Source organism: Epinephelus fuscoguttatus, linkage group LG23, assembly GCF_011397635.1.
Source record: "Epinephelus fuscoguttatus linkage group LG23, E.fuscoguttatus.final_Chr_v1".
In the NCBI taxonomy this organism is placed as follows: domain Eukaryota; kingdom Metazoa; phylum Chordata; class Actinopteri; order Perciformes; family Serranidae; genus Epinephelus; species Epinephelus fuscoguttatus.
In genome coordinates this window covers 6,461,293-6,585,846 of record NC_064774.1, presented here as the reverse complement: position 1 = coordinate 6,585,846, position 124,554 = coordinate 6,461,293, and the positions used below count along the sequence as shown (strand labels likewise).

The 124,554-nt window shown below is 43.6% G+C and overlaps 10 protein-coding genes and 1 pseudogene across 17 annotated transcripts; 7 read left to right on the top strand and 4 right to left on the bottom strand.

The window, feature by feature from the left end:
• The first annotated feature begins 13,229 nt into the window (after positions 1-13,229).
• LOC125884374 (uncharacterized) lies at positions 13,230-22,794 on the top strand. 4 transcript variants are annotated; one of them, XM_049569272.1, is made up of 9 exons: positions 13,230-13,379; positions 17,191-17,250; positions 19,616-19,806; positions 19,938-20,055; positions 20,144-20,275; positions 20,478-20,887; positions 21,181-21,401; positions 21,493-21,652; positions 22,180-22,794. In XM_049569272.1, exons 1-7 carry the CDS (start codon positions 13,339-13,341, stop codon positions 21,267-21,269), a joined length of 1,041 nt encoding a protein of 346 aa, XP_049425229.1. In that variant the 5' UTR covers positions 13,230-13,338; the 3' UTR covers positions 21,270-21,401; positions 21,493-21,652; positions 22,180-22,794. The 4 variants fall into 4 exon arrangements, with proteins under 4 accessions (XP_049425229.1, XP_049425231.1, XP_049425230.1 ...); XM_049569274.1 differs by having other exon boundaries at positions 13,248-14,648; XM_049569273.1 differs by lacking the exons at positions 13,230-13,379; positions 17,191-17,250 and adding an exon at positions 17,266-19,522.
• Positions 22,795-25,816: 3,022 nt separating this feature from the next.
• LOC125883819 (low affinity immunoglobulin gamma Fc region receptor II-a-like) lies at positions 25,817-46,034 on the top strand. Its single transcript, XM_049568402.1, has 11 exons — positions 25,817-25,848; positions 26,940-26,999; positions 27,130-27,375; positions 42,247-42,492; positions 43,376-43,549; positions 43,654-43,698; positions 43,852-43,926; positions 44,104-44,178; positions 44,631-44,702; positions 45,281-45,337; positions 45,781-46,034. The coding sequence occupies exons 1-11, from the start codon at positions 25,818-25,820 to the stop codon at positions 45,786-45,788; spliced, it is 1,089 nt and encodes a 362-aa protein (XP_049424359.1). The 5' UTR covers position 25,817; the 3' UTR covers positions 45,789-46,034.
• A 1,584-nt stretch (positions 46,035-47,618) lies between these two features.
• LOC125884290 (uncharacterized) lies at positions 47,619-61,820 on the bottom strand (annotated as a pseudogene).
• Positions 61,821-62,201: 381 nt separating this feature from the next.
• Positions 62,202-67,678, top strand: LOC125883666 (low affinity immunoglobulin gamma Fc region receptor III-like). 3 transcript variants are annotated; one of them, XM_049568123.1, is made up of 10 exons: positions 62,202-62,621; positions 63,232-63,352; positions 63,450-63,497; positions 64,888-65,151; positions 65,261-65,503; positions 65,586-65,726; positions 65,832-65,894; positions 66,229-66,336; positions 66,912-67,067; positions 67,190-67,678. In XM_049568123.1, the coding sequence occupies exons 2-9, from the start codon at positions 63,322-63,324 to the stop codon at positions 67,019-67,021; spliced, it is 1,008 nt and encodes a 335-aa protein (XP_049424080.1). In that variant the 5' UTR covers positions 62,202-62,621; positions 63,232-63,321; the 3' UTR covers positions 67,022-67,067; positions 67,190-67,678. The 3 variants fall into 3 exon arrangements, with proteins under 3 accessions (XP_049424080.1, XP_049424079.1, XP_049424081.1); XM_049568122.1 differs by having other exon boundaries at positions 66,912-67,678; XM_049568124.1 differs by lacking the exons at positions 63,232-63,352; positions 63,450-63,497 and having other exon boundaries at positions 66,912-67,678.
• A 1,934-nt stretch (positions 67,679-69,612) lies between these two features.
• Positions 69,613-72,154, top strand: LOC125884289 (low affinity immunoglobulin gamma Fc region receptor II-b-like). Its single transcript, XM_049569187.1, has 4 exons — positions 69,613-69,829; positions 69,993-70,244; positions 70,957-71,202; positions 71,913-72,154. Exons 1-4 carry the CDS (start codon positions 69,787-69,789, stop codon positions 72,152-72,154), a joined length of 783 nt encoding a protein of 260 aa, XP_049425144.1. The 5' UTR covers positions 69,613-69,786.
• A 650-nt stretch (positions 72,155-72,804) lies between these two features.
• LOC125883665 (butyrophilin subfamily 2 member A1-like) lies at positions 72,805-85,391 on the bottom strand. 3 transcript variants are annotated; one of them, XR_007448586.1, is made up of 7 exons: positions 85,200-85,391; positions 84,282-84,399; positions 83,717-84,058; positions 82,474-82,752; positions 82,260-82,379; positions 81,119-81,823; positions 72,805-73,677 (listed from the first exon to the last, which is right to left on the bottom strand). XR_007448586.1 is itself a non-coding variant. In XM_049568119.1 (6 exons), the coding sequence occupies exons 2-6, from the start codon at positions 84,388-84,390 to the stop codon at positions 81,255-81,257; spliced, it is 1,419 nt and encodes a 472-aa protein (XP_049424076.1). In that variant the 5' UTR covers positions 84,391-84,399; positions 85,200-85,391; the 3' UTR covers positions 81,035-81,254. The 3 variants fall into 3 exon arrangements, 2 of the variants coding, with proteins under 2 accessions (XP_049424076.1, XP_049424078.1); XM_049568119.1 differs by lacking the exon at positions 72,805-73,677 and having other exon boundaries at positions 81,035-81,823; XM_049568121.1 differs by lacking the exons at positions 72,805-73,677; positions 85,200-85,391 and adding an exon at positions 84,534-85,074 and having other exon boundaries at positions 81,035-81,823.
• Positions 73,684-79,990, bottom strand: LOC125883670 (butyrophilin subfamily 3 member A2-like). The gene is made up of 6 exons (XM_049568129.1): positions 79,541-79,990; positions 78,121-78,264; positions 76,901-77,242; positions 75,945-76,223; positions 75,731-75,850; positions 73,684-74,382 (listed from the first exon to the last, which is right to left on the bottom strand). The coding sequence occupies exons 2-6, from the start codon at positions 78,227-78,229 to the stop codon at positions 73,814-73,816; spliced, it is 1,419 nt and encodes a 472-aa protein (XP_049424086.1). The 5' UTR covers positions 78,230-78,264; positions 79,541-79,990; the 3' UTR covers positions 73,684-73,813.
• Positions 85,392-88,145: 2,754 nt separating the features above from the next.
• On the top strand, positions 88,146-96,317 carry LOC125883668 (high affinity immunoglobulin gamma Fc receptor I-like). The gene is made up of 10 exons (XM_049568126.1): positions 88,146-88,488; positions 88,652-88,711; positions 89,897-90,157; positions 90,381-90,626; positions 91,103-91,255; positions 91,338-91,388; positions 92,868-92,912; positions 93,400-93,474; positions 94,526-94,605; positions 95,622-96,317. The coding sequence occupies exons 1-9, from the start codon at positions 88,458-88,460 to the stop codon at positions 94,582-94,584; spliced, it is 981 nt and encodes a 326-aa protein (XP_049424083.1). The 5' UTR covers positions 88,146-88,457; the 3' UTR covers positions 94,585-94,605; positions 95,622-96,317.
• A 2,035-nt stretch (positions 96,318-98,352) lies between these two features.
• On the bottom strand, positions 98,353-101,458 carry LOC125883669 (butyrophilin subfamily 2 member A1-like). Its single transcript, XM_049568127.1, has 3 exons — positions 101,422-101,458; positions 100,552-100,788; positions 98,353-100,450 (listed from the first exon to the last, which is right to left on the bottom strand). Exons 2-3 carry the CDS (start codon positions 100,757-100,759, stop codon positions 99,717-99,719), a joined length of 942 nt encoding a protein of 313 aa, XP_049424084.1. The 5' UTR covers positions 100,760-100,788; positions 101,422-101,458; the 3' UTR covers positions 98,353-99,716.
• Positions 101,459-111,432: 9,974 nt separating this feature from the next.
• Positions 111,433-113,459, top strand: LOC125884288 (low affinity immunoglobulin gamma Fc region receptor III-A-like). The gene is made up of 5 exons (XM_049569186.1): positions 111,433-111,463; positions 111,757-111,801; positions 111,921-112,187; positions 112,266-112,511; positions 113,181-113,459. The coding sequence occupies exons 1-5, from the start codon at positions 111,433-111,435 to the stop codon at positions 113,363-113,365; spliced, it is 774 nt and encodes a 257-aa protein (XP_049425143.1). The 3' UTR covers positions 113,366-113,459.
• Positions 113,460-117,068: 3,609 nt separating this feature from the next.
• On the top strand, positions 117,069-123,976 carry LOC125883667 (low affinity immunoglobulin gamma Fc region receptor II-a-like). Its single transcript, XM_049568125.1, has 10 exons — positions 117,069-117,226; positions 117,433-117,477; positions 117,659-117,895; positions 118,993-119,238; positions 119,919-120,044; positions 121,377-121,433; positions 121,600-121,674; positions 122,752-122,817; positions 122,959-123,056; positions 123,649-123,976. Exons 1-10 carry the CDS (start codon positions 117,196-117,198, stop codon positions 123,658-123,660), a joined length of 993 nt encoding a protein of 330 aa, XP_049424082.1. The 5' UTR covers positions 117,069-117,195; the 3' UTR covers positions 123,661-123,976.
• Positions 123,977-124,554: the final 578 nt, after the last annotated feature.

Sequence of the window (124,554 nt, the reverse complement as noted above, 5' to 3'; positions counted from 1 at the left end):
GTGGAAAGTCCCGACTCTTTACGTTCACTCTGACATCAGCAGCCAATCGATCCCCGACTCCTCCAGTCCGCATGTCCAAGTGTCCCTGAACCCCAAATTACTTGTGATGGCTGTTCATCAGTGTGTGAATGGTTACTGAGCAGCAGGTGGCGCCATGTGCAGCAGCCTTGGCCACCAGTGTGTGAACGTGTGTGTGGATTCAGTTCATCATGATACAGACATCAGAACATGTTTTTAATCTGAATGTTTGGAGCGAATATTTAAATGTAAAGAGTTTTGTTCAAACAGTCCAACAGTAAATGAGTTTCACTGGAAGTTAAACTTAACATGAAAAGATTTTATGTGAGCGGAGCATGAGTAATAAATGTGTGGGGCCAAAATCATGATTGTGACAATATTTGATTGGTAACACTTTCAGTCCTCCTGGGAACAGACCACAGTCCTGCATCAGGGTCCAGGCTAAACCTGGTCCAGGACTGTCAGGGTAAAGACCACAGTCCTGGATCAGGGTTCAGACCAGCTCAGTATCATCAGAGTCCAGACTAAACCTGGTCCAGGACTGTCAGAGTAAAGACCACAGTCCTGGATCAGGGTTCAGACCAGCTCAGTATCATCAGAGTCCAGACTAAACCTGGTCCAGGACTGTCAGAGTAAAGACCACAGTCCTGGATCAGGGTTCAGACCAGCTCAGTATCATCAGAGTCCAGACTAAACCTGGTCCAGGACTGTCAGAGTAAAGACCACAGTCCTGGATCAGGGTTCAGACCAGCTCAGTATCATCAGAGTCCAGACTAAACCTGGTCCAGGACTGTCAGGGTAAAGACCACAGTCCCAAGACCAGACCCAGGATCAGTCCTGAGGCTCCGATGGCAATCTTGTTTCTCTCAGACTCAGGCATGGACGGGTCTGAGGACAGACAGGTGAGCAGACAGACAGGTGAGCAGACAGACAGGTGAACAGACAGACAGGTGAGCAGGTATTTACCCCAGTCAGTAACCAGAGGTTCTCTCAGGCTGGCGTGTTCCACCACACAGGAGATCTTCTCTCCAGACCTGCTGACACAAAACACATCAGTGATTTGATGTGGACCTGGACCTGTAGCTGCCTTGATGTGGACCTGGACCTGTAGCTACCTTGATGTGGACCTGGACCTGTAGCTACCTTGATGTGGACCTGGACCTGTAGCTACCTTGATGTGGACCTGGACCTGTAGCTACCTTGATGTGGACCTGGACCTGTAGCTGCCTTGATGTGGACCTGGACCTGAAGCTACCTTGATGTAGACCTGGACCTGTAGCTACCTTGATGTGGACCTGGACCTGAAGCTACCTTGATGTAGACCTGGACCTGAAGCTACCTTGATGTGGACCTGGACCTGTAGCTACCTTGATGTGGACCTGGACCTGAAGCTACCTTGATGTGGACCTGGACCTGTAGCTACTTTGATGTGGACCTGGACCTGTAGGTACCTTGATGTGGACCTGGACCTGTAGCTATCTTGATGTGGACCTGGACCTGCAGCTACCTTGATGTGGACCTGGACCTGTAGTTGCCTTGATGTGGACCTGGACCTGGAGCTACCTTGATGTGGACTTGAACCTGGAGCTGCCTTGATGTGGACCTGGACCTGTAGTTGCCTTGATGTGGACCTGGACCTGTAGCTACCTTGATGTGGACCTGTAGCTACCTTGATGTGGACCTGGACCTGTAGCTACCTTGATGTGGAACTGTAGCTACCTTGATGTGGAACTGTAGCTGCCTTGATGTGGAACTGTAGCTACCTTGATGTGGAACTGTAGCTACCTTGATGTGGACCTGGACCTGTAGCTACCTTGATGTGGAACTGTAGCTACCTTGATGTGGACCTGGACCTGTAGCTACCTTGATGTGGACCTGGACCTGTAGCTGCCTTGATGTGGACCTGGACCTGTAGTTGCCTTGATGTGGACCTGGACCTGTAGCTACCTTGATGTGGACCTGGACCTGTAGTTACCTTGATGTGGACCTGGACCTGTAGCTGCCTTGATGTGGACCTGGACCTGTAGTTGCCTTGATGTGGACCTGGACCTGTAGTTGCCTTGATGTGGACCTGGACCTGTAGTTACCTTGATGTGGACCTGGACCTGGACCTGTAGCTACCTTGATGTGGACCTGGACCTGTAGCTGCCTTGATGTGGACCTGGACCTGGAGCTGCCTTGATGTGGACCTGGACCTGTAGTTGCCTTGATGTGGACCTGGACCTGTAGCTACCTTGATGTGGACCTGGACCTGTAGCTACCTTGATGTGGACCTGGACCTGTAGCTGCCTTGATGTGGACCTGGACCTGTAGTTACCTTGATGTGGACCTGGACCTGTAGCTACCTTGATGTGGACCTGGACCTGTAGCTACCTTGATGTGGACCTGTAGCTACCTTGATGTGGACCTGGACCTGTAGCTACCTTGATGTGGACCTGTAGCTGCCTTGATGTGGACCTGGACCTGTAGCTACCTTGATGTGGACCTGGACCTGTAGCTACCTTGATGTGGACCTGGACCTGTAGTTGCCTTGATGTGGACCTGGACCTGTAGCTACCTTGATGTGGACCTGGACCTGGAGCTACCTTGATGTGGACCTGGACCTGTAGCTGCCTTGATGTGGACCTGGACCTGGACCTGGACCTGTAGCCTGTCATACAGTTCAGAGTCAGTTCATTGTTGTAGAACAAAGTGTCTCAGAAGGAGACAGGAAGTCATGTGCACAGGAACAGGAAGTCCTCAGCTGAAGTTATCTGTGTGTCAGTGTGACGTTCAGTCAGTCAGCGTCAGGACATGATGGAGGTCAGAGCTCTCTGCATCACACTGTGTGAGTCATACATCTCTCTTTATTCATCTCCTTCAGCAGATGAGTTGATCAACACATTGCTGTTGCTGTTGTTGTTGTTGTTGTGTTTAGATGTCTCTGAGTCAGTCGACAGCTTCAGATCAAATCTTAAAACCTTAAAATCTTTTCAAACCTGCGTCATATTTTAATGTGTGTGTGTATTTTCTCATGTTATGATATGAGGCACTTTGAGTCGCGCTGACTGTCGAAATGCGTCTGTGCCTTTTGGGAGGTTTAACGTACTGGAAAACTGATGAAACTTTGCAGACGTCTCAGAGCTGGTCAACAGTTTGATACTTTAGAGGTCTCATGCTCGGGTGCTAAAAGTGGCTCAGTGGCGCCCCCTACAGATTAAAAAAAAACAGCCCCAAAGCTACTTTCACCTACGTGTATGAAACTTGATGGTCACATGAAACATCCCAGGATGCACAACAAAGCCTCTTGGAGCCATGCTCTAAACCCAACAGGAAGTCGGCCATTTTGAATTTACTGTGCAATTTTGGTGCATTTTTGCCCGTTTCCAGAGGGCGTAAATTAACGAACTCCTCTGAGAGATTTCATCCGATCGTCTTCAAACCTCGGTCTGTCCCACGTCAACACCTTGAAGATGAAAAGTTATTACAACCTTGAGTTTTCGTCAAACCTGTGACCGTGGCAAAGGTGTGCCGCCACAAAACAGGAAGTAGTTTATAACTCCAGCATTCATGGTCCAAATGTCACAGGGTTGATGCCAGTCCCGTCCTGAACACATCTACATGACAATATTTAGTAATGAGCACAGCGCCACCTGCTGGAAATAACACATGTCATGTTAGGATACGACATGAACCCCAAAGTTGTGCGTGGGTGCGAGGGCCCGTTCATCGCTGCTGCAGCTTTAATTATTATGATCATCATGTTGTAGTGATTAATATGAATCCTACGTGCAGTATAAACCATGTGTTGACACAGCTCTGTCCTCTCTCGTCTCTGCAGTGATGAACGTGTTGATGCTGCAGCCAAGTCGTCCTCAGACAGCTGGTACGTAGCAGATAGTCCAGTCCGAACCCTAAAACACGGACCCTGACATGAACGCCAGCTCATCCAACGTCTGACGCCTGAACACGTTTGATCCATTAAAAGTGTGAGCTTTGGAAAGTCAAAGATTAAGTGCTCTTACTGTTGTGACGAGGTCACAGTGAGCATGTGTTGGCTTCTTGCTACTTCCTCTGCAACGTACAGGTCACGTGACTTTGTCTTTGTTGTTCTGGGACACGCTTTGCTTCCTTCTGTGATCCAGGCTCATTCATTGTGTCTCAGGTGCAGCTCTTCGTCTCGTTCCAACCAGACTGCAGCTCTTTGAATACCAGTCTGTGCGTTTTACCTGTGAGGGGCTGAACGTGTCGGCCGGATTCAGAGTGAGGAACACAGAGGAGTTCATTTCAAAATGTTCAAACGACACAGAGACGCCGACCGTGACCTGCACCATCGACTCTGCGTTCGTATCGGACAGTGGAGAGTACTGGTGTGAGGGCGGAGGGAGGAGGAGCAACTCTGTGAGCATCAGCGTCACTGGTCGGCTGACTGTGTGTCTGACTGTACGACATGTGTCACTGTAAGCACAGCACAGTGTGTCCAAGTCTGATGAAGGACTCTACAGGTGTCACATCTCTGGAGCTGGAGAGTCACCTGAGAGCCGGCTGGCTGTCACAGGTGAGTCCAGGTGTCAGGTGTGTAGTGACACAGCATGATGAGTCACTTCATTCAGACACTGACAGAACGTTGTTTCAGTCCCAGAGGTGACGTTTGACTCAGTGACACGAAGAGAGGACTCGAACACACCGTGTGCACCAGGTGACATACAGACACGCTCCTCCTCTGTGCTCCTCCTCTGCCCTCTGTGTGCTCCTCCTCTGCTCTCTGTGTGCTCCTCCTCTGTCCTCTGTGTGCTCCTCCTCTGCCCTCTGTGTGCTCCTCCTCTGCCCTCTGTGTGCTCCTCCTCTGCCCTCTGTGTGCTCCTCCTCTGCTCTCTGTGTGCTCCTCCTCTGCCCTCTGTGTGCTCCTCCTCTGCCCTCTGTACGCTCCTCCTCTGCCCTCTTTACGCTCCTCCTCTGCCCTCTGTGTGCTCCTCCTCTGTCCTCTGTGTGCTCCTCCTCTGCCCTCTGTACGCTCCTCCTCTGCCCTCTGTGCGCTCCTCCTCTGCCCTCTGTGTGCTCCTCCCCTGTCCTCTGTACGCTCCTCCTCTGCCCTCTGTGCGCTCCTCCTCTGCCCTCTGTGTGCTCCTCCTCTGCTCTCTGTGTGCTCCTCCTCTGCCCTCTGTGTGCTCCTCCTCTGCCCTCTGTGCGCTCCTCCTCTGCCCTCTGTGCGCTCCTCCTCTGCCCTCTGTGTGCTCCTCCTCTGCCCTCTGTGTGCTCCTCCTCTGCCCTCTGTGCGCTCCTCCCCTGCCCTCTGTGCGCTCCTCCCCTGTCCTCTGTGCGCTCCTCCCCTGCCCTCTGTGTGCTCCTCCTCTGCCCTCTGTACACTCCTCCTCTGCTCTCTGTGTGCTCCTCCTCTGCTCTCTGTGTGCTCCTCCTCTGCCCTCTGTACGCTCCTCCTCTGCCCTCTGTACGCTCCTCCTCTGCCCTCTGTGTGCTCCTCCTCTGCTCTCTGTACGCTCCTCCTCTGCCCTCTGTGTGCTCCTCCTCTGCCCTCTGTGCGCTCCTCCTCTGCCCTCTGTGTGCTCCTCCCCTGTCCTCTGTACGCTCCTCCTCTGCCCTCTGTGCGCTCCTCCTCTGCCCTCTGTGTGCTCCTCCTCTGCCCTCTGTGTGCTCCTCCTCTGCCCTCTGTGCGCTCCTCCTCTGCCCTCTGTGCGCTCCTCCTCTGCCCTCTGTGCGCTCCTCCTCTGCCCTCTGTGTGCTCCTCCTCTGCTCTCTGTACACTCCTCCTCTGCCCTCTGTGTGCTCCTCCTCTGCTCTCTGTACGCTCCTCCTCTGCCCTCTGTACACTCCTCCTCTGCCCTCTGTGCGCTCCTCCTCTGCCCTCTGTGTGCTCCTCTGACTCAGAGATGAAATGTTCCCTGCACCACTACGTGCTGCTGTGGGTGGCTGTCGCTGTGGTCCTGTTCCTGCAGCTGCTGGTGATGGGACTCCTCCACTGGGAGAAACAGCTGGGTACCAAAATCCTCCTTTAAACAAACTAAGGTTTGATGGTTCTGGTTCTGCAGGTCGTATCAGCTGTTCCTGACATGAGCTGTGTGAGGAACACGCCAAGAGGACAAAGTAAAGCTTGGGTCTGTGTCGACTCTCTGCCTCGCTCACATTACTCTATATGATCATGCTGCTGTCACGTTATGTTTCAGTCTCACTGGAAGCAGCGCTGCGTGACCCGAACAGGGAGCTGTTTGACAAGAAGAAGAATAAAGGTGAGACGTCACGTTGACCACACGTGTTTGAGAGCGTGTGTTTTACAGCTTCACATCAGCTAACCGCGTCACACGTGGTGTTTGGTTTTAGACGCTGCACACGCTGCTGATAATTTGAGCCTCGGCCTCGACACAAAACCACGGACAGAAAAAGGCGAGTCAGTGTGAAGTCCTGCACAGGAAGTGAGGAGGAAGCTTCAGCACGCTACAGTGTGATGTCACTGTAACTGACTGTGTGTCTGTTTACAGGTGAGGATGACTCTGTGCCTCAGTCTTTCCATTCCACCTTCATCATCGACGACACTTTGTGAACTCGCCAAAAAGGTTCATATGTTATTTTCATCATTCAATCATGAACTTAAACAAATGTTTTGTTATTTCTATCACACAGGTGCAGCAATGATTGCTGGGTAATATATGTGTGGATGTTGTCCAGTCTCTGTCTCATCATGTGATGAGACCATGCGTGCACAGCAGCGTGCACCACTGCACACAGCGAAACTGAAGGAGACATTTTTATCCCTGAACTTTAACCATGCTGAACATGGTCGCAGCCTGACCACAGAGGGTCACAAATTAAATATGTTCATATGTGACACATGAGGTGCGTTCAGGCAACAAAGAGAGGACGACCCACACGAGAGACGAGGTCATCAGGTACGGTGACGAGAAGGGCTGCCCACAACGTCGAGACAAAGAAGGCTTGAAAGCAAAGTCATGAAGTTCACTGACTCTAAACTCGACCATTTACTGAACATTAGCTAGCTGTGTAGCTCCTTTACACGCTAACTACGTTACCCAGAAACCCTTGTGTGTGAGAGTCCCAGTAACACACAGTGCTCACGGTCACAGCGACCTCTAGCGACTAATGTCTCTAGGCTGGTGTTTGCACTGAAGGGTCCTCGTCTACAGAGATCACTGTGATGCACCGCCATGTCTCTACAGTAGCCCAGAAGGGACAAACCAAACATACACGTAGTTGTGATGTATAAAAACAGACCTGAAGGGAGAAACTCTGACCCACGCTGACAGACATTTTGGAGACGGCATTGTTTCATAAATGAGGCCCCAGGTGTGTTTGTGTCGAGAGGAAGAGACCTCTGAGGGTGATTCAGCTCCTCAACAACGAACACTGAAGGAATTCTTTCACCAGGAGAAGGTTCAGCTGGTTGTAATCTGTACTTCACCACTAGATGTCACCAAAGTCTGACACACTCCACCTTTCAAATGTTGTCATGTGCATAAACATCTTTAACCTGTGTGTTTCCTGTGTGTCTTTCAGACCACTGAAGAAGAAGCAGCAGGAGGGACTGCTGACACCGTCATACATGTCCAGGGAACTTTAAAGACTTTAACATGAAAGTCAACATCAAAGTCCTGTGAGCTGGAACAAGCAAGAAACATGAAACTTGTATGTGTAAATGCTTCCCAAGAAATATGGCCCAAAGTGGCCACATGGTGGCGCTAACATAAGTGGCCCCATCTTCTTCTTTTTTTAACGTCCGCACCGATCACAGCATAAGTGTGACTGGCCTGAAATGTGGCACACACAGGCAGCTCAGTGTGCTCCGCAGAAAACCCTCTTGTACCATTAGTCTGTCTAGATCTGCCACCAGTTTGATATTAAAACAAAGAGTTGAATGAACAGAACGTTTGAGTTAATCAACACAGAAACTGGTTTTCACCCTCTGAGGATGAAAATACAACTTTTCATTATGAATGAGCAAAAACTGATTAAAAGAAGTGAATAAAAACAGCAGCACATGTTTCAGTCCTTCACTTTCATCAGTGCATTTCTTTTTGTGCACGGATGTCCCAAATAAACTGACTTTTGTTGCACTGATCTCAGCCTGTGGACTTTTTGTGTGTCTGTCCAGCCTGGTTACACTGGTGCTGCATCTGCTGTCCTGTCTTTACTCAACCTGATCTCACAGAAACACGTGAAATGACCACGACCTCTTAACACCGCATTCCGTGGTGGCAGCACGTAATGGGTTGAAATTACGTGCTGCCACCATGAAAACAATGCCAGTGTAAAGTCAGTTAGGGTCCTCTCCCGTGGTGGACACACGGAGTCCCTGATTCAATCACGTCACGTCAACCTGGTTTTCCTCAATGATATCTTTAACATTCCTGTACACACACAAAAACACGGAAGTGTTCTTGATATTAAAACGGCAAATATATTCCTCTGTTATTATTTCCCACCAATAATAATAATAATGATAATAACGTGATAGTTCGGCTGTTCTAGATATTTGTTATAGCCTATTCAAATATCCAATCACAAAAACGCCGTTTCTAGAGAACTTGCTAAAATATCTGAAATGAACCATCATGCCTACTTTTTCTTAACATATTTCATCTAGGTGCAGTGTCATTACTAGTTCAGCTTTACTAGACATTTGATATATTCAGTAGATGTATCTTTTTACGACGCTGTTTTACAACAAGCCGCAAAAAAACAACCGTCCCAAAAACGCCGTTTTTAGAGTACTATCTAAAATAACTACGATTAGCCAACATCGTTGCTTTTTTTCTGAACATAATTCATCTAGATACAGCGTAATAACTACTTCGGCTTTACTAGATATTAGATATATTCAGTAGATCTATCTTTTTACAACCCTGTTTTAAAGCCGCGAACGAACCTACCGTCCCAAAAACGCCGTTTCTAGTGTATTAGCTAAAATATCGAAAATTAGCCGACATCTTTACTTTTTCTTACCATAGTTCATCTAGGTGCAGTGTAATCACTAGTTCGGCTTTACTAGATATTAGATATATTCAGTAGATATATCTTTTTACAACCCTATTTAGAGCCCTACTTTGCAAATCAGAAGAACTACAACTATGTTGCTGATATGTATCAAGGTGCATGGCGCGGTCCCAGAGAATTGTAGTTTTTTAAAAATCTAAGTGTTTTTCCCAGATTTGGAAGTTGTAAATACTGAATTGAGAGCACACTGTGGACTTTAAGGGGATGGTAAACACATTTGTGAAATCAGATTTTAAATATCTAATTTCTAAATGGGTGAAAATGAATTTTATCCATATTTTATCCATATCTGACAGCACCCTCAGTTGTTGACTACAGTCACATGATAGCTGAGGTCAAGAGCTCTCTATAACAGCTGGTCCCATGTCTGTACCCCTTTAGCTGCTGAGTTATAAGCCCTCAAACATGCACTGAGGTCAAGGTTCAAAGGTCAATGGCTGAAAGCAGGAGCCATGTAGAATCTTCATACTGACATATGTTACTCTCCAGGTTGAGACCTTTCCAATGATGTGTTTGGTTTAGCTCTACGACAAAGTTTAGATTCTTTCATTGTTTGGACACAAGCCATGCCAGGTGTAGTTTCAGAGAGCACTTTGAAGGCCCCGTGTAGAAAATGAGTTTTGTTTGTTTCTTTTTACTGTAGATAGTTACTAACATGAGTCATCCTCACACAATACAATACTACTAACAAGTAAAACCAATAATAACAATGAAATAGACAAAAATAATATTCAAATCATATTGAAATGTTAAAATCTATTTACAGAGTGGAATGGCAGCCTAACAGATAACTTAGATAATATTTATTATTGTTTAGACACTTTATTGTTGCCTAGATACTATTTAGCCTATTATTGTATTTACTTTTAGCATGTTCTACTTTTGAGTAATTTCCGAGAAGTTATGATAAAAAAATAAAAAACTACAGACTATAGGAGACAACCTCTTCAGTGTCTCACGTCAATTAATTAACACTATTTGTCGGCTTTTTATAATGCCTTTTTTGAGAGTGGTGATTTGCTAAATACATTCTACAATAATAATTATTATTAAAGATTAACATTTGGTCTATAATATTGTTGGCTATATTACGCATTTTAATAATAAAAAAACGGAAGAATAAAAGAAATAAACACCGAAATAATTTCTGTTTTTTATTGATACTCCTCTCTGACACACACACACACACACACACACACACACACACACACACACACACACACACATTGAACACACGATTGAATGAATGAATGAATGAATGAGAGAATGAATGAATGAATGAGAGAATGAATGAACATTGGAAGTGGTTCAGCCACAGTCCCGCCAGCTGGCGCGGTCACATTGAGATTCCATTTGTTTTTTATTACTAACAAAATGTTTTATATTGACCGTATGAATGGTTTCGTTTTCAAATAAATATTTGGAAAGGAAAATATGCTTTGGTGTACTTTTACAGAGTTTTGCAATATGTATACAGCCTACCTGTATCAAAATGTAAAATGTTCAGCAGCGGTTTGTGTGACAGCTGCCACGGTCGGAGGTATAACCAGGGGGCAGCCGCTGGTTCTGTGGCGCTGGCTTGGGGTCCGCTCTCCCCTGGTGGAGTGGAGGGTGGCCGGGTTGCCAGGGGCAGACGGATCCATGTGATGGTGTTTCCTCTCTGGTTCTTCCGTGCTCAGCCTTATTTTTATCTTCTTATTTATTTATTTATTTATTAGTGGCGTTTGGATTCAGTTACGGCAGACGGACGGCAATCTGAAATGGAATGAAGCCCACAGACGACAGACAGCAGCTACAAAACAGTAGTGGAACGCGTCCCATCCGCCCACAGCACAATGCTCTTAAAGCCCTACGCTATCAAAAGCTGGCAAAATACATTGATTTTATTTTATGGCCTTGACATTAACCTGTCATACTGTTGAGTTATCAAGGACACTTCCGTGTTTTTGTGTGTGTACAGGAATGTTAAAGATATCATTGAGGAAAACGAGGTTGACGTGACGTGTCCACCACGGGAGAGGACCCTAACTGACTTTACATTGGCATTGTTTTCATGGTGGCAGCACGTAATTTCAACCCATTACGTGCTGCCACCACGGAATGCGGTGTTAAGAGGTCGTGGTCATTTCACGTGTTTCTGTGACATCAGGTTGAACACAAAAGGCAAATGCATATCTGTAACTGGAGTAAACTTATGGAATACCCTTGATAAAGAATTAAAAACATGCACATCAGTCACTAAATTTAAAAAGATGTTTAAAATTAAGGCATTCAGTAAATATAAAATATTGGGATAAAGTAAGCCAATTAGTATGAATTGAAGATTCTGCTTAGATTAATATTATTTATTGTTTTCAGTTTAGATAAAAAAAAAATCATTGTTTAAAACTGTGCCATCTCGTTATCTTGTTCTGTTTCTGCAACTTTCCTTCTTGTAAATAGGGTAGGCAAAAATAAGATGTTGCTTCAGCCTATGCCTTTATGCCCATACTTAATACAGAAATCCAAATTGTATGTATATATCATGTTCTGTTGAATGGACGAATAAACTACTATAGTAATGTTTACCACAAAACATTGTCGGCGCGTGTAACGCCAAGTCCTCTTAACTTAATGTTAACCTAACGTTACACCAGAGATCCTACAATAGCTAGTTAATGTTAGCTAACCTTACCGCTAACTTAATGATAGAAAACCAGCTAATGTTGCCCAAAAATGTTAAGATATAAATGTGCAGTAGGTAGTAAAGCAAAAATATTAACCCCCCTATGATCCAGGATTATGAAATAATAATAAGCTCACTCTGTTACCACCAGCTATTGAAAATATAGATAAATATTAACCTAGCAGAAAATCTGCTCGATGTGTCCTCCTGTGACTTCTCATGGAAAATTCCAGAAAGTTGAACAATAGAAGAGCGGGACAATTAATAACCCACTGGTTGGGTCACAGTAACCCATCCAACTGTTCAGCTATGAATGAACCCCTTCCAACCCCTTTGACCCAGCATGAATCAACCCAACAATGTGTTTACAGAAATAACCCAGCATTTTTTTTGTGTGTACTACTAAGGTGACAGCATGATGCAGTCTCAGGAGAACACACATGTGCACATATTCACCTCTAACATCTTCCTCAAACCACCATGAAATAAATCCTTTTTTTTTTATCAGAGATTAACAGGTAAAATATCTTTTCTGGGGATCAGTCATCTCTATACAGTAGTATCACCTCTGAGTGTGTTTATATGTGGTGTATTTTCTTAAATGTACATTACTGATGCGACCGTGATGTTCTTACCAAATAAACTGTAACAAACTGAAGTTCCCTCTGAGTGTGATCTTTGTGTTTCTGCAGTTACAGAGCAGCACGATGAGCTGATTCATGAACTGAAATCTTTGATATTATATGAATAAAGTTTGACTGGAGGAATTAATCTCCTGAGAGTGATGTCACATGACCAGTGGACGGGCTGAGGAGCAGCTTTCCACCTGCTCATCTGCCGCCTCACGTCATGCAGACGCACCTGTTCTCCTTCTACCTGAAAGACGGACTAATGAAGCACACACTTCCAAAAGAGAAACTCCATCCAGGTGATCCAACCAGGTCATCTGACCAATGAGGCTCACAGCATGCATCATGAGTGTGATGTGTCATGTGCACCACAACAAGCAGCTCCGCAGTGGACTGATGATCCTGGGAGGGGACGCAGCATCTGTATCTCCCATCATCAGAGAGTGTGACTGCAGACAGTGTCAGTGACACGTCTCCATGCTTCAGTCTCTCACTGCACACTGATGTCCGTCCTCTGTAAGACGGGTCTTGTTTGACCACAGTGTTTGTCCTTCATGCCACACATGGACAAATATGGGCTCCAGGTCAGATCCAGGTGGCACGCCAACCTAACGTCTTCACCTACTGATGACACTGCTGTTTGAGAAGGCCCCGCCCCCTGAGACTGGCCCGCAGTCACATCTAACACATGTACAGAACAGCTAGTGATAATGAAGCCTCGTGAGTCACTGTGTATTCTCTGAGCCCACTAGATGGCGCTGTTGCTTCAACAATCAGAACATGATCAGAGCGCAGCTGCAGTTTATTCCCTGGCTGTCACACAGTGCTGCTGTCTGTGTGTAAGTTAGCCCTAGTCAGGAAGTTATATCAGGAAGATCCATGTCATGTGATGTCCTCTCCGTCTGTGTGCCTACCCTGCCTGCCATGTGCAAGTAAAAACCCAAGGAAGCTATTGTTGGTGTCCTGCGTCCTGTTTTTCCAAGTGTCACAATATTATATTGGCGACGAGGATAATCTGGAGAGATGGACAACGACCTTGGTGGAAGGAGGGAAGACACATGCAGGTGAGATGGCACCAATAGGATTCCTGCATTTAAAAGTGCAAGCTTGGGAGGAATACTGTGAAATAATGGAGCACCTCTTTCCTGCAAATGATATCAAGAAGTGCATAATGCTCAGTGTGGAGGGAGCACAAACTTACAGTTTGATGAGAAACCTCTGAAGTCCTGCAAAACCTGGAGAGAATTCACAGTTGGTAACTTTATTAAGGAGCCACTTTAACCCCAAACCAAGTGAAATTGTCCAGATTTAAATTTGATTCACGTATGAGAAGACCCACTGAATCTGGGGCTGAATCTGGGGCTGAGTTAAGGAAACTGACACACGACTGTAATTATGGAGAGACACTTTGACAGATGTTACAGGACAGGCTGGCATGTGGAATAAATAATGACTGAAGATTACTGTCAGAGACCAATCTCACATTGGAAAGTGCCCTGTCTGTAGCCCAAGCAATGGAGTCTACCAACAAAAATGTGCAGGATTTGCAGGCGAAAGCAGGAGCCATGTGCTGTAGTGCAGTGAGGGCCAGTGGATCAAAAAGCATGGGGCAGAAGAGAGAGAGCCAGGGGAGTGCAGAACAGGATAAAGATTGTTATCGCTGCAAGGGTAAACATGCACCTGAGGACTGTCGGCTCAAAAAGGAAAAATGTCATGTGCAATGACTGGACACATAGCCCGAGTGTGTCGCAATAAGAAGAAGTTAAATGCTGAAAGGAGAACTGACAGAAGACCCAGAGAGGGAGGAAGACGCTTCACCCGGGAGAGAGAAGTGCATTATTGTTCTCCCAGAGTGGCAGAAGGGAGTGATGAGGAGGAGGAGCAGGCTTTCTCATTATACAGTGTCCTGGGTGAGGATGAAGAGGAGGGGAGGCTCACAGCCTGAGGTGTACTGGGATCTATATCAGGAACGCCACTGAGCTCTCGCCTCCTGATTTGGTCAACATGCCACGACCTGTCCTGTGCATGACAGGACCTGCGCAGCTCTCATTGGTCCAGGGATCCATCTGGGACCAAGTCCATAGTTTTGTGTAAAAACTAGATTCCTGGGTGAAAAACTCCTGAGCTTGGTGTTTACTGGATATTAGACATATTCAGTATATTCACTTTTTTACCGGAACAATCACAGTCCCAAAAACACTGTTTCTAGAGAAAATGCTAAAATATCTGAAACTAGCCATCATCATAACACAGCTAGAATTTGCAACGGATAGCGCTGGGATGACGCCATACCTCTGCAGCTATCACAATCTGGCAAAACCGCTGTAACCAAGGTAACCAAATCAAGATACTGACATATTTTGGACCCGTCAAAATTTCCAAAACGATTATTTCTCTACTGTAATTATTTGTTTCCAGGAAAATATAGACTTTAATTCTACATCTCTGTAGACGTTCTATGGATGTATTATTATTATTTAAATATTGGTTTTGATGACACAGCTGTAGGGGAGACTGGGGTAAGTTGAGCCACCCTTTGTTGCTAGGAAACCGTAAATAAAATTGAGCATGTGACCAAATATTTAGGAGGAAGGCATCATTTTATGGAGTCTGTGAAGGTAAGAACCACATGAGTTAAGTGGTTAGAGATTTATGTCCAAAAAAGCATTTTTCACTCATGAAATTGAATTTAGTCTCTCATAAGTTTCATGGGGATTGTGTTTAGACCAAAATAGATCACTTTTAATTTGTTTATACATCAATTGTAGTATCTATTAACTACAAAATGAGGTAGTGCAGCTAGCATGAAAGTGCACCATTTTAGCTGTGGGGGCTAATAAAGTCAATATGGTAGCTATGGGGTAAGTTGAGCAATTTGAACAGGGGTAAGTTGAGCAATTTGAACAGGGGTGAGTTGAGCCGTAAGTTTCTGAGTAGAGGCAAAGCTGGATATGGTAAACCAACCCAGACAGCAGCTGACACTGAACCAGATCCGCCTACAAGTCGTGAGATCCGCGTAGCAGTCACACTGCCAAGCGCCTCTGACCCAGCTTTGCGCCGAGTCTGGGTGGAGACTATACGCTGACAGTCGTAATGATACATTCGGCTCCAATCCGTTTCGGCAGCGCAGCCCAGACGCGCCGAAATTCAAATTTTAACTGTCCTTTTTTTAACCACTTCGGCGGTAGGGAGCGGAGCACAGCACAGAGCAGAGCAGAGCGACAGGACACCGGCAGAGCGTCTGTCATTGGAGTTCTTGGCAAGTACATAACACAATATTAAAATGATTGTAACAGCGTTGTATTTTTTTTTAAATCAAGCATTAGTTTGCAGCGTTTGTACATAACGTCCTCATTCGTTTCTGTGATAATATTCTTGCCAAACATGGTAATGTAGCAAGTTTAGCTAATAGCCTAGTCGTAGTCCTGCACACCACCAAGCAGGTTGCTTCGGTCGCATCCACCGCTTAAGAGGCCCTTAACACACCGGCAAATTAGGTCAGTTTTCTGCAGGACACAGCGAGTTAGCCTATGTATCCTATGACAGGAATTGAAAATCGGTTGTACCGGTGTAGCGTGGCTAACATTGCTAAGATATGCTAATGTGGTCCGGGGGCTACTAGTAGGGATGCGCGCGATTAGTCAACTATACGATTAAACGTCCCCTCCCTCACTAGTCGGCACCAGAATTACTAGTCGTTTAAAATATTTATCAATATTTTAGTCATGTACAATGCCAGTTATCTGTCACCTCTAAGATTTTATGCAGCCTCCCCACTAGTCAGGGCATATGAGTCGGGGCTGCGGCACTGTCAGACGGCAGCCCCTCTCACCCAGCGTGTACGCCCCAACCCGGATATTTATATCGGCAAAATCGGACAGATGACAGCTCGCAAAACCAGCGCGGTTCGGCAGTGTTTTAATCTAGACAATGTAAATAATGTTGAATGTAGACTGTAACATAATAAGCTGATATATGATCACCCGACGGGAGAAACATGTGGCCACATTAAGGACAAACATGGATATAAACCTGTAAGCGGAGCTGCTGCTGCTGCTGCTGCTGCTAGCACTGCTAACATTAGCCAGACTGTGTAGCAGACTTGCAGCTAACGTCAGCACCGGGTTGTTTACCTGCAGACGCTGTGATCCTCTTCAGTCTGAAACGGTGAAGCATTTAGTGAGTTGCTGTAATGTTTTGTAAGTTAATGTGTACGGTTTGAATTGCATATTTAGCACAGATTTTAGCACAGCGCACATTTCAGCGGCATTTAAAGTACGATTTGGCGATTGTTGACTGTGATTAATGGCTTCAGATGGCTTTAAACACGCACAGTATTTTTTCCGGACAGTGTTTAACATTTTAAATTATTATTATTATTTATTTATTTATCACATATTTATTTCCAGAACATAAATTTTTTTTTTTAGTTTTTCAGATTGTGTCAAAATAGTCAAACAGATCCATTTTTTTTTGTTTTTCTGTTTTTCTGAATAATATTTTTGCCCTTAACACATAGATTATAGTGGTTGCCATATGGTTTAATTTCTTAAAATCCATCGTGGAGTTTTAAAGTTCTATTTCATGATTTGCTCTCTTTTCAGTGTTTCCTCTCTTTGTCAGATTCTGTGAACCTGACACAAAATTAGTCAATAAATAGAAATTATGCACTTTATCATGGGTAATGTTGCATATTGTACATTGTGAAATACTGATTCCCACTCCTACTATGAATAGTTATTTTTGTCTGTGTCACTCTGTGACCTAATATTGAAGATATACTTCATACATGGGCACCTTCTGCGTGGAGACTTGAAACATCATCCAGCAGAAATAATAGAACTCTCCCCTTCCCTCCTCTCTTCTCTTCTCTAGTGCTAATCACACTACTACTTCCTGCTCCACCACTTCTCCTCTGACCACCCAAACTGTCACGTAAGTTAACTGGTTTTAATTCTGTTACACTTTGTTTAACCAAGTAAATTCCTTAAAGCTTTGTTAAAATATTGTCCCTCTTATTTTCCTTACAATTTAACAACTTGGCTGGAAGAATATTAGTGGGGATGGATTCGGGGGTACTCTCTGATGCCACCATTAGATGGAGAGCGTGTAGAGATGTTGAGAGACGACTCAAGGAAATCAGGACCATGCACACTGAAAGATTTGCTTCCCAGTGTTGCAGTCAGGAAAGACAGACTGAATGTAGAGATAGAGTAGCTGAGGCAGTCATAGAAAATAGTGGGAGTGACAGAGAGGAGGCTGGAGGGTTGTTGGAGGAGGACATGTAGAGATAGACACATCACATTTTAACCAGCAGTCCTTTTCAATGGATGTGCCTGAGGAGGAGAGTGACTCGGACCAGGATACAGATGAGACAGTGGATCAGTCATGTAATCTAGGGGCCAGTCTTTATAACTGGGCATTAACATTTGGAGTTTCCCTAGTGGCTCTCACGGCTCTTCTTGGTTTGTTAAGATCGTACCATCCTGATCTTCCGAAGGATGCAAGAACCCTCCTTAAGACAAAGATTACTCACAACATACAGGAAAGATGTGGAGGACTATATTATTACATTGGCATCCTGTCATCTTTCAAACAGAAACTGTACCGGGCATGTGAGTCAATCACTAATGGCTGTACCTTAAAACTACAGATCAACATCGATGGGTTTCCTTTGTTCAAAAGTAGTGGGATTCAGGTGTGGCCCATTTTAGGACTCCTCGTAAGTGTTCCAATTAAGGAACCAGCTGTGATTGCATTGTTCTGTGGACCACATAAACCAAAGCCAGCAGATATATTTTTGAGAGACTTTGTTGTTGAGTTGAAAGAGTTACAGAATGGCATTGATTTCGAAGGCAAAAGGATTTTCTTTAATTGGATTCTGTAATCTGTGATGCCCCTGCCCGGGCTTTTATAAAAAATATTAAGCCTCACAATGGCTATTTTGGATGCGACAAATGTGTGCAGAAAGGGCAGTATGTGGGAAGAATGACATTTCCTTTAATCACTTGTCCATTGAGGACAGATGAATCATTTGCAGAAAAACACGATGAAGAACATCACCTAGATGGCCCTAACACTTTCCATGACTTAAGTATAGTGATGGTATCTCAGTTCCCAGGTGATTATATGCATTCTGTGTGTTTGGGTGTTGTAAGGAAACTTCTGAACATTTGGCTTAGGGGGCCTCTCAAATTCCGCTTACCCGCCAGCATTGTCAACCAGATGTCTGATTGTTTGACAGGTTTACGCGATCATATTCCAGTGGAATTTGCCAGGAAACCCAGAACACTGAGGGAACTTGATAGGTGGAACGCAACAGAATTTAGGATGTTTTTATTGTACATTGGGCCTGTCATTCTGCCTTCCTACCTGGACACAAACATTTACAATAATTTCATGCTGCTGTTTTCTGGCATTGCCATTTTAGTCAGCCCAACACTGTCTTCATTGTACTGCCAGTATTCTGAGACATTGTTGCAGATGTTTGTGACCCATTTTGGCCAAATATGTGGCAAGGACTCACTTGTGTTCAACGTTCACTCATTAGTTCATCTTGCACAGGATGTAAGGCTGCATGGTTGTCTGGATAACATTGCAGCCTTTCCCTATGAGAACCACCTTCAAATGCTCAAAAAACTTGTCCGAAAGCCTGAACGTCCACTTGCACAAATTATACGTCGGTTGTCTGAGAAAACTACTTGTCAGACTGATCAAATGTCATACTCTTTAAAAAGGCCTCACTTTGTTGGACCTGTTCCTGATGAACTTGCCTTTAGAGGGGTTCGAGGGCAGTACAGCCAAATGATTACTGACCAATGGACTATCAAAGTTTCAACAGGGGATAATGTGTTCGTCATTGCAGATGAAATTTGTATGATTGTTAATATTGTTGAGTGTCATGATGGAATCTATGTTGTATATAGAAACTTTTCAGATAAGTCCACCTTTTTTACATATCCCTTTAACTCTGACTTCCTAAATATTTATAGCGTCTCACAAGTGTCAGAACAGTGCATGTATGCCAAAGTTTGTACAGTTAAGCAAAAATGTGTCCTAGTCCCCCACAGAAGAGGTTTTGTAACCATACCAATTCTGCATAGCCTAAAGAAGTAGATGAACTGGTTTGCTATAGTGGGGTAAGTTGTGGTTAGTTGAGTCGTCTTAAAACATCATTCTACACTGAACATCGACGTACTAAGTACAAGTAAGTTTATTTCTTTTTGTCAATACTAAAAAATCTTGGTGGAAAAAATAGCAATACAAATTACTCTTTTCTTTTATTTCTCTTTTTTTCTAGGATGTTTCATGTTGTTCAGTACTTTGATGCAGCAAAGTCTGTGGCGGTAGTACCTCAGTCATGGTACAGTGCTGGTTTCACCCTCTGGCCAAATTACACAAGTGATGAGCGGATCAATAAAGCTGTGCGGTGTGCAGAGGTACCAGGACAGAACTGGACAAGGCATCCTGTCAGAGTTTTGAAGACATATGGTAAAAAAAAAAAAAATTTAAACATCTGGTTATTGTTAGAACTTCATATCTTCCAGAATTTAGCTAAAATTGTGTTCGTCTCTCAAATTAAGATTATGACCTGTAATTTACTAATGTCAATTTTGTTTTAGATGACTACATGTCAGCTTGGCGTGGTATGAAAAAGTCTTTGACCTGTGACACATCTGAGTTGGATTCACATGATGAGGATTCACCGGTTGGCCGTGTTAAGAGAACACCTAACCCAGTGTAAGAGGGATTCGATGTATTTGTTATGTTTAAATGCATGCGATTTGAACATGATGTAAAATGTCTTTTTGCGTTTGTGTTTATCCAGCCACTATTATGGTGATACAGAAGAGGAGAGTGACACTGAGTGTGTTCCTAAAAAAAAGGCCATATCCCAAAAAGGCTCAACTCCAGTAACACACCCTCAGCAGTCATCAGCATCCCCATTGTCATCACGAAGGTAAATATAACCACTGTCTGATTTATCATATTAGATTAGGGTGTTTTCTAATCCTGCAAACCAATCTTTTGTGTGCATTTAAAAAAAAGATTTCTAAACTGCTAAGCTGTTAATTTTTGTTTTTTTCTCTGCACTGCATGATATGACACTAATATAATAGGTAGGAAAATGTACACAACGCCATTTATTTTTGTCCTTTCAGCAATGCACCCTCTACAAGGCCATCTTCCTTTGCTGCACCTCCACTTCCACCACAGCCACCTCCAGGGCTATTTTCCATTGCTGCTCCTCCACCACCACCTCCAAGGCTATCTTCCACTGCTGCACCTCCACCATCACCATCTCCTCCAGGGCCATCCGCTCATGCTGCACCTCCTGAGCTCCCTCCTCCTGAGCCGACACTCACAGAGCTGACCTCCTTCGTGACTTCTCATACATCATCCTTCCATCCACCACCTCCTGGGCTGTCCTCGTTTGCACCACAACCTCCACTGCCATCTTTTGAACATTTCCATTCATCTCAGTCCACAAATCCTTTGGAAACTGCCTCGGAAGTGTTCATGCCCACTTTAAGAGCTGGCCAGTCTGGGAAGGAGCCAATTCCCTGCACACGTAAGTGTTAACTAATCCCTCACCTGATGCAATATTCAACTGATCATTTAAACTCATACAATTCTGAATCCTATGAACAAAAATGTCATAGATGAATTAAACACTGAAAAAATAACTTCGAATTGAAAAAAAAAACATTCAAAAACTGATTCTAAAAGAAACAGCCTAACCCGAAATTAAGTCAGTGAGATTTTTGTCTATAATTTAAAATGACTTGTTTTCCATAGAATTGTTTTGTTTTGCTCTTAGTATCCTCATCATGACCTCTCTAAATTTTGATGTTCTTTTTGTAGCTGCCGAGCTCCACATGCTCACTCTTTTGGAGAACCTAAAACACCAGCTTAACCAACAAAGTTCTGTGATGAATCTCCTCATGTCATGACTGAATGCTGCACGTGAACCAGCATCAGAGATGCCAGACGACATCACCTTTCCTTTGAGTTCACTGGCTGAGGTGGACTGTTTTGAGGACTGGCTCAATGACCCAGCGAATGCTATGAAGAAGAAACAAATGGTATATATCTTGCAAACACCACGTACTCTCTCAGTGATTTCTTTCTTACTGTTTTTTTCTTCGTTGCTAATTCAGTGCCTTATTTTTACAGGTCGCTGTGCTGGCCTCTCTTGGGGGACGTGACATAAAGCATGTCACCTGGAATATCCTGGCACACATTTTTTCATCTAGTGTTGCCAAACAGATAAATTGGAAGGGAGTTAATAATAAAAAGAAGTTCAGCGAGATGGCAACCAAGGCTCTCCTCGCACGTAAGTGTGAATTATATACATATTGCTCCTCAAAATGTCAAATGTCCTCAGCAAATCTAGCCCTGTGTCTTTAGTGGACTTGAGACCAGAAAAAAATAATTCTGTTATTGTCTAAGTAAGGTATAATGTATAGTGAGCCAGTGATTACTAAAAAAATAACTCCCAACAGGGAAATGGAACCCCGATGCATATGCATTGTCTGTTTTCCATAATTTTACCCAGAATGTCATTGACAAAGGTGTGATTGGTGTGAATGGTAATGACTCAGGCTATATCATATGAGAATACTGAGCAGCTTGAGTTGTCTGCCTGAACCAGCTTGCAGGGGTTGCCTGGTTTCTAATACAGAGCTTTTAACTTCTCCTAAAGTCACAAGATATTTGTTCTCTTATACAAGTGTAGTTTACTATTTCATACAAAACTGCATTGTGGGATAAAGTGACAGAAATCAAAATGTTGAGTTGGTCGTTTCTGGACCATTACCTTTTGTTTGCTCTGTGTGTTTTTCTTATTTTAATGTACTGTAGGGGCTGTGCGCAAGAACCATCAGGGGGAAAAGGCAACGGACATGGAAATAAACCACCATTCCATCAGGTGGTTTAATTTGGCTTCTGACCGTGGGGGTGGCCGTAGACAACGGTCACAACAAACTATGTCCCAATGAACTATTCCTAAGTGCCCATTCTGGACTGTTTGACTGTTTGACACCCTTGTGACTGTGCCGGTGGACTGTTCCTAATGGTAATGTTTCCTCTGTGGTTCGTGCTCAGCCTCAGCTTGCATGCATGCATATGTGTGGGTAATTCTGACAAGCTGTTTGGTGTTTTCATGTACATGTAAGTTTGACAAAGAGCTGTTTGGGTTTTAAATGTACATGTAAGTCTGATGGAGAGAGCGGTTTGGTGTTTTTATGTACATGTTGTTCTGACAGAGAGCTATTTGGTTTTTTACATCTAAGTCTGACAGAGCTGTTAGGGTTTTAAATGTACATGCAAGTCTGACAAAGAGAGTAGTTTGGGTTTTAAATGTACATTTAAGTCTGACAGAGAGAGCTGTTTGGTGTTTTCATGTACATGTAATTATGAAAAAGACCCTGTTGAGTTTTACAAGTACATGTAAGTCTGACAAAGAGAGCTATTTGGTTGGGGTAAATGTAAACCTATAAATAAACATTTTTTGAAGACAAATGTGCATTTCTTTGTGCTGTATGTGTACACATTTGACCCAGATGTAAAATATGAATAACGGATCTGTGCCAGATCCGAACCAAATGTCATAGAGCTTTATTAAATATGCTGGGCCAGAACTGGCCCAAATCTGTTCCTGAGTGTGCTGTATGTGGATTGCATTCGGCCCAGATGTAAAATATGAATCATGGATTTGTGCCGGATCCGAACCAAATGTCATTGCTTTTTTAACTGTACTGGGCCACAACTGGCCCAAGTCCGTTCCAGATCAGTAATCCGTATCTGCGCTGGTATCGGGCCGTTGTGAATAAAGACCCCGGTGCAGACCCGTTTGGCGGATCTGCACCGAATGTTATCCACAGTCTGGTGCAGATCTGCCACAGTGTCATTTTGCTGTCTGGGAAGCTTTACTTTCAAGGAGAAAGACGAGGGATTCTTCCCAAGAAGTGATGTAATCGCAAAACTCCCCAAACCTCAGAGTCCCAGCAGTTTGTATTCCCCTGCAACCTGGACAGGTGGGATACTGAGTAAAGGGGCAGGTGGGATATGGATGGAAGGAGGGGAGGGGGGTGGATGGAATGAGAGTAAGATTCAGATTCAGATTCAGATTCAGAATACTTTATTAATCCCCAGGGGGGGGGAATTGTTTTTGTTCCAATGCTCCGTGCAAAGTAGAAATAGAAATACAGCATGAATGGAAACAAGAAATAAAGATGAAGATATAAATAAAATACTAAAATAGACAATGAAATAAATAAAATAAAATATTAAAGTAGACATTAACATAAAATAAAATAAAATATTAAAATAGACAATAAAATAAATAATAAAATATTAAAATAGACAATAAAATAAATAATAAAATAGTAAAGTAGACAATCTGAAATATATACAATATACAATGAAATGGTTGTAGCAATGGTTGTAGATGGAGGGAGGAGTTTAGAGAGGATGAAGGAGGCCCTCCTGTCAGCAAGGACACCAAACTAGGATTCACGTCTACGGATTTAGTTCAGTGTTTTCTTTGCAAAAACACAGCTGTTAAGGTTCTCTTGCTAAGCGCCCTTTAAGGCATTCTCAGGCCTATGTTAAAATGTTTTGAAGTTGTTATATGCAATAATAATTTAAAAAAAGATTTGTACCTGTTGAATTGTGTATTATAAATAATAATACACATGGATTTGAAGAAGCGTCTTATTTAATTCAGCACAGACATGTATAACTGGAATATCTTAACCCAGGGAGGGAGGGAAGGAGGGAGATGGCTCAACTTACCCCAGACACGGGGTAAGTTGAGCCACGAGACCACTTTTTTTGGACATGTTATATTATCAAAACAGTTATGTTTACACTCATTCTGTTTGTTTGTAGGGATGCACAACATCCTGAAATATATGCACATATATTAGTTAGCAACAAAACTATAATAGCCTTGATGTAGTGATCCTGAATATGAAAAGTGGCTCATCTTACCCCGGTCTCCCCTACATATGAGCTTTAACAGCAGAAGGCAGACGAGGACAACTTCCACATGTTGACATGTGACTGTGTCAGAGGGAGGAGACACAGACAGCCTCCAACAAACCAGCCTGAGGCCTGCTGCACATGTTAACAGCTCAGAGTGTAGTTACACGTATGAATGTTTTCATACAGACAGATAAATGTGACATGTTTGCCTCATAGATGCTCTTAAAACAGTGCATCCTGGGTAATCTAAGCTTCGACCATATTTTGACCTCACGTGGTTCGAACGATCCAGTCACCTCAACTCACAGCTGAACTAACAAACTTTACAGTCCCCAACACGTCATACTGGACTAGGTACAAGTTCACATCTGATCCCAAACCTGCCTACCACACACACACACACGCACACACACACACACACACACACCTGCCTGGACTTGTCTTTCTCCCTCCGTCCACCAGATGTCCTCACACTGTCCCAGTCACATGACTCTTCATTCACCTGTTTCCACTTCCCTTCATCAGTCCTGCACTTTATGATCAGCCCATTCTCACTCAGCCACTGCCTCTCTCCAGTCAACTGACCACAAACCTGACTCTGACTCTGGACCTGGACCTGGCCCTGACTCTGGCCCTGGACCTGGCCCTGACTCTGGACCTGGCCCTGGACCTGGACCTGGCCCTGACTCTGGACCTGGACCTGGCCCTGACTCTGGACCTGGCCCTGGACCTGGACCTGGCCCTGACTCTGGACCTGGCCCTGGACCTGGCCCTGACTCTGGCCCTGGACCTGGCCCTGACTCTGGACCTGGACCTGGACCTGGCCCTGACTCTGGCCCTGGACCTGGCCCTGACTCTGGACCTGGCCCTGGACCTGGACCTGGCCCTGACTCTGGACCTGGACCTGGCCCTGACTCTGGACCTGGCCCTGGACCTGGACCTGGCCCTGACTCTGGACCTGGCCCTGGCACTGGCCCTGGACCTGGACCTGGCCCTGACTCTGGACCTGGCCCTGGACCTGGCCCTGACTCTGGACCTGGCCCTGACTCTGGACCTGGCCCTGGACCTGGCCCTGGACCTGGACAAGGCCCTGGACCTGGACCTGGACCTGGCCCTGGACCTCTAACTGTGTGTTTACCTGTTGCCTGTTCCAGAGCTGCTCACCTGGGCCAACCTCTAAATGTCCTGCGTCACTTTGCTTCTATATCCAGGTAGAACGACATGGAGACAGTTTGTATGTGATTGTATGTATGTATGTGTGTATGTGATATGTGATTAATTTATTGAATATGAATAATCGACTTTCTGATGAAGGTCAGAGACCCAGCAGCTCTGACCATCTTCACACGTGTATTTTTACCCTCCAGAGGAACCGAGAGCTGAGAGACGTCGTGAGGCTGTAACCTGCTGTGAGCTGCTCTCTGCACAGGAACAGGAAGTGCTTCACCTTCAGCGACATCATGTTTAGCTGTCATTCAGTGTGATGATCAGTCAGTCAGCAGGAAGACACCATGGAGGTCACAGCGCTCTGCGTCACACTGAGTGAGTCTGTCTGCAGTTATTACTCTCAGATCACTTCCAACAAACAAACAAACAAACAAACAGAATGTCAGATTGTATCAGGGAGCGTTATCAGACGTTCAGTCATATATTGATATTTGTTGCTGTGGATGATTTAATTTCTGATTTAATTGATATGTGCGATGGTTCTTTGTTTGCTTATTGGTTGATTAATGTGTTCATGTGTTCATGTGTTCATGTCATCAGTGACAGTGAGGGACTCTCTCAGTTGAGTCTTAAATAAAAGTTTAAATGAATGAAGGATAATAATTACACAAAATATATTGTGCATCTTTTGTGTGTCCATCTTCACCAGCCACGCTATAACAGTCAGGTTCTCTTCTTATCAGATTCTTCACCGAGGAAGACTACTTTAAACACTTCCAGTCAAAATGGTGCATTCAGAACCTTCAGTAAAGTGCGTACGTTTCAAAACGTTCCAAAGTATAAAGTAGTAATGGTGCAGTAGAATACTGCTGCTGCATTCATGAGTCATGCAGTCACTCTGCAGATGTTTCAAGTTCATTTTATCTCCTTTACGTCCTGTTGGGTTGTTTAATTTAATCTGCAGTGATGCATCATGGTCTGTAAGATCTTCATGTGTGTGTTGTGTCAACTTCTCTAAAAAACAACTTTTCATGTCGTCAGAAAAACAGACATGTTTTTTATCTTAGTGCCGGAGCATCCTGCAGGAAAAACCCAACTGGGGACAAGAGCTGGAGATGAGTGACGGCTATAAGCTCTCTGTGAACACATTAGTGTCATATAACTGTTAGTAAGTGCCTCCAGTTTGGACCTGAGTAGGACTTAATAACTGTGCTTAGATACATTAAGAGTCATGGACGATATTATCAGGTCTGATTTTACTCTGTTTCATATTTGTCATGTGTGTCATGTGCCACATGAACACGTTCCACCCTGAAGACGTCACACAGACACAGCTGTCTTCACGTACGAGTGATGAACATTTGCAGCAGTGTGTGTCCATGCTGCATCACCTCGTTATACTGTAGGGTGTTCACATGTTGGCGTCATGTGTGTGTGACACTCTGCTGTCCTCTCTGTCTCTCCAGTGGTGAATGTGCTGCTGCTCACTGATGAAGGGCAGAGCCGCTCCAGTGTTCACAGACCTGGTGAGTTCAGATCCACATGTTTGTTACAGTGTGAGAACATACAGGGAGGTCTCTGGATGGTGGATATTGAACAGGGGAAGAGATCTCTAACTGTTCCTCTTCCTCTTCTTCTTCTTCTTCTCTGTGACAGATGCATGTGTTCTTCACGTGGACCCAAACAGACTGCAGTTCTTTGAGTATGACTCCATCTCATTCAAGTGTCGGGGGTGTCACGGCTCATCAGAATGGAGAGTGATGAGAAAGGTTTCCTCAAATGTTTCTCAGTGGGACTCTGGATTCTTAAACATCACACCTGCCTTTGAAACACACAGTGGAGAGTACTGGTGTGAAAATGCAGAGGGAGACAGGAGCAACGCTGTCAACATCACCGTCACTGGTACGTTCAACACACACTGGCTCCAGCAACATTTCTGCTCTTCAAGAAAACACAGTGTGGCTGAAAGCTCCAGAATAAAGCAGGTGAAGGTTGTTGCACTTTATTTCTTGTTGTCCAGCTGGTGATGTGATCCTGGAGAGTCCTGCTCTGCCTGTGATGGAACGACAGGCCGTCACTCTGCGCTGCAGAAGAAAGATGACATCGTCCAGCTCTGCAGCTGACTTCTATAGAGACGGCCTCTTCAGTAAGACTGGATATACGGGCCGGATGACCATCAGCAATGTCTCCAGGTCCAATGAAGGACTCTACAGGTGTCACATCTCTGGAGCTGGAGGATCCGCAGAGAGCTGGCTGGCTGTCACAGGTGAGACATGATGAAACTAGCCTAGCATCGGCCAGCAGTGTGTGAATGTGACTCATGGTGTAAACAGGTGACAGTGAGCGGTCGGAAGACTAGAAAAGTGCTCTACGAGTACAGCCCATAGTCCATTTCGGCGTCAGATGTCTGATGTGGAAGTCAGTGACTGACTAGTTTTGAGTGTTCAGTGAGACAGTTTGAGATAACCTGTAAAATATTTCACATATATAAGTGTTGTATTATTATAAAACACTTGATCATGTCACACTTTCGTCTCTCATGGTGTTAACAGCACATATTGCTCCCTCACATGAAGACACAACACCTCAGGAGGGCCAAGAGCCTCCTCCTCCTCCTCCTCCTCCTCCTCCTCCTCCTCTTCCTCTGGACCCTGGCTCCATTCAGCTCTCCGTCCTGTTGCCGGTTGTCTTCAGCATTCTGTGTGTGTCTGTGCTGCTGTTGGTGGTGGGACTGCTTCAGTGTCAGAAACACAGAAGTTCGTTAAAGCACCTGGGAGGAATGTGAAGTTTGCTTTCTGTGTGGTTTCTTCTTCTTCTTCTCTCTCAGTTTATAAACCTGTTAGAGCTGGTTTTAAACCATGGACATGAACGTAGCACCGTTGCTGCTGATGTACGGTGCGAAACGTGTGAAGCTGCACAAAGTAAAAACCAGATTGTGACTTTTCTCTCAGAAGTTGAGCCCTGGATGGTTTCAGATGTTTCAGCCATAACTATTATTATCATAGCTGCCATGTGCCAATACTGGACAGTCAGGGGTTAAAACACTGTCTACTGATGTTTCTCGTCCTGTTGCACAGCGGCGTGTTTTCCCTCTGAGGCGCCAACAGCACAGTCAGACCCAGGTGAGTGTCAAACAGCTGCTGAACACACAGTCAAAAAGTCACGGTCACATCAGCTGATATTTTGATTTTAAATGGAGCATAAAAAGACAAATATAGAAATCTGTATGAAGAGGTGCTGATGTCATTAACTGGAGGGTTTTAACCACAGGACGCATCATATGAATTTAATATGAAATACTGCATGTTGGCCTCATTTTTATTATTTACAAACACATTGTATGAAATGTTTACACAGTTCTCTGTAGCTTTATGTGTTGGAGGGCTGCAGAGCCGTGTGCAGACTCGAAATAGACCAGCTGTGTGAGAATAAAGCTGAGTGGTGCCGTGCCCTCACATGAGCACAGCTCCTGTGGTCAGTGTAGCAGCTTCTGTTGGTTATGGTGGACACTGCAGGCATGTGGCGGCAGATGTGTTGTGTGGTGGCAGATATGTTGTGTGGCGGCAGATGTGTCGTGTGGTGGCAGATATATTGTGTGGCGGCAGATGTGTTGAATGGTGGCAGATGTGCTGAGTGGCGGCAGATGTGTTGTGTGGCAGCAGATGTGTCGTGTGGTGGCAGATGTGTCGTGTGGCGGCAGATGTGTCGTGTGGTGGCAGATGTGTTGAGTGGCGGCAGATGTGTTGTGTGGTGGCAGATGTGTTGAGTGGTGGCAGATGTGTTGAATGGTGGCAGATGTGTTGTGTGGTGGCAGATGTGTTGTGTGGTGGCAGATGTGTTGAATGGTGGCAGATGTGTTGTGTGGTGGCAGATGTGTTGTGTGGCGGCAGATGTGTGGTGTGGTGGCAGATGTGTCGTGTGGCGGCAGATGTGTTGAGTGGCGGCAGATGTGTTGTGTGGCGGCAGATGTGTTGAGTGGCGGCAGATGTGTTGTGTGGTGGCAGATGTGTTGTGTGGTGGCAGATGTGTTGTGTGGTGGCAGATGTGTTGAGTGGTGGCAGATGTGTTGTGTGGCGGCAGATGTGTTGAGTGGCGGCAGATGTGTTGTGTGGCGGCAGATGTGTCATATTTTATTATCATGTTTGTTTCAGTGTATGAACACGTCAGCGCAGATGATCCACAAACAGTGACGTATGCCAAAGTCACAAAACACAAGAAGAAAGGTATTTGTTTCATATAGCTTATTTTACTAGGTGCAATATCAGTAAATGATAAAATGTTTAATATATAAACTTCCATCAGTCAGTGATGTGAAATCAGCCTCTCAGTCTGTCTTTATTATATTCTGCTGCTCACTTATTATATTGCTGTTTGTTTTGTACATTTTGTTTAAAACACTGATCATATCTTTCTTTTTATTAATATGTACTTTTTGTCCTGTTTATAATTTGTGTCTCTGCTGCTGTAATGCCACAAATTTCCTGGTGAAGGTTTGAGCTTCCTTTCTTCACAAAGCATGTGAGAAAACAGTTTGTATGAAGCAAGTGAGCAGAGACGTTCAGTGTGTATGAATCTGACAGTGAATGTTTTAAAGTCAAAATACACTGTAGTGAACAGAAATGAGCAGAGTTGGGTAGTGTAGCCAAAAATTGTACTCAAGTAAGAGTACTGATACTTTAGAACAATATTACTCAAGTAAAAGTAAAAAGTAGTCATCCAAATAATTACTTAAGAGTAAAAGAGTATTTGGTGGAAAAACTAGTAACTGTTGAATAATGTCTGATTTATTTGTCAAATAAGAACATGAATGTAATCAATCAATCAAAAATAATAATCTGCAAATTCATGTATTTTAAAGGATACCCCTTTAACTAAAACAAAAATAAATTAAATCTTTACAAACATAACAAACATAACATAAATCAAGGCACAAGAAACACAGAGGTGGGTAGAGTAGCCAAATATTGTACTCAAGTAAGAGTATAACGTATTTTGCATTAAAACTACTCTTAAAAGTACAATTTATCCAAAATGTAACTGAGTAAATGTAACTAGTTACTACCCACCTCTGAAAATGAGCTAGTCCTTTATTTTGGCCCCAAAAATGGATCGTGTGCAAACTCCTCAGATGAATTAAAGACTGTTCACAGTCAGGATTAACAGAGATATAAAGATGACTGTCATCAGCAAAGTAAATGATTCAGTTCATATATTACATCTTCATGTGTGTGTGTGTGTGTGTGTGTGTGTGTACGTGTTCTATGAATGGGCTTTTGTTTGTACCTGTTTCACACCTGTAAACGAGTGTACTTCTATTGTTCCTGATGAAATGAAGATGACAGTGAATGTATTTAATGTTTCAGGCTGCCCAGAGGCAAATACTGTGAGTCACGTGATGGATGTGACGTATGTTGTTGTCACACCAAAGAGGAAGGAGAGAGGTATTTTCTTCTTCTTCAGATATATTCTTGAACAGATTCACTGTGTAACCACTGACACTATGACTGTAGTACAGATTAGTTTAACTTGAAGCAGAAAAACATCAAGTGATGGATGCTTACATTTGCATTAATGAGAGTTTGACTTTGGAATGAAGGATAACAGGACATGTTTGTGTCTCTGTAACTCCTCAGTCTGTGGAGAGGCAGCTGAAGCAAACAGAGCAACATATGCAGCCGTCAGACACCAGCGTAAGGAGAGAAGTGTTTTTATCTTTATTATTTTTCATACTGTCATTTTATGCTCAGGAGCTTTGCTAGAAATATATTTGATTAAAATGACTTTTGCATAAAGATAAATTACATCTATGAGTTGTCAGATAAAGGCAGTCACTTTTACAAAGCAACCATTTGGTTTAACAGAAATAAAAGTGTGTCATCTGCATAAAAACACAAAGTTAAGTCATACAGACAAAAACTACAGATACAAATCTACGGACACATACATGACAACAAATATAGCTATATGGATATTTGACTGTATGAGTCTCTAAGCATGTTAAAATCTTTTACAGTGCGTGCAGTGTAATTTATTTGTACATGTATCTGTGTGTGTTTGCAGGTCAGTGAGAGCAGAAACACCACCTGAAGGATGGAGGAGAGACTCTGCCTCCGCTTGTTTTATACGCGTTCAAGATGGAGAAGAACATCACTTAAATTCACTTCAATCTATGTCAAAGTGTTCTCGCTCATAAATATAGGTAAACGCAGTGAAGGGTTAACGCCATGAAGCGCCTCGGCTCACTCGCAGCCCCAGAGTCTATTTTTAAAAGCTAGCTGTTTGGTGTTTCAGTTAAACCACATGGTTTTATCTGCTCTGCCTGTTCACACGTCTGAGGACGCTGCTGACATCAACAGAGCTGCTGCAGCTATTAAAACAGTCTCTCTGTGGTCAACTGCTGACACAAGATCAACTGAGGAGTTTGAACTCGTGTGTCAGATCTGTAAACGAACAAATGTGAGAGGAGTATTTTTCTATAGCCTGTTAAATGAGGTAGGTTGCTCTATTAGTGGACTTTAACGTCTACGTGTTTCACACTAGGTATCCTCTCACGTCTGCTGTCAACGTTCTGGTACAGGACGCGTTAGGTTTATAAAAAACATCATGGTTTTCTCTACATTTATATGGAAGGCAAACAGCTGGCTCCTGGGTCAAAGTTCGTTTTACTGGACCCATCCACCTCCTCTCGTACCTTTTATACTGTAGGCACTTCAGCTCCTTCTATTATGTTCCTACTGGCAGCGTTTCCAACTGACGCCATCCAGTGGCGAATCATCCTGCCATGACAGGTGCCATCTGCTGACATACTGCAACACCTCTAAAGGTTCTGTCTGGGTGCACTGGCTACACACTGACGCTGCCTGGTGGCGTATCATAACACTATGAACGGTGGTTTTTGGCGCTGGTGACTGACGCCAAAATCTCTGCAAGAGCGGCGACGTTTGATGACTGAAGAATGAGACCTGGCTGATGTGTCCTAAAGCATGGGGACATTAGAGGCTCAGTGCTGCCCTCCAAAGGCCAAACGTTGTCAGTGGAAAATAAAAGAGTTTCAAAAAGTGATTCACCAACGCCAAAAGCCACATTTCGCAGTGTTATGATACGCCACCAGGCAGGCAACGTTTTGTGGTGTTAGGATATGCCACCTGTTGGCTGGATGGCATCAGTTGCAGCAGTATGATGCACTGACAGCGTCAGCAGTTGATAACATGGCTGGACGACCTGCTGCAGCGGGATGATCCACTGCTGGACTGAGTCAGGTAGAAACACTGCCGGTAACGATGTTCTATACGAAGCAGGAAAGTCCGTATGAGAGCAAACACACCCTGGACTTTCACCCGGGAGCCTGGTGTTCACTTCACATAAGGATACTGCGCCTAATCATGATTTTTTTTTTTTTAAACCACATGCCTTTGTTGACGTCCTGTTGCAGGTTGCGGTCAGTGGATGTTTTTGCCATAGGTGTGAGTGTGAGTCGCACCGCTGTTTGTGGTGTCCCTGAACATCATCAGCAGACGCAGCAGGATACTGAGCATATACCATGGAGATGTTTAAAGAGGCAACCGACAGCATCTCTTCCTAAATACATCATGATGAAAATAATGTGGGTTGCACAGGGTAGTGTCCACAGTAAAATCAGACTATCAGCGTTTACATAGGTTACGTAGGTTACTTCTGCTACCGGTGCTGAAATTTCACAGAAAAAAAATCTGCTTTACGGCAGGAAACTCCTCATGTATTGTGAAACTGGTCGGTCAGCCAATCAGGGACTGGAGCTGGTCCTTATGAGGAGTTGGGCATGAGATAGTTGAGTCACGAGCACAATGGCAGACGGACAAAGTTTGGAGACAAGTGAAAAACGGCCTAGCAAAAGAAAAGGAGCTCCTCTGTGTGAGGAGGCAAAGAAGAGCAAAAAGGAGAGTGATAAAAGAAGAGGAAAAACAAGAGTAAACCTCAGTCAGGCGTTCAAGAGATGGAGGGAGCTCCGTGACCAAAGAGGCTTCAAAACCCATGTCCAGCTAGCTTTCTTTCTAATGGATCAGTAAGTAACACGGCTAAATGTTAGCTAGACCAGAGAGGACTGGACTGTACTGGCTGCTAGTTCATTCCTAGCTGGCCAGCATCGCAAATCGCCGCAACCAGGGCGCGGGTAGCGAGTGTTGGTCGGCTGACAGCCGGGTTGCCATTCTACGGCAGCGCTCGGACAGTGATACCCCCCTCCCTTCCTTCTGTTCTCTTCTCACGGAGGCAGCTATCCACGGACATCGCCCAGCTAAGTTACGCCCAGCTAAGTGAACACTGGACTTTGTTTCCCATTCAATGTGAGCTCCAACCAGCCGCATGGTTTCCATACGGTAGCGTTTATTCTAGAATGGGGACTGTTTACATGTGTATATTGGTATAATTCCACTGTGTCTACTGTTGTTTGTACTGGTACTGTACATATTGGTGTCATTTACTGTGAGCTGTTTGTACTGGTACTGTACATATTGGTATCATTTACTGTGAGTTGTTTGTACTGGTACTGTACATATTGGTATCATTCACTGTGAGCTGTTTGTACTGGTACTGTACATATTGGTGTCATTTACTGTGAGTTGTTTGTACTGGTACTGTACATATTGGTGTCATTCACTGTGAGCTGTTTGTACTGGTACTGTACATATTGGTGTCATTTACTGTGAGCTGTTTGTACTGGTACTGTACATATTGGTGTCATTCACTGTGAGCTGTTTGTACTGGTACTGTACATATTGGTGTCATTCACTGTGAGCTGTTTGTACTGGTACTGTACATATTGGTATCATTCACTGTGAGCTGTTTGTACTGGTACTGTACATATTGGTATCATTCACTGTGAGCTGTTTGTACTGGTACTGTACATATTGGTGTCATTCACTGTGAGCTGTTTGTACTGGTACTGTGCATTCTGCTATAATTATTTGCATTACTATTTGTTTTTTCTTCAGATAAATCTGATAATTGTTGCTCGGTCTCTTTACTCATTTATTTAGTAGAGTGTCCACACACCTTCTCATTCTACATATACATAGAGGTATACTGGTGGCTTTACAACCTACATTTTATTCATTATCTCTGATCCCCACGCTCAGTTTGGTCGTTGCCACAGTGCGACACAACACCACTGACGCTAGGTGGCGCCAAGCTAAAAAAAAAAAACAAATCCTATCTGTTGCCTCTTTAAGTGCTCTGACAAAGTGATATGTGATGAGTTGAGACAGAATGTGTTGACACAAAAGCCAGTCCAAATGCTTTCATTAATAATTACTGATATGAAGACTCACACTGTATTTGGTCTGTATTTAATGTAACCTAATCCAAATAACACCGACAGAATTATTTTAAGGAAAAATCCTTCATGATGTTGAGGTCAGTCAAAGTGTTTAGTTATGATCTTACTTTTTGAGAGTTACATCTTCATCTTTCATCTATCATCATCTTATTGATAAAAGCAACAGAGAATATTAAAACTTCGACTGTCAATAGACAAATTAAATCTAACTATAAACTAAAGTTCCCTCTGAGTCTGGTTCTTCAGTTCCTCCTTCTGCTCCGTCTGTGTTTGAACCACCTGCTCCAACTCTCTCTCTTCTTCTTCTTCTTCTTCTTCTTCTTCTTCTTCTTCATTCTTCTGGAGCGTCTCTTCTGAGTCTGTGGGAGGAGACACATGTTGACTTCAGTCTGATGCACGCGTTTTATACACAGAGAGAGAGAAGGTCAAATCAGAGTTACTAACATGTAGTCAGCAGTGCCATCTAGTGTCTGCCTGCTAACATCACAGTCACAGAGCTGCAGTAGCTCTGACTGTGTGTCGTCTCCATTTCCACACAACAACACCAGCTGCACAAATCAAAGTGAGGAGAATGACCAGGAGAACGCTGCTGACACCAGCTGCACAACAAGATGGAGCCTCCAGGCAGCAGGCAGCTGAGATGATTAAACACACAACAAGTCACACATCAGCAGTCATCAGCTGTTAGAAGAAACAAGATGATGTTAGGGTTGTGGTGTGGTTGATGTTCCTCTGCTGGACTCTACAGTAAAAGAACATCATGGTTTGACTCTACCGGAATGAAACACCACCTCCTGGTTGAGAGTCTGGGGTTTGTTGGCTCCATCCACTGCTCCTCCCTCCCACCTCATAGGGACTGTTTTGATCCTTACATTAAATTCTCACCAGCAGGCGCCATCCGGCCGTGTTACCCACTGACGCCCCCTGCTTGTGTATCATACCACTACAAATGGAGGTTCTTGGTCTCTGTGTCTGACGCTGAGCTCACTGACAAAGCGGTGTTGTTTGACAATTTCAGGATGAGATCAGGCTGGGCTGCAGCGCTGTGACTCTGAAAATGTTGTTCCCATAAATCTCTTCGACACAAAACCTGGAAACAAAAGGTTGAAAAATACAGAAGTGACGCTCCTCCCTGGCGTCCTCCTCTCCCTCTCTGCTGCTGCCGTCTGAGTCGCTCCTTCTGGTCCTCCAGCATCCTCATAATGTTGGTAAGATGGTCTCTTTGTGGACCACCTTCATTTGTGTTCCAGCCTGTTCTCACTCCCACCGCAGTGTCAGTGTCGGAGGCTGACCCAGAGAGGCACCTTTCACAGCCGTATGATACACACCTGGTGCATCAGTTTTGGAGGCAGTGGGCGATGACTTCAGTCAGTGGTGTGCACAGTGGCCCAATTGTTAAAAACGCTCATTAAGTGCCCTCCTGGGAGGGTTTTTTTTTCTTTTCGCCCCTGCCCTTCAAAAAGTCTGTGCACGCCACTGACTGAAGTCATCAAACACTGTCGCTTAGTCAGGTCACGTCGGCATCAGACGCAGACACAGCGAGACACTCTTCACAGCAGTAAGGTACGCTCCACTGGGCAACAGTTTGTAACGCCATCAGCAACTACCATGATATCAAGAACGAGACAGTGTGTACAGTGCAGACAGGGCAGGAGCGCGGGAGGTGGATGGGTCAAACAAACTAGGACTTTCACCTGGGAGCCTTCTGTTTGGTTCCAGTGTGAGGTTCAAGACAAACCATGTTTTTTGTGTGTTTTACCAACACTCTTTTTTTTCTTACTGTAGACATGCACCAAGCAGAGACTGTACATTTCCTGTAAAAAAAATCAAAGTGTGTTTGGAAAAGACTCATGTTACATGTGTAAACTGACACACTGTCCCTGAACATCTGAGACAGAGGTAGGAGGACACCTCGCACGTCATATTTTGAGGTTTATGCTCATCAACAAAGCGGCTGCATGTGACAAGTTGAGATGAGAACATGTTGTGTTTTCTTTCATTCTTCGTGGAGTTTGGCCTTTTCAATATTTAAATATGTGCCACGCTAATAGAGTAGATCCTACAGTTCCCATAATGCAACACAAAAGACTCTCCTCAGGGTTGTCATGTCAGACTTGACACAAGTGAAAAGAAAAAGGATCTGCACGTCTGTTTGATTTAATAACAATAAAATAATGAACTGAATGTTTTAATCTTTCTTTGTCATTCAGCTTTTATATTTGCGCTGCGACACACAGCCGCTCTGAAGCTGATCAGAGCAGCTGAGACCTCAAAGACACTTTAAAGTGCTGTGGCCTCCTCTCTGCACAGGAACAGGAAGTGCTTCACCTTCAGCTACATCATATTTAGCTGCTCCTCTGATGATCAGACAGTCAGCGAGGAGACATCATGCAGGTCACAGCGCTCTGCGTCGTACTGAGTGAGTACTGAGTCTGTCTCCAATAACTGCTCCCAGATCTGATCAGACTGATGTATGACTGCGCAGTATCACTCTGTAGTGTGACACGTGACAGTTAGTGATGGTCCAGTTTGAGCTTGATCCTCTACTCAAGTTTTTTTGTGTTTGACTCATTATTTACTGGGCTGTTTACATGTTGTCATGTTTATCAGGAGCAGACAGAAGCTGTACATACAGAGACATGTGTGTGTGACTGTACATACAGAGACATGTGTGTGTGACTGTACATACAGAGACATGTGTGTAACTGTACATACAGAGACATGTGTGTGTGACTGTACATATAGAGACATGTGTGTGTGACTGTACATACGGAGACATGTGTGTAACTGTACATACAGAGACATGTGTGTGTAACTGTACATACAGAGACATGTGTGTGTGACTGTACATATAGAGACATGTGTGTAACTGTACATACAGAGACATGTGTGTGACTGTACATACAGAGACATGTGTGTGTAACTGTACATACAGAGACATGTGTGTGTAACTGTACATATAGAGACATGTGTGTAACTGTACATACAGAGACATGTGTGTGTAACTGTACATATAGAGACATGTGTGTAACTGTACATACAGAGACATGTGTGTGTAACTGTACATATAGAGACATGTGTGTAACTGTACATACAGAGACATGTGTGTGACTGTACATACAGAGACATGTGTGTGTAACTGTACATACAGAGACATGTGTGTGTGTAACTGTACATACAGAGACATGTGTGTAACTGTACATATAGAGACATGTGTGTGTAACTGTACATACAGAGACATGTGTGTAACTGTACATATAGAGACATGTGTGTGTAACTGTACATATAGAGACATGTGTGTGACTGTACATATAGAGACATGTGTGTAACTGTACATATAGAGACATGTGTGTGTAACTGTACATATAGAGACGTGTGTGTGTAACTGTACATATAGAGACATGTGTGTGACTGTACATATAGAGACATGTGTGTAACTGTACATATAGAGACATGTGTGTAACTGTACATACAGAGACATGTGTGTGTAACTGTACATATAGAGACATGTGTGTGTAACTGTACATATAGAGACATGTGTGTAACTGTACATATAGAGACATGTGTGTGTAACTGTACATATAGAGACATGTGTGTGTGACTGTACATATAGAGACATGTGTGTAACTGTACATACAGAGACATGTGTGTGTAACTGTACATATAGAGACATGTGTGTGTAACTGTACATATAGAGACATGTGTGTGTAACTGTACATATAGAGACATGTGTGTAACTGTACATATAGAGACATGTGTGTGTAACTGTACATATAGAGACATGTGTGTGTAACTGTACATACAGAGACATGTGTGTGTAACTGTACATATAGAGACATGTGTGTGACTGTACATACAGAGACATGTGTGTGTAACTGTACATACAGAGACATGTGTGTGTGTAACTGTACATACAGAGACATGTGTGTAACTGTACATACAGAGACATGTGTGTAACTGTACATATAGAGACATGTGTGTGTAACTGTACATATAGAGACATGTGGGTAACTGTACATATAGAGACATGTGTGTGTAACTGTACATATAGAGACATGTGTGTAACTGTACATATAGAGACATGTGTGTGTAACTGTACATATAGAGACATGTGTGTAACTGTACATATAGAGACATGTGTGTGTAACTGTACATATAGAGACATGTGTGTAACTGTACATATAGAGACATGTGTGTAACTGTACATATAGAGACATGTGTGTGTAACTGTACATATAGAGACATGTGTGTAACTGTACATATAGAGACATGTGTGTGTAACTGTACATATAGAGACATGTGTGTAACTGTACATACAGAGACATGTGTGTGTAACTGTACATATAGAGACATGTGTGTAACTGTACATATAGAGACGTGTGTAACTGTACAGATAGAGACATGTGTGTGTAACTGTACATATAGAGACATGTGTATGACTGTACATATAGAGACATGTGTGTAACTGTACATATAGAGACATGTGTGTAACTGTACATATAGAGACATGTGTGTGTAACTGTACATATAGAGACGTGTGTGTGTAACTGTACATATAGAGACATGTGTGTAACTGTACATATAGAGACATGTGTGTAACTGTACATATAGAGACATGTGTGTGTAACTGTACATATAGAGACATGTGTGTAACTGTACATATAGAGACGTGTGTGTGTAACTGTACATATAGAGACATGTGTGTAACTGTACATATAGAGACATGTGTGTGTAACTGTACATATAGAGACATGTGTGTAACTGTACATATAGAGACATGTGTGTGTAACTGTACATATAGAGACATGTGTGTAACTGTACATATAGAGACGTGTGTGTGTAACTGTACATACAGAGACATGTGTGAATGTGCTGCTGCTGCTCACTGATGAAGGGCAGAGCAGCTCCAGTGTTCACAGATCTGGTGAGTTCAGCTTCATTAATTGGCTTCATTAGCATGTAAGTGTGGTCAGGGTTAGAAAACAGCGTCATGGTTTGGCTCTACATTCATACAGGAAGTGAACATCGGCCTCTTGATTGAAAGTCCAGGGTTTGTTGGAGCCATCTACCCTCCTGCCCAAACTATAAGGACCTTCCAGCTGCTTATATAACGTGGTTTACTGAACTGCACCGCCACGACAAGTGCCGTCCTGCTGCGTTATGAACTGACGCCATACGTCTGCGTATCCATCCTGTTGTCATTCATCAAACACTACTGGTGTGTCAGTGATGTTGGCATCAGACATCGACACCAGAAGCCTCCTTTCTTGGCGGCATGATACCCCACCGGGCACCGTCATTGTATAATGCAGCCAGACAGAACCTTTCACGGTGTTTTGACATGTCACCAGTCAGCTGGTGGTGGATGATCCAACAAACCCTGGACTTTTACCCTGGAGCCTGGTGTTTGCTGCCTGTGTGAATGCAGAGCCAAACAATAGGCCCGTTTCCACCGCAGGAACTTCGGGGTAATTTTACGGGGGTGCGTGTCTCCACCACAGGAACCACGCCCAAAAGACAGAGTCCCTGCCTCGGAGAGGGTACTCAGAACGGCCCTAGCCTCGCGTCACCAGGCTCTTCATGTACGGCGAAGAGCCTGGTTTCCATTCACTCTGAATTTTGTCTGGATTCTGGTTCCGGTCTAGAGAGTGGATCTGGAATTCACCAAATTCACCAAAGTAAAACTTTAAATTCTGGCGCACCATCAATTTACAATAAAAGAAAATGTTAACTTAATGGTCTGGGGCTTTTCATGTAAATTATATTCTTTAAATTAAAAAGTTTCACCACATTTTTATTAGCTTGGTGCTTTTATTTTGATGGAAAGGCGCATCCATCGAATTCCGGATCCTGTCTCTCTCGCCCTGGTTCCTCTTCCTTACCAAAACGGCCACTAAACGGCCCCAGACTAGAATGGCCCAGAAAAACTCCTGGGTGGGGCTTGAGGTTTACTTGGTGCTGATTGGATATACTCAAGGTGGGATGTGACGTTAACAGAAAGCGACAAAATAGCCGCGGCGCCCCGGTCAAAATGGTGGCGCGACGATTACCAGAGCCCGGTAACTTTACAGGAACGTCCTCCTACTCCGCCCTCTCAGTGGAGACACGGCGGTTGAGAGGGCGGAGTAGGAGGATGTTCCTGTAAAGTTCCTGCCCCCCCAAATAGTACCAGGAACTTCTTCAGTGGAAACGGGCCTCATGATGATGTTTAATAGGCAAATTGTGATTTGTGATATTGGGCTTTATAAATAAAATTGATTGATTGATTGATAATAAATCTAACCAAGCGCTCATGTTGATGTCCTGGTGCTGGTTGTGGCGTCCTGAAACGTAAACAGCAGACATAGAAGGAAACCTAATATGTAGAATATGGACGTGAAAGGCCACTGACAGAGCGGGGATATGTGAGGACGACAGGTTGGCGTATCATGCTGCCACAACAGGTACCAACCAGCCAACCAGCAGCGAATCAAAAAACTGTCTTAACATCCTGCTGTGTTACACTCTGACGCTGCATGATGGCATATCATCGCTCCATAAAAGGTGGCTTTTGGCGTCAGAGTGTCACAAAAACATGATTAGAATGTGATCAGGACGAGATCACGTTCTGGCATGAAATACTCGCCTTTGGGAACAAGGTCACTGCTGGAAACGCACTGATGGCTCTCTGTGGGAGTATCAGTGGTGGAAAAACAGCAGCAGGTCGCTAAAATCCGTCGACCTTTAGAGCTCTAAATGGGGCACAAAAACACCGCAGGTTTTGTTGTGTGTTGGTCACTAACACTGGTCTGCAGCTTGGCCGGCGTCTCACTGCGGCGACACACCACCCACCATCCCCTCCACCTCCAGACAACAAAGTCAGATCATATTCTACGTCACTTTAGAAACGTTGATATGACACCACCACAGTGCCAACACTTTGCTCTGGTGACCGGGCTGGATAACGCTCAGGTTGTTATCTGGACAGTTTGAGTCTCTGTGAGACATGTTGTATGTTACAGCTGGACTCCTTCACTGCAGTGATGGGAGAATACCAGTTACTGAGGATTAAAGACTGGAAGAGATCTTTAACTCTTCTTCTTCTTCTCTGTGACAGATGCATGTGTTCTTCACGTGGACCCAAACAGACTGCAGTTCTTTGAGTATGACTCCATCTCATTCAAGTGTCGGGGGTGTCACGGCTCATCAGAATGGAGAGTGATGAGAAAGGTTTCCTCAAATGTTTCTCAGTGGGACTCTGGATTCTCAAACATCACACCTGCCTTTGAAACACACAGTGGAGAGTACTGGTGTGAAAATGCAGAGGGAGACAGGAGCAACGCTGTCAACATCACCGTCACTGGTACGTTCAACACACACTGGCTCCAGCAACATTTCTGCTCTTCAAGAAAACACAGTGTGGCTGAAAGCTCCAGAATAAAGCAGGTGAAGGTTGTTGCACTTTATTTCTTGTTGTCCAGCTGGTGATGTGATCCTGGAGAGTCCTGCTCTGCCTGTGATGGAACGACAGGCCGTCACTCTGCGCTGCAGAAGAAAGATGACATCGTCCAGCTCTGCAGCTGACTTCTATAGAGACGGCCTCTTCAGTAAGACTGGATATACGGGCCGGATGACCATCAGCAATGTCTCCAGGTCCAGTGAAGGACTCTACAGGTGTCACATCTCTGGAGCTGGAGGATCAGCAGAGAGCTGGCTGGCTGTCACAGGTGAGATTGTTGTCACTTTAATATCTCAACACGTTCTCGCCCAAGTCGTCACATATGGCCACTCTGTCGATGCAGGCACCTTCCAGCTTCTTATATTACGTTTCCAACTGAAGCCATCCAGCAGCGCATCACACCAACATGACCAGCACCGTCTGGACACGTTATGAACCTACCATCTGTCTGCACATCATACAGTGGCAGTGTACCATGAAAGGTTTCATGCAGCCACATTATACACTGACGCCACCCCGCAGTGTATCGTGCTGCAGCAAAACGTAGCTGGCGCCTGTGTCTGTCAAGTTTCTGTTGGGTTCAGCCTCAATGCCTGAACTCCACCCGGCACAGACAACAACAGAGGACGCAGGACAGCTCCACTCATTTCAGTTTGAGCATTAGGCTGATGACCTCAAAGAGAGAAACATAAATCATGTCAGTTAATTCAACCAATTAATCCACGTCTTAAATAACATGAACCACATAATGTCAATCAAATTATTAATGCTTGCTGAACAAGTTCGACACACGTCATCAGTCTGTGAGATCATGAGTTTGCAGGTGTAAAGTTAAGGTTTCGGCTCGTGGTGATAGAGGGAGGGTCACTGGGACAGCTGTGTTAGCCGCTCTGCGAAGCTCTATTGTGGCACGTTGGTGCTTTCAGCTAAACGCTCACATCATGCTAACATGCTACAAATGTCTTCGCAGTTCATCTGATATTTGTTGATTTAACTCAGTCTGGACCAGAGACTATACCATCCCAGAAACCATGCAGCGTTTATCACTATTGTTTGGTTGTTGTCACCAGGAGCCAAACCAGGAAACATTTGTTCCCCGAAACATTCACAAAAAATCTGTACAACTAATCCATCTTTCCTCCTGTTCACAGCATACATCCCTCCTGCACCTCAAGACACAACCCCTCAGCATCAGGAGATACCTCCTCATCCTCGGCACCATGGCTCCATTCAGCTCTCCGTCCTGTTACCGGCTGTTTTCACCGTCACGTGTGTGGCTGCGCTGCTGTTAGCTGTGGGGCTGCTTCAGTGTCGCAAACGCAAAGGTACAGTCCACACCTGATGATTTGTGCCAGTGCAGGAAGTAGTGTGTCAGTAAAAGTACAGCTGTCCTTTCAGTTCTCATATTCTGCCTCTATGTTCCATACAGCTGCATGCTCTTCCTCTGAGATGCCAACAACAGGATTAAACCCTGGTCAGTATAAAACAAAGCGTCTATACTGCAGTAAGTTAATCAGCCTTTTGTCCTGACTATGGTTCTTTCCAGTCACGTGTCCAGGCCCAGGGACCGTCTGTGGCTGCTACAGCTGTTGAAATATGTCTTTGTCCTTGTTGTTTTTTGCTCCAGTCAGTGAACGTGCCCACGTAGCTGAGCCACACATGGATATATATGCTAACATCACACGGCCCAAGAAGAATAGAGGTACGTCTCTGACTTATTCTGAGCTATTAAACTTGTTTTTGCTAAACTGATGTTGAGCAAAAGTGTCTCTCAGCTGCACAGATAAGTGCAGTGTTGAGGGGGTGTAGGGTAGGGTGACTACTATATAACACTCCTGTTGAAATATACGATTATTCTTGTTGTTTCTATCTATTCCAGTTAGTGGACACGCCCGTGTAGCTGACCCACCCATGGCTCTGTATGCTAATATCCCACGGCGCAAGAAGAAAAGAGGTACGTCTCTGACTGATTCTCATTTTACTTTCATTACACGTGATTTGTGACTAAACAAAGCTGAGTCTAAGTGTTTGTTAGCTTCACACTTATCTCTGCAGCTGTGGTTTTGACACGATGTGCTTTGTGACCAAATTAAGTTCGGCTGTCGCACGGCTGAAATGTTTTCACATGCGTTTTTTATTAGATCAGTGAGACGTCTTAGAAAGTGTTCATGTCACAGTGAGCATTTGAGATTCACATAGTGAGAACATTACGGCACTAATGGCTGCGCTTCTTTGGATTACATTGTGTGTATAAACGTGGCTGTCATCAGCAAAGTATTGATGAAATATACAGCTAAGTACATGGATGTATGTTACCGTGTCTCAGCCAGAAGAAATGAAGTATCAACCCAACTTAACAATTCACAGTTCATAGTTTTGTGTTGAAATATTTTGTTGATATTACAGTTCGTCCTGAGGCAAACGTGGCTGATCAAAATGGGACGTGTGCTGTTGTCACAACAAAGAAGAAGGCGAGAGGTACTTTACACTGTGTTATATTTACTTTGCATTAATAACAGATGACTGACAGTGGAGCATAAACCACATCAAATCTGTGATGAGAAATGTCGCTCAGTTGAAATACCTGAACAAGACGAAACATTTGTTCAGTGAAGCTTCAACTGAAGCCACTCTGTGAGTAATAATGATCATCAGCAGTTTAAATGTGAGAGCATCTTCATACTGACAGCGTGAGTGACTATGTTTAAGAGAGCGCGATGAAACAGTGAAACCACATCGTTCCCTCTGATTGCTGTGTTCACACGGCTGAAGATGTTTATGAGAACAGAGCTGTGGCAGCTTTTTAATAGATTAGCTGTGGTCAACTACTGACGCTTTAACTGCAGTAAGGATCAGTCTGACATCATGATCTGTAACTTTACATCAGGGTGACATTAATATCATAACTATATCAGGACCTATGTGACGAGTATTACTTTTGTTTTTAACTAAGTTTAAACTTGACTACCAACAGATGACAACTACACTGCCTGATACAAAGTTTATCTATTAATCTTTATAGTTTGTTTGTTTTTTGCTTCTATTCATTATCTCAGGTTCTGGGGAGGCACGTGTAGCTCCTACAAACAAAGCAAAACGGAGCAAGGAGAGAGGTATTTTACTTTGAATTGCAATTAATCATTACACAAATAATTTAGAAAGGTCAACTTAATATGTCACGTTACAAATATTCATTCTGTGTTCATGAACATTTCAACCTCAAGAGATATTTTTTCACTAAGATTAATTTAATTTGATTAGTAAATTGTAAATTTAAGCCAGCTGCTGATATGAGCCATGACTTTTGATGGTTTAATATTTTCAAATTTATAGTTATTAACAGTTTAATATTAGTATTGTAATTGAAAGGTAAAATCTGGTGTCATCTGCATAATAAATAATATAAAATCATAGAGAATCACAATACTAGCCGTGATAGAAAAAAAAAACATTTGTTAGGATAATATGTTGTGCTGAATCATATAAACATTTCATTATGTTTTGGTTTTTATTATATTGAAACCTGTAGCCTCTGTATTTCCTGTGTCTTGTCCAGGTCACTAAAAGTGGAAACACCTGACTGAAGGATGGAGTGAGCACTGTTTCATAGTGTGCACAAGATGGAGAAATGCAACTATCGTTTGGGCTTCTACAGTAATATGTAACTTTTCAATGACCGTGTACGTTTTTCCTTGTTATAAGATACTTGTGATGAAACCATCCCGCACATAACCAACCTCCAGAAGGAGGGGGAAGATGTGACGGAGCGACTCTTTCACTGACTGTGGGCAGTCCCCGCTCCCTTTCTGTCTTCACTAAGTCATTAAACATAATAATTAAAATAATTTTCCCTCTTTCCCTCTGTTTCATTCATATCCATACATTCACACAGTCCTTGTTTCACTCACCTTACGGAGTATGTTGCATATTCATCCTGCTGGTGCCAGCCATTTGAGTTTGGTTGGCGAAACAGGGCGTAACATTTTGTTGTGTTAAATAGTCAGTTCTCGCACCTTTGATGATCATGTGACCTGCATTATTATGTTTCTGTTTTGTTAAAGGGAAATTTCAGTTTATTTCAACCTGTCTCCTATCATCCTAAATTTGTTTCAAGTGACTAGTGACATAAAAATAATAGTTAGCATGTTAGCCGTTAGCCTAGATACAGCCGGGGCGCATAGTAGCGTCAGACCTGTTAAAACGTAAGTGCAAAGTTAGTCCACTAAACAAGCTTTTTTTCCACAAAGACCGCCTCATATCGTTAGGATAAATGTCAGAGAACATATAGAAAACGACATGTAAACATGTTGTCTTACCTTACCGGTGTGCTGCCATGTTTGTTTACCATCTAGCTCTGCTTTGCAAAGCGTGGCTGAAATATATCTGGCGAGCTCTAGATAAAGCCCAGCTGGATACTACTCCAGGTGGAGGTGTCTCGTCCTCGGTCACATCCAGACCTTGAAAATAAGGCTGCAACCGGTCCCATTCCTTGCAACAGAGGCATTCCTCTTCTGTGGGCACTGGGGCACAGCATTCACAGGTACACCACCAATCTCCAGAGCTACGCAGCCTTGCAGCAGCCATTCCTCCTCTCTCGTCCTCTACCTGTTGCGCCTCTCTCTCTCTCCTCCTCCGTTCTTCAATTTCACGAAGCTCTTCGTCAGTGTATTCTGGCTCAAATAAATAAGGGCGGCCATCAAACTCTGCAAAATCAAATTCCTCCTCCACAAAGTGGAAGTCTGGCAAAAAGTCAGCCATTATTCTATAAATCTTTCATAAAATAAATGAATGAACTTTTCAGGCTACTGTCCGGTTCTGCCTTCCAGCTGTTGCTGCTTGTTCTCGCCAGATTTCAGGCACGCTATGAGGTCGCTGCTTGTTCTCACGATATTTCGGCCGCGCTTTGGAAAGCAGAGCTAGATGGTAAACAAACATGGCAGCACACCGGTAAGGTAAGACAACACGTTTACATGTGGTTTTCTATATGTTCTCTGACATTTATCCTAACGATATGAGGCGGTCTTTGTGGAAAAAAAGCTTGTTTAGTGGACTAACTTTGCACTTGAAGGTTGCCCGTTCACTTATGTTTTAACAGGTCTGACGCTACTGTGTGCCCCGGCTGTATCTAGGCTAACGGCTAACATGCTAACTATTATTTTTATGTCACTAGTCACTTGAAACAAATTTAGGACGATAGGAGACAGGTTGAAATAAACTGAAATTTCCCTTTAAGTTAACTTGTAACTTGGGTTAGGGTAAATTGTGTTTTTGATTAGTCAATAAGCTGATTGTGTTTTTTTTATGTGAATAATATGCCTAGTGGGAGAGGCAACTGGTTTAAAGGAGGCTGCTCTGGCCATGGATGAGTCAGTGTTGTTGTGGTTACAGACGAGGTCACACCTGCTGGACCTCCAGGCTGTGTGCTGGAACCTGTGTTTTTGAAAAGTTATTTTGAGTTATTGAAGAACTCTCTTTTTGGGACATCTTGACCTTTTGTAAAGAGTATTTTTGTTTTGTTTTCCCCTGTCTGATTTGCATCCTTTTTTTTGTCCTCTGTCTGGTAAATATCACTGTGTGCACTTTGGGAGGCCGGCATGATAAATCACACCATCACAATATTTTTCTGACTACACCTGTGTTTTAGGAGTTTTGAAATAGAACCCCACGACAGTTTAGCAAAAATGTCCCATGCTGTCATGACGCTTTTGGTTTGTATTTTTCTGGTTGTGTAGTTTGTGGTGTGCTAATTGCTTCAGTAAAAGCTTTGCAAAATGTACAGATCAAATATATCAGCTGCAAATTACACATTGTTGTGTCAGTCCTTTATGAGTGTCCACCGAGTCCATTTTTTAAAGGAGGTGGTTTTGCATAATGAAACAGTTTGACCACAGTGATCATGTGCTGATCACACACTGCTGCAGCCTCTCACTGTGGTGTAAACTCAGCCTGACCTGAGGCAGACACACTGTACCCACAATGAGACGATAAGATAATCATCCTGTAATGTGATGCCTTGTTGGAGTTCATATATTCCCCATTATATATTTATAAGATGTAGAATCAGTGCAGGGTCACACATCCAAGTTATTCCATTTTATTTCACCATAATTATTTTGTGTCAAAAAGAGAGAGACGCATGAAACTCACAGATACAGTGTGTTCAGTAAATAACCTCGAGTGTGAGATCAGTTATAGCTCCATGCTTCCCTCCAGCGGCTAAGCAGTGTTTGGAGAAATAGAATAAATTCATACACATGCTGTGGAAACATCATGAACAAAACACACCACCTATTGTAACAGCCAATCCTGAAGCTCTCAAGCAACAACAATCTGTTCAGTCAAAGCTTTTGTTTAGTTATTCCTTATCAATCAAATGACCCCTCACCCAGGGACCAGGGCAGACCACTTTGGCTTGATACAGAATAACAAAAAATAAACAGAAATACATTAATTAATCTCTCATGATGGCAAGGCAAAAATGTATTTACTTAACATTTTAAGACATTTTAAGTTTCACAAAAAAATGATACAGAGGTGTTGCACACTTCTTAAAACCTTGTCCATTGTGTCTGAATTATTAATACTATTATTATTATTATTATTATTATTATTATTATTATCGTGGTGTCACATTGTGCAGCTTGTCTTTAGTAAGGAAAAGTCACAGTCGTACTTCACAATAAAAAAACAGAATATTGATATATATACATGTATGTGTATATCAATATAATCACATCTGTGTTGTGTTCTGCAGGACTGTTACTGATAATGCATTCATTAATTAATTAATGATTAGAATCTCTGATTAACAGTGACTTTCTGTTCATGTGAATGAATCAATAATTTGAGTCGTTTCTTCATTTGCTCAATCTGTTTTTCTACCTTCTTCTTCCACTCTGTTATTCTCTGGATCATGTCCTCTGTTTTCTCAAGTTTCTCCTCAGTTCTCTGTAGAGATTCCTTATATTCTAGATTTTTATTGTCCAGTTCCACATTGTTCTGTGAAAGAAGTAACTTTTTCTCTTGTTTCTTCACATCAAAGTGTTTCTCTAACTTGTCAAGTTTCTTCTCGTTCTTCTTCTTCTCCTCCTCCACCTCCTCCAGCTGTGTTTCCAGTTTGTCTCTGGAGGTCTCCAGCTCTGTCTTCTCTTCCATCAGTGCTCTAATCACATGTTCCATGTCTTTCTTTTCCTCTAACTTTTCCTCTATCAAATCCTTCGTGTTGAGGAGCTGCTCTCCTTCTGCTGCTCCATCTACAGTTTCATTGTCACTGTGCTTCTTGTTTTCTGTAAACACAGGAAGGAAACTGTTGAATAGAAAATCCAAACTGCTGTCGTTCTGCAGCGTTAAACAGAACAGAGAGACTTCAAGGAGACACAAAGTACAGCAGAGAAATGATGCTGAATATTAAAATGAACTCTGAGGTAAAAGCTGGTGATCAAATAATAACCTGAACAAACATGTTCATTAAACCTGTTCATTTATTATTTAACACATATCCCTAAAACATCACTCTGGGAGACACAGTTACTGTGACACTCACTGCTCTGCTCAGAGGACACCCTGCTCAGCACATGAAGACAGAGTGCTGTGTTAGTGACAGTGACCTCATATTATCTCAGGAACTCTGGGAGGAGCTAGTTAGTGACATTTAGGTTCAGGTAACGTGACTCTTATGACCTTTGTTTTGTCTCAGTTTCCCCAAAACAAGGAGAGCTGCACAGATCAGGACGCAAACAGACGAAATGATGGTGACATGCACAGCAGCAGAAGACGGGGCTGCGAAGACGTCCTCTGAAATGAAGACACACAGGATGTTATATTCACATGCAGGCAGAATTCAGCTGTTCAGACCAAACAAAGTCAGTAAGACAGTTCCTCACCTGAAACTGTGATGTGTGTCTCTGTGGTGTGGTTGATGTTCCTCTGCTGGACTCTACAGGTGAAGCTGTTGCCGTGTCTCTTCTCCACAGTCACTCTGCTGCTGACAGTATAGAGGTCATCAGGACCTCTGACTGTCTCTGGAGGTCCAGCAGAGACGAGGTCTCCCTCAGCGTCCAGCCACAACACCTCAGGCTCTGGATACCAGCCTGCAGACTCACACTGCAGATCCACTTTGTCACTGACTCTGTTGACACTCACTATGACAGGTGAGGAGACGGCACCTGAGCAGAGGGAAGGTGGGCATTGTGTTAAGAGTTGTCACAGACATGATGAGTTAGTACAGACGCTTCAAATGTCCACAGCAGATATGTAAAGCAGATTAAGTAAATAATGAGGGGACACAAGTATCGGTAGGGAAACAGGTGTGGGTGTGGACATGAGGCTCGTGCTCGTGCGCCCGGCGCCACAATGGTCTAGATTTCTAAATCAGAATCAGGCGTATGCACGGCTCCATCAGTCTGACGAAGAGAATCTGTATGCATACATCTGTCTTTGTACGTACGCACAGTTTGAGTCATGAATCTACTGAAGACAACTGAAGCTGTGTTGTCTTGTTGTGACTCGAAACATCCCATCAGGGTTTTATGATAAACACCGTTGTTCTTGTCGAACTCAAATTAAAGCTGCGAGCAGCGTTGGGCGGGACCTCAGACTCTCGCTGTTTCGGCCTCCAGCTCACGCAGACAGTGCCAATTATTCGTAAGAGTCGAAATGTTGAGAAAATAAGCAATGTCAAGGGTACGCAAGGTCATTTTTGGCAATAGAGGGACTTTATATTACAGTATGTTACAATATGTATTTAACAGTCAAAATCACAAAGGCTGTGTGTGTGTGGGAGGTGGAAAACACTGATATATCATGTATGTACCTGTGGCAACATTTGAGAGCTGGAATGGAGTCTGTAGCACAAAGTATGGAGACGCTGTAAAGGCTCGACAACGCCCAATGATTGGTCCCTTTCTCCATTCATTTCCTATGGGACAGCTTTCAAAGATGTCACATCAACTTTAAGAGCCCATAAAATCCAAACCGTTTGAGTAATGACAAAGTTATTCAGAAGTGTTGTTCAGCAGGGTTGAGCTGTTATGTGTGTGAGTTTGAAGCTGATATGATAAGCGGTCTAGGAGGAGATAGTTTTTGAAAAAGAGCATTTTTGAGGCAAAATCTTACTGTGAAAGGTCAAATAGCTCACTTCCTGTTGGGTTTAGGTCAGGAGTGTCAGTGTGTGACTTGTAGGTCTTGATGAGACGAACAAGCCAGTTTTGGTTTGATCTTTCTACGATATTCCTACGAGCCACAGCAGCCATTTTCATGTGTCTAGGTGGCACTAGAGAGCCCATTTTGGCACTTTAGAGGTTAATTTTTTCATTTTATCAAATTTTTCGCCAGTCCTGACAAGCGTGCCAGTTTTGGAGAGTGTTTGAGCATGTTCAGGGGGTCAAATTTGGGTTCAAATAAACAGCGGGAGAAAGAAGTCTCACTCTAACTGGATATCTGTTGTAGAGCTGTGACCTGTGTCTGAAGATCCTGGAGAATAATATGAAAGAGTTCAAACACACTGGTGGTGATATTAGCATAGTTAGCACTGGAGTTGACAAAATGCTAATGCTACTATGCTACGTTCAGTGCTAAAATGATTGAGAGCATGTTAAGATTTAACATTATAATGCTCACAATGATTTTAATGTGCACAACTGGAAGAATGAGAGTTACACCTAGAAAACAATGATGATGATCAAACAACAACAACAACAACAACAACAACCATGTGTGCACCACTTACCAACAACGAGCTGAACAAAAGTGTCTCCATGTAACAATGGGAAGAAACATCTGTATGTTCCTGCGTCAGAGAGTTTCACTCTGGACAGTTTCAGTGAAACGTTTCCGTCCTTCAGCCGGTCGATGGACGCTGACGTTCTTCCCTCTACGCCGGGTTTTGCTTCTCCAGCAGGTCCTGACCTCCACGTCTCACATGGACAAACCTGGGTTTCAGGTCAGGTCGTGTCCACTCCATGGACATCGAAACAGCATCCACAGCTGACTCCAGGTGACACAGCAAGATGACGTCATCACCAGGTACTGCAACTACAGGCTTAGATGGACCAATCAGGAGAGGCTGACCTGAGAATACATGAATGGTTTCACAGCAAGAACTAACTGAATGAGTTATGACATCATCACACTCTTATCGACATATCTGTGTGTGAGTCACCTTCAGAGCAGCATGGCAGCAGCAAGACGACGACGACGGCGTGACAGGAAACTACGAGCTGGAGGTCAAAGCGTCGTCTGTCCTTCAGGTGAAACATGTTGGAGCTCTGTAACTGGAGATAAATCACCTGTTACCAGCTGCTCTCCAGGATGATGATATGAAGGTGAATGAAAAGCTTCTGATGTGAAGACCAGCTGCCCACGCTGCGTTCATGCTCAGGAGGAGGAGGAGAAGGAAAAAGGAGGAGGTCGCTGCCTTCACTGGTTCACACTCTCCTGCGTCAGTCGTCAGTAGAAACACTCACAGATATGTAAATAAAAGTGTTCAAAGCTGCTGCGGTGTTTTCCTCCTCTGAGCTGCTGCTCACATGAACAAGAGTGGACTTTACCCCCGTGATAAACAGAGCGTCACATCTAATGATAACTCACCTGTTCAGTGGTGGCTGTGCTGCAGCTGAGCGCCATGAGCGTCCTCTAACAGCAACAGGTTTATCTCGATGAACTCCACACCTGATCTCAGTGATAAACTCATAAAGCCACATTACACTGACTGCTGTTGCAGCACATAAACATGTCCGCCAGTGTAAATATGAAACAGAATCCTCACAGCCAAAAACTGTCTCTCACCTGTGTCTGATGAGTCTCCACAGGTCCAACCTGCAGGTTTCACACAGCAGCTTCACCACGTTAAAGGTCCCTGACACACCAACACGACCGTCGACTGTTGATGGGGGTGGCAGAGGTCGAGCAGGTCGTTCATGAATCGATCAGCAGTGTGTGAATGTGACTCGTAGTGTAAAGGCACTGAACAAGTGCAGATCCATTTACCATTTGAGCCATGTTTATTGACCCTCTTGGTGCCTGGACGGTGGGCGTGTCCTTAGATCAGCTGGTGACTGAAGGTGAGCTGAGCCACAACGTCACCATCTTTTAAATCCCACCTTAAAACTTCCTTTTATAGAAAAGCATTTATGAACATTGAATATATTTCTCGCTTCTATCATCCCTCTGTGATCGTTTAATACGACTGTTCAACCTGCACTTTGTCTCCCAGGGTTTATGTATTTTATCACCAGTGTTGTTTATTGTTTTATTGCTGCTGAGAAAGAAATCAGTCTGATTGTCAGTTCAGCTCAGCTCTGCTGTGGAGAGTTATTTCCTCTCACACAGGTGCAGACAGACATGCTGGTTGGCCATTGGCTGCAGTCTTCGCGGTGTGTTCAGGTGCAACTTTTTGGCTGAGACACAGGAGACATGAAGAGGCACAACGGTCAGTGTTGGTTGCTCCTAGTTCTTTGATTTCAGTTTGATGTGTCTGGGTCACCACCTGCACAAGGTGATTTTGCCAAGCAGGATGGTGCCATGTCATATTCCAACATCCCATTGTTCCGAAAATGACCCACTGTTCCGAAATCTCAATGTTTCGACATCCCATTGGTCCGACCATTTTAAACTCACTGTTCCGAAGTCCCGTTGTTCTGAAATCTCAATGTTGCAATGCAAAAAATTGAAGCAGCAACAGACCGTGTTGTTGTGTTGTTTACTGTTGCCATGACGACAACGGTTGCCCTGTTTTGAGGAAGTAGAAACGATGTTGAAAGTTATAATTTTAACCCAAACCATGATCTTGTCCTAACCTTAACCAAGTAGTTCTTGTGCCTAAACCTGACCAGACCTTAACCATGAAACAGTTATTTTGTAACAATGAAAAATGAGATTTCAGAACAATGGGTCATTTTCGGAATAATGGGATGTCAGAATTATGAGCGGATCCCAGCAGGACCTGCTCCTGGATCATCATCACATCACATCATGCTCCTCCCAAATCCCGTCGTGCGTCATAACCCATCGTGGAGCTATATGGAGCATTAGCGCTGAATGCTGATTGGCTATCAACACAGCTACAGAACAGACTGATACTAATATTCATCGTGTCTCAAACTAAAGTGTTGAGCTGGAACAACAACCAGATCAACTTTTCCTTTTTCATTTTTATTAAAACAGTGTTTTCATAACTGAGACAAAGCACGTAGAATAACTTCACACCATATTTAAATTCTCACAATAAAACAGCATAAATGTAAAGACATTGTTAATCGTGAAAAATGTGGTACAAAAAATTTAATATCCTGAAATACAATCAGTAGAAATAGTGTTTAAAGAATGAGTAAAATCATATATACATACATATATATACATACAGCATATATATAATTCACAGTTACATTGTTCATTAAAAAAATCAAACCATTAAAAATAAAAACACATCACAATAACATATTTACGGAAACAGTGACAGAAAAAATTATGGTTTTATGTCATCAAAAAGAAGCTTTGCAAATGTTTGTTCGTCTCGACTGAACGTGAGCTCTTGTTTTGAAGATCTTCCTGAGGGCGACACACCCAAACACCAACATGCCCATTTTCACATTTTTAATTTCTTTGTCTCCTCACAGGTCATAGAATCAGGGAGAACGATCCTCACCTTTAATACCATTTATTTGAGGAATTTCAGTCAGGATTTAGAGTGCATCATAGCACTGAGACAGCACTAGTTAAAATTACAAATGACCTTCTGATTGCTTCAGACAAAGGACTCGTCTCTGTACTTGTTTTATTAGATCTTAGTGCGGCGTTTGACACAATTGACCATCAAATTCTACTGCAGAGACTGAATCACTTAATTGGCCTAAAAGGTTCTGCACTAAGCTGGTTTAAATCTTATTTATCTGATCGTTTTCAGTTTGTTCACGTTCATAATGAATCATCCTTACGTACCAAAGTTTGTTTTGGAGTTCCACTAGGTTCTGTGCTCGGACCAATCCTGTTTACTCTATATATGCTTCCTTTAGGTAACATCATTAGAAATCACTCTATAAATTTCCATTGTTATGCGGATGATACTCAGTTGTATTTATCAATGAAGCCAGAAGAAAGTAATCAATGAACTAAACTCCATAACTGCCTTAAAGACATAAAAACTTGGATGAGCACCAATTTCCTGATGTTAAATTCAGACAAAACTGAAGTTATTGTTCTTGGCCTCAAACAACTCAGAGACTCTTTATCTGATGACATAGTTTCTCTAGATGGCATTGCTCTGGCCTCTAGCACTACCGTAAGAAACCTCGGAGTAATATTTGATCAAGATTTGTCTTTTAATTCTCATTTAAAACAAACCTCACGGACTGCATTTTTCATCTGCGTAATATTGTGAAAATTAGGCCTATCCTGACCCGAAAAGATGCAGAAAAATTGGTCCACGCTTTTGTTACCTCAAGGCTGGATTACTGTAACTCTCTATTATCAGGTAGCTCTAGTAAGTCCTTAAAAACTCTCCAGCTAATTCAGAATGCAGCAGCACGTGTACTAACAGGAACTAAGAAACGAGATCATATTTCTCCTGTTTTAGCTTCTCTGCACTGGCTCCCTGTAAAATCCAGAATTGAATTTAAAATCCTACTGTTAACTTATAAAGCTCTAAATGGTCAAGCTCCGTCATATCTTAGAGAGCTCATAGTGCCATATTATCCCACCAGAACACTGCGCTCTGAGAACGCAGGGTTACTCGTGGTCCCTAAAGTCTCAAAAAGTAGATCAGGAGCCAGAGCCTTCAGCTATCAGGCTCCTCTCCTGTGGAATCATCTTCCTGTTACGGTCCGGGAGGCAGACACCGCCACATTTAAGACTAGACTTAAGACTTTCCTCTTTGATAAAGCTTATAGTTAGGGCTGGCTCAGGCTTGCCCTGTACCAGCCCCTAGTTAGGCTGACTTAGGCCTAGTCTGCCGGAGGACCCCCCTATAATACACCGGGCACCTTCTCTCTCTCTCTCTCTCTCTCTCTCTCTCTCTCTCTCTCTCTCTCGTATTCTATTACTGCATCTTGCTAACTCGGCCATTCTGGATGTCACTAACTCGGCTTCTTCTCCGGAGCCTTTGTGCTCCACTGTCTCTCAGATTAACTCATATCACAGCGGTGCCTGGACAGCGTGACGTGTGTGGTTGTGCTGCTGCCGTGGTCCTGCCAGATGCCTCCTGCTGCTGCTGCTGCCATCATTAGTCATTAGTCATACTTCTACTGTTATTATACACATATGACTATTGTCACACATGTATACTGCCAGATATTAATACATACTTTCAACATATTGTACCACAGTAGCCAGAATCATAACTATAATATTACTTTCATACAGATTACTGTTAATTTATCATGTTGATCTGTTCTGTACGACATCTATTGCACGTCTGTCCGTCCTGGAAGAGGGATCCCTCCTCAGTTGCTCTTCCTGAGGTTTCTACCGTTTTTTCCCCGTTAAAGGGTTTTTGGGGAGTTTTTCCTGATCAGCTGTGAGGGTCATAAGGACAGAGGGATGTCGTATGCTGTAAAGCCCTGTGAGGCAAATTGTGATTTGTGATATTGGGCTTTATAAATAAAATTGATTGATTGATTGATTGATTGATTGATTGATTGATTGACGTCTTCTGTCACTGTGTCTCCTGTTGAATACAGTGACTCTGATGTCAGGATGGGTTTCAGTCAGAGCTGTCTCTACATGACATGAATGTTTTGTCACAGGAGTCTTTGATTAACTGCCATGAGACTGAGAGGACTGACTCTCAGTATGTGTGTGTGTCACCTCTCTATCCGACCTCTCCGACTGATGTTTGACCTGGGGCTCCTCTCTCTGTCTCCTCAAGTCGTTTCTTCATTTGCTCAATCTGTTTTTCTACCTTCTTCTTCCACTCTGTTATTCTCTGGATCATGTCCTCTGTTTTCTCAAGTTTCTCTTTAGTTCTCTGTAGAGATTCCTTATATTCTAGATTTTTATTGTCCAGTTCCACATTGTTCTGTGAAAGAAGTAACTTTTTCTCTTGTTTCTTCACATCAAAGTGTTTCTCTAATTTGTCGAGTTTCTTCTCGTTCTTCTTCTTCTCCTCCTCCACCTTCACCAGCTCAGTTTCCAGTTTGTCTCTGGAGGTCTCCAGCTCTGTCTTCTCTTCCATCAGTGCTCTAATCACATGTTCCATGTCTTTCTTTTCCTCTAACTTTTCCTCTATCAAATCCTTCGTGTTGAGGAGCTGCTCTCCTTCTGCTGCTCCATCTACAGTTTCATTGTCACTGTGCTTCTTGTTTTCTGTAAACACAGGAAGGAAACTGTTCATTAAGAGTTGAAACCTGCTGTATTTATGACTTTAACAAGACAGAGAGGCACAACAAAGACCTTGTGGTCAACACGAGTACAGGTGAGTAAATCCAAAACAACTACACAACATGACAAACCGTCCACAGAGAGACACAAAGAGAGGCTGAACAAGTATAAAGTTTGTGTGTCTCGCTCCTGTGTAGGAGAGGTGTGAGGGCCTGGGGCCCGTTGGCTCCTGGTGTTGGTAATGCCGTGACTTCAGCATGATCTCAAGTACTCCTGGGAACACCTCTGCTACAACAGTCTGTGCATGATGATGGTTAATGACATTAAAAAATTAGATGATCAAATTTATAACTCACAACCTTTGTTTTGTTTCAGTTTCCACAAAACAAGGAGAGCTGCACAGATGCAGGAGGACACGACGCAAACAGACGAGATGATGATGACACGCACAGCGCAAGATGGGACCGCGAAGACGTCCTCTGAAATGAAGACACACAGGACGTTATATTCACATGCAGGCAGAATTCAGCTGTTCAGACCAAACAAAGTCAGCTGTAATCTCACCTGTGATCTGAAGATTTATTTCTCTGGTCTGGTTGATGTTCCTCTGCTGGACTCTACAGGTGAAGCTGTTGCCGTGTCTCTTCTCCACAGTCACTCTGCTGCTGACAGTATAGAGGTCATCAGGACCTCTGACTGTCTCTGGAGGTCCAGCAGAGAGGAGACTTCCCTCACGGTCCAGCCACAACACCTCAGGCTCTGGATACCAGCCTGCAGATTTACACTCCAACACCACTCTGCTGCCGGCTCTGTCCATCTCTGCTATGATGACAACCGGAGAGGAAAACGCACCTGATGACGAGAGAGAGGCCAATAACTATCAGTCGTATCAGTGTTGATCTACCGAGCTGAAATTCAAAGGAAGCTGACGTCCACTCACCGACAATAAGCTCGGCCGTAGAGGTCCCCAGGTTTGGAATGTGGCACCTGTATTTTCCCTCATCAGAGAGTCTCACTTTGGACAGCTTCAGTGAAATGTCTCCCTGCCTCAGTTTGTCAGTGGACAGTGATGTCCTCCCCAGGTAGGACGGGTTCTGATCCTGCAAGAGCGCCACACCGTCACGCCTCACGTTGACAAACCTGGGGTTCAGGTCCAGTCTGGCCCACTCCAGCGTCTTTGCAACAACATCAGCGGCAGGCTCCAGATGACATGGCAAAACGACATCATCTCCAACCATCGCCAGTATCGGCTTCGAAGGACCAATCATCTGAGAAGCACCTGAGGAAGACACAGGGCTATGTTTAACTGCTGCCTATCTCCCCTCCCCAGTGTCACAGGATTAAATTAATGTTGGTCATCTACTGTTTAAAGTTGGTGTTGGGGTGAAGCCAAAATATTCTTGATGGCTAAAGTAGTTTATGGTTCTGTGGGTGACCCACCTACCGAAGGAAGCAGCAAGAAGGAAGCAAGAAGCAGCAGGAGGCAGCAAGAAGGAAGCAAGAAGCAGCAGGAAGCAGCAGGAAGGAAGCAAGAAGCAGCAGGAAGGAAGCAAGAAGCAGTAGGAAGGAAGCAACAAGCAGCAGGAAGGAAGCAAGAAGCAGTAGGAAGGAAGCAACAAGCAGCAGGAAGCAGCAGGAAGGAAGCAAGAAGCAGCAGTTTGTGTGAGCAGCGTCTGTAGCATCGTGTCTCAGTGTTTTTCATTCAGATTCATTTCCTGTTTTATTTTGTTAGTCTCATTTCAGATCCCTACTTCCTGTCCTGGTGTGTTTCCCGCCTCTGAGATTGTTGGCCCTGCCGTGGTGTGTTGCACCTGTGTTGCACCTGTGTTGCACCTGTGCCCAGTTGTCCTCACCTCTCGTGTGTATTCAGCCTGAGTACTTCCTGCTCCCTCTGCCACTTTATCTTTGTACCCTTTCCTTCGCTTGTGTTTCTTGACCTCGCCTTGTGGACTGTTGCCAAGTGAAGACTTCTGTTTTCACAACTCAGCTGTGTTTTTGAGTCGTGAAGCGATCTGGAGCTTAGCAGGGATCTTTCCCAGGTGCCTCGTCATCCTCCACCCTCCACCCCTCATGACAAAGTCGGCTCATATACTACATCACTGTAGGAACACTGATGTGATGCCTATGAAACATGGAAATGTATCTGTGGAGCGCAGAAACGTACGATGCCGACGTTTTCCTCTGCAGACTGCTCTGTCTGTAACGTGTGGTTCCACTTATGATTAACTTCACCATGTCCTCTATCTTTAGCTCCAGGTGTGTGTGTGTGTGTGTGTGTGTGTGTGTGTGACGTACCTTCACAGCTGTGTGTCAGAAGGAGACAAACCAAAGCACTGACGGCACTGAGATGAGACACAGAGACTCGTCCACTCCGCTGGTGAAACATCCTGAAAACTGCCATAAACAATTAGATTAAAAACATTTAGTTTTGTGTCAAACACTTGACAGTTTGTTTCTTCCACTCAAACATGAGGTGATTTTTCAGCAGTCTTAAAGCTGAAGGCCGATGGTTCACCGTCAGAGGTCTGGACCTGAGGAGCCTCAAATGTTTTATGACTATAACAGATTTCATCCCCACAGCGTGTCATAGCAGATTTTAATTTGAATTAATGTCACTATGGCACGAAGAGAACGCTTCAGGTTGTCATTAAGTCACGAAGCAGAATTAAAGTAAAAAATTACAAATTAAGACGAATTCAATGAACTAAAGGTGATTTGATTTGATTTGATTTGGAATGACGTAACTGTCGACTCTGACAGCTGCTCAGAAACAAAAACTCTGTCACATCCTGATAAGAATTTCAAAACGTCTTCTAACTAAAACTAGAGTGCAGACCTCCACCAAGTAGGTGATATTTCCTCCCCGTCACGTTCCCACCTCTAACATTAGCTAATCGCTAACGTTGGCTAACGTTAGGTTATCGCTAACGTTTGGCTAACTTTCACTAACCGCTAACATTTGCCAATCGCTAACGTTACGTGCATGACCAAAACATCAAGTTGGGAGGCAGTTTTAATCAACAGCAGCTTGTTGTATATATCGTGTCATTGAGTCAGGAAGGACTCATCTCTATGTTTCCCGGGTTCTATGTTCCCTGCTCAACCAAAAAGGGTTCTATGTTTCTCGCTTGGTTGAGTGGGGAACATAGAACCCGGGAAACATAGAACCTTTTTTGTGTAAGCAGGGAACATAGAGCCCTTTTTGGTTGACCGGGAACCATAGAACCCGGGAAACATAGGGAGGACCCCTTCCTGACGAGCCCAAGTAGGCCTACTCGCCACTGCCAACGTCTGGTCATGGAATGAGTCTATTCTAAACCTCGTGAATACACAGTGCTGTTTAGCGCTATTTTATTATTGTATCCACTTTGCTTCAACCAATCACCTCCAAATTTTTATCATCTGTTCCTTGTCCCATTATCCACCTTTCCTGAAAATGTCATCAAAATCTATTCAGAACTTTTTGAGTTATTTTGCAGAGAGACAAACAAACAGACAGACCAACACCGTCGAAAACATAACCTAATAATAAACATTAAATACTGTCAAAGTTTTACATAATAATATAATAACAATAATAATAATAATAATAATAATAATAATTCATTTCATCATTTTCTGAAACAGCCATTTTTGTCTAGAGACATTTCTTCAAAATGTCCTGAGAAGTAACTCACACTGAACATGAATGAGAGCACTTCAAGAACACAACTAGAAACACACACTGAATGCAGTGTAAGTGAAGAAGACATAAACGTGCACCGATCAGTAACTTTGACAGATTCTGTCTCTGTCAACATGGCGACACATGCGAGCCCTCAACACAGGAAGCAGCCGACCCTCTGGACCTCGCAGTGAGTCACCTCCAAACATGTCACCTCCTTCAGTCTGGTGGCTCTGTTAGGCACTCGGTTCTGATGGAAATGTCTTTATGTAAAGAAAACACTAAATTCAGGCAGCGAGTGACCTTTCTAAATTTTAAAACGTCATCTGCTGCCTGAATTTAGTGTTTTCCACCGTTACTGTTTCCTCTGACCTCACACCAGTCCCCCTGCGTCACACTGCCTGCCGGTGCATTTGTCCAAGTCTTTTAAAAGATGTCCCTACAGCTGTTTCACCTGCACACGCTTGACTGTAGATGTCACTGTAAAAGTCACCTTATGAATGAAGATAAAATGTTTCTAAAATCAGGAACTAAAACACTTATTTCTCATTTAACGAGCTCCATACCTGTAGTTGGTCTCAAGGAACGCCTCGGCCGCACAGTCAGAGTCCACAGATACAATGATTGTGGACTCTGACCCTGGCTGAGCGCTTATACTGTGCGTATGGGCGTGTTTGCAGTCATATCTGGGAATGTGCTTCCTTACAGGCCATAAACACAGTCACAATGCAGAGAGTCAGGTTTTATTCTGTCAAAGAACTCAATGACAAATCTGCTTTTTCTTTTTAATTTAGACTTTTACATCAGATGACATTGTTTGACAAGGTGTGACATGGTTATACACAAACCGCTGCAACTCAACTCTGACAGTAACTGGCGGCAGGATATTAAACACACGTCATGAGTGGAACAGGGAAGTGGAGTCGACCTGTGTGATTAACTGTGATGTGTGTCTGATCACTGCAGAGGGCAGGAGAGGCCTGTCACATGTTTGAGTGTGTGTGTGAGAGAGAGGGAGATAGAGACCCCACGCTGCCACGCTGTACAGCACGCCAGAGAAAGATTCAGCACGTCCCAGCACAGAGTCTGTCTGATACAGTGTGCCAAAAATACCAGGATGTTCACTACACCTGGTCTGGTTCTGCAGTCTGTAAGCCAGCATGCTTCACTGGATACTCTGACCAGTTCAGATGAGGTGTTTCCAAACAACTTTTTATGTCGGGGCTTCAGGACACTTGGATCACTACGGACGAGCAGTATGGAGATATTTTGTGGTTTCAATGATGTGTTTTTGGACGTTTGAATCTGGGGCGCCGTCAGCCTCCATTAGGTGGAGTTGTGTTGCTACCTCCTCTCCCCTTGGATCTCTGCAAGTGATGTGAGGACTCTAAAACTTCACCTGAGCCTCCCTCGGCATATGGGTGAGTAGATAATGGCTGCATTTTCATTTCTGGCTGCACTATCCCTTTAAACTTCTCATCATGAGGAACAGCAGCAGAGCTCTGCAGGTTGATCTCCGTCTCTGCAGAGCTCAGTAAGTGGCGTTTGTTTCATCTCCATCATGCGGGATATAAAGCTGACCCTCCCCACTCACCACCTGCTGCTCACCTGTTCCTAACATCTCCCATCAGCCCTCAGTGTTGAACATGCTTTCAGCTTATCTCTCCAGGTTACTGCTCTGCCTGCAGGACTTTCCCTCTTGGATAGGTTTGGTCTGGTGTAACATGTACTCTTGTCGTCGTGCTCCTTCAGTCAGTCTCTGAGCCTTTGCAGCATCGCAGTGCACGCTGAGTCTGCTTCATTGACATGGAGACGATGTACTGTCTGGACAGGACCTTAGCCTGGCTAACCTGCAGTTTGCTCTGACAGTGACAGCAGTCTGCATATCATAATCTACCTCATGAGCTCACTGTGTTGGCTTGCTGCTTGTGCACATGACTCTGTGTTCTGGTGCTGCTTCAAGGCTCCACCAGTCAAACCCTGGTGAGTTCAGCTCCTGTCACAGATTAACTCTAGTGTGTCGGTCACCAGAAATAAGCTGCACAGGAAGAGGAAGTCCTCACCTACACAATAAGCTTCTGTCACTCGGTGTGATGTTCAGACAGTCGGCAGGAAGACAGCATGGAGGTCACCGCTCTCTGCGTCACTCTGTGTGAGTACTGAGTCTGTCTGTCTCTCAATCTGTCTCTATTAGAAATATAATTCATGTCGTATATAAACGTACCTGTTCTTTCACTCTGTGTCTCCAGTAATGAGCACGTTGATGCTTCTGCACTGTTACTGTGCTGACACAGCTGGTAAGTCTACGTCAACAAATCTTCAGAGATCTAGCAGCTGACAGAAAGAGGTCGATAAACTTTTAAGACATGATTCAAAGTATACTTTATCATGTGAATCTATCCAGGCCCTCACAGTGTGCCCATAGATTCAATTCTGCCTTTTCTAAAAGTGTTTGATACGATTCTGTAGGAAACAACCCAGAGTGTCTCCTCTTTGCTTTGAATGCTTTTAAAATTACAGTCTGTTCACGATGAAAAGTGCTCGCTGTGATCAATGCACAGTCAGCATGTTCTCATTCTCAAGTCGTCACTTCAGTGTCACACTGACACCAAAGGCTACATTTCACAGCAGTATGACACAGACCAGTTTGTCACCTTTCACAGTGTCATGATACGCTGATGGTCGGCTGGATGGTACAGGTTGGGCAGCACCAGTTGTGTTGGTGTGATACACTGCTGGACGGCGTCAATCCAATCAGCAGAGACTTGTTTTTAATAGTAAAAGAATATTATTGACACTAGTCCATAGCCATTGGTAGCTGTGTCACCTTCTACCTATGCCAGTCCTCAATGCCTATGTGCAGTTTCACATAGATTGACCACGTCAGTGAGTAGAAAAACGTGGGACAGACAGAATGACTGACTGACAGTTCCCGTGATTATGTACAGCATACCATACCATGACTTAGTCACACCAAGAACACATAAGAAATGAGCTCTCTAGCGCCCCCATTTTGTTTGATGGGCTCAATAATGGAGGGGTCCCCTCAGATTATGTGTGCTCATATGCCTACAAAGTTGCGTGGTGATGGGTGAAACCCTTGAGATGTTCTACACCTTTATGTGATGAGCCACGCCCTCCGCAATATTCGGATAACATGTGCACATAGAATGAAACATGTGGAAAGTCTTTTAGACCTCGTAGACTTGGTTTGATTTTAGGAGGGTGATGGATCCATAGTCGGACAGGGAACTCCCCCGGGGTGGAGAGGCTGGTGGTGGTCGAGGTGGTGAAGATGGAGAAGTGTTGATGATGTGGATGAGTAGAAGAATGAGTCTTTGTTGAGCTCGTCCTGGACTCTGGGTACGATGGCTGGAGGTGACCTGGGTGGAGGAGGGATGACAGCTGACAGCAGCAGAGGAGAGAGCAGCTCTGGATAACTAGTAGAGTGAACAGCCGGTCAGCTGATTAGAGGAGGCAGACGCTATGTGACGACTTGGGATGAGAACGTGTTGGCAGAGCACACGCAGCGTTCAGTCCCATTCAAAGAGTCTAGTTGTTGTCACAAAGCAGACGCCTCCTGTCTCCTCCATCAGGCGCGACCTTTTGTTTCTGTGCTTTTAAATCACTTGTGTTTTGTTGAGAGAAGTCACATTAAAATAAATATTTACTCCATCTTACTCCCAGGTGGAGTGTTCCTCCGCGTTGTTCCAAACAAGCTGCAGTTCTTTGAGTACGACTCTCTCTCCTTTGAATGTGAGGGATCTGAAAACATGATGGAGTGGAGAGTGATGAGGAGGATGATGGGCGTCGACACAATATGTGCGTCTGAGTGGAATCAGTCATGGGGACCCTGTTATATTCAACATGCCTATAAAGCAGACAGTGGAGAGTACTGGTGTGAGGCTGCAGACGGAGAGAGGAGCAGCTCCGTCAGCATCATCGTCGCTGGTACCTCATGTCATATCAGCTGAACCAAATGTTCTTGTTGTCATGGCAGCAAAATGGTGTACAGAAGTGAATGTTGGCATGAAATAATTGTGAACCTCTTGTTGCTCAGCCGGCTCAGTGATCCTGGAGAGTCCTGCGCTCCCTGTGCCGGAGGGAGACGCTGTGACTCTGAGCTGTAAGAACGAGACGACCTCTGGCCGTATAGCTGACTTCTATAAAGATGGCGCCTTGATACTGACGGGCTACGCAGGAAACGTGACCATCCGCAGTGTTTCTAAGTCTGATGAAGGACTCTACAAGTGTGACATCACCGGTGTTGGACAATCAGCAGAGAGCCTGCTGACTGTCACAGGTGAGACACAACAAACACCCTGATGAACGTATTGAAACAGGATTTGTCACGAGACGATATCATAAAGGTTTTAATTCAACAGTCTCCCCATCACCTGATGACGACACACATCCTGCCCGCCGTGCGTCCCCCAGTGTCATCCTGCTGTGGACCATCGTGGCCATTTTCCTGGTGACGCTGCCTCTGCTGGTGGTGGCGCTCTCTCTGTGTGCAAACTGCAGAGGTGAGAAGGAAAATGTTGAGCAACAGATACAACATGTGTTTTACTCTCAACTCTTGGGTCTTGTTTCCTAGTTTACCAGCAAAGGTTTTCTTTTCTGATCTTCAGGGTTGTCCTACTCTTCCCCAAAGACGCCGACGCCAAGGTCACGCTCAGGTGAAACAGACACAGGTAAAGAACACAGAGCATATATGTATTGGTGCCTTCGGCCATGTGTATGTGTCTGTTTCTGTCTGTCTAATCTCACAAACTACCAGACCAATCAGCCTAATATTTGGTGTGCACATTTATGACGGTGTGCTCGATGACCTCTCGTGGTTGTTTTACACCGTCGTTGACTGCTGACTCCTCGCTCCTCTGAACCGTCTGCTGCACAACACACACACGGACGTCACTGACTAAGTGTTGGATTTCGATGACTTCGGAGTGAGACCATATTGGCATGAACACCTCTGAGACTAAATCCAAATTAAATGCTCCTATTTCTCTGTTTTGTTTTTTGCAGTGTCCGAAGTGATCAATATAAATCATCTACAGATGACGATGTGTTCTCCAAACACAGCACCATGGAGGACCACATGTTCTCCAAACACAGAACTCATCACCTTCACAGGTACTTTATGTCACACACATAAAGACACAATAATGCATCTCAACTCTTTAAGTTCACCGCCCTGCACGCTGATGCCTCCGAGAGCTGTTTGAATCAGTGCTGCCTCGGTGTGTCAGACACAGAAGGTTGAGAGCCCAGACTGACTTTAGTCCAGTATCTGTAAAGGTCAGTGTGAGTTCAAACAGCTGCAGGTGTCTTGTCACATACAAACTGTGAGAGCAAACCACAGACGGAAAGATGTGGGGCCCTCAGGTCTGCTCAACTCTCTCACAGCCTCCAGTCACACATGCATCAACAGCTCTTTACGTATCTCACCAAACAGCTTTGGTGCGTTGCTCCAACACTCTGTGGTGCAAGAGGGCCTCGACCTCCGTCTACACCCACCAGGTTTCTGTCCACGTTTAGTTTACCTCTTCCTCGTGTTCATGTAGACGTATATGAGTCAAAGTGGAGGTAGTTTTCCCCTGGTCCTCTGTTCCATGGTGACACTAACATGCAGTTATACAGTTGGATTCAAGAATAAATAAAAATAATTTTCCTGCCAACGAGCTGAAGTGTTTCACTTGTTTCCACAGAAGAAGCTGCAGCATCCAGCTTCACAGAGACTGCAGACATCCACCCTCCCTCAGCTGATACAGACCAGTGCACGACTGATGAAAACAGCTTCTACTACACCATCGACTAGGCGAGAACCACAGTGACACTGCTCCCTATGTGCAGCTTGCAGAAATGTAAAATGCAGAAGGCTAAATTAAACCCACAGTAATAACTTTAGCATGAATCCAGAAAGATTTTAAGTTGCATCCTGTTTCTAACCTTTCTTATTAATGAATGACTGGTGTGTGTCCTCCAGGTCACTGACAGCAGAGACGTCTGGCTGAAGAGAGACGTGTAATATTACGACTGACATGTTTTTACTGACATGTTGTACAGGAAGACTGTGCTCCTGTGATGAAGAACAAAAGAGCTGTCAGTGTGTGTCAAGTGATTGATTTTGTACTGATCACAGCTGTGTGTGTTCAAAGCTTCTCTAAATATGGACCGCTGTGGTTCTCAGCTGTCTCACAGCATCAGGGTCTCTTTTAAAGAGCGAGCTGTTTATTGTCAGTTAAACCACATCACTCCGTCTGCTCACACGTCTGTCTATAAGAACACAGCTGCTGCAGCCTTTAATACACTCGCTGTGGTCAGCTGATGATGTTCTGATGTGACGTGACTTAGATCTGACGCAGCCTGAAATAACTTAATGTGAAGGTGCTGAACCGCTGATATGGTTATAATACGTGCTATGGCACACAGGAAATGTGCAGTTTGATACAGTCTCTTTCAAAATAAAAGCACTATGTCAATACAACACCACCAGCTGATGTTTTTATCCTTCAACAACACACACACACATGGTTACGTTTAGCCAACACACTCACGTGGTCACGTTTAGCCGACACACACACACGTGGTTACGTTTAGCCGACACACACACGTGGTTACGTTTAGCCAACACACACACTTGGTTACGTTTAGCCAACACACACACATGGTTACGTTTAGCTGACACACACACACTTGGTTACGTTTAGCCAACACACACACTTGGTTACGTTTAGCCAACACACACACACGTGGTTACGTTTAGCTGACACACACGTGGTTACGTTTAGCCAACACACACACGTGGTTACGTTTAGCCGACACACACACACTTGGTTACGTTTAGCCGACACACACACGTGGTTACGTTTAGCCGACACACACACACTTGGTTACGTTTAGCCGACACACACACGTGGTTACGTTTAGCCAACACACACGTGGTTACGTTTAGCCGACACACACACGTGGTTACGTTTAGCCGACACACACACACTTGGTTACGTTTAGCCGACACACACACGTGGTTACGTTTAGCCAACACACACGTGGTTACGTTTAGCCGACACACACACGTGGTTACGTTTAGCCAACACACACACTTGGTTACGTTTAGCCAACACACACACATGGTTACGTTTAGCCGACACACACACACTTGGTTACGTTTAGCCAACACACACACATGGTTACGTTTAGCCAACACACACACACACGTGGTTTACATTTAGCCAACACACACACGTGGTTACGTTTAGCCAACACACACACGTGGTTACGTTTAGCCAACACACACACACGTGGTTACGTTTAGCCAACACACACACACACATGGTTACGTTTAGCCAACACACACACACACGTGGTTACGTTTAGCCAACACACACACGTGGTTACGTTTAGCCAACACACACACACATGGTTACGTTTAGCCGACACACACACGTGGTTACGTTTAGCCAACACACACACGTGGTTACGTTTAGCCAACACACACACGTGGTTACGTTTAGCCAACACACACACACGTGGTCACGTTTAGCCAACACACACACACACGTGGTTACGTTTAGCCAACACACACACACGTGGTTACGTTTAGCCAACACACACACGTGGTTACGTTTAGCCAACACACACACACACATGGTTACGTTTAGCCGACACACACACACGTGGTTACGTTTAGCCAACACACACACGTGGTCACGTTCAGCCAACACACACACGTGGTTACGTTTAGCCAACACACACACATGGTTACGTTTAGCCATCACACACACGTGGTTACGTTTAGCCAACACACACACACGTGGTTACGTTTAGCCAACACACACACGTGGTCACGTTCAGCCAACACACACACGTGGTTACGTTTAGCTAACACACACACATGTGGTTATGTTTAGCCAACACACACACGTGGTTACGTTTAGCTAACACACACATATGTGGTCATGCTTAGCCAACACACACACACGTGGTTACGTTTAGCCAACACACACACACACACACACGTGGTTTACGTTTAGCTGACACACACACGTGGTTACGTTTAGCTGACACACACACACTTGGTTTGGTTTAGGAGAAAAGAGCAGGGTTTGACTTAAGAATCTTACGAGACACAAACACCACTCTCCCGGGTGAAAGTCAGTGTTTGTTTGACCCACCCCCTCCTGCCTGTCCTACTCGACCTTTCGCCACCTTAACCTTCGTCCTCGTCCCTCCGCATTTCCCTGTGACTCTTGCATCAGCATCAGCACCAGCCACACAGGAAGAGGAAGTGCTCACATTCTTTAAACTTCAGCTGCGCTTCAGTCTGATGTTCAGACAGTCGGCAGGAAGACAGCATGGAGGCCACCGCTCTCTGCGTCACTCTGTGTGAGTACTGAGTCGTCTCCATCTGACATTTAGCAACAGAATATAACTTTATAACTGTAAAAGTCATTTTGTTATTACGTCAAGAGTCAGAGCTCATATTGTATTCAGAGAATTAACATTTACTGCATTTACTTACAGAAATAAAATCAGTCTGATACTCAGTTCTCTTCTTTCATCTCTGCAGATATCAAAGTGTTGATGCTGCTTTTTGCCCAGTTTCACCTAAATTCAGCTCAGGACGGTGAGTAGCAGCCAGTAACATGTTGATGTCATGACACTTGACACCCTCTGCATTTATAAATACAAGTTCAGTCAACTTGATCAGAGCTCTAAGTGCTAACGGTCAGACTGTCCTGAGAACATGTTTGTCTAAATGTCTCGTCCTCTCTGTGTCTCTATCTCAGCTCTGATCGTTCCCACCAAACTGCAGGTCTTTGAATACAGCTCCATCTCCATCAACTGTCAGGGCTCAAACTCCACCACTGGGTGGACCGTCATGAGGAAGATAAAGGGAAAGGTCGGTGAGTGTGTGAGCACCTGGCTGACGACACCAGCGACCAGCTGTGCCATCAAACCTGTGTACTCAACAGACAGCGGAGAATACTGGTGTGAGGCTGGAGAGGAGAGAAGCAACGCCGTCAACATCACCATCACCGGTAATGGACTGAGTCATATGATAAAATGTTCATGATTAACATCCTTCAAGTTATGTAGATTTCATTTTGCAAGATTTCTGAAGTGCAGTGAAGTTGAAGTGAAGGTTTGAGAAATACATTCAGAACACATCATTATATGTTTATGGAAGACTGTTAGCACCTCACACATCTTGGTCTTTAGAGGACTAAAACAAGCATAAAATAAAATAACTGGCATCTGACTATATGATGACAAACACTCTGTGTGTGTGTGTGTGTGTGTGTGTTCTACTCACTGACGTGGTCAATCTATGTGAAACTGCACATAGGCATTAAGGACTGGCATCGGTAGAAGGTGACAAAGCTACCAATGGCTATGGACTAGTTTCCTTTCAATCTCCAAACACTGTCATCATCAACACAAAACTACAATCCAAGTCATAAAATATGTAAATATAAAAGACAGGTTTGTCAAAAATGAGCAACACAAGAACGTATTGTATAGATATCTTTAGTACATATGTAGATTGAACTATAGGTATCGTATATATGTTGTAAACTTATATCTTCATATATTCAGAGGTTTAAACTGTGTTTGTATGCTCACTTATTGGGACTCTGTAAAGTGTTTCCTAATGATGAGTTTAAAAACTTTTTGGACCCCCCCACCAGACATAGACATCGACAGATCAAACTGACATTTGAACATTGTGTCTGATTCATTTTGGTCCAGGCGGCTCAGTGATCCTGGAGAGTCCTGTCCTCCCTGTGACGGAGGGCGACACTGTGACTCTGCGCTGCAGAAGCAAAATGACCTCGTCTGCCCTCATCGCTGATTTCTATAAAGACGACCTCCTGATCGGCACCAGCTCCACCGGAGAGATGATCGTCCACAGTGTCTCTACATCTGATGAAGGACTTTACAGATGCAGCATCTCTGAGTTTGGAGAGTCGCCGCAGAGCTGGCTGGCCGTCAGAGGTGAGACAAGATTTAAATGCATATTGATGGTTTGAGGACAACATTACGACATGATAAAACCTTTTCATGACTGTTTTTCTTTTATTGCGTGAGCTTGGCTCTGAATACAATACATTTCATCTTCTGTGTCCTAAGAGGTTTATCAAGTATCAAGTGGTTACTCTTAGAGAGAGAGGTCTCTGAAAACAGAAGGCAACATGTGTGTATTGTGTGCACAGCCAAGTTATACAGCAGCAGCTAAACAATGGTTCAGTCACAGAGGAAACGTGTGAGCTCAGCATGGATCTTATTTTCCCAGGAACTCTCATGAATGTGCTCATGACTTCTCCTGAAGAGGCTCGACCCATAAACACATCAGTTAATTCCAGGATAGATGACCAATAGACCGGGACATGGTTAAACACTGAAACATACAACAACAGCCAAAGTAAATCCCTTTTCATGCTGCGTGCTACAACAGCAACAATTCAACATGTTTCGTTCGTGACTGTAAACCAACCAGGGTTTGCCGTCAGTGTCTGCAGAGAATCGACGGACCTCGTCTGTTTCTCAGTTGAACCAAACACTTGTTACTCCAGCTGTGTACACACTGTTTGTTTTTGTTTGTCTCTTCACTTGTTTTAAAGCTTTGTGTTTGTTGATCTATTGATACTTAATTTAAGGATATTTTCAGCATGCATGATGCAGTTGTGTTTTCTGTGTCTTGGCAGCAGTTCCCAGGGAGACTCCGCCCCCCTCAGACGACTCGTGCCACGCTTACCTCATCTTAAGGACCACTTTCACCATTGTAATGGTGGCTCTGCTGCTGCTGCTGGTGGGACTGCTCCACTGCGGGAAACTCAGAGTCACACAAATTGTCACTGTGTCACACTCACAGGCAGAGACGACTGCCACCGTGAACAAGACAGGCGAGTCAGTGATGGAGGACACTGAGGGCGGAGTTAGTCTATAAGATGATGTAGTCCAGGTGATGTGTTTGTGTTTTTTAATTGGTCGATACTTCCATGTCTTCATCCTGTTTGGGAAACCATCACCGCTGTAGTGTTTTCATGTTACTCACTTCCATCTGCTTTTCATGCAGCTTGACTCTGATGTTTCAGCTCAGCTGTGAGCAACATGAACACGCGTGTCAGCCTTCATTAGACGGGTCGTAGATGTCTTGTGTCTCTTGCAGAGGTTATTGTCAGACTTTGTTACGAGCAGAAAAGGTCAAAACCACAGATGAACGCTTCACCTATTTTTAAAAGCCGCGCTGTGTGTCGTCTGCTTCGATGTTATATTTTACACACTGCGGGTGCTGGTGACAGTTTGGGCTCCACACACACAAAGCACACACAGACTGAGCCTGAATAAAGCTGAAGGGCCCGACGAGGCTGCAGCAGTGACACATCATCTCTGTTTGACAGAGAGACTCAACGTGGGTTTGAAGAGTGAGGCCAACCCCTAATACAGAAAATACTTTTGTCTTTTTCTTTGTAGCAGCGACCCGCAGCTCTATAGGTCACTCTGCCGGTTGGTTGGTTGGTCCACAAATCTTTTTGTGAATAACTCAAAAAGTCCTTGACCAAAAATGCTCTAAATGTACATACTGCAGCTAGAGACCATGAGTAACTATACCAGAAAGAACAACCATGATTCATCCATTAATGGCATGATAGAAGCAAGTTTGGTCGCAGCTATTGCAAATTGTTTTCTCCCAGTTTGGTGAAGCAGAGTATTCAGGTTTGAGCTGTAGGATAAACACAAAGCTCTGGTGAACAGTCACAGGACTAACTAAGTGTAACTAAGCAAAGCCATTAAAAGACAACAACTTGATTATGTATATATATATTTATTAACCAGACTTAACAGCCCATAAACTTTTTTGTATCAACAAATAAAATATTCACAGACACTGTGATGATAACATATGAATGAATTTAAACTTTTGTCAAATGAAAAAGAGAGAACAAAGCTAGGGACATGTAGGCTACGCTAAAATATTACTGATTGATTCAGATTTAGATTCAGACAACTTCATTGATCTCACGTGAGGCAGTTCATTTGTAGCAGACTCATCCCAAGCATCAACCACAACAACATACAGTTTCCTATGTGATGCACAGTCCAGTGAAACAGACCACGAGGTCACTGAAGGGCCCAAGATTAAATAAACATATAGATACAAATATATTTTTTTAAAAATATATTCTTACATCCAATATTATAAGAATGTGCAGCCTGTTATTTTTGTTTTTTGATTCATGGAGAAAGTATTTTGAGTATTTTAAATACAAAATTACTCCACTCAAAAGTATTTAGTTACAGATTACATTTGCTTTTTATCGGCCTTATCAAATACAAATTACAAAATACTCAAATAGGTATTTTAAATACAAGTAATAGAAAGACTGCCCATCCCTGATAACTAACACAGCGATTAAGAGAAATCATAATAATAACCTGTCTAAAACACAGAGCCTTCAGTCACCTGACCTGGAACATGTGTTCAGACTGTAGTTGGAGGAGTTTCTAATAAGCAGGTAGACGCTTCAGGTGATGGTGAAGGACCTGAAAAGACGCCTCAGGTTCTCTACAACAAAGTGTGTTAACAGGAAGTAAAGTGAACCAATCATGATGGATCACTGGGTGCTGCATCTATCATTTCCTCTTCTCCCTCTGACTGAAGTTTCTTCTGAACCTCTTCTCTCCTTCTCTCTGTCACCTCCAGGTGTTTCATTATTTGCTCTTTATCTCGCTCTAGTTTTCCCTTCCTCTCTGACATTTCAATAATCATCTGCTCTGTTGTCTCCAGTAGTTTCTGTGTGTTCAGTGACAGTTCATCATGTTCTTTCTTTCTCCGCTCCACAGCCATTTGGGTCTTTAGACGCTTCTGTATTTTTACTTCTTTGTCAGCTTTGGTTTTCTCCCTCAGCTTCTTCTCACACTCCACCATCTGCGCCTTGTCCTCCTGCAGCAGTGAGTTGAGTCCTTGTGTCTGGTTCTTCAGATCAGTCTTCTGCTTCGTCAGTTTTTCAGCCATCTGTTTTACATGTTTCAGTTCTTCCTCAGTCTTCTGTAACTCCTCATCAAGTTTAGCCTTTGTGTTGTCCAGATAGATGATAGTCTCCCTTCCTGTCATGGGCGTCTCTTTGTCTCCTTCTCCCACCATCAGATATTCTGTGTTGTGGTCTGTGGTTTCTGTGTGAACACAAGAGACGTGTGTTTAGTCTGAAGTTTGTTTCTTTCTTTTTAATGCGGTGTTGCTCTGCGCTGAGGAAAGGTTGTTGCTGTTTGTTGTTGTTGTAGCTTGGTGTTGGGACTATTTGTGAATCTCTGTCAACAACAATGAAATAAAACTGTAACTGTGTAACTGGACGTCTAAATCAGCTCATCTTGGATGAAGAGCAGAGAGAACATTGGTGTTAGCTGTGATGAAGCTGCAGCCTCTGAGCTCAGCTCTGGACCTTTAATCTCAGGACATGTGACTTTCATCAGCCAGTTAGAACCCAACAAGTTGTTTGCTCCATTCTTATGAGCTGCTGTTTGTAAAGTGGCTCACATTGAAATTAACACTTTGCACTTAGCTTCAAACCCCAACATTTAAAAAAGTTGTGTGTATTTTTTAAAGTCACTTTTTACCACATTTACAGCAAGATTTAAATTATGTTCAATGTAATCTTAATATTAAATGTCAAATCTAAATGTTAAATGTTAAATCTACATCTAAATGATAAATCTAAATGTTAAATGTTAAATCTAAATCTAAACATTAAATCTAAGTGTAAATCTAAATGTTAAATCAAATCTAAATGTCAAATATAAATCTAAATGTTAAATCTAAATGTGCTTGGTGAAACTAAATATTTAGCTAATATGCAAATGCATACTGCCGGTCACCGGAAGTACCAAAATAAAAGCCTGGGTGGTCAGACTGTGTTTATAGCATCAAATAACGAATTAAAACCAAACTAAGAAATGAAAATGAACACTTGAACAAACATCAGCGTGATTATAACTACCTAAAATGACAGAAACCATGTTTGGGGAAATTTGATGTGTACTTTGAGTTTTTCGTTTTTAGTGTAACATTTAACATTTAGATTTAGATTTAACATTTAGATTTAACATTTAACATTTAGATTTAGATTTAACATTTAGATTTAGATTTAACATTTAGATTTAACATTTAACATTTAGATTTAACATTTAATTTTTAATATTTAGATTTAACATTTAACATTAGATTTAACATTTAATATTTAGATTTAACGGTGAAAGATATTGCTGTAAATGTGGTAAATAGTGACTTTAAAAAATTCACACCACTTTTTTAAATGTTGTTTGAAGCTAAATGTGGCAAAGTGTTGATTTCAGTGTGAGCCACTTTACAATCGGAACCTCATACATGCTGCAGTGGATGACACTGAGGCTAAGATTAGCTGAGGGGGTCTCAGCCCCTCTCAGCAACTCCAAGTACAATTAATGTAAACATAACAATGAAAGAGATGTGAGTAATTTCAGCTAGAGAAAAAAAGTTGCCACCAACCTTTTTTGTTTCGTCCCCATTTCATCACAACAACGACAACTGCAACAACAGGCACGATGGACACAACCAAGCAGATGATGATACGAGCAGCAGTGCTGGGCTCGAACATGAAGAGAGAAACTGAAAGTATAAAACACAGAACAGATGAAACTGGACTTGAACTGCTGGGCGAACTCAGTGGAAACATCAGTCACTCACACGTCATGTTTTCTACCTGGAAGATGAACAGTTGTCTCTGTGGTGTGGTTGATGTTCCTCTGCTGGACTCTACAGGTGAAGCTGTTGCCGTGTCTCTTCTCCACAGTCACTCTGCTGCTGACAGTATAGAGGTCATCAGGACCTCTGACTGTCTCTGGAGGTCCAGCAGAGACGAGGTCTCCCTCACCGTCCAGCCACAACACCTCAGGCTCTACATACCTGCCTGTAGATTTACACACCAACAACACTCCACTGCTGACTTTGGAAATCTCTACACCAGGTGAGGAGACAGAGCCTGATGGAGAGTAGAAATGCAAAAGATGCTTTGAATGTAAGGTCGGCACGAGAATGGAAATACCTCAGTTCATTCAGATTCAACTTTGACACTGCACCTGAAAAACCTTTCCAGTTAAACATTACTTTTCTTAGTGAGGATACATTCTGCCCTTTTAAGCTCATTGTAATGTTCTTTTTAAAACTTTGTGTTTGTAATCTAATAACTGCACTTTAGTCATTCATTTCCCCTCTAAAGGACGAACCTGAAGTTCTCCAAGATGACACCTCAGCCCTTTAGTTGGCCCAAATACCCCTGTGATCAGTGCAAGTACCCCTGAGTCCTCTTATCAGTTCCAGTGCAAGTCTGGTCTGTCCAAATGTCTTGTCACCTCAGTTACCACCTGTGCTCCTCCTCTCTCCTCCTACTGGTGATGGCCAAATGAAGCCTCATGAACCATTTTCTTTATTTTCTGACCCCACTAGATGGCGCTCTTGTTTTAAAGACAAAGCCTCAGTGAATGACAGTTCAGAGTGTTTTCCACGCTTTGTTGAGCAGAGAGCGCCATCTAGTGGGGTCAGAAAATAAAAGGTTCTGAAAGCTTTGTTTGGCCATCACCACTCCACCATCGGCTCCCTCCAGTGAGAGGTTAACCTTTTCTGGATATGCGGCCATAAAATGATTAAATGCTCACTTACCAAAGACGAGCTTCACAGTGGAGTGCCTATGCAACAGGGGAATGAAGCACCTGTACGTGCCCCCGTCTGAGAGCTGCACTCTGGAGAGTTTCAGTGAAATGTCTCCGTGCTTCAGTCTGTCAGTGAACACTGACGTTCTTCCTCTGTATGATGGATGCTGATCACCCAGAAGTTCGTGACCAGAGCGCCACACATGAACAAATCTGGGTGTCAGGTCTGGTCTCGACCAATCCACAGCTGTGGAAGCAACATCCATGGCAGGTTCCAGGTGACACGGCAAAATGATGTCATCTCCAACTACTGCTACAATTGGCTGACGTGGGCCAATTAACTGAAGCTCACCTGGGAAGACATGATGTTATTTAATGATGGCAGGAGGAGCGAATGTATTATATGTTTAGTGTCTAACACATTGTCAACACTAGTGTCAGGACAAGCTTCAGTCTTCTTTTCTTTAACCCCTTTTACACTGCCAGATTGTCGGTGAATGTTGGGCCGTTTTGCCGGCAAGCTGCGAGCGTTTAGACACACAGAGCCCGGACTGGCAAATTGATCCGAGGTGCCCAATTTTCCACCTTGTAGGGTAGACATATTGGTGGAACCCTTTTAGTTTAAACAGACCGAGGCGGCCTTCTGCAACGGGAGGAGCTGTTGATGACTTGTGGGAGGAGCTGTTGATGACTTGTGGGAGGAGCTGTTAATGACTTGTGGGAGGAGCTGTTAATGACTTGTGGGAGGAGCTGTTGATGACTTGTGGGAGGAGCTGTTGATGACTTGTGGGAGGAGCTGTTGATGACTTGTGGGAGGGGCTGTTAATGACTTGTGGGAGGAGCTGTTCATGACTTGTGGGAGGAGCTGTTGATGACTTGTGGGAGGGGCTGTTAATGACTTGTGGGAGGGGCTGTTGATGACTTGTGGGAGGGGCTGTTGATGACTTGTGGGAGGGGCTGTTGATGACTTGTGGGAGGAGCTGTTGATGACGCCACACGTGCGAGCCACTGGCGGTGGATAAACAGGAAACAGCTGATAGCAGGAATTAGCGAGCAGCTAGTAGCAAGAGGGAAACACAAACCTGACAGACACTGTAAAGATGAGCAACTGGGGAGACAAGGAATTGCGCGCCCTCCTTGTCCTCGCAAACCTCGCAAAGGCCGTCACACACCTTGTGCAGACAAAGTCTGATCTGTCAGATTCACACTAACCTTTAACTTGATCGAAACTTTCTAACCTTAAACACAGCAGCAGCAGGACAACAGTGTGGTGGAAAACTAAAACACTCAGGGTACAGAGTCGAGGGTTTGGGGATTGTCCATCCTTCAGGTGAAACATCCTGGAGTTCTGGAAAGAGCCGAGTCTGTCAGTTTCTGTAAATCACAGATATGTTACATCATATGTGTCATACCAGCTTAAGGTGCTGCAGTGATCTGATTGTGTCATCCAGTGGAGGAGGGGGTTGTGGAAGATGCCTGTCAGGCTGCAGACGTCCATTCAAGATCATCAAACAACAAAACATGTCATAATTTAGCTGATAACTGCTGTTTGCTGCAGCGTTCTAGGCACCAAACATGGCTGCTACAAGAGACCTGTCGCTGCCTTTCCTGCTGGGAGTGTGGCACAAACAGTGGGTGTGTCCACGGGGAGTGTGGCACCAGGGCTGGGTACTTTAAGCCAAAGAACATTTCTATTGCCCATAAACAAGTGTTGTTTGTGCCTAAATCTAACCACAATATAACAACACAATGCGTATCCACTACATCAGTGGTAACTTTGTGTGCCCAAGACACACCAAAGGGGAAGCATAAAATCTGAAGGCACACCTGTATCTCTACTGGTGCACAATATGACATGTGTTATCTCTCTCTTCATGACATAAAATAAAATACAATAAAACAATACAAATAAGACAGGTAGCTTCAGGATTCTTTTCTCCTCTTCTCTCTCGGTGGTAGGTTAGCGTTAGCGTTAGCATTAGCATCAGGGTTCTGTGCTGTAATTTGCTCCGTACAGTAAAACAAACACAACATGCTGACACAGTTTATTAAAATTCATTCATAACTGTTTGTACAGGCCCAGATGAGTATTGTTATAATCATGTGTGGTTATCACACAGGACACCATTTGAGAAACACTGCTCTACAGAACGATGCACACATGTGACATATCCATGGTTTGCAGGAATAAACAACGCCAACAATTTTTCCTGCTGATTTTATCTGATCTGATCCAACAACTGTTTTATAAAAGCAGGTTTCTGTTCTCTTCACCGTGCTGCTCATCTTTCACATTCATGTTCACACAGACTCACACATGAGTCAAACGTGACTGTGAGCCACACTGGCTAAATGACTTTTGGCAAATTCAGCACAGTAAAACAAGAGAATAAAATATTTCAGCTGCGTTTAGCTAATGCAGAATTCATTCTGTCCTTTACTGACAGAAAGAAAACTAAAGTGCCTTTGGTTGTTTTCTGATGTATGTTCACATTGAGGAAGTGGAGCTGCCTTTTTATCAGCTCTCGCTCCCTTATCTGTTTTATTTTATTATTCTTGAGGCAGTTGTTCATGTCCTTTAGCTCAAATGTTGGTTAACTTTGAATAAAATAAGTACAGAAGATAAGTGTATTCATAAAAGCTCACGTACCTGTTGCAGGAGTCAGTTTGTCGTCTGCTGACGGAGGACTGACGGCTGCGTGATCTCAGTGAAACACCATAAATGAACTTTCCCCCCGGTCGTGAGGGAGAGCAACACTGTACGATGACTTGTCTGTTTCAGCCTCAGTCTGCTGCAGCTCTCTGCTAAAATCTCATTTCCATCTTAAATCAGATCAATGTTAGAGATATTTTCTCCAGATGATTTAATATAATGTGGACACTCATGGGCTGGAGCACCACCTCGTTCTAAAATGTGATTACATGTTGTAAAAAGTGATTCCTTCGATCAGCTGGCTAAATTTTTATTGTTTAGACACTGCTGTCAGTGCAGTATCCAGAGGTCCCATTGAAGTGCTTGAAGTAAAACATAACAGAAGCATAAAGTTAGCACGGCCTGTTGTCTGCTATTAAAATATCTAATAGTGAATTCTATTTTAAAAAGTGCCTCATCATAACACTGAAACAGCCCGTGCCTCATGCAGAAACTGTGTGTGTTTTCTGTCTCGTTCACAGAGACTCGATCAAGCCTGTCACGTTTACACACTTACACTTATCACTGAGGGACTTTCTCCACCTTTTAAGTGGCGGCTCTGCTGATGGCGCTGCAGCCAGTGGGACGACGTCACTGTGGGAACTACCCACTCACATGTGAAGGTGATTGGCAGAGTGAAGACACAAAGGAGAATAGTTGAGTTTAATGAATGACTTTGATCAAGGTCATAAAGCAGTAAATATACCATCATGCCTTGCAGCATTTGGCGTCATAGTCATAGTATCACAGTTAATGATAGTGTAGAAGGAGCATACGATCCTGTAAACGTCCTCTGTGTCTGTGTGTTTTATTGAGCTACATACTCCTGTCTGTCTGTCCTGTTTGAGACGATCAGAACAGCACAGTGAAGAGACACAAACTGCTGTGAACTATGACCAGCAGAGAAACTGCTGAAACACAGGTTTATCAGGACCAATATCAACATAACTCTGAGCAACACAATCAGGTGTGACAGACGTCGTTAGCATTAACAAGCTACAAAGAGGGTTCCCTATGGCACGCCTGTCATGTCAGAGCAGATATATGTTCTCCACAGTAATTATGATAAAGGTTTATTATTCATATTCTTTATAAACATCTTTAAAAAAGGAAATAATGATTATAAAAACATAGAAAAATATCTGCATTGGTCAAAAGTTAAACATCAGCGACTGCCACAAAGTCTTGTTTACAGATCACTGGGGACATGTTGGGAGGACTTTCAGCACATGGACTGATGAAGATCAGCAGTTTTCTAGTTTCATCTTTGAGCTGATCTCATCATCTTATCTGAAGGAAACACAACAGCACAGTAAACTGGGACAGAAGATCAAATCTGGGTAAGATTCAGTTTAAAATGCCTTTAAATTATATTGACTTCAACCCTTTATAAAAGAACAGATGGGTGATAAGAACTCTGACGCAGCACAAATCATTCTGGGTCATAATCAGTTACACAAAGATAATATCAAAGCACAGTGTAATCAAAAACAGGCAACATGACGTGGTCTGTTACTGTTTGTTCAGTCACCTGACCTGGAACATGTGTTCAGACTGTAGCTGGAGGTGTTTGTAATAAGCAGGTAGACGCTTCAGGTGATGGTGAAGGACCTGAAAAGACGCCTCAGGTTCTCTACAACAAAGTGTGTTAACAGGAAGTAAAGTGAACCAATCATGATGGATCACTGGGTGCTGTATCTATCATTTCCTCTTCTCCCTCTGACTGAAGTTTCTTCTGAACCTCTTCTCTCCTTCTCTCTGTCACCTCCAGGTGTTTCATTATTTGCTCTTTATCTCGCTCTAGTTTTCCCTTCCTCTCTGACATTTCAATAATCATCTGCTCTGTTGTCTCCAGTAGTTTCTGTGTGTTCAGTGACAGTTCATCATGTTCTTTCTTTCTCCGCTCCACAGCCATTTGGGTCTTTAGACGCTTCTGCATTTTTGTTTCTTTGTCAATTTTGGTTTTCTCCCTCAGCTTCTTCTCACACTCCACCATCTGCGCCTTGTCCTCCTGCAGCAGTGAGTTGAGTCCTTGTGTCTGGTTCTTCAGATCAGTCTTCTGCTTCGTCAGTTTTTCAACCATCTGTTTTACATGTTTCAGTTCTTCCTCAGTCTTCTGTAACTCCTCATCAAGTTTAGCCTTTGTGTTGTCCAGATAGATGATAGTCTCCCTTCCTGTCATGGGCGTCTCTCTGTCTCCTTCTCCCACCATCAGATATTCTGTGTTGTGGTCTGTGGTTTCTGTGTGAACACAAGAGACGTGTGTTTAGTCTGAAGTTCAAACCTATTTAGTTAATGCAGCGTTGCCCTACGCTGAAAACATGAACAGAGAAATACAGCAGTTCTGATTTGGTGCTAGGGTTATTAGTGTAACCTTTATCAACAACAAGCCACTCATGGTAAGAAAAGGCTTTTAAAGTGATGTTAGCCGTGGTGAAGCTGCAGCTGTTGAGTCTGAGGGACAGCGCAGCTCTGGACTCATCAGGACTTTCTGCTGTTAAAGGACGATGTTAAAGCGAGCTAATGCCCAACGAGTTTTGTGTTCCATACTGCAGCGGGTCACACTGAGGCTGAGATCAGGTGGTTTCAGCCCTTCACACCCACGATGAATGAAACAATGAAGGAGATGTGAGTAATTTGAAGTTTGGAAAAAAAGAAGAAGAAAACTGTGACTTGCCTTTTTTGTTTCGTCCCCATTTCATCACAACAATGACGACTGCAACAACAGGCACGATGGACACAACCAAGCAGATGATGATACGAGCAGCAGTGCTGGTCTCAAACATGAAGAGAGAAACTGAAAGTATAAAACACAGAACAGATGAAACTAGACTTGAACTGTTGGACGAACTCAGTGGAAACATCAGTCACTCACACGTCATGTTTTCTACCTGGAAGATGAAGAGTTGTCTCTGTGGTGTGGTTGATGTTCCTCTGCTGGACTCTACAGGTGAAGCTGTTGCCGTGTCTCTTCTCCACAGTCACTCTGCTGCTGACAGTATAGAGGTCATCAGGACCTCTGACTGTCTCTGGAGGTCCAGCAGAGACGAGGTTTCCCTCACCGTCCAGCCACAACACCTCAGGCTCTGGATACCAGCCTGCAGACTTACACACCAACAACACTCCGTTGCTGACTTTGGAAATCTCTACACCAGGTGAGGAGACAGAGCCTGATGGAGAGTAGAAATGCAAAAGATAAAGTTAGTCACAAGAATGAAGTGCATCACACTGGTACCCTGACACATAGTCTGCCCAAATACCCTTTGGTCAGTCCAAGTACCCCTTTGGTTAGCCCGAATACCTTTCTGGTGGACCAAAATGCCTCTGTAATCATTTCAAATTCCTCCTGTTAGTTCAAGTGCTAGTCTAGAGGTGATCTAGGTGGCTCTGCAGTTGGCACATGCCCTCCACTTGGCATAAGTGCCCCTGCGTCCACATACCGTCCATATACCCTTCTTGTCAGCACAGGAACCTTCTGGTTGGCCCTGATCGATCAAGAGGCCTTTCATGTCAACTCAGTTGGCTTCGTGCTCCTCTGCTCAGCACTAGTGCCCCTCTGGTTGGGCAAAATACCTTTCTTTAGGCATAAATACCCTTGTGGTCATTCTAAGTACCCTACTGTCAGTGTTTGTGCTCATTAGGTCGGTCCAAATCTTCCTCTGATCTCTTTTCTTGGCCCATTTACTCTGGTCTGGTCTAAAACTCTTTCTGCTTGACCCAAATGCCCACATGGCTGATCCAGGCACTGCTGCTGTCAGTCCAAGTGATCAGCAGTCACTAATACTCCTGTGGTCACTCGAAGTATCCTTACAGTTAGGACAAGTATTTTCCTGGTCAGCAGAGCTCCCTTTTGGGTGCGCCTGAGTGCAGGTCTGGTTGGTGCATATGGTCCTGGAGTCAACCCACTTTGCTGAGCCTGGTTCCCTTCTGGTGCCCGTCTGGTTAGCTCCTGTGTCTCTCTTTTTTGAGCTCAGGACACAATGAGAACTGAACCTGAACATGACCTCTTCTCCGATCTTGTAAACAGTAGTGTGTGTGCAAATCTCTGCTGCCGGTATCACTATGTAATGCAGTAATACCTTTCATGGATCATTGTAGTTTTTTATAGTGCAGGACGCATTAATGCAAACTTACCAACAGTGAGCACGACCTCAGATTCTGTACCAGAATCGGGAACGAGGCATCTGTATGTCCCGGCATCAGAAAGTCTTACATTGGACAGTTTCAGTGAAACGTCTCCACACTTCAGTTTGTTGGTGGACAGTGATGTCCTCCCCGTGAACAGTTGATTCTCCTGCTGCACCATCTCCGTACTGTCTCGCCTCAAATGGACAAATCTTGGGTCCAGGTCAAGTCTCGCCCACTCCACAGTCAGGTCGGTAGCATCCACGGCAGTTTCCAGGTGACATGGCAGAATGGTGTCGGCACCAACCATTGCCACCACTGCCTGAGACGTGCCGATCACCTGAGACTGACCTGAGGGACAAACAGGTCTGTTTGTGAAATCCTACTTTTACTGCTTTTTAAAGTTCTAAATAATATCAGTACAACAAAAGGTTGTTTTCCAGCTCAGGTTTTGTCTTGTGTGTGTTTGTAGTGTTCTGGCCTCACAGTACGGTTGTTTCTACTGTATGATATTTTATGGTATCGTGTCTAAACTCTGATAATGATTAACAATCTGTTGTTGTGTGTCATTTACCTCCACTGGAGTGTGTTAGCAGAAGGAAGACCACAGCTTGATACAAGATCAGTGCACCAAAGTCACTGAGCTGAGGTTTCAGGAGGAGTCTGTCCTTCATGTGAGTCATCTTGGAGTGCTGGAAATGAAAGTAGGTCAACTGTAAAGTATCTGACACCAGATCAGCCTTAAATATCTCTTTCAGTGGAGACAGTTTTTGTTTTTAAAGGGATAGTGCACCCAAACATGAAAATTCAGCCATTATCTACTCACCCATATGCCGAGGGAGGCTCAGGTGAAGTTTTAGAGTCCTCACATCACTTGCAGAGATCCAAGGGGAGAGGAGGTAGCAACACAACTCCACCTAATGGAGGCTGAGTAGATAGTGGCTGAACTTTCATTTCTGGGTGCACTGTCCCTTTAACTCCTTAAAGATGTGATCTAAGGTTATATTAGTAACTCAAACATACAAAAGTTGAACGTTGCAGTTAAGACACGAGAAAAACTGAGAGTAAACTGATTTTCAAGAGGTTTGGTTTGTGAAAACAAAAAGTTAAGTGCTGTGATTTGTCTTCATGATTTATCCTCAAAGTGCTGAACCTGGAGTGACAGGGTGTTTCCAGTCGCCGCCCCCTCTCTGTGGAGTTCACCACCACACCTCACCTGTTATGTGTCATTGTCATTAATATTCATTCATGTGTTTTTATAAATAACATTTGCTCTCCGTATGTAGGGTTGTAATGTTTACAACAGCCTTATTTTCTGAGTGACTGATGGGTGCGACTGAACCCACCAATATGTAACCCAAAAGACTGCAGAAGAAGACTGTAGTGTGACTTTCAGTCGAGACACAGGACAAACATAATAACGATAATGGCACAGTCAGATAAAATCACTAAATGAATCCATTAAAGTGTTACATGTTTAAATGCGACATACCTTGTGCGTTTCAGAGTCGCCTCGCCTCAGTGGAGAGCAGCCTGCACGGTCAAAGTCCAGAATAAAACAGTCTGAAATGAACTCACAGCTGCTATCAGCCCGCCCCCTCTGTAAATCTGTAACCTGTGTTATGACTTTATTGTATGTCTCCAGTATAACCAAAGCAGTGTGTGTCAGACTACACACACATGATGTTCTACACCTGCAGCTTTATTGGATTCTCAGCCTGAAACACTGCGTTCTGTCACTGTGCTGAGCTCTTGTGTCCACACACTTGTTTTTGTTTTAGCAAGTGAGAAACACAACGTGTGAAACTCAGTGTCGGTATCTGCGCCCAACCTTTAGACTACAGGTTGTAAAATCCAGCCAATCAAAGCAGCTTCTAATCATCGGTGACTTATTGTGAGTGTTTGATATCAAAGATCAAGGTTGGATCAATATATAGAGAAAATGTGTGTGTGTGTGTGTGTGTGTGTGTGTGTGTGTGTGTGTGTGTGTGTGTGTGTGTCCTTGCTTTGTACTTTCGTTTTCTCTCAGTGTGTTTATTCATGACCTGAACTCTGGGCCTGTTATCTGCTGGAGGTCATGTTTGTATGAAACACCACAGGAACACATGAGCGGCTCAACAAGGAAGTTGTGTGAGTGGAAACTGTGAATGACAAGGTGACTGCAGAGTTCAATGATGCAGAGAGGAAGAAAAACACAGATTTTAGACGTGTGTTTTGAGAGATTTCTTGAAGGCGGGAGGGAGTGTGCCGGTGGAGGAGCTCAGACAGGTAAGGGGGCGGAGCCAGGTTGTGGGGAGCTTTGTGAGTGATGATGAGGAGTTTGAAATGGATACGCTGGGGGATGGGGAGCCGGTGGAGGTCATGAAGGACGGAGGTGATGAGGTGACAGGAGTGTGTGAGGAGACGAGCAGCTGAGTTGTGGATACACTGAAGTTTGTTGAGTGTTTTGGGTGATGAGCCGTAGAGGAGACTGTCTCAGTCTGGAAGTGATGAATGAGTGAATGAGTCTCTGCAGATGAAGAGCAGAGGGATGGACAGAGGCAGGCGATGTTTCTGAGATGGTGAGGGTGGAGTGAGCAGCAGGAGTGATGGCTCTGGTGGACATGTGGAGCTGAATGTCGTCCATGACAGAATAAATAAATGAACACGTGCATGTTGTGATGTGAGGCTGATTAACTGCAGAGGGCAGAGTGGGACTTGTTTTATATCAGACTGTGTGAGAGTCAAAAGGAGTCGGGGTGGATTCTGTCTCTGTGACCTCATTCTCTCAGTCACTACCCACAGCTCATGACCATAGGTGAGGGTTGTGGTTCTGTTGGCTTCATCACACCGTGACCTCCAGCATGACCTGGGGCGGTTTGCAGCCGAGTGTGAAGCGGTCATGAGAGTCAGCACCTTCCAGTCTGAGTCAAAGGTTCTCTGCTGGAGAACAGTGGATTCGTCACATCCTCACTGTGACCTCGTCACATGACCACGTTTGGTCATCAACATATGGCGTCCAAGGTACCCTGGATGTGTTGGTTGTTGACGTTCTGGGACGCCGTGTCAACTTCAGCCTGTTACATGCATTGTCTGTTTTCAAAATACACTTCTGTTTTCACAGGAAATGTACAGTTTGATACAGTCTCTTTCAAAATAAAAGCACTACGTCGGTACAACACCACCTGATGATGTTTTTTTTTCCTTCAATACACGTAGTTACGTTTAGCCAACACACACGTGGTTACGTTTAGCCAACACACACATGGCTACGTTTAGCCAACACACACATGGCTACGTTTAGCCAACACACACACACGTGGTTACGTTTAGCCAACACACACACACGTGGTTACGTTTAGCCAACACACACACACGTGGTTACGTTTAGCCAACACACACATGGCTACGTTTAGCCAACACACACACGTGGTTACGTTTAGCCGACACACACACACACACACACGTGGTTACGTTTAGCCAACACACACGTGGTTGGGTTTAGGAAAAAAGACCAGGGTTTGGCTTGGTGGTTGTTGGACCTATCCACCACTCCTCTTGCCCACTCCAGTTGCTGCTTTAACTTTCATCCCTGTCCTTTTGTGTTTCCCTGTTAAGGCAGTTCAATATTAGGACCCAAAAGCAGACACCACCAGAAGACTGAATAGTTTAGACAGTTTATTTTTTTGGGAAAAAAGGAAAGTTGGTTGAAGGCTTGGCTGGAGTGGACAGGTTGGGTTCGGCGGAGCAGGGCAGGTGGTGGAGTTGAAGGAGGAGAAACCAAATTGGCTGCTGAAGACAGAATTGAGGCAGGTCGAGTCTTGTATAGTGGTGGAGCTGGCGAGGAGGATCTGAGGCACAGAGAAAAAACAGGTAAACTGGTTGTCCAGGAAAAAACACCAAAAATACAAATGATCCAAATAGTCTTAGGAAAGGAAGCCTAGACGTCTGTACCGCAACGGAGACTGAACGATCTGGCGGAGTCTGGAGGTCTGAACCAGGGTTATATACACTGCAGGGCTTGATTGGAGATTAGGTGCAGGTGAGGAGAACCAGCAGCTGCAGGAGATCAGATGGGCAGGCAGGAGGAGGGAACCCAGAGTCCACGCCCAGCAACACAGACAGACTGAGACAAACATGACACAATAGGGAGGGGAAAACAGGAAAACACAAGGAAAGGGAGAAGCTACGCCCAAACTCTAACAAAGACGGCTTTTTTAATTGGTTTCTGACACTGCGAGCCACTGTCTGTGTGCCAGATGTTGATTGTGCCCTCTGGGTTGGGAGAGAGTTACTGCCTCCAAAGAAGGAGTTCCAGTATCTTGGGGTTTTGTTTATGAGTGATGGTTATGGTAATAATTATGGCTTGTTATTGGTATTATCTATTTGTATGATTTTATTTCGTTACAGCCCTCAAAACATCCTGATATCTAATAAAGCGTCCTCAACAAGTTTTGAGTGATTCGCACTTAGATCATATTTAGTTGTTTCCTTTCTGTCTGTCAGAGTCTCGTCTTTGACGCTCCTCTTATAACCTCCCAAAATCAGGCTCTGTGGCGCCACCTGTTGAGACTGCACATGTTTTTCTTCTCTCTTTCTAAACCGAGAGCAGCTCAGTCTCAGAGAGACAGCTGCTTGAGTCTCAGTCTCAAGCTGCTGTTTCCTCATCAGCAGAGAAACATGACGTGGAGGAGGAAGAGGAAGAGGAGGTTCTGACTTGAATCATATCTTAAATTCAGTGTGATGTTCAGTCAGTCAGCAGCAAGACAACATGGAGGTCACAGCTCTCTGCGTCACACTGAGTGAGTACTGAGTCTGACACTGTTGGGTTCAGGGGAAACAGATATGATATTGTTTGCATGTGCTCTCTCTGAACACAGGTGGTAAAGAGAGTCACAGTCTGCTGACAGATGTTGTTCAGTTATATATGTTACATGTTCTACAGCAGCTCTCTTGTCTCTGCAGTGATGACGGTGTTGTTGCTGCTGGTCGCACACGTCGACCTCAGTGATTCTCAACATGATGGTAAGAAGCATTTTCATAATGTTTGCACCTGCTGTCATTCAAACAACATCTTAGGCTCCAAATGGATCTCACAGTCCCCACGTTTACAGCCGAGGGCGACAGATACATTTCAATTTCCAAGTGTTTGCAAATATAGAGTTGAAATATATAAAATGAAGGGTACAAACATTTGTCCTTCCATGCTTTAATTTAACATGAACCAGAATTTGCCTTTCAGGAGAACTTCTTAAACATTTAATGCTGGTCCAAACTCTGCTGCGCACATTTTGACGTCACTGCGTTTGAGCTGTGAAAGAGAATTAAAAGTTGTTTTTGCCTAAAAAGATTAATTAAGAAATGATAAAGAGTCACCTTGCTATTTAAAATGATGTTGTTGTTTTTTTAACTGGCTTTCATTTGCTTTCTGTAGTCAGTGTATTACCTGGAGGAGGTGGCGGTCAGCATGGAGACGCAGGCTGTAGTCCCACATGGGTTAGCAACAAAGTTTATTTTAGCTACCTGAAAACAAAATCATTATCAGTTTAGATGTACGCTACGTTAAGAGTACTGTCACAGCTTTACTTTAATGTCAGACACTGACTTCCAACAGGAGAATGAAGCTGTTATATCTCTCTCCTCACAGCCAGACTCCACTGAGAAAACCAGTGATTTAACATCAGTGAACACAGGAGCTGCTGCCCGACTGCTGCCTCCATCAGATAGTTAGTTTGTGTTGCTGTGTGACTTTGGTGTTTAAACAAGTTACTTCAGATTGACCAAAGTCACACAGCAACACAAACTAACTGACTGATCGAAGCAGCCGTAGTGGCGGCTCACGTGTCCAGCTGGCTAATGAGTGTTTTTGCCAGTGGAGTCTGGTGTCTTTGTAGAGTTGGGAGACTGAAGCTGTCAGAACAGGCTGTCTGACATCAAGGTGAAGCTGTGAACATACCCTCAATATAGCGTACACTTACACTGATCTTGGTGTTTTTAGGTGGCGATGATACGTTTTAACGCTGACCCCTTCACAGCAGCACAATGTTTAGCTTTCGTGTCACACACTGGAGCCGTGCTGACTGACATCTACTGTCTGTAACACGCTGACGAGGCATCAGGACCTCATACAACCCCATTAAAAACTCTGAACTATCCCTTTAATACATCTCATCCTGTGTGTGTGTGTGTGTGTGTGTGTGTGTGATGCAGCTTTCCTTCAGGTTGATCCAAACAGACAGCAGCACTTTGCATATGACTCCTTCACAGTGAGCTGTGAGGGTCTGGAGGGACTGACTGGATGGAGAGTGATCAGGAAGATCAAAGGTGTCGTTAATACGTGTTCTCCTTCCTGGTCGACATCAACGGGACCCTGTGTCATCCGTAACGCCTATCCAGCCCTCGACAGTGGAGAATACTGGTGTGAAATAGGAGGAGGGAAGAAAAGCAACTCTGTCAACATCACTGTTGCTGGTGTGTAACCACTGAAACACTGAGTGTGCAAAGTCGTGACTTTTTTGTGTGTCTGTGAACGTCTCAGCTTGAAGATTAATACATACTGCTCACTGTGTGCTGACACAACAAACCGTGACCCCAGTATGCTCCAAACAACATCACCTATTGAGACATTAAAACACAGGAAGCATCTGCCATGTTGTCTTACAGGCTTTCAAACTGTGATTTACATATTCTCTAGATGGCTCAGTGATCCTGGACAGTCCTGCCCGTCCCGTGATGCTGGACGATGCTGTGACTCTGCACTGCAGAGAGAAACGGACGTCCTCCAACCTCACTGCTGATTTCTATAAAGATGGCCACTTCATGGACAGCAGCTCTGCAGGAAACCTGACCATCCAAGGTGTTTCTACGTCTAATGAAGGACTCTACAGGTGCAGCATCCCTGGAGTCGGACAATCACCTGAGAGCTGGCTGACTGTCAGAGGTGAGAGACACCAATGATTTGTACCTCTCCTGTGTCAGATGTTTTAAAGCTCCATAGACTCATCACACATGATGGTAACCTGCTCTGCAGTCCAGCTCAGTGTGACATTACAACTGAGCATCGTTACAGAAACTGTCTCTGTGGGCTTTATAACCTGCTGGTCTGAGAACTAGAGCCAAGGATGTCTTACGCTTTACTGTTTCAGAGACATGTTGAGTTAAAGAATGGACATAGTGACTGTATGAAATGTTTTATTTTAAAGACATACTCTGTTGATTTTCAACCAGCTCTGTGTCACCATGGTGTGGGCAGTGTGTGCAGGTGAAGCCACCCTATGAGGGCCACCTTAACACAGTGTGTCTGCACACACTGCCCACACCATGGTGACAAAGAGCTGGTTGAAAACCAGCTAATTATCCCTTTATACTGATATCACAGCATGAATTTACAGCGTTAGGATCATGTGTCACATACAGAACACACCATTAGCTCTCCAGCAGCTGATGAAGAGCCTCATCATGGCGTTCAGCTCCCTCTGCTGCTCTGCATTGGTGTCAGTGTTTTCTTGCTGGCTCTGCTGCTGTTGGTGAGATTACTGCGATGTAGGAAGCGTCAGACAGTCACTGCAGGTACAGAGAATAAAATACAGACACCACTTCAGTCACTCACACAAACTGTGCTAAACGTGGGCTTTTTCTTTTTAAAATCCAGACATCACAATCCCTCTGTCCTCCGTCCAGTATACCTCTTCTCCAAAAACAGGTGAGAAATACCAACATCTATTCTACATAGCTATAAATATGTGTTATAAATATGTGCATATTTTGTCACTATTGAAGTGAGTCCAGGGAGGCAGGTGGGCGGAGACACTTTTAATCCATTCAGTCCAAACATTTTTATAGATCCACAAATCAGGCCCAAAAGGACTTTAACCCTTCAACACCCTGTAAGAGGGAGTTTTAAAGTTACCCCCGCGCCACACTGTCTGTGTGAACAGCACATGATCGTGTTCACACAGACAGTGGTGCTGCTATAGATCTGCCTGCAGCTGTATCTACTGTATTTCCACAATTAAGAGCTGATATTCCACTCTTTCATGGAGCCGTGCAGCCACTGTAATATTAGCTGCGCGGTCATACAAATATTTCACAATAAAAGCCTCATGGATTCTGTCCACAGAAATCTTGTCAGAGCGCTTTTATTTTGAAACAGAAACAGGAGAGGTTGAGTAAAACAGAAGTATTAATATTTCTCCAAGTCTGTGAGTGATCTCAACATTGAAACTGTAGTGAAAGGAGGTTTAATGTCAATAGGATTATCAAAAGACTATTTTCATTCTATTTTCTCTGAGAACAAGTGACACACACACGAAAACAAAATTGGCGAGCCTCTGAATCTCTATATGTGTCACAGCTGAGCAGCACTACTCACACGGGCAGTCTGGCTGCTTGATCCTGTCAACACTGGCACCTAAAAGAAATACCAACAGGTTCCGTGATGAACATGGGCTGCTCACACAGGCAGTGTGGCCCAGGGCTTAGAGTAGCAGCACTGCTCAGCTGCAGAACATCTACAGAACAGGAGTCTCACCTGTTTTTCTGTGTGACGCAAAGTTTCTGCAAAAATAGACAGTGAAAATGGTCTTTTATTAATCATACTGAGGTTATATCACTTTTCACTACAGTTTCAACCAACTCAACTTTCCTGTATGTGTTTCAAAATAAAAGCCCTCTAAGAATCTCTCTGTTGACAGAATTACTTTATCTGTAAACACAAGGCCTTTAATGGTCAAATATTGTCATGACAATGAAGTGACTTTAACAGCTTCATTAATAAATGAAGTATTGACTTTTACTGAGCAAATACAACAGATACAGCAGCAGGCAGATCTGCAGCAGTGCCACAGCAACAACACTGTCTGTGTGAACACTGCACACATGCAAGCCACAGCAGTTCAGCGAGGTAGCTGTCACGTGTTGCTTATGCAGGCAGTGTAGCCCGGGCATTCAGCCCTGCAGAAACATCACCATGTTTGGACCCTTGACCTTGAAAAACAAATCAATATTATTAATTTTCCACAGAACTTCAAAAACACTTCTGTGACAAATTAAATCAGAAGAGAAGTTTATCAGTTCAGTTCTACCCAGCCAGAATTGAGTCCAAAACTCTGCTACTTGTGTACAGTACAACGCTCTTACTGACTACGGACCTTTTTATTCTCTGAATTCTTTACCATTTTAGACACCAGCTGCACTCAGAGTCCACCTCAACATTCAGCCAGACCCGGTGAGTCTTCAGTCTTCAATTCATATTGATGCATGCATGTGCTCACTCTTTCCTAGATTGCATCGGTACATTTCTCAGGTCCTATGTCCAGCTGCCTTTGTTTGATTGTTTGGTTTTTTGCAATGGTTGCGTACACAGAATAAGACTCCTGCCATTTTCAGAGGAGGAGGTTTTCATGATGAAACAGGCTAACTTTTACCAAAGCACAAAGAAATGCAATGTTTATTTTTGTTGTTTTAAGTATCAGACATTATGTATGTAAAAGAATCCAAGGTCTTGAAAACCACAAACTAAAACAGCTCTGAGTGTATTAGAATAAAGCGCATGCATTCACTTATATAATCATATTTACAGGAGTATATTTAGAGAATTTATTTATAAATCAGCTGATTTGCTTTGGAAGTAAATGATTTCATTTTGAGCCAGTTTATAATTTTGTAAAGAGGTGTTTGCCCATATACCAACCTGCTCCTTTATTATGTTTCAGTGTGTGAAGAGGACGGCGAAGCTGTTTGGAAACATGCAACATATGCTGCCGTCACAAAACCCAGGAGAGAGCGAGGTAATTAACTGAGAAACACAGAATGCAACGTGTACAGGTAATGTCTATGTAAAAGATGACGTTCCCATAGATTAAACTTTGCAGCTTGTGACAGCCACTGAATTACTAACCTCACATTTATAAACCGCGTTTGAAAGTTAGTGTATTTATAGACTGTATCAGACTGTGTCCACTTCAGCAGCGTCAGGCCTCACTTACAAAAACCACCCGAGATCCCACAGACAGAAAAAGGTAGATGGGCCCCTCGGCTCGTTGTGTAGAAGCTCCTGTTTTGGCTGCACTAAGGTCACAGAAGAGGCTGTTTCGTCAAGTCACCACCATTAAAATAATACATGACTATGCACGCTTTACATTTATTTATAACAGGACAACAAGTACTTTAAGCCACCTTGCAGCCTCATACGCTGTGTGGGTAAGTGAGTGGGTGGTCAGTGTTTTATAAATATACAGACTGATGTGCTGGAGTAAATTTGGACGCACGTTAACTCTCAGATTTTTTATCTGTGTTGCCGCACATAAGACAGAAGGAAGTAATATACAAGTCTAATGACAAGATGTTGTAGATGTTGACTTGTTTTGTCACAGTCAAAGAGCAAAGTATTCATTCATTGGTAAAATTTAAGAACAGGGTCAAAGAGTATCAGTTCTCTTTTGGGAATTGCTATTACTATCCTCCTTAACTCTATGAAGGCAGGCACTGGATGGATTTTGGGAGGGTCCAAGGACAGAAGGTGCCGAATGTTGTAAACCCCTCTGAGGTCAACTGTGATTGTGATATTGGGCTTTATCAACTAAATTGAATTGAATTTTCTCAATGTTTAACACAAATTTGAAGTTGGGTATCATCTGTGTAATAATGTTTGGAAACACAACGTAAATTGTGAATGGTGTGACAGGAAAAACAAAGGAAGCATTTTATAGAAAAGAAATGGGCCAATAATAGAGCCTTGTGGTACCTCACATTAATAATCATTTAACTGGTTTTATTTAAAATATTGTTCAATCATATTTTTATGTTTGTCTCAGGTTTCTGAAATTGTTTCTCTTTCAGATGTTGAGGAGCCCACGTTTATGCCTGTGTACCACACCCTAAGCCTGGGGACGGACTAGCAAACAGACCGCCATGAAGAGGTACTGAACTGGAAGTTGATGTGTTTTGACTCTTTTGCTGGAAAATTTTGACTAAAATATGTTGGGACAGGAAGCTACACGGCCTAAAATGATAATGTTATTCTTTCCAAGTATTTTGGTATATTTGATAGGCTACTTTTATGGCAATACATAAATAAATCAAATGTTGGCACAGTGGTACAGTGGTTAGTGTTGTCGCCTCACAGCAAGAGGTGGGGGGTTAGAACCCAGGGTGGAGGAGCCCTTCTGTCCGCAGTCTGCATGTTCTGCTGTGTGTGCTCCGACATGTTCTCCCCATGTCAGCGTGGGTTTCCTCCAGGTGCTCCGACATGTTCTCCCCTTATCAGCACCACTGTGGTCCAGAAGCTCTGACCAATTTAGTTTGTTAAAATGCACGACTTTAAAGTTCTTCAGGGTTTTATCGGTTTCAGCTTTTGGTAAACAAATAATTAAGAATTCTGAAAAGTCATTTGTTTGCAAAACAGACCCAGCTGCTCGGTGACATCTGTTGTGACAACTTTGTTCTATATTAAAGGGAAATTTCAGTTTATTTCAACCTGTCTCCTATCGTCCTAAATTTGTTTCAAGTGACTAGTGACATAAAAATAATAGTTAGCATGTTAGCCGTTAGCCTAGATACAGCCGGGGCGCATAGTAGCGTCAGACCTGTTAAAACGTAAGTGAACGGGCAACCTTCAAGTGCAAAGTTAGTCCACTAAACAAGCTTTTTTTCCACAAAGACCGCCTCATATCGTTAGGATAAATGTCAGAGAACATATAGAAAACGACATGTAAACGTGTTGTCTTACCTTACCGGTGTGCTGCCATGTTTGTTTACTAGTCACTAGTGACTTGAAACAAATTTAGGACAATAGGAGACAGGTTGAAATAAATCGAAATTTCCCTTTAATATCGGTCTTATTTCAGGTCTGCGTTAAATGCATGAGCACAGATGTGAGTTATAAAGTTTTAACCATGCTGAGAGCTGTGGTCTTTGTTGTCTGTGTGTCTTGCAGGTGACTGAGAGCAGAGAGCCCTGACTGAAGGAGGGAGGAGAGTCTATTTAAAGCTATGTGATGTGCACACAGCTGTTTCTGTAATATGCTTATGAAATACTTTGATCTGTGACGATCATCAGCAGCGTGGGAGTAAAAGTTAACCATACTCAGGTTATGGACATGTGCTGATTCTTAATTAAAGACACTGTGTGACTTGTTATGAAGTGGAACCCACCTAAAAACACATCGTCTTCATCATCATCATCATCACCATCATCACCCTGTGAGAGCAAGAGCTTCAGCTGTCTATTTTAGGAGCTGTCAGTCTGTAACAGTCAAACCACACCGTGCTCTCCGCTCTGTTCTCACACCTGCAGACACTGTTTAAAAGACGAGAGCCGCTGCAGCTTTTTAACGCCCTCACTGTGACCTCTGTGGTCACACTGTGGGAACTATTGTGATGTACTACTGACCTGAAAGTTGGCTCGAACATTACTGTTGTTGACCATCAACATGCTGTCAGAATGGTACAGTACTGTCAACACATGACCTGTCCTGAATAAAGAGATCGCCACCTGCTGGGTTAGAGAAGCAACAAGTCAAACAAAGGCTATCTGACTGTGTTACTGAGTGAGACACTGGACCTGTTGTTGTGATGTTTGGGCTGCACATGATTTCTAGTAAGACATTAGCAACAACCGCACAAAATACTTATTGACTGTAATGAGTGACACCATTTCAGGTCTCGTGCTGCCTCCCAGCGCCGCCTGTTATTATGACTGAGATGCAACATTCTTCTGTACTGCAGTCTTAATTTAAAAATGCCTTTTTAATCATATCCAGGAAACAAAACACCATAAACATCACATAAAACACAAAAAGAGTGCAAACTCTATAACCCTTTCTACACAGAGATGGCGCTGTGGGGCCGCCATGACGACCCTCCTCTATGCCTGCTTTTCATTTGTCCACAGAACCAAAGAACAGGCATCGTTCTGCTCCAGTGTGTCACTACACACTGCGTCCTGGCACCTGCGATCAGAGGAGGCATGAAGGACGTGACATGTAACACAGCAACACCCAAGTGTGAAATATAACATACGTGTCAGCAGCTCTTTATAAACAATAACAATGACATCACATGTCAACAACAATCATTTAGCATCCCTGCTGCTGTTCTTGTTCTTTGAGTTAGCTGCTAACTGCTATCAGCTGCTGTTCTTAGTCTTTGAGTTAGCTGCTAACTGCTAACTGCTGCTGTTCTTGTTCTTTGAGTTAGCTGCTAACTGCTAACAGCTGCTGTTCTTCTTTGAGTTAGCTGCTAACTGCTGCTGTTCTTCTTTGAGTTAGCTGCTTACTGCTAACAGCTGCTGTTCTTCTTCTTTGAGTTAGCTGCTAACTGCTAACAGCTGCTGTTCTTCTTTGAGTTAGCTGCTAACTGCTGCTGTTCTTGTTCTTTGAGTTAACTGCTAACTGCTAACAGCTGCTGTTCTTGTTCTTTGAGTTAGCTGCTAGCCGCTCACAGCTGCTGTTCTTCGTCTTTGACTTAGCTGCTAACTGCTAACAGCTGCTGTTCTTCATTGAGTTAGCTGCTAACTGCTAACAGCTGCTGTTCTTCTTTGAGTTAGCTGCTAGTTGCTAACTGCTAACAGCTGCTTTTTTAAATCTCCCAACACATGTCATCAAAACGTCACACCAGTTCCATCACATGTTTCCGGCCACTTAATGAGAAGATGACATCGTTTCCCAAACGCTCTGCTTTACGTGCCAACGTGGAAACAAAGGCACCAGAGCTTTGACACAAACCTGCACCTCAGAAGGGTTTCAGCCTTTTCAGACACTTTTTCATATCATTCATTTTCTCCTTTAAGAAGCTGACACTCAAAGCAAAGAATCAACGAACTTGAAACTTTATCACTTTATTAAATAAAATACATTTCCTGTACGTTACAGATTTACATGTGTGTGTTATTACTGTAGTAATGTGTCACTGCATTAACCACAGTTCTTCACATGTGATCCATCTGTGTGACCTCTGCACACACTTCACCTGCCATACACGCTGCAGTCGTCATGAGCCTGGTTTGGTTTCTGGTTTTCTTGTGGACGTTGTTTTGAAATTTCCTGTTTGTGATCTTTCTCGTTTCATGTTATTCATTAATGTTTAATCTGCTTCCTGTTTTATTTTAGTTACCAATTAACCTGCATGTCTTTGGACTGTGGGAGGAAGCCGGAGTGCCCGGAGAGAACCCACGCTGACACGGGGAGAACATGCAAACTCCGCACAGAAGGGCTCCCACACCCGGGATCGAACCGGCAACCCTCTTGCTGTGAGGCGACAGTGCTTACCACCACACCACCGTGCTGTCCCCTATAAATATATGAAACTCCTAAAATCTTTATGATTCCTGTCTTTGATAAATGAAACGTCACTGCTATATAATCCTGCTTCACATGACCTTTTACATCAACATCACATGACAGTGAATGTTTCTGCATTTTATAGATTACATGATTTTTTTCACTTTTCAAACAGGTGATCGTCTAAATCTATTAAAGCTCTATGCTGCCCTCTAGAGGATAAGTTTTGCTAGTGGCACCTTCTACATGAGCCTCATTATGTATTGCTGATGTACAGGGATGTGATGTGGTCTTATGAGAGGCATAATTCAATTCAAACAATCCTCAGAGTTTGTTCAGAGGATCATCAGAAGCACTTACTTTCGTGTCAGTCTGTCCAGTAGCTTCAGAGATATTTGGGTCTGGACCAAACTGACCAGCTGACTGAGGTTAGGGTAAACCAAAATAAGACTCATGAAAGGAAGTCGACACCAGCCAAACTTTATTTGTAAAGAACATCTAAAAGCAGCTGCAGTCGACCTGAACAGGCACAGAATACAAAAACAGATTAATACAGAAGCAAACACCAACCAGAACCATAGAATATAACATGATACCGTAACATAACCCAGACTGTTTACAGACAAGCAAAGATCAATCTTTAAACAGACAAGAAGCCAGTGGAGGGAGGGCAGTACTGGTGTTATAGGATCCCATCTTCTTTAAAGTAGGTAGACCTCTAATTTGGCTAAAAGTCTGGACAAAGCTGCTTTTGATATCTTTAGGTTACCAGGATAACCCCGGTTCTCTGATAACCAAGTGCCTGAAGGTGCTTCCCATAGTGCGATACAGAATGATCACAGCGATTGTTTAAAGAGACGATCTGTGACTGAGTAATAACATCACACTACTTTCACATTTGCTCCTGACAGACAACAGTCATACATCACATGACCACTAGAGGTCCCTGTCAGGTAAGAGGCTTTCTTGAGGGTTAAAGAGTTAAAGGTTGAAGAAATGCTCAGCCTCTTCCTGCGCTCTGTCACGGTTTCATAACCTGCCAGTAAAACTGACTGCTTCTGTTTAAACGGGAGCTGTGTAGGAATTTCTCCTGTCTAGTGTTGAGATCATATATTGCATTCAAACGGATAGCGCACTCTAGCGCCTCACTGTTTCAAAACCATATTGCAACAACGTTAGCCAATCTGTACGAAAAAGCTATGATAACATTGATGAAACCATGTCATCCGATACTTCATGTAGTATTCATTCAGGCTCCTACACAGACACACACGACGCCAGTTGACTGTTAGCGCTGTTAGTGCTGTTAGCGGCGCTGTTAGCGACGCTGGTCGCTAACAGCTGTTAGCCGCTGTTAGCTGTTATTCTCCTTCAGCAGCTCCCGCCAACTGGGAAAGGCTACTCCGATGCTGACCCTTGTTTTTTGAAATCGCCGGTCACGTTGCCTTTTTGCCTGTTTTCAAATGCACCGGCACTTGTGACTAGCCTGCTTGCTGCTGCTTTTCGTCACTCAGGCAGAAACCGACAAGTGAAAACGTGAAAGGCGATTCCGTATTTCTCAAGTATGTCCCTGTACATACCTGTATTTTCAAGATGGCGCACGTACATGATGAGACACCGGTCGCAATGTATATGTAAATGAGAATTTTGGAGCTTACGGACATACTTAGATAGGCTGATGGAGGTAAACACACATGTGCTTACACATAGTGCCTTTAAGATCTATGACGAGATGAATGATCCTGTTTGTCTTTATGCCTCTGAATGTTCTGACCTGAGGCTCTTTTGAATTTCCTCTCTCTGCTTTTCTATCTCTTCCAGTTGTTGATTAATCTGCTCCTCGTCATCGTCTAACATTGTCTTCCTCCGTGTCACTACATTAATTCCACACAGTGTTGACTTTAAAAACGTGTCTGTGGTCCGTATTTTATTCTCCAGTTCCTTCTTTACTGTGTCAAGTTTAGTTTTGGTTTCTAAAATCTGTTTTTCATTCTGTTTCTCTGCTGAGCATTCAGTATCATCTTCATTTATCAGTTCTGATTTCCTTTGCAGTGACAGAAACTGACACTGGTTCTCAAACCTGTTTTTCTCTAACTTCTGCAGTTCTAATCTGAGGTCATGTTCCTGGTTCTCCAGATCCTTCTTTTGACCCATTAATAAATGAACAGCTCCTACCACATCTTTACGCTCTTCCTCCACTGCCTTTAACTCTGCATCAAGCTTTGCTTTTGTCTCATCCAAATCCTTGATGTCCATGTTCTCCAACATGATCGGCAGTGTTTCTCTCTTCTCCCTCATGAGCAAGGGAATGTCTGTGTTGTTTCTTGAAGGTGTTGTAAAGTTGTTGCTCGTTCTAACAGACTGTCTTTTTTGTTTCCGTCTCCATTTCCAGACAATAAAGACAACTAAAGGAATAACCATGAAAACCACAGCCAAGCTGATGGTGATGGGAGCAGCAGGTCTGCATGCAGCATTTAGGAAATCACCTGTAATGATAAAACAAAGAAAACAAACATCTTGACCTTCAATATTTGGCATTAAAACAGTGACCATATGAATATAAAACTGTTCCTCTGCTGGACTCTACAGGTGAAGCTGTTGCCGTGTCTCTTCTCCACAGTCACTCTGCTGCTGACAGTATAGAGGTCATCAGGACCTCTGACTGTCTCTGGAGGTCCAGCAGAGACGAGGTTTCCCTCACCGTCCAGCCACAACACCTCAGGCTCTGGATGCCAGCCTGCAGACTCACACTGCAGATCCACTCCTCTGAGGTCTTTATCATCGTCAGTCCTCATTAAGCTAATGGTGAGTGATGAAACTGTACCTGATAAAAGAGAGGAAGAATTTACATTACAGTTGCAACTAAAAAGTCTAGATTGAAATTCTTGACATGTCCTCATCCCAGGCCATCAAATATCATCACTTTGTTGGTGGACTTTCATGTCTACACATAACGCTCTAGGTATCCATCAGCGTCTGCTCTTGACGTTCCAGGACAGGACGTCAACAAGGTAAGGTTTAGACAAGAGAGGGACATGGCAACCAGCAGCCAAACATCAGCAAAAGCATAGGATAAGGTTCAGAAAAAAACAAAATGGTTTGGCTTTTTCATCGTACTGTGGAAATCTCATAGTGTTGCATCCCCAGTACCAACACGGCCGGTGCCATCCTGCAGTGTTCTGAAGTGACTCCATCCATCTGCCTATCATACCGCTGTGAAAGGTGGCTTTTGGCGTTGGTGTCTGACGCCAAAATCATTGACAAAATGGCAGTATTTGACGACTTCAGGGACCAGCTTGTATAATCAAGACAGAAAAACTTTAAAACAAATGCTCTCATTCATCAGCAGCTACCACTGAAACACTCTTTAAAAATCCAGGTCTCACTTTCCTGCTGTAGATAAATGCGTTTCCACTGATCAGCTGAGGTTTAAAGCCAAGATGATTTATCCACTCACCAACAACAAGCTCAGCAGTAGAGTCTCTGTGCAGTGTGGGGATGAAGCATCTGTATTTCCCCTTGTCTCAGAGTTTTACTTTGCAGAGTTTCAGTGAAATGTCTCCATGTCTCAGTTTGTTGATGGACACTGACGTTCTATTTACGTAGGACGGATGCTTTTTCTTCTCTAGTTCCACGCCATCACGCATCACACGGATAAATCTAGGATTCAGGGCAGGTCTCGTCCACTCTATAGTCATGTCAGTGACGTCCACAGCAGGTTCCAGATGGCATGGTAACATGATGTCTTCGCCAACTGTCACCACTATCGGCTGCGGTGGACCAACCATCTGAGACTGACCTGAAAAGAAATGTTCACGAACATATGGCCTTAACTTTGACAGACACAGATTGATATATTTGATATATTTTTTAATCAGGTTAAACTGATGTGTCAATGTTCAGAGTGCGAAGAAACTCACTAACTTTATCAAGTTAAAGTGCATGTGATCGGACATAAATGTTGCAGGATATTTTATAATGGAGCTGAGTTTTTTGTTTGTAACTGAAATGTTAAGTTGGATCTCATCTGCATATAATGACACAAAACAACGTAGGTCCCAGAAGTGAACCCTGCGGTACTTCACACGTCACCAGACAACACAGATTCACATCTGAATTTAAGATTTCCTTTTACACACATACAGAGAAAACTGTTACGGGCATGTGATATATAATTCTCAAAAAATAAGGGGTGATTATTGGACTTTCATTAAATCGATGTAGTTTTTAATATTATACTTAATTTATGTACGTCCTGTGTGAAATAAAAAGTCAATTTTGTTTGATGTGTTGATAAACACACTGTTGCAGAGCACTGACATTAATCACACTATTTTACGTTACATTATGTGACACTTATTTTCATCCAAAACATGATCATTTTTTCTAAACCCAGCAAAGAAGTTTTGTTGCTTCAACATAATTGTAACCGTTTAACAACTTTACCTTGAGTTACAATGTATTCAGCTGTGCATCATGTAGAGACACTACAACAACATACACTGGGTGGCTTGTGCGTCTGATGCCGAGCGGTGTGATAAACCCTTGGTGTCTGATAACCTGAAAATAAAAACAGGTTGACGGGGCTTACGATGTGCTATGTTTATCTGATAGTGGCATGCATCTCATCATCAGCCACCCCAGATGTTACAATAGTATATGAAGCATCACTTTAGGCAGAGCACTGAATTTGAACTTCTGTCAGCATCAGCTACTTCTAGTGATGGTCAAATGAAGCCTCATGAACCACGTTCTTTATTTTCTGACTCCACCAGATGGCGCTCTTGGTTTAAAGATGAAGGCTGAAGGACTGGCAGTGAAGTGTGCTTTCAAACCTTTGTTGAACAGACAGCGCCATCCAGTGGCTTCAGAGAATAAAGACTGGTTCATGAGGCTTCATTTGGCCATCATTAGCTACCTCCATGTTGGCTCATTCATAGCTGTGTGGCTAGCTGTAAATCACAGCCTTGACTTCACTCTGTGCTTTTTGTAAAACCAGAGCCGTGATGAGGTTGTAGGTGGAGCACTTTGGGGAGGCAGCAGAAACTCACAACCTGATCTCACAGAAATACCTGAAATGACCACGACCTCTTAACACCGCATTCCGTGGTGGCAGCACGTAATGGGTTGAAATTACGTGCTGCCACCATGAAAACAATGCCAGTGTAAAGTCAGTTAGGGTCCTCTCCCGTGGTGGATACACGGATTCCCTGATTCAATCACGTCACGTCAACCTGGTTTTCCTCAATGATATCTTTAACATTCCTGTACACACACAAAAACGCGGAAGTGTCCTTGATAACTCAACAATATGACAGGTTAATGTCAAGGCCATAAAATAAAATAAATGTATTTTGCCAGCTTTTGATAGCGTAGGGCTTTAAGAGCATTGTGCTGTGGGCAGATGGGGCGCGTTCCACTACTGTTTTGTAGCTGCTGTCTGCCGTCTGTGGGCTTCATTCCATTTCAGATTGCCATCCGTCTGCCGTAACTGAATCCAAACGCCACTAATAAATAAATAAATAAGAAGATAAAAATAAGGCTGAGCACGGAAGAACCAGAGAGGAAACACCATCACATGGAGCCGTCTGCCCCTGGCAACCCGGCCACCCTCCACTCCACCAGGGGAGAGCGGACCCCAAGCCAGCGCCACAGAACCAGCGCTGCCCCCTGGTTATACCTCCGACCGTGGCAGCTGTCACACAAACCGCTGCTGAACATTATACATTTTGATACAGGTAGGCTGTATACATATTGCAAAACTCTGTAAAAGTACACCAAAGCATATTTTCCTTTCCAAATATTTATTTGAAAATGAAACCATTCATACGGTCAATATAAAACATTTTGTTAGTAATAAAAAACAAATGTAATCTCAATGTGACCGCGCCAGCCGGCGGGACTGTGGCTGAACCACTTCCAATGTTCGTTCATTCATTCACTCATTCATTCATTCATTCATTCAATCATTCAATCGCGTGTTCAATGTGTGTGTGTGTGTGTGTGTGTGTCAGAGAGGAGTATCAATAAAAAAAAGTAATTATTTCGGTGTTTATTTCTTTTATTCTTCCGTTTTTTTTAAATTAAAATGCGTAATATAGCCAACAATATTATAGACCAAATGTTAATCTAATTATTATTGTAGAATGTATTTAGCAAATCACCACTCTCAACTGGAGACAGCAGCAAAAAAAAGGCATTATAAAAAGCCGACAAATAGTGTTAATTAATTGACGTGAGACACTGAAGAGGTTGTCTCCTATAGTCTGTAATTTTTTATTTTTTTTATCATAACTTCTCGGAAATTACTCAAAAGTAGAACATGCTAAAAGTAAATACAATAATAGGCTAAATAGTATCTAAGCAATAATAAAGTGTCTAAACAATAATAAATATTATCTAAGTTATCTGTTAGGCTGCCATTCCACTCTGTAAATAGATTTTAACATTTCAATATGATTTGAATATTATTTTTGTCTACTTCATTATTGTTATTATTGGTTTTACTTGTTAGTAGTATTGTATTGTGTGAGGATGACTCATGTTAGTAACTATCTACAGTAAAAAGAAACAAACAAAACTCATTTTCTACACGGGGCCTTCAAAGTGCTCTCTGAAACTACACCTGGCATGGCTTGTGTCCAAACAATGAAAACTCTAAACTTTGTCGTAGAGCTAAACCAAACACATCATTGGAAAGGTCTCAACCTGGAGAGTAACATATGTCAGTATGAAGATTCTACATGGCTCCTGCTTTCAGCCCCTGACCTTTGAACCTTGACCTCAGTGCATGTTTGAGGGCTTATAACTCAGCAGCTAAAGGGGGACAGACATGGGACCAACTGTTATAGAGAGCTCTTGACCTCAGCTATCATGTGAGTGTAGTCAACAACTGAGGGTGCTGTCAGATATGGATAAAATATGGATAAAATTCATTTTCACCCATTTAGAAATTAGATATTTAAAATCTGATTACACAAATGTGTTTACCATCCCCTTAAAGTCCACAGTGTGCTCTCAATTCAGTATTTACAACTTCCAAATCTGGGAAAAACACTTTTTTTAAAAAAACTACAATTCCCTGGGACCGCTCCATGCAGTTTGATACATATCAGCAACATAGTTGTAGTTCTTCTGATTTGCAAAGTAGGGCTCTAAATAGGGTTGTAAAAAGATATATCTACTGAATATATCTAATATCTAGTAAAGCCGAACTAGTTATTACACTGCACCTAGATGAACTATGGTAAGAAAAAGTAAAGATGTCGGCTAATTTTCGATATTTTAGCTAATACACTAGAAACGGCGTTTTTGGGACAGTAGGTTCGTTTGCGGCTTGCTGTAAAATAGGGTTGTAAAAAGATAGATCTACTGAATAAATCTAATATCTAGTTAAGCCGAAGTAGTTATTACGCTGTATCTAGATGAATTATGTTAAGAAAAAAAGCAAGGATCTTGGCTAATCGTAGTTATTTTAGATAGTACTCTAAAAACGGCGTTTTTGGGACGGTAGGTTTTTTGCGGCTTGTTGTAAAACAGCGTCGTAAAAAGATACATCTACTGAATATATCAAATGTCTAGTAAAGCTGAACTAGTAATGACACTGCACCTAGATGAACTATGTTAAGAAAAAGTAGGCATGATGGTTCATTTCAGATATTTTAGCAAGTTCTCTAGAAACGGTGTTTTTGTGATTGAATATTTGAATAGGCTATAACAAATATCTAGAACAGCCGAACTATCACGTTATTATCATTATTATTATTATTGGTGGGAAATTATAACAGAGGAATATATTTGCCGTTTTAATATCAAGAACACTTCCGTGTTTTTGTGTGTGTACAGGAATGTTAAAGATATCATTGAGGAAAACGAGGTTGACGTGACGTGATTGAATCAGGGAATCCGTGTGTCCACCACGGGAGAGGACCCTAACTGACTTTACATTGGCATTGTTTTCATGGTGGCAGCACGTAATTTCAACCCATTACGTGCTGCCACCACGGAATGCGGTGTTAAGAGGTCGTGGTCATTTCACGTGTTTCTGTGAGATCAGGTTGGAAACTCAACAACAGATGAGGACAAGATGGGAACTAATGCTCTGCATGTTTTGGAGGGTCATTAAATCTGGCATTTGCTCCTCAACTTGAATGTTACTGAAATTATCTTTGTAGTTTGTGTAACATGAAAACAGTCTGGGGCAAACGTGTTGTGATGTAAGCAGCAGCAATTTGAGATTTGGAAGCGTGTCACTGATATCTTTACCTCTACAACCACATGTTAGGAAAAGAAAGGCAACAGTGTAATGGAAAACCAACTTGCCGATGGCACTGACTCGACGTTTAGAGGGCCATTCATCCGTCAGCAGAGGCATCCTAGAGTTTGGAAAATGTACATTTTCATCTCAATTCATGCAGGAGATTTGAGGCAGTGAAAATCACCATAACGCAGTCCTCATATTAATCTGATTTCATTGATTTGGGTTAGAGTAAGCCACGCCACACTTCCTGTAGTGTTTATTCACATGATCATGTGACACACATGTTCTGTCTAAGAGCTATCAGTAGTGTTTTCCTTCAGTCTTTATTCACTCATGTGCACCGCAGGTATCTAACTTTAAATGAAGAACTTTAAAGCTCTGTCGCTTTCATATTAAATAAGGATAAAACATTGTTTCAGCCTACCTGTTGGCAGCTCAGACGGTCTCCTCCATGCTGAATCTCACTGAAGTAATGTTTAATGTCAAAGTCCACTCAGATCACATGTGCTGTACTGAACTGTGACTGTTAATCCTTAATAAGCAGATCTCTGTTGCAGACTGTGACCATTGAATTTGATCAGTTAGAAACATATAGTACCAGAGGAAGACTCCAGCTGATGAGGATTAACATCTAACTCTCCATCTCCATCTAACCCTAACCCAACTGTGGTGCACTGCATTATGTTTCCTCCACTGTAAGTGCTCTCTAGAGGGCGCTGCTTCATTTTTCCTTCACTGTAAGTGCTCTCTAGAGGGCGCTGCTTTGCTTCATGTTTCCTTCACTGTAAGTGCTCTCTAGAGGGCGCCGCTTCATGTTTCTATCACTGTAAGTGCTCTCTAGAGGGCGCTGCTTTGCTTCGTGTTTCCTTCACTGTAAGTGCTCTCTAGAGGGTGCTGCTTCGCTTCATGTTTCCTCCACTGTAAGTGCTCTCTAGAGGGCGCTGCTTTGCTTCGTTTTTCCTTCACTGTAAGTGCTCTCTAGAGGGCGCTGCTTTGCTTCATGTTTCCTCCACTGTAAGTGCTCTCTAGAGGGCGCTGCTTTGCTTCGTGTTTCCTTCACTGTAAGTGCTCTCTAGAGGGCACCGCTTCATGTTTCTATCACTGTAAGTGCTCTCTAGAGGGCACCGCTTCATGTTTCCTCCACTGTAAATGCTCTCAAGAGGGCGCTGCTTCATTTTTCCTTCACTGTAAGTGCTCTCTAGAGGGCACTGCTTCATGTTTCCTGCACTGTAAGTGCTCTCTAGAGGGCGCTGCTTTGCTTCATGTTTCCTTCACTGTAAGTGCTCTCTAGAGGGCGCTGTTTAATGTTTCCTGCACTGTAAGTGCTCTCTAGAGGGCACTGCTTCATGTTTCCTGCACTGTAAGTGCTCTCTAGAGGGCGCTGCTTTGCTTCATGTTTCCTTCACTGTAAGTGCTCTCTAGAGGGCGCTGCTTTGCTTCATGTTTCCTTCACTGTAAGTGCTCTCTAGAGGGCGCTGCTTCATGTTTCCTGCACTGTAAGTGCTCTCTAGAGGGCGCTGCTTTGCTTCATGTTTCCTTCACTGTAAGTGCTCTCTAGAGGGCGCTGCTTCATGTTTCCTTCACTGTAAGTGCTCTCTAGAGGGCGCTGCTTCATGTTTCCTTCACTGTAAGTGCTCTCAAGAGGGCGCTGCTTCATGTTTCCTTCACTGTAAGTGCTCTCTAGAGGGCGCTGCATCATGTTTCCTCCACTGTAAGTGCTCTCAAGAGGGCGCTGCTTCATGTTTCCTTCACTGTAAGTGCTCTCTAGAGGGCGCTGCTTCATGTTTCCTGCACTGTAAGTGCTCTCTAGAGGGCGCTGCTTTGCTTCACGTTTCCTCCACTGTAAGTGCTCTCTAGAGGGCGCTGCTTTGCTTCACGTTTTCTGCACTGTAAGTGCTCTCTAGAGGGCGCTGCTTTGCTTCATGTTTCCTTCACTGTAAGTGCTCTCTAGAGGGCGCCGCTTCATGTTTCTATCACTGTAAGTGCTCTCTAGAGGGCGCTGATTTGCTTCATTTTTCCTTCACTGTAAGTGCTCTCTAGAGGGCGCTGCTTTGCTTCGTGTTTCCTTCACTGTAAGTGCTCTCTAGAGGGTGCTGCTTCGCTTCATGTTTCCTCCACTGTAAGTGCTCTCTAGAGGGCGCTGCTTTGCTTCGTTTTTCCTTCACTGTAAGTGCTCTCTAGAGGGCGCTGCTTTGCTTCATGTTTCCTCCACTGTAAGTGCTCTCTAGAGGGCGCTGCTTTGCTTCGTGTTTCCTTCACTGTAAGTGCTCTCTAGAGGGCGCTGTTTAATGTTTCCTGCACTGTAAGTGCTCTCTAGAGGGCACCGCTTCATGTTTCCTCCACTGTAAGTGCTCTCAAGAGGGCGCTGCTTCATTTTTCCTTCACTGTAAGTGCTCTCTAGAGGGCACTGCTTCATGTTTCCTGCACTGTAAGTGCTCTCTAGAGGGCGCTGCTTTGCTTCATGTTTCCTTCACTGTAAGTGCTCTCTAGAGGGCGCTGTTTAATGTTTCCTGCACTGTAAGTGCTCTCTAGAGGGCACTGCTTCATGTTTCCTGCACTGTAAGTGCTCTCTAGAGGGCGCTGCTTTGCTTCATGTTTCCTTCACTGTAAGTGCTCTCTAGAGGGCGCTGCTTCATGTTTCCTGCACTGTAAGTGCTCTCTAGAGGGCGCTGCTTTGCTTCATGTTTCCTTCACTGTAAGTGCTCTCTAGAGGGCGCTGCTTCATGTTTCCTTCACTGTAAGTGCTCTCTAGAGGGCGCTGCTTCATGTTTCCTTCACTGTAAGTGCTCTCAAGAGGGCGCTGCTTCATGTTTCCTTCACTGTAAGTGCTCTCTAGAGGGCGCAGCATCAGGTTTCCTCAACTGTAAGTGCTATCAAGAGGCGCTGCTTCATGTTTCCTTCACTGTAAGTGCTCTCTAGAGGGCGCTGCTTCATGTTTCCTGCACTGTAAGTGCTCTCTAGAGGGCGCTGCTTTGCTTCATGTTTCCTCCACTGTAAGTGCTCTCTAGAGGGCGCTGCTTTGCTTCATGTTTCCTTCACTGTAAGTGCTCTCAAGAGGGCGCTGCTTCATGTTTCCTTCACTGTAAGTGCTCTCTAGAGGGCGCTGCTTCACGTTTCCTCCACTGTAAGTGCTCTCTAGAGGGCACTGCTTTGCTTCATGTTTCCTCCACTGTAAGTGCTCTCTAGAGGGCGCTGCTTTGCTTCATGTTTCCTCCACTGTAAGTGCTCTCTAGAGGGCTTCACGTTTCCTCCACTGTAAGTGCTCTCTAGAGGGCACTGCTTTGCTTCATGTTTCCTCCACTGTAAGTGCTCTCTAGAGGGCGCTGCTTCATGTTTCCTCCACTGTAAGTGCTCTCTAGAGGGCGCTGCTTCACGTTTCCTCCACTGTAAGTGCTCTCTAAAGGGCGCTGCTTTGCTTCATGTTTCCTCCACTGTAAGTGCTCTCTAGAGGGCGCTGCTTTGCTTCATGTTTCCTTCACTGTAAGTGCTCTCTAGAGGGCGCTGCTTCACGTTTCCTCCACTGTAAGTGCTCTCTAGAGGGCGCTGCTTTGCTTCATGTTTCCTCCACTGTAAGTGCTCTCTAGAGAGCACTGCTTCATGTTTCCTCCACTGTAAGTGCTCTCTAGAGGGCGCTGCTTCATGTTTCCTTCACTGTAAGTGCTCTCTAGAGGGCGCTGCTTCATGTTTCCTGCACTGTAAGTGCTCTCTAGAGGGCGCTGCTTTGCTTCATGTTTCCTTCACTGTAAGTGCTCTCTAGAGGGCGCTGCTTCATGTTTCCTCCACTGTAAGTGCTCTCTAGAGGGCGCTGCTTCATGTTTCCTTCACTGTAAGTGCTCTCTAGAGGGCGCTGCTTCATGTTTCCTGCACTGTAAGTGCTCTCTAGAGGGCGCTGCTTTGCTTCATGTTTCCTTCACTGTAAGTGCTCTCTAGAGGGCGCTGCTTCACGTTTCCTCCACTGTAAGTGCTCTCTAGAGGGCGCTGCTTTGCTTCATGTTTCCTCCACTGTAAGTGCTCTCTAGAGGGCGCTGCTTCATGTTTCCTTCACTGTAAGTGCTCTCTAGAGGGTGCTGCTTCATGTTTCCTCCACTGTAAGTGCTCTCTAGAGGGCGCTGCTTCATGTTTCCTCCACTGTAAGTGCTCTCTAGAGGGCGCTGCTTCATGTTTCCTCCACTGTAAGTGCTCTCTAGAGGGCACTGCTTTGCTTCATGTTTCCTTCACTGTAAGTGCTCTCTAGAGGGCGCTGCTTCATGTTTCCTCCACTGTAAGTGCTCTCTAGAGGGCGCTGCTTTGCTTCATGTTTCCTCCACTGTAAGTGCTCTCTAGAGGGCGCTGCTTCATGTTTCCTTCACTGTAAGTGCTCTCTAGAGGGCGCTGCTTCATGTTACCTTCACCGTCAGTGCTCTCTAGAGGGTGCTGCTTCGTGTTTCCTTCACTGTAAGTGCTCTCTAGAGGGCGCTGCTTCATGTTTCCTTCACTGTAAGTGCTCTCTAGAGGGCGCTGCTTCATGTTACCTTCACCGTCAGTGCTCTCTAGAGGGTGCTGCTTCGTGTTTCCTTCACTGTAAGTGCTCTCTAGAGGGCGCTGCATCATGTTTCCTTCACTGTAAGTGCTCTCTAGAGGGTGCTGCTTCGTGTTTCCTTCACTGTAAGTGCTCTCTAGAGGGCGCTGCTTCATGTTTCCTTCACTGTAAGTGCTCTCTAGAGGGTGCTGCTTCATGTTTCCCTCACTGTAAGTGCTCTCTAGAGGGCGCTGCTTCATGTTTCCCATGTTTCTTATACTGTAAGTGGTCTGTAGAGGGCGCTGCTTCATGTTTCGTGACATCAGCATGTCAGCCTTGTTATTGTGAGCATATTAGCATGCTAACAATAGCATCTAGCTCAACGCACTTCCGTGCCTACATATGTCTCACAGAGCTGTAAGCATTGGTGGAAACTTTTTTTCAGGCCTCGCTGACACTGAAGAAAGTAGTATCAGTTATTTTAGTTTCTTACATGTAAGTCTTTGCTCTTTGGCTCCGCCCACTGATATTTAACGTAACCACTGAGGTTATTTCTGCCACGACAGCAGCTCTGTGTCAGAGACAAGGTTTTCAAATTAAACCAATAAACCTACAGAAGAAATAAGCCACACAGGAAGACAGGTCGAGACTTCGCTTCACCTTCTTTTTATACTTAAGTCTGATGATCAGACAGTCGACAGCAAGTCAACATGGAGGTCACAGCTCTCTGCGTCACACTGTGTGAGTACTGACTCCGTCTCCACTTCCTGTCACATTTACAGAGACAATTTTAAATAAGATGTGATTGATAAGATACTTTAATTTTGGCATCATTAAGATTTCATGTACAAGAAAGTCTGAGTGACATCTGACATCATAGATTTGAGTTTCTGTAACTCCATTTTGGACGATGCATCTAGCAGTGGCTGAATCCTTTACTTCTCTCATCGTGTGTTTAAGAAGACAGAAACTAACAGAGAACATGCATTATTAGTTTCTGTGTGATGTTGAGCTCTGCTCCTTTGTCTCTCCAGTGGTGACAGTGTTTCTGCAGCGCGGTGCACATGCTCAGAGAGTTGGTGAGTAGCTTTGTTTGTGTGTAAAAGCTAAGAAGAAGACACCACTCAACAAACAGTACAGAGTTGTTCCTGTAATGTTAATTCGATTCAGCTTCTTTCCGTGTGGTTTTCTGTGTCAGATGAAGGTTTCTGGATCGTTCCAACCAGACTGCAGCTCTTTGAATATGAGCCTGTCTCTTTCAAATGCATCAGCTTTGATGGCTCGACTGGCTGGAACATTTCAAGGAAGGGCAAAACAGGAATTTCGACTTGTGGTGTTTCCAAGTGGGGAACGTTGATCGAGTCATCCTGCACCATAAGAGGTGCTTTTCAAGATGACAGCGGAGAGTACTGGTGCGAGGCTGGAGGGGGGAAAAGAAGCAACTCTGTGAACGTCACCGTCAGCGGTATGTTTACATGCAAACAGCAAGATTTGTTCTAACTCATGTTTAATGTAAAATCAACATTAAACTTGTGTTGTTCAGCCGGCTCAGTGATCCTGGAGAGTCCTGCCCTTCCTGTGATGGAGGGAGATGATGTCACTCTGCGCTGCAGGAACAAGACGACCTCCTCAACCCTCACAGCCGAGTTCTTTAAAGATGGCCGCCTCATGAGGAGCAGCTCCACAGGAAACATGACCATCAACAGTGTGTCCAAGTCCGATGAAGGACTCTACAGGTGCAGAATCTCTGGAGCTGGAGAGTCACCTGAGAGCCAGCTGGCTGTCACAGGTGAGACACTGAGGAGTTATAAGACAAAATCATTTTCTGTTTATTGCTTGATGCTCAGCAGATTGAAGAAATGTGTTTGCCTTTAAGGAGGTATAATCTGGGTCAGTGGTTCCCAACTGGTGCAGCTTCAGGGTCCAGATTTCTCCCTAGTTATTAGTTTGAGTTTGTTACATTCTGCGTCATACTTACTTTGGCCATTGCGTTGAGCTAGTTTCCTGTCTCTGCCAAGTCGCTACCTGTTAGTCACTCACTCTACAGCAGGAAATGGCACCTCAAAATAAAAGCCCTGTGCCAGACATGTACCGTACATAAAAATAAGTGTGTTTTTTTTTACAACCGTGACATGTCTCCGAGTCACTTTCGCTCCATTCAGAATGGGCCTGCGACCCATCATTTGGGAACCACTGACACATTTCTATCTCACACAGGCTCCGCCCTCTACTGGACTCTTTGGGTAATATTCTTCCAGTGATGGTCAAATGAACCATTTTCTTTATTTTCTGAGCCCACTAGATGGCGCTCTCTCAAAACTCATCAGTCTGCAGTGAAACAGTTTAATAATAATGTATTTGATGTTATTCTGATTTTAAATATCAGATAACATATAACACGCTGAGTCACCACTGTGGATCATGACGTCACCATACTAACTTCCTGTTGTCTGTGCAGCACCTCACGCAGAGAGTCATCCCTCGTCAGATCACACGATCCTCATCTTCAGAAACATTATCCCTCTTGTGCTGATGGCTCCGCTGCTGCTGCTGCTGCTGCTGGCACTTCTTCACAGTGGGAAACTCAGAGGCAAACAACAAAACCTCAGGTCCACGCAGAATACAATAAAAGAGGCTGAATGACAGACAGAGTTTATTAAAAGCTGGTTCTGTTGATAAGATAATAAAGCAGGAAACATCCTGTCATGCTTCATCTGGGTGCTCAACAACCTTCTTGTTTGTCTCTACAAATCTTATTATAATCATTTGATCTGATCGTCAGGGCCCGGTCCTTCAATCTGAATAACAATGATCTGGTTCTGGTGATCCATTTTATTTTCTTCCATAGATCATGTGATCCAGCTCACTTCTGTCCCAGCTGCTCAAAAAGAACTGGATAGGATCACTCTGATCCAGGTACAGATTTTTAAGGGTTACCAAATCAAGATCACGAGTACTTTAACTGGGCTTCAGGGGGCGCCAACATCCACACAAAATAAGACATCCTTAATTACCTCCACCAAGGAGGCGTTAGTCTGTTTGTCTGCAAAATAACTCAAAAAGTTATGAACGGATTTCGATGAAATTTTCAGGAAAGGTGGATAATGGGACAAGAAACAGATGATAAAATTTTGGTGGTGATCAGTTGACGCAAAGTGGATAAAATAATAAATAAAGTCTATCATGTAACAGCTTCAGCAGCAATTCCAATTTCTAAAGACGGTGAAAATATCACCATCTGGTGGCAGGAAAGCACGTCTCATTCTACTTGCTAAATATTGTTGTAATTCTAAAGCTGAAATTAATGTTCTGTGTTGGTACAAAATAAAAATGAAATAAATACACCACCTGTTTCCTGGAATATTTCATGAGCAATGAATTCATTATTTTATCCACAGCCATGTTTACCTCACTCACAGTGTCATGAGACAGACACTATAATTCATCTTCACAACACTGAAACGTTTTGTGCAGACACGACCAGCAGGTGGCAGCAAACATTAAGAACGTGCATAGACTTCAGTTTTATCTGCTGTGATCACCTTTAACTCGCTTAATGTCCCTTTTTAAATGAATGTGTTGACTTTAGCACACAGCTCACTTTATTGCACATTTCATTTCTTTATGATTTTAATGAATAAAAAACTCACTTAATTATAGATAGATAGATAGATAGATAGATAGATAGATTTTACATGCATGAAACACAATGCATCATAAATAAACATCTGAAATAAACGTTTGAAAATATATTATCACAGAAATACACTCCTGAAACTGTAAATATAGTGATGTGTAAATGCAGTTTATTATTCTCATAACTCTGTTTATCACTTCCAGTTTTCTGCTTTTTGAGTTTTTGTTAGTGATGGCCAAATGAAGCCTCATGAACCACTGTCTTTATTCTCTGAAGCCACTGGATGGCGCTGTGTGTTTAACAAAGGTTTGAAAGCACACTTCACTGCCAGCCCATCAGCCTTGATCTTTAAACCAAGAGCGCCATCTGGTGGATTCAGAAAATACAGAAAGTGGTTCATGACGCTTCATTTGTCCATCACTAGCTTTTGTAACCCTGTCTGAATCCAGCCCTCTGCTGGGGGACCAGGGTAATCCTGATGTTTTGGATCAGAGTAATCCCGATGCTGTTCAAATTGAACCACACAAACTGGAGGTTTGATCCAGATAAGAAACCTGATTGGATGATCTGATCTTATCTGATGACATCATCCTGTTTTTCCTTTAAACAAGTAGATTTCAGGTTTGAATCGATCTGATTGGATCAATCCTGCCGGGCATCCCAGATACATCAGCTGATCTCAAGTGATGGATCAGCTGATTGATGGAAGGGAGTCAGCTGATAGATCACATGATTCCTTTCTAAATCCCATTCATGGCGCCCTGTTTAAACTGTCCTGGCTACTGTTGCTGCTTCCTCTGCGAGCTGCTTTGCAACCTGCCTCCACCACAGCTCCTCCTTTACATGCTGTGTCTGACTTATCAGTGTCATTTCTGTTTGTCATTGATGCTGCTCTGTTCTGTTCCCAGGGGTCTTTGCTGCTGCTCTCCCTGCCTCAGGCTTTCTATGTAGGCGTATCGAAGGGCAGAGAGGCCCCCCAGAACAGAGCCATAGGGCCAAATATAATGCTGCAAATGGAACTAAAGTATTCTTTGTGGGTCCTGGCTGAAATATGTAACATTTGCATGTTTCTATGGATCATGTGAACATCTTTAAAATGATGTATTATATGAACGTCATGTGGAAGTGGAAGAATGGTGGATGGTTTTGACACCTGCTGAGCTGCAGACCTCTGCTCAACAAACAACACAAAGTATGTCGATAGAAAGATGGCACTTGTGTCTCCTGCTGCTCTGTGACGTACTGTTCAGTGACTGATGACTGTTTGTTGTTTCTCAGGGTGGAGGAGCAGAGGTGTGGTGTGCTGCGACTGCATCAAGACCTGCAGATTCTCAGAAATCACATAAGTCACACATTTTCACGTTTGAATAATCCGCCTTCACACTCTGTGACACCCTCTGCAGACTGACCACAGCGTCTCTACACCTCGATGTGAAACATGTCATGTGAAATGTGTAAAGCTGTGATGTGCTTTGAAATGCAGCAAGTCAAAACAAGCAAAGAAGAAAACTGTGCAGCATTATTTGAAACTTTAACTGCGGTTGAAGGTCATGTATGTACGAAGCTATGTAGCATGTTTTTATTGAAGCATATGTAATAAAATTCTTCCTGTGGATGAACTGTTTTTGTCAGCAGGGGGCAGAGTAGGGCCTGTCCAGTCTGTGTGTGTGTGTGTGTGTGTGTGTGTGTGTGTGTGTGTGTGTGTGTGTGTTTGAGGGTGAGGTGTTTGAGGAAAAGAAGGGAAGGAACCAAAGAGGAAACACTGAGAGAAAGAAAAGAGGAAATCAACACACTGATGGTGTTTTTTTCCAGTTTGTCTGCATGTATTTATGGAAACCTGTGACCTCATCACCTCTGTGACCTCATCACCTCTGTGACCTCATCACCTCAGAGCTAGCAGCTAATTTGCATCTGTTGTCCCCTGGCAGGAAGACAACAAACAAATAAATAAACAAACAAATAAACAGAGCAGCAAAAACACCACATGAAACAGAACGATGCATAAAAGTCCTTCAGTGTGAGATCATCACAGACACAGTATATTCGAGGCGATCACTGCTGATGAAACTTCTGTGCTCACTTTAGCTTGAGGTTGGATTTAAAGGTTCACGCTGCAGGGTGCACAGTAGATTCTGTGTCTGTGATGTTGATGTGCGTGGACCTCCACAGCGCTCAGCTGAGGTTGTGACCAGGTGTCAGACCGTAAGCAGCGCCGCAATCACCTTGATATGTTTACAGCAGAAAAGCTCGAGCTGGTCAGCTGGCAGAAGAGGCAGCAGGACAGTTTGCAGAGTGGTGAGTTTCCTCCTCTCGACGAGTGACTCACAGTCACACCGACCACAGAAAGACCCGCCAGCACTTGCAGAACAGACACAGGAGGTTAAACTGAGCAGAGCTGCCACAGAGGTGACTGCGTCTACGTCATCAGGATCATATGAGAAGATGTTAACCTGAGGAAATGATGTATCTCAGGATATTACAGTGACCATGATCCCTCTGCATTTTAGTGGTCAGGTTGGTCCCACCTGCCTCTGTGCAGGTTGTTACACAGTCATTTATATTAATCGTCTAACTTTCCTGTTTTATACATCATGAGTTGAAGTTCCTGGTTCTCAGGGTTAAGTCTTTGGTCTTTGGCTCCACCCACTGATATTTAACTGAACCACTGAGGCAGCAGCTCTGTCTGTCTGTCTGTCTGTCTCTGAAGGTCTTCAGGTTGAAACATAAATTTAGTGTTGCGTGATCAACAGCAGGTTGAAGCCACACAGGAAGAGACCACCTCTCACAGGCTTCTGACACTTCAGTGTGATGCTCAGTCAGTCAGCAGCGAGGCAACATGGAGGTCACGGCTCTCTGCGTCACACTGAGTGAGTACTGAGTCTCTCTGATTAAAACTCAGTGATGAAGAAGAGATCTGTGATCTCTTTGTGTAAACTGTTTATTTTTATGTTAACTGTTGTGTCTCAGTAAGAGAGAGCACAGTGACTGTGGAGAGCAGCTGTAGGAGTGGATAAACCATATGGACGCCATGAACGTGTCTCTGATGTTTAGCTGCTCTTCTTTGTCTCCTCAGTGATGAACGTGCTGCTCCTGCTGTGTGCACATCATCAGGAAGTTGGTGAGATGTTGTTAAATCATTTACCATTGTGGCAGGTGTGTGCAGTCGAGTGTTAATGACAGAGAATATGTTCACTTTATGGATCATAGAAATAAATTAAAGTTCACAGAAGTTAACATTTTCTATGCAGAGATATATTGTTTGTTTGAATGTGATTCTGTTTTGTCCTCCTCTGTTTCAGAATCAGCGGTGCTTCGTGTCGAACCAAACAGACTGCAGTTCTTTGAGTATGAACCTGTGACTCTCCACTGTGAGGGGCCCACAGGAGAGGAACTCTCATGTAAATCTACCAGTAGGCTGACGTCAACGGGGTCGTCCTGCACCATCAAAAATGCTTTTCTAGAGGACAGTGGAGAGTACTGGTGTGAGGGTAAAGGAGGAGGGAGGAGGAGCAACAGCGTCAACATCACTGTCACTGGTACGTTTGTATTAAGACAGCGTTTCCCTGCAGTGCCCCACGTCCTGCATGCTTCAGATCTCTCCCTGCTCCAACACAGACGGTTTCAATCATCAACTCATGATGAGGCCCTGAAGCTGCTTGATAACAAGCCCATCATTTAAGGTCGTGTTTGCAACTGCTATTAACATGTGTTTCTGCCATCCAAACACAAGTGAGCAACTGGTCACTCTGTTGCTGCCCCACTCACAATTATTATGTCTGCACTTTTGCTAGCTGCTCAATAACGTGCTCGCTATTCTCGTTAGCAGTTGTGTGGGTACAGCTGGAGATATCGCTCAGATCACACACTCCTGTACGTTCACTTCACACTATGAACACTGTGTACTGCTTGTGTGGTGCACTCATTTCAGCAGGGTGGTGTTGTCTCAAATCATGCACTGCCTTCACCTTTTCTTCTTCTTCTCAAACGATGGATCACCAACAGACGGTGGATCATTATCACCAACATTTGACCTCTACCTCCGCCCACACATAAACCAAACTTGCACCACAGCGTCAGTGCTGATTGAAATGTGCAGCTATAACGAGGACCACTCACATTATGGTTGGTGGCACCGAATCGTCACAGACCCACAAACATCACTGACGACTTCTATTCAACAACAGTTTTGGTACTTGGTGCAAAAACATGTCGAGCTAACAGGCTCCTTGTTGTTTGCTACGTCACAAAGATGGCGACCGTTGAGGCTGAGATGTGTCCGTCACTCCACACTCAACTTTTGGACCGTTTTGAGTGTGTCAGTAGCACACTGCATGTTCCTGTACTGTGCAGTGTGAACACACTTAGTGCACTTACAGAATGAAGGAGGTGATCTGAGACACACTGTTTGTCTAACTCAACTCAACATGGGTTAGTTATAGAGCATTACCTCACTGTCGTCAAAGCAGCCACCACGCTCTGCATCAGTGACATATTCTGGGTGTAATCAGGCTTGATCTAGAACATGCAGGACATGGGGTCCTCCGGGGAAGTTTGGGAAACGCTGCATGAAGACAACATGATTTATCATAAATTCAGTTTAACATGAGATAAATATCAAACACGTGTTGTTCAGCCGGCTCAGTGATCCTGGAGAGTCCTGCCCTTCCTGTGAAGGAGGGAGACGCTGTGACTCTGCGCTGCAGGAACAAGACGACCTCCTCAACCCTCACAGCTGAGTTCTTTAAAGATGGCCACTCCAAAGGGAGCAGCTCTACAGGAAACATGACCATCCATCATGTCTCCAAGTCTGATGAAGGACTCTACAGGTGCAGAATCTCTGGAGCTGGAGAGTCAGCAGAGAGCCGGCTGGCTGTCACAGGTGAGTCTCTGCATTGTGATACAAACACTGCTGCAGTTGTTGAATCTGATTCCCCATTAAAGTACTGTCAGAGTCCCGTCAGGCAAAGTTTACATAGCTGATTTAAATATCTGAAATAAAGCTGCTGATATTGTAAGGGCCAAGTCTTTTATCTTTGAGGTCAGCTTGATTTGACTCCAACATTTCCAGTCACAGTGAAGTGGAGCTCCAGTCCCAGCTGGACGAGGACATCTAACTGGCCTACTGTCCTTGTCCCAGTATACAAGCACGGGAGGGGAATCCATTTACTGAGCCAAGTATGTGCGACTCCTCTACGATAGGTGGAGATATGCCCCCTTTCAGCTTGTTAGTATTGGACCTTTTTCCTGTTGACCTATTACGTCACAGACCAAACAATGGACAAACAAGTTAGCTACGGTTAGCTAGCAGCTAACTGCTACCATGGTGGACAACTTTACAGCTCTGTACATTTGGTCCGTCCAAAAAGTCACGGCTCTGGATGTAGATCCTCTGTCGTCATGGAAATGGACTGAGCTGTGATTAAACTTTATTGGCAGAAAACTGTTGCTTATAGAAAGAGCATGAAGAGAGAGCACACAGAGGGAAATTGTTTACAAGGCTTCTATCAGTGTCCTTGCAGGAGCTATACTAAGTTACAATGCCCTCTATTGTCACTGCAGGAGATCACAAAGAGACCACTCCCACCTCCTCCAGTTCGACACCATGGATCGTTACGACTCTGTTACTGTTGGTTCTGCTGATGGTGGTGGGAGCACTTCACCTCGGCAAACGTTACTGGAACAGAGGTACGGACACTTTTTTTTTCTTTTATTTATTTAAAAGGGACAATGTACAGCTCAAACATAAATGTCACCATTTGATGCACCGTACCAGATTATAGCTTCAAGCTAATTCGCGTCTGTAGTCCCTTGGCAGGTCACAGTAAAAAATACAGTACAATAGCAAAACAGATAAAAACAGCGCACAAGGATAGACAGAAAATAACAAGCTACTCGCGCACAGACATACATACACACACACACACACACACACACACACACACTCCAAAAACCAAGTTCTAAAGACCAAGTCTCTCTAATAACTTTGCTGCTTAAAGCGCTCAGAGCTGTTGCTGCCCTGAAAAGTGCACTTCATCTTAAGGGAATCTCTGAACCGTTATTTTGTGAGATAAGCATATCAAGGATTTACACTTCAGTAATAAGATCTGGGGCAAAAAACTGAAGTTGAAGTGTTTTTTTTTCTTTAATCAATTCTTTTTTTTTTTTTTGCTTTACTCACCTGCAACTGTTTGACATCAGTTACACTTTGACACACCCAGCAACAGATTTGGCCAAAAAAGAAAGAAAAAAAAGAAGAAGTGGGGTTCACTTATTAAAATAGAAAAATAATTAAATTACAAAAAAAGAGAAAAAGGGGACCCACTTATTAAAAAAAAGTAAAAATAAAAACACTTTGTGAAACTTTACTTGAAAACAGGTTTGTGAATATACTCTTCTATATGCCACAGAATTTAAGGACATAATAATAGTTTTGCTCTAATTTTGCGAACAGTCGGCAGTTCACTTTATAAGTGAATCCAATCAGTGTGACATTTCAAAATGTCCTCACACAATGGCTCATATGATCCTATTTATTAGTAGCCCATGAATGACATTACATCCTTAATATAAAGTAACGTAAGGTAAAGCTACGGTGGTTAGATTTAAGAAAAGAAACATGGTGAAGACGTAACTTAAAATGACTCAAAGTTCAAAAGGTCCTGAGCCCTGGTCTCCAGGGGAAAGTCCTCTGTCTTGTGACTCATTCACCGCCCCACCTTGCCTCCTAACTGAACTGCTTCCTTCGTTACTCCCATCAGCGCATTGGTCACACAATCGCAGCCTTCCAATAGACGTGAGTTATACACATGACACAGACTCATCGTCATGTGGGATGTGCATTAATTTTGGTGCTTTACTTTTCAAAGGAAAATGCACAAACAGTGCATGAGAACAGTCTGAATATTTGCAGTCATAAAACAAAGTACAGAAAAAAGAGGACAAAGTGTGGAGGCTGTTATATTTGCTGTCTCAGATACCTTCATCTTATGTTGACGTTATTATCCCTCTTTGCTGCAGTGTTGAACAACCTGCCCACACTGACTCTCCGCTCGAGCTCAGCTGTCAACCAAACAGGTGAGAACACAAACCATCCGTCTAAGAGCTCTGTTAAAAACCCAGACGACAAAGTGCTTCAGACAAAGCAGCAAATTAAAATGACACAAATTAATTAATTAATTGTCTTTGTGTTTGTCTGTCTGCAGTGTCTGTTATGTGAACTGATGCATGTTATTTGTTTCAGTCTCTGTAGAGGCCGGTGCAGCTGGTGGAGACAAAGGGGTGTATGCTACCGTAACAAAAAACAGGAAGAAGAAAGGTACGTCACCAGGCAGTGTTATTTTTGCTTTATACACACGTTTCTATCTCATGTTTAGCACCTACCACAGCAAACAACATCTACGTCGTATATTTAATCTGTTAAAAAGCTTAATCTTTTTTTTAGAAAGTTGCTTTACAAACTCACCGCCTTACCCTTTAGTACTAATGCCAGAGTTAAAATATGACTATGGTGTATCAAGCGTAAAAAGTTATATGATAATTACACAGTTTGTTTGCCTTTGTCTCAGTCTTGTAAGATGTGTAGGTGCTGCTGATCATTTGAGCTTCCTGGTTTCAAACCACAACAGACAACCACAGAGAAGACAAGGGCCCCTCAGTGTATGTGGGGTGGAGGTTATGAGTTAGCTACAGAACAAAAGGGTTACCCATTCCTATAACTTTGGACATATATTCAACGTGAAGTTAAAGTTTCGGTATCATTCTGTATTTGTTCTCTTTTTTGCCGCCCAACAGCAGCCCAGCGCCCAGATGAAAATGTTGGCATTGTACATTTCTGCAAACCACGAATACGTTGCATTTGTTTGTTTCAGACGTATCATATCGTATCGTGGCCCAAATCAACCACTGGGTTAAGGCATACAAATTTGTGTGTCATCTGCATAATAAAGAATAAAAAATCCAAGTAATTAGAAAAAATACAATCAGAATACAACACAATCAAAAGAAGACCGAGAACTGAGCCCAGGGGTACCCCACAAAACAGAGACCTGCAGGATGAGTGAGATCCAACATATTTAATACAGAGTTCCCCACATTTTAAAGGAGCATTCTGACATTTTATCTTTTATTCACTTTTTTCTGCCTTCGAAAAGAAAACTTTCAGATATCTGTGTTTTAAGTGTGAAGCTGGAACGAGGAGGTGATTAGCTTATCTTGGCATAAAGCTTAGTATCACCAGTATTTACCAAAATGTGAAACTAGTCGTGATACAATGAGAAACATTCAAGGAAACAAACAGGTTTTCCAACTCAGCTTTATATTGATCTGCAGCATCATCACAGATGATGTTGATATATTCATCCATCAGCTGACTGACACTGTCTCTCTCCGTCAGATGATGATGCACTGGCGTCTGCACCCGTCTACTACACCTTGGGCCTGGATGACACTCAACAACTGGGTGAGACTCATTTTGAGTGTAACACAGTTTAAATGTTGGGAGGAAACTGCTATCAGACACACCACCAATACTGTGAAAATAAGTGATTGGATGTTTTGTTGAGTCGATATTTTGCCAACATCATTTCATCTGTTTTCAAAGCAGGACCAGGAGCATCTACCACGACAGCGACATATGTTCCCTCAGCAGGGACCAACCCATCTTTAACGGACAGTGCCTTTTACTCTACAGTCCAGTGGGTAGGATCTTTAAGTCACATTCATATCATGAGGGATGGGTGGTAGAGTTTCATCATTGGAAAATTTGTGATGAAGAGTTGGTCACATGAGGGTTGTGACATGGTGTACATTGACTGTATATGAGCAGCATGGTGGCGCAGTGGGTAGCATTATTGCGTCACAGTGACAGGGTTTCTGGGGGGAGCCCCACTGTGTGGAGTTTGTGTGTTCTCCCCGTGTCAGCGTGGGTTTTTGTCCATAACTGAAGAATTCATTCACTAATTCTGACCAAACTTGACACAAATGTCTAACAGGATAAAATAATGAAGGTCAAAAGGTCAAAGGTCAGCTTGACTGTGACATCATCATGTTTTAACGTCATATCTCAGGAACAGAAGGGGAGACATTTGGTCAGATACTGAATTGGTGACTCTAATCTTGAAACTGTGCTGATTGTATAGATCTTCTGTGTGTGAAGCATCCATGTTTTCAAAAATGTCTTTGAGAAATATATTCATGCTGTTTTGTAACTTTTCTACAGTGCATTCTGTTTTCACCACCCTGACGCACTTTGTCATTTGTGTTTGTTGTGTGTTGTTGATGTGTCTTACAGCCTGCTGGGTGACTGCTAATCAAAGGGGGAGCTTGAAAAGACGTGTTCACCATTTGACACAGTGCACCCGAATTAGCAACGCAGTGACATGAGTGAAAACACAGAAGTAACACAGCCCCATACTCAAAGGTATCAGTGTTTGTTTTAGCAGCTTTTAGAATTTAGTCTTAAGACAAAAACGTTTATTAGTTTCAGTCGCATTTTAGACTTTTAATGATGATGTGTTAATAATGTGTGTGTCATGTCTCCAGCAGTGTGTGACAGGTTTTTAAAGGGCCAGTGTGTAATATTTGGCATGGTTTATTGTCAATCTGAATCTGAATCTGAATATTCTACCCATTAATATGTTTATACAAGTGTATGAACGCTATAAAATAAAATTCGTTTGGTTTTCGTAACCTTATAATTATGCTTTTATATATATATATATATATATATAGCAAGGGCCTTGCTTTAGAGAGGTCGCCATCTTGCGCCGCCATGTATGTACGGCAGACCGAGCGGACAATCCAGCCAGAGAATGCGCTTTGCGTGTCCGCTACAAGAAACTCTTCAAAATCGCGTTCAAAGTCGTCCATTGCAGCTACTATAGTCCGGAGATATCGCTAGGCTAAATAAACAGCTGAGCTCTGTTTACAGGCTACGCTGTCAGTCAGTGTGCGGGCTGGAGATTGGTGGAGCAGAGGGGGGAGGAGGTGCTCGCTAGGAATGGTAAACGAGTATGTGTGTATGAAGTGTGTGTGTTACGCTAGAAGAGTCAGAGTTTGGGACGGAGTCTTTTACCCCCTGGAGTGTTACCGGAGTTTCTGGAGTGCTCAAATAAACTGGCCTTTTTCCCGAACGCTCCTCTGGTCTCCTGCTCGTGAGGGATTCATTACAATATCGTAACATGGTTTAGAGTTCTAA

Coding starts and splice junctions, on each gene's coding strand:
- LOC125884374 (XM_049569270.1), top strand. CDS start 18,304: ATGACATTTCCTTTAATCACTTGTCCATTGAGGACAGATGAATCATTT.
- LOC125883819 (XM_049568402.1), top strand. CDS start 25,818: ATGGAGGTCACAGCGCTCTGCGTCACACTGA. Junction 27,376..42,246: donor TGTCAACATCACCGTCACTG/GTACGTTCAACA, acceptor CTTGTTGTCCAG/CTGGTGATGTGATCCTGGAG. Junction 44,703..45,280: donor AACAAAGAAGAAGGCGAGAG/GTACTTTACACT, acceptor TCATTATCTCAG/GTTCTGGGGAGGCACGTGTA.
- LOC125883666 (XM_049568123.1), top strand. CDS start 63,322: ATGGAGGTCACCGCTCTCTGCGTCACTCTGT. Junction 63,353..63,449: donor CGCTCTCTGCGTCACTCTGT/GTGAGTACTGAG, acceptor CTGTGTCTCCAG/TAATGAGCACGTTGATGCTT. Junction 65,152..65,260: donor CGTCAGCATCATCGTCGCTG/GTACCTCATGTC, acceptor CTTGTTGCTCAG/CCGGCTCAGTGATCCTGGAG.
- LOC125884289 (XM_049569187.1), top strand. CDS start 69,787: ATGCTGCTTTTTGCCCAGTTTCACCTAAATTCAGCTCAGGACG. Junction 69,830..69,992: donor CCTAAATTCAGCTCAGGACG/GTGAGTAGCAGC, acceptor TCTCTATCTCAG/CTCTGATCGTTCCCACCAAA. Junction 70,245..70,956: donor CGTCAACATCACCATCACCG/GTAATGGACTGA, acceptor ATTTTGGTCCAG/GCGGCTCAGTGATCCTGGAG.
- LOC125883670 (XM_049568129.1), bottom strand. CDS start 78,229: ATGTTTCACCTGAAGGATGGACAATCCCCAAACCCTCGACTCTGTACC. Junction 77,243..78,120: donor GCTGTGTTTAAGGTTAGAAA/GTTTCGATCAAG, acceptor ATGTCTTCCCAG/GTGAGCTTCAGTTAATTGGC. Junction 75,851..75,944: donor GACAACTGTTCATCTTCCAG/GTAGAAAACATG, acceptor TTATACTTTCAG/TTTCTCTCTTCATGTTCGAG.
- LOC125883665 (XM_049568119.1), bottom strand. CDS start 84,390: ATGACTCACATGAAGGACAGACTCCTCCTGAAACCTCAGCTCAGTGAC. Junction 84,059..84,281: donor GCTAACACACTCCAGTGGAG/GTAAATGACACA, acceptor TTTGTCCCTCAG/GTCAGTCTCAGGTGATCGGC. Junction 82,380..82,473: donor GACAACTCTTCATCTTCCAG/GTAGAAAACATG, acceptor TTATACTTTCAG/TTTCTCTCTTCATGTTTGAG.
- LOC125883668 (XM_049568126.1), top strand. CDS start 88,458: ATGGAGGTCACAGCTCTCTGCGTCACACTGA. Junction 91,389..92,867: donor TACCTCTTCTCCAAAAACAG/GTGAGAAATACC, acceptor TTACCATTTTAG/ACACCAGCTGCACTCAGAGT. Junction 93,475..94,525: donor AAAACCCAGGAGAGAGCGAG/GTAATTAACTGA, acceptor TTTCTCTTTCAG/ATGTTGAGGAGCCCACGTTT.
- LOC125883669 (XM_049568127.1), bottom strand. CDS start 100,759: ATGAGGACTGACGATGATAAAGACCTCAGAGGAGTGGATCTGCAGTGT. Junction 100,451..100,551: donor ACACGGCAACAGCTTCACCT/GTAGAGTCCAGC, acceptor TTATCATTACAG/GTGATTTCCTAAATGCTGCA.
- LOC125884288 (XM_049569186.1), top strand. CDS start 111,433: ATGGAGGTCACAGCTCTCTGCGTCACACTGT. Junction 111,464..111,756: donor AGCTCTCTGCGTCACACTGT/GTGAGTACTGAC, acceptor TTGTCTCTCCAG/TGGTGACAGTGTTTCTGCAG. Junction 111,802..111,920: donor TGCACATGCTCAGAGAGTTG/GTGAGTAGCTTT, acceptor TTTCTGTGTCAG/ATGAAGGTTTCTGGATCGTT.
- LOC125883667 (XM_049568125.1), top strand. CDS start 117,196: ATGGAGGTCACGGCTCTCTGCGTCACACTGA. Junction 117,478..117,658: donor TGCACATCATCAGGAAGTTG/GTGAGATGTTGT, acceptor CCTCTGTTTCAG/AATCAGCGGTGCTTCGTGTC. Junction 120,045..121,376: donor CAAACGTTACTGGAACAGAG/GTACGGACACTT, acceptor TCTTTGCTGCAG/TGTTGAACAACCTGCCCACA.